This window comes from Populus alba, chromosome 1 (assembly GCF_005239225.2).
Source record: "Populus alba chromosome 1, ASM523922v2, whole genome shotgun sequence".
In the NCBI taxonomy this organism is placed as follows: domain Eukaryota; kingdom Viridiplantae; phylum Streptophyta; class Magnoliopsida; order Malpighiales; family Salicaceae; genus Populus; species Populus alba.
Window position 1 is genome coordinate 31,479,922 of NC_133284.1, and position 142,643 is coordinate 31,622,564.

Consider the following 142,643-nt stretch of genomic DNA (forward strand, 5'->3'; position numbering starts at 1 on the left):
AAACAAGGAAATTAATATGAATTTGTTAGTAGTGAATAAAGCAGGCAAGCATAAATGATTTAATTATGAAATAAAATGCTGTCTTTTTTTCTCACAAACTATGCTGGCCAGTATATTACTTGTGCATCCTTTTCTTGACGAATGGATGAAGATCGATAGATCTTTTGACTTCCAGGAATAATGAACTGAAGAGTTTCTTCAACGAGGGCTATGGAGCTTGTATGTCAGGTCCATCCTTTCCTTTATTATTCTCTCTTTTGGTTATGAAGGAACCAAAGGGTTTCAAGAGTGCTGCCAAGTCTCCAGAATGGCTTACTGCCATGGACGAAGAAATTCGGGCTCTAAAGCTAAATCAAACATGGGAATTAGTTCCACGACCTGCTGCTACGAATGTGGTTGGATCTAAATGGGTTTTCCGCACCAAATATCATTTGGATGGTTCCATCGATAGGCTCAAGGCATGCCTTGTTACCAAAGGCTATACTCAACTTTATGGTCTTAATTTTAATGACACCTTTAGTCCAGTTGTTCGAGCCTCAACTGTTCGCATTGTTCTCTCCATTGCAGTCTCTCGTGGTTGGACCATGCGTCAGCTGGACGTAAAAAATGCTTTCTTGCATGGTCTTTTACAAGAACAGGTTTACATGGAACAACCACCGAGCTATGTTGATCCCTCTCATCCAACTTATGTTTGTTGTCTTAAAAAGGCACTCTATGGCTTGAAGCAATCCCCAAGAGCATGGTTCCATCGGTTTAGCCATTTCTTACTCAATGTTGGCTTCACTAGTAGTCAAGCTAATTCCAGCTTATTTGTCTATTCATCAGCTCCTGAAGTCATTTACTTGCTCTTATACGTTGATGATATTATCATCACAGGCAGCAATATGTCCCTCATTGATTCCTTTATTCGCAAGCTACGTCATGAGTTCTCAATGAAGGATCTTGGCACCTTGAATTATTTCTTGGGTTTGGAATTCACTCACTCTGCCACAGGCATATTTCTAAGTCAGCTAAAGTATACGAGAGGTCTTCTACTTCGAGTTGATCTCCTTGATTCTAAACCAGTTGCCACTCCCATGATTGTTTCCTAACATTTAACTACTGATGGCAGTCCTTTCATTCCCCCACTACTTATCGCTCTCTAGTTGGTGCACTTCAATATCTAACCATTACAAGGCCAGATATTACACATGCAGTGAACTCAGTAAGTCAATTCATGCATGATCCATGGGAACATCACTTTCAGGCTGTCAAACGAATCCTCAGTTATATTAAAGGCACTCTGCACTTTGGTCTTGAGATTACTCCATCCACCACCTTCAACATCTCGGCTTTTTCAAATGCCGACTGGGCTGGCTGCCCGGATACAAGTCGATCAACATCTGGATATGTCATCTTCTTAGGTGACAATCTTGTTTCCTAGACCTCTAAAAAGCAATCGACTGTCTCTTGCTCTTCTGCAAAATCTGAATATAGAGCCTTAGCACTCACTGCCGTTGAGGTCAAATGGTTATTAAATATTCTTCATGACTTACATCTTTAGCCATCAGATAGGCCTACTCTACTGTGTGACAATGCCAGTGCCATTTTCATGGCCCGAAATCTTGTTGCTCAAAAACGATCTCGACATATTAACATTGATATTCACTTTGTTCGTGAATTAGTTTGCAATGGTATCTTAACGATTCAACATGTGCCATCCAACTTGCAAATTGCAAACATCTTTACTAAAAGTCCATCAAGATCTTTGTTTCTGCTCTTTAGGTCCAAGCTTCGCGTGTTACCAACCACGCTTGACTTGAGAGGGAGTATTGGCGCTAACACAATCCCATCTTCTGGAGAGAATCCTTCCAAGCATTAAGGAGAAAATCATTCCATTTGATTGCCTTACAGTTAATTGTGCAACGTGTGTCTAGAAATTGATTAATTCTAATTATAGTATAGTGTATATCTTGTAACAGCTATTTCCTTATTTCTCTCCCTTTCTGTTGTAAAACTTTCCTATATAATAATATTCCAACGCCATGTACAATGGTGTGGTTGATAATTATTGGTTTACAAAACCTTACACACACGAACCATTTGTGTTCCTTTAAGCTGGGCTAGGGATATGGTCAGCAAACAACAGCGTATTCTTTAATGTATAAATATTTGGGTTCTTTCTGCTATCCTTCAGAATTGCGACCGCTTATTGGCGATGGCTTCTTTCATGACCTTCATTTGTTTATTATATGTATTAGCAGGGTCACATGACTGGACCCTTTTCATGAAATTAGCCAAATTGTCTTTTAAAAATATAGAGTTTATTTCTTTTTTACATATGGAGTCGAGTTGATGAAAACAGAGGGCTTTCCAATCGATCCGAGGTGGAAATGGCAGGAAGGCCACTAAATTAACTTCTCTTACCAAATAAAAACAAAAAAAACACGAACAAAGTAAAAATTCACATAGGATACAAATCATCAACACCACAACACCCGGTGTTAATTGGAATACAATTTAAATTAATTAAACTCGCCAACGCCCTATACTGTAAATTATTCGAGAAGTCTAGTCTTTCTAGGTTGGCCTCTTTCTCCCTGTCTTGCTTCTTCCTCGCTGCCTGCAGATGATGATTATTACCCTTCAATCACGTTTTGATGTAATCTTAATGTGGACACCATCTGGAAATAGTAAAATAGGACTTCGGGTGATGCGTCCTCCTTTGACCTTTGACCATCTGTTGCATCAAACATAAACATAAGCATAAGCATTTTAAATTTTCTCCATGGCAGCCTGTTAAATTATCCTTGGCAACTGTAAAAGTCAAATATACCTGTATTTGGTCACCAGTACATGGAGAAAGGCCGCCATGTACACCTTACTGAATTCTGCCCCGGCACACTGTCTTGTTCCTCCACCGAATGGCATGAAAGACTTGGAAAGAGTAACCTGGTCGAGGTCCTACAGGTCCCGTCAAATAAATAAACAAGAGATATTAGCAATTTAGGGTTTATTTCTAAGAACTCTTGAGAATTCACAAGTTTAATTCTTAATATTTATCTCCAAGGTTTCCATGATATAGAAAATGGCACACCTTCCAGCGCCATGGATTGAACTTTAACGGATCCTTGTATGTTTCAGGATTTAAGTGAACAATAGGAGTAACAAGCATTATAGTCCACCCGGCCGGAATTGTGTATCCTGGAAAAGTGAACAGAAAACGATCAATCAATTCCATCAAAGAATAAATATAATTAATTACAAACATAGGATTCATTGCAGTGAGAGCATATGCATACATACCCTTGACATTAATGTCTTTCAGAGCCTTTCGCAATAAACCAGGTGGAATATTCATCAATCTAAGCGTTTCGTTAACGACCTGCGCATACATACAGAAACCACATCCATGCAAAAAATATATGTGAGGAACGTTTCAATATCTCAGAGTTTAGGTAAATCAATTCAACAATAGAGATTATGTTACTGACGCTCTGCGTAAAAGCCATCGTTTTGTATTCTTCCCATGTGAGCTGGGAGTCAGGATTTTCTCTTTTCTTTAGAACTGCCTCATTTTCGGCCTGGAAAGGGAAGAAAAAAAAAGGTCTTAGAGTTCTTCAAAAATAATAAATGGAAAATGATTGTCTAATTTATCAGCTATCACGAGAATCTTGGAGAATTTATTTGTTTCTGTAGTATTGCTACACACGCACCGTCAACTCTTCCAACACGAGAGGGTTTTCCGCAAGAAACTTGATAGCTAACGTCAGTGTTGTGGACACAGATTCAAAGGCAGCAAACAAAATCCCAAACGAGAGTTCAGCAATAAAATCCTCTGTCAAGAACTTCTCTGATGCCATATCATTAAGAGCTTGATCAAGAAAATCTCCTGGACGTTCATCCGGAGAATTAATTAATCTCTCCTTTATTATGTGCCTCACCATGTTTGACATCTTATCTTTGTCCTGAATAAAGAAAGAGATGCGTTCCCAATTATAAAAAAGAAGGAAAAAATCTTCAGTAGAACAGGTAAACTTTAGTAATTTCAAGAAAGAAATCTCAAATCTTAACAATAATTCTCGTTAATCACCTTCATGCACTTGTGGAATGTAGTGCCAGGAATGTTCAAGGGAAAGGACATGAGACTTTTAATGAAATTGGGCAAGTTTTCAATTTTCTCCCCCCTTCGAGTTTTCAAGATCATACCCAAATGCAACCTTCGCGGTGAAGTTGAAAATCATCTGCAAAACACCAAAAATAGTACGGGTTAATTAATAGCAAAAACAACAATACAATCCCTCAGCGAGTGAGGTCTGTATTCGAACCATTCACAAAGTGCTGATATTGGCAAGAATAATAGTTAAAACATAAAAATAAACAGATTCTTAGCATCCCATTAAAAAAATAATAATAATAAAAATAAAAACAGACTGACAATTTTATATATAAATATCCATGGCAGCTCTAAGTGAGAATAGCAATAGTTACCCGTGAAATAGCTGATTTAACTTCAACAGCTCCCTGAGTGGACCACTGGCGCAGGTTATCGTTTACGGAGGCATCAATTTGAGGAAGCATCTTTTCCCTGAGGCTCTCGCCACCAAAATGGTTCAAGGTAATGCCTCGCAAGTATCTGTGGACACGACCAATCGCAGTAACCTTGGACTCGCCCTCGAAAGCAAACAACTTGGCAAATGAATCCAAATACCACATCTCCACTAAATTCCCTTCCTGAGAAAAGATGTACTTGTTGACTTCAGGGTCTGCCGTGACTATGATCGGTCTTCCAACCAGATTTGTTCGAAAAATGGGCCCATACCTTAGACAAGAAAGATTAGTTTAATGTTGTCAGTCTCCTGTACGTACCATTTACTCAGGTGATGACTTCCGTTCGAAGAAAGGACACGCCGATGAGTATTTATTTCGAAGCCCATTCAATATATTTCAGAAAATATTTACGACAAATTAATACCCAGATAGAATCAGACTCATTTTAAAAAAATAAATAAAAATATTATTATTTAAAAAAAGACTTTTTATCGCAAACTCAAACAGTACCTAAACAATAATTAGAACGACATATAATGCTTCCACAATACCTTTGGATTCGTTTTCTGATGAACGGGTGAATATCTATAGAGTTATAGCTTGGAATAAGCAACTGCATGGTCTCTCCAATGACAGGGAGACCCATAGAACCAGGAGGGAGGTGAACTGGAACTCCATTAATTTTTGGGTATTTCCATTTGATAAGCAAATGAGTGTAATATATGACAAACAACGCTACAAGGACCAGCACAATCTCCAACATTGTGTTCGCTCTTGCTGTATCTCTACCTCGTAGGAGAATGAAAGCGAGGAAGAGAAGCAAAAACTAACTCAAAGTATTAGAAGTGATGAGTGAGTTTGGAAGCAGAAAAAGATGATGCTTAAATAGCTCAACGCCATGGCATGCTGAGGACTTAAGAGTCCAAAACCGAATGCCAACACAAAGGAACCCATGTTTGCTCTTTACCCCTTTTTTCCGCCTGTTACTATAAAAAAATCAAATGTTAATAGAAAATAGGCCGGTGCTCGGTGGATGGGCTTGTCCGCTACTTTATTCTACGACGGCTTTCCAGTTCTGCATTATCCCATGTTTGACCACTGTCAAAATAAACTTTCGCGTCTTGAATGATCAGTTCTCTAAATATTATAAGTATCAATGATTAGGGGCATCATACCCTTGTGTGCATTATTATAAGTATCAATGATTAGGGGCATTATAATCTTTTCATATATAAATATATATAAGGTCAAACCAAAACTAAGAAGAAGATACCGATTATGGAGAGAAAACCATAAGTGAGAGGAAGATAAAGAGATGGAGGAAGAAATGAAGAAAAAGTTGAGAGATAGATGATAAAGGAATTAAGTGTTAAAGTAAAAATGAGTTTTGATATGTATGATAAATGTGATGTTGATTTTATTAGGGTTTCTAAAGATTTGAATTTTTTAATGTTAAAATTGATTGATGATTGTTATGGGTAATGATTAAATTGATTGATTTGAGTGGATTATTAAGAATAATTATTTGAGATTGAATTTGATTAATTAATATATTTTCTGTAAGTAATCTTATGAGTTGTGAAGAAACCTTTGCTGGAAAATTCTAGAAAAAAATGTGTTTGAGGTTAAAAATGATCAAATTTTATTTTGGTCATTGATTTGTAAAAATTACAATTTAGTCCTTAAAACTTTGGAAAATTATGATTTGACCCCTGAAACTTATTCTGGAATTCTGGTAAAAACTGATTGTGGGATTAAATATGATGAAATTCAGTTTAGTCATTGATTTAGAATATTTTTAGTTTAGTCCTTCAATTTTGTAAAAAAAAAAAACTTGACCTTTAATTTCAAGAAAATTGCAATTTGGTCCCTGGTTGTAAAAGACAGTTTTTAAGATGTTTTACAGCAATAAATTTAGACTTATTAATGGTGGATTATTAAGACTTAATTAATTTTATTTGCATTTGAAATTGATTCAATATTGGGTTTGTATATTCCTTAATTAGGTAAAGGATGAATTGAGTTAATTACATACCATGTCTTTGATAAATTGTGTGAATATTTATAAATTAAATTGTGATGTGTTAGACCATTTTTAGTGTATTTTGGAAGATTTGAGATGTATAGTTGGTGCTGGAAATTATGTAAATTATATATGATAATGATGAATTAAGTATGTAATTGTGATTAGAATCATTGTAAATTAATTTATGATATATGGAACCATTATGGATGTGTTTTGGAAGGTTATATATGTGAAATTAATTATAGAATTTGTGTGCTAGAATTTATGTAAATCGAATGAAATGATGATAAATTTAATGTATAATTTTCATTGTAAATTGATTTAACAATGTATGAGATTATTGTGGTTATGTTTTGGAAGGTTTGGTATATACATTTCTTATTTAAGGAGTGGTTTAAATTAATTACACATCATGTGTTGGATAAATTATGGGATTGATTATAAGTTGATTTTGATAAGAAGAAAATAATTATGATGTTTTAGGGAGATTCTATATGTATCATCTTTATATAAAAGATGATTTGATTTGATTGTATTTAAAAATTTTGATTATAAGTGCGTAAAGTGAGATGTTTAATGAAGAATTTTTTTAAAAAAGATGGCAAAAGCTTACCTGTTTAAAATTATAAATATATTAAAGGGAAGGATTAGCTTGAACATTGAAAAGTATGTACTATGTTAAACTTGGCTTGAATTGTTGTGTGGAATTCATCAATGAAAATATGAAGTCATTTAAACATTGAAAAGTATCAATGAAAAATTGAGTTAGTGGGACATTAAAAATCATCAATGAAAAATGAAGGCATTCAAACATTTAATGTCAGTGTAAAAAGATGCTAATGTATATGAATTGAAATGATAAACAAAAAATAATATATTTATGGATTTGTTTACGAAGGTATTTGATCACGTGAAGTATTGAATGTGATGAATGGACTAAAAATGTTTAGATATTGATTTGAGATGTAACAGCCTGGCCCAACTTGCTATATATTGTCCGCTTTGGGCCTTACCACCCTCACGGTTTTGTTCCTGGTGACGCGAGCCCCCATCTGAGATTGACGGCCCAAAAAACATATGACAAGTTAGCAACCAGCACTCTTAGTAAGGCCAACTACCAATCCCTCACCCGCCAATGTGGGATATGACAATCCAACTTCCTTAAGGAGCTCGACGACCCCGTCGGCATAATCGGACAGCCAGTGAGGTCGGCTCTGATACCAAATATAACAGCCCGACCCAACTTGTCATATATTATTCACTATGGCTCAGCCCAACCCGTCTTTGCACGCGTCACAGTTTTGTTCCTGGTGAAGCGAGCCTACATCTGAGCCTGATGCCCCAAAACGCGTATGACAAGTTAGCAACTAACACTCTTAATAAGGCTAGTTACCAATCCCTCACCCGTCGATGTGGGATATGACAGTCCACCCCTCTTAAGGAGCCCGACAACCCCGTCGGCACAACCAGACAGCCAATGAGGTCAGCTCTTATACCAAATGTAACAGCCCGACCCAACTTGCTATATACTGTCCGCTTTGGGCCTTACCTCCCTCACGGTTTTATTCCTGGTGACGCGAGCCTACATCTAAGCCTGACGCCCCAAAACGCGTATGACAAGTTAGCAACCAACACTCTTAATAAGACCAACTACCAATCCCTCACCCGCCGATGTGGGATATGACAATGGTGAATAGAGGATGTGGTCAACCATGTTAGGGCTTGAGAGGGAGAAGAATTGAGTGAAATTTATCAAATTTCATCCAAAATAAATTCACAAAAACAATTACCTTCTGTGGACCTATGAGTAGAGGGGTTGTTTTTAGAGGAGAGAGAAATGTCATACCAAATTGTTTTTTTTTTTTTTTTTTTGCTATAACAACACAAAAAATGGTGAATAAAGGATGCGAGGTATATCTCACTATGGTGATGGACTTGAATAGTGGGAATAATGAGTTAGCAAATCTTCTTATAGTGAGAGAGTTCCCGGACGTGTTTCCAAAAGAATTACCGAGTTTGCCCCCAGAGAGAGAGGTAGAGGTTTCAATCGATGTACTGCCAGGCACAACACCTATAGCTCAAGTACCATATAGAATGGCACCGGTAGAACTAGCTGAGCTAAAATTTCAGTTACAAGAACTGTTAGATAAAGGGTTTATACGCCCCTGCAACTCACCCTAGGAGCTCCTGTGTTATTTGTAAAGAAAAAAGATGGAACTCTCTGGCTTTGCATTGATTACAGGTAGTTGAATAAGGTGAGAATAAAGAACAAATATCCGCTTCCACAAATCGATGATTTATTTTATCAACTCAAGGGAGCTAGGGTATTTTTAAAGATAGATATAAGATCCAGGTACCACCAACTGAGGATTAAAGATCTAGATGTATTAAAAACTGCTTTTAGAACTTGGTATGGATATTTTGAGTTCTTGGTAATGCCATTTGGATTAACAAATGCTCTTGTGGTATTTATGGATTTAATGAATAGGGTCTTCCGACCCTATTTAGATATGTCAATTGTGGTGTTCATTGATGATATATGGTGTATTCCAGTTTATATATAGAACATGAAAAACATTTGAGAGAGGTACTACAAACTCTAAGAGAACATCGACTATATGCCAAGTTGAATAAATGTGAAGTCTTGTTAAAAGATGTGACTTTCTTGGGGCATGTTATCTTAACCGAAGGAATATTGGTGGATCCAAGGAAAGTGAAATTTGTGTTAAAATGGGAGAGGCCCATATATGTGACAAAGATAAGTAGTTTTCTTGAGCTAGCAGGATATTATTAGAGGTTTATCTAGGGGTTCTCTACAATAGCGACTCCAATGACCCGTTTGACCCGGAAAGAGACAAAGTGGGAATGGACATCAGAATGTGAAAGTAGTTTTCAAGAGCTAAAAAGAAGACTCACCACTACTCCTGTGTTAACTTTACCCTCTAGAATGGAAGGGTTTGTCATATATAATGATGCGTCCAAGAAAGGTTTGGGAAGTCATTCAATCTCGAAGGACTACTGGAATTTGTACTTAGGGCGAGTTTAGGAAACAATTTGAGACCCAATTTTTCTTTCCTGTCCACTATAAAATAAAAGAACAGGAATTTCTGGCATTGAAACAGGGAAAGATGACAGTACTAGATTATAAGAGAAGATTTCATGATCTTTTTTTATTTGCCCCACAGTTTGTTACCACTGAGCAGCAGATTATTAATATATTAGACTAGGATTAGTTGCTTTGTGGTTTGAGTCCTCTAGAGAACTTACTCAAGTAGCCTATGCATTAAAGGCATGTATGAGTGAGGGTCAGCAGGGTCAGGTTGGGTTTGGCAAGAGGAAGGACACTGATCTTACTCGGAGTAAACCTCCATTTCCTAAGAAAAGGAAATCTCAATTTAGTTGATTTAGAAGGAAGGAGGGAACAACATCGGGAATGGAGTAGAGTTTGAGTATTGGGCCTATTGGAAGCTATTCAAGAGGACGGAGTGGATCATTTGGTTGGACTTTTGATCAGAAATCAATTTCATATCCTCAATGTGTCCGATGTGGCCAAAAACATCCTAGGGACTGTTCGACTACACCTGGACAATGCTATGTTTGTTGGGGTGACTATAGGTGGAGGGAGTGCCCACATTTGGGCAAGGGTTGTTATTAATGTCATGGAAAGGGACATAACAGAAAGGACTGTCCTAGGAGGTCAGAATTCATCTAGACCCAACAATAGTCTCAGAGTCAACAATAATCAGTTACAGTAGATCGACTGGCTAGACAATCACAGTCAGGGGCCAGTGGTAGCCGGGGTCGATTTAGGGGCTAGTGGTAGCCCAGGGTGACTGAACTCAAGGCCAGGTGTTCGCCATTACACAAGAGGAGGCTCGGAGTGCCCCAAATGTTGTTGCAGGTACCTTGTTGTTAAATCACCTGCCTGTGTTTGTACTTTTTAATTTGAGAGCTACACATTCTTTTATTGTTTATAAAACAATAGAAAAACTGGGTATGAGTCCAAATAGAGTTTTTATGGGGTTGGCTATAAGTACTACTCTAGGGGAAAGGGTAGATTTTGATATAGTGTTTAAGGATGTCAAACTTGTCATACATGTTTTGGGGCGTCAGGCTTGTCGCACCCTCACGGCGAAGCGCGGTGGAGCAGCGACCCTTGATTGATTTCGGGGTTTTTGTTTCTCGGGTAAAAGGGAGTCACCACCTAGTATTATGGTTACTAGGAACCCTAACTGGTTTTTCATAGATTCTAAGGTAAGGAACTGGTTTCGTAAAAGGAAGGTATTAGCACCCATAGTACGCCCTACCTAAGGTAAGCTGCTTGGTGTTTGGTTTGCCTTATAATTTCCATGGTGTTGGTGTTTTCTAATCCCATCAGATTTTCTAGGTTTGATTCAAACTAAATTTATTAAGATATAAATCCAAGGAGATTCCATGCGCTTTAAAAGCTCATTTTTCCCTTAGTATTTCAAGAGTTTGCGACTCGTAAATCGCAAGAAGGAGGGACAAAAATTTAGAAATCTAAGGCACTTTAAAAGCCTATTTTTGCCTTAGTGTTTTATACTCTCACGGCTCGTAAACCATGGAGTAAAAAATCAAAATGTCCTCGATTATAATCAAGGCTTCTTTCAAGGACGTGTAATGACTTATTATCCATAGAAAATTATTTTGGATATTTACCACTTAGGGTTTCTTTATCCAACTATTAACAGTGAATAATAACAAGTTATTCCCATTAATATTTGGATATTCATCCCTTTAGGATTTTTTTATCCAAACTTTAACGATGAATAATAGATGAATTCCCCCCAAAATAAGATTTTTTTATTTTTTGGAATATTGGTCATTACCCTTTGGAGTTTTACAAACATATTGTAAAATCCAGAAATGCAAGAAAATAATTTTTGTTGTGTTTAAGAAATCCATGCGAGAACACATTTTCAAAACTTCCAATATTTTTGTATAAAAAAGAGCATTCAAAACATGTTAGGGTATTAGCCGTATGTATGAAAACATTTATACACTCACGCGCGCACACACACACGTTGCGTCGAAAACCGGGTATTCTAAATACGAGATTTATATTTTTACAGCATAAAAATAAACAAAACCACAAAGTAAATACAAAAAAACAAAAACAATGATATTACTCGTTTTTTAGGGACTGGGTCTAGCTCGGACGATGTGGCTGGGCTGAACCCCGTAGGCCTAGCCAGGTCACTAGCCCAAACCAGTGACCTAGTTTCCTCAAACATGCCTTGGTTGGTTAGTGTTCAAGTGAATTAAATTTCACTTGAACAGTAACAATGCAACCAAGATTGCATGCAAAGCTGGTAAGAAAAGAGAGACAGCTTACCTGGTTTGCCGGTGAACCCGTCTTCTTTAGTCCTCCGATGTTCTCTTGTGTCTCTGTTCTTTCCGGTTTGTTTTGCTTCCATATCTCTTCTCTCCCTCTCCTCCGTTTTGTTTTCCTTTCTCACAGTAACAAAACGATGGAGGAAAGAAACTCCCTATGTTCTCCCCTATTATCTGCGTCGTTCAATCCCCTCGCTGTCTCTTCTTTTTTTGTTTCCCTGCCATCTTTCTTTCTCCTTCTTTTGCCTGCCTTTCGATCTCACAGTAACACCAATAATGAAGGGAAGAAAACTCTCTTTGTTCTCTATGTTTTCTTTCTCTCCTACTGCTTGCTTCTCTTGCATTTTTTTGTTATGGTCTTTCTTTACTGTTTTTGTCTGCCTTTTCTTTCTTTTTCTCCCATTTTCCTCCCCTCTGTTAGGTCAACAGAGGCAGCGTATATATAGTCTATACACAACTCTTATTAGGAAAGATTCAATGCATTAATTTAGGATGCAAATCCCAGCTGATTTGCAGCCAAATAATACAAATGAGAAAACTATAATATTCTCATTGATTATGTGCTGATTCTAGTGATTTCTTGCCAACATCAACACATCATCCCATCCATTAGATGATGGTGAGGTTCTTCTCTTTACAGCATTTTGCAGCTGTCAAAAGCTGTTGTTTCTTATGAATTCTAGCTGCATAAAAACGTGATTTTCCTTATTTGGTGTGGTAGAAATCCCGTCATTTATGATGATCCAGCCCTCTCTTTAGCTTCCAATATCCTTCTTCAATTAAATCCCTCATTTTAGCACTTTTCAATTTAGTCCTTAGTCCAAAACAAATCCTTCGAATCAAGCTCGCGAACATGGGCTAAACCCTTCTCGCGGTAGGAATCTCTGCTTTCACATTAGATATTCAAATGGGAATATCTTAAGCTTCTGATATTGAAATCAAGTGATTCAAAAGCCCAAATTCATCTACACATCTAGGAATACAACTTTGATAAAAGATTCAAAGTGAGATAAATTCGTTTTAAAGAACAGAATCTGGCAGTAATCTGGTTAGTGAAAAAGGGTCTCCTGATCTAATTCAGAAACTGACAATGCCGAGCATCCCGATATGACTGAGAGTATGACCTAAGAATAAATCAACAAAATTTGTGAAAGAAATAGAGTCTTTAGTGCAAAACTCGGGTTAGGATCCTTCTCGCGGCACAATTCTCTATTTCCACGTTAAATATTCAAACGGGAATATCATAAGTTTTTGATAATGAAATCAAGCGATTCAAAAGTCCCGAATTCATCTACACTTGTAGAGCTACAAATTTCATAAGGATAAAAAAAAATGAGATAAATTCGTTTTGAATAACAGAATTGCAACCAAACTCGACTGGAAACCTTCTCGTGGCAGGATTTTATGCTTTCAAGCTAGATTTCAAACAAGAATATCTTGAGCTTTTGATATTAAAATCAAGTAATTCAAAAGCCCAAACTCATCTACGTGTCCCAAACTACAACTTTCATTAAGAATTCAAAGTGAGATAAAATCTTTTTAGATAACAGAATCTGGCAGGGACCTGGTTGGTCAAAAAGGTTTTCTTGATCTGACAATGCCGAGCATCCAAATTTGACTGAGAGTATGACCTAAAAACAGCGAATAACAAAATTGTGATGGAAATAGAGTTTTTTTAGTGCAAAACTCGGGTCAGGATCCTTCTCGCAGTAGAATTCTCTACTTTCACACTAGATATTCAAACAAGAATATTATGAGCTTTTGATATCGAAATCAAGCGATTCAAAAATCCCAAATTTATCTATGTGTCCTGGACTACAACTTTGATGAAGGATTCAAAGTTAGATAAAATATTTTTAGATAACATAATTTAGCAGAAATCCAGTTGGTCTAAAAGGGTTCTTGATCTGACAATGCCGAGCATCTAAATCTGACTGAGAGTTTGCCCTAAGAACAGTGATCCCTAGAACCCCATAAAGGTGTAGGTCAATTTTTCAACATGTCATGAGTGACAGAATATAGCTAGGATGGTCAGATATTGTACAAAATCAAGTCAGAATCAAAGTCTAAGTTGGAACAAAAAATTACGACAGTAGTAGAACCATTTTTTTAGTGCAAATTCTGAGGGATTTATCCAACCCTAAAGACCAGATAAAGAAGGAACGAATTTAGCATCATGAAGACTCCTGATCAATCTAAGAAAACCTGACAATTTTGGTAACAAAGGGGAAGGATAAAGAGAGCAAAAAACAGCTCAAACAGGGTTTCGAAAAAAATATTTATTTCTTTGCTTTTGTCAATCTTCTAGCAAACATGAGCTAAACTCCTACACTTAGTTCAAAAGAGGTAAACACCATCTCCAGCGCGTGGGGTTCAAAAATGAGTAACAACAAGGCTCAGATGTGGGCTCGCGTCACCAAAAACAAAACCATGAGGGCGGTAAGGCCTAAAGCGAACAATATATAGCATGTTGAGTCGGGCTGTTTCATTTGGTATCAAAGCCGAGGGCGGCTCATCTTAAGGTGGAGGGAATTGTGATATCCCACATTAGAAGCGAGCGTCCGGAGCCAGAGCCTTATTAGTAGTGCTAGTTGCTAACATGTTGAATGCGTTTTGGGGCGTCAAGCTCAAAAGTGGGCTCACGTTACTAGGTACAAAACCGTGAGGGCAGTAAGGCCCAAAGGGGACAATATACAACATGTTAGGTCGAGCTGTTACATGAGATATTTTATTAAAATACAAGAAAAATGTTTGAAGTTGGACTCAACTTATCAAGAGAATGTATTGCAAGATTTCCAAGGTAAGGATCACATGATTATAGGTTAATAGAGTTTTTTTACCCTTTTTTTTTTTTTGCATTTTTATGGATTGTATTATTGTAGAAAATTTTTATGGAATCTGTCCTCGAAAGAAGGATCACACATATATATATATATATATATATATATATAGATGTTAAAGGTTAAGCCCGTTATTCTATTTTTATTAGTTAAAAAATAACTAGTCCATCATTTATGCATTTAACTAATTAAAATAAATTAATGACATGTTTTGCTCCTATACTCTTATTCCTTTATGTGTTTTGCCTTTATGTAATTTTACTTTTTTTTTATGAATTCTACCATTCTATTATGTATTTCATTAAGATTTCTTTCCTTCTGTTAAGTTCCATTAAATCAAATAATACATGTAAGAAAATATATGCACTAACGGATAAGATTATGACTTGAAAAATAAAACTATATATAAAGAAAAATACAGAATAAAGAATATTTTAATTAAAAAAATCTAAACCAACAAAAATTTATCATCAAATTAACAAATGTGAGAATTTAGTTACAAATATTAAAAATTATATGCATAAAAAATATTTAAAATAGAAATTAAAAGGATATAATGTACAACAAAAAAATAAAAAAGAATAAATAATTAAACTAACAAACACAATTTTTTTAATAAAAAGTACTAACTCATATTTGTTCTTGTTTTTATATCAAATGGAATTATCTTAATGATGGATCACCATGTTTTATTTTTACATAAATCCTTATTTTAAAGGAATCAAAAGGAGGGTGATAATTCAACATCCTTGATCTCAGCCAAGAACAAAGCCCAAATATATATGAGTCTGAAAAGTTGCATTCTTGGACTTAGCCAAGTGCTAAGCCCAAGCATTTATAAGCTGGCGAGTTACCAGACCCAGCATTTTTAGACTCAATCAAGTGCTGAACCCAAACATGTACAAGTATTGCGAGCTATTTGACCCAACATCCTTAAGCCCATCCAAGTGTTGCGTCCAAGCATGTATTGAGAAGAAGGACAACAAATTCCCACTCCAACACGGATTGTAAATCCCCCTGCAGTTCAGACTGTGGAATCTGACCTTACCACAACTTCCAGAGTTTTAGTTTAACTCCAACACAAGTTACAGAGCTTCCCTCCTTGCAATGTTACGTTGCCCTACATACAATTGTTAGGATAATAGTTAATAGAGATAGACTTTGATTTGATCGTAAATATAGCTTCCTCTGCTGTAACAGAAAGTGTATATATACCTCTGCTGCTGTAACAGAAGATTACGAATAAAAATTCTTCTTTCCTTAACACAAAAATCAACAAAAAAAAGCTGTGATCTATTTATTTATTTATTAAAGAAATAAAATAAAATAAAGATTTAAAATATTTCCTTCATCCCACACAAGTGTGTTTATTATATACAAGATTTAAATTATTTCTTGCTTAACTGAATCTTTTTTTTAATATCGTACGACTTTCATAGATTTTTTTTCTTATTGTCGACATTTAATTACTTGAAAATTTTAAAACACTGATGCGGCGACGTATAGATAAGGGACTAGTTACTATAAACTGGTAAACAGAGTAATAGTCCATAAACTTCCGGGGGTTAAAAAAAAAAAAATTCTTCATTCATCTTTGGCTGTGAACTTAATGTGGATTGCGAGTGACTTCTCTTCCCTTCACTTTAGTAAACCTGGCAACAACCAATCCAAGAGTTAACAAAAGAGTTCTTGTCCAAGCCATGCATGGAGATTATTAAAAGAGAAATCAAATATACCTGTATTTTGAGTTTTCAGCATCATAGCCAAATACTATTTCTTTTGCTGTAAAATTGAAAACCATTTACAGCCAGAAAGGAAAGGTTAGAATTAACACAATGAAATTGTTAATTAATCCTACTGTGTCGATCAACTGAAAAGTACTCACAGCAGAAATAACTTGTTTCACATCAACGGGTCCCTGAGTAGCCCACTTTGCTAGGTTGGTGTTAATCATATTTTCAATTTTAGGAAGCAATGATTCCCTGAGGCTCTCAACGCCAAAGTGGTTCAGCGTAATGCTTCTCATGTATCTATGAACTTCACCGATAGTGCTCACTCTGTAGACACAATTTTATGCACCTGAAATTAAATAAATATACATGTACAAATATATTTTTTTATTAAATATATGAAAGGGTACAATCTCTATATAATATATTCTTTCAAAAGAATATGACAATCATCTTATTCTTTCCTTGGATTTGATGTATAGTGACTTGATTTATTTGAGTAATCAAGCCAAGATTTGTGCTTTGCAAGAACGCGAATTTGGGCGTGTATAGCAAAGCAAGATGTTGTGATTTGATGCTTTGAAGAGTACCTTAATTTGTCTTTAAAGTGTTGTTGAAGAACTCTTATGGGGTGTTTTGGCTTGATCCAACAGAACTTCATTCTTTTTAGACTTCAAGCATGGATGAAGGAGGCTTGAAAACTCTTTGAGAGAGAGCTTCCTTGCTTGAAGAGAGAGAGAGAGAGAGAGAGAGAGAGAGCTTCCTTGCTTGAAGAGCTTGTCTTGAAGAAAATTTATATCTCCCGGAATCCAATCCCTTGCCTTTAGGTTGAGGCTCTCTATTTATAGAGATCTATACGGGCTCTCAGGTTCTTTTCCAATGCCACATGACATAATTTTATTGGTTGGTCTTTATTGACGGGATCTTGCATTTATGACAAGATATCTGACGAGATCTTGTATTTATGACAAGATATCTTGAATATCTCATCCCAAGTGTCAACTTTTCATTGGCCAAGAAATATATGAAGGCTCATTTATTTTCCATGTCATTTATTTCAATTTTATTTTATCTTTTCTTTTAAAGAATAAAATAACACATGGCAAAATTTGATTGGTAGAAAATTTGTGTTTCTACACACTCTGTTTTCACCCTCAAGTGCGAAAAACTTGGCAAACAAATCCAAATACCACGGCTCAACCAAAGTTCCTTCATGTTGCAAGATGTACTTGTTCACTTCATTGTCAGTGGATATTACGGTAGGTTTACCAAGCAAACTGGTTTTAAAGATCGGTCCATACCTGAAACAAGGAAATTAATATGAATTTGTTAGTAGTGAAATAAAGCAGGCAATCATATATGATTTAATTATGAAATAAAATGCTCTCTCATTTTTTCTCGCAAACTATGTTGCCAACATATTACTTGTGCATCCTTTTCTTGACGAATGGATGAAGATCAATAGATCTTCCAGGAATAATGAACTGAAGAGTTTCTCCAACAAGGAGCCAGCCCATGGAACCTGGAGGAAGAACTCCGTCAATTTTAGGATTTCTCCATTTGCTAATCAAATGTGTGTAGTATACGACTGCCAATGCTACAACAAGAAACTCAATTGTCCACATCTTGTAATGCTTTTCCCTTGATACTTCTCTTCTTCCTCAAGGAAATTGATAAGGGCAATGTTGAGAAGTTTCGATAATTGTTAGTATTACTGTTAAATAAGGTTGTTAAAGCTGTTAGTTAGTTAGTATCTAGTTGGCAATTAGTTAAGACAAGTAAGTTTGTTAGTGCTTAGCTGGCAGGTAGTTAAGTGATTCCCTGAATCACGTTGCAGCAGTTAGTAGCCATCATGCAGTATTGTAAAGGCTATATGAAGCTAGACAATTGCTTTCTTCAAAACAGGCGATACAATTCATTATTCATCAGAGTTCTTGAATCTCTGTTTCTAATAAATTAGTATCAGAGTCTCCACTGGGCCTAAAAAAGAGAAAGTTGCAGGGAGAGAAAGAGAAAGGTGCAGTTTTTCTTTGAACTTTACAAAACAATGAAGAGCCAGACTAAGAGATGGCGAACGACAGTAATAGCAATTTCATCCAACCATCCATACCGTGTTTTGATGGTCATTTCGATCACTGGAGCATGCTGATGGAGAATTTCTTGAGATCCAAGGAATTTTGGACCTTGTTGAAACACGTTATACAGAGCCAGAGGTAGGAGTAGTTGTGACTGAAGCATAATGAAAGAAATTAGAGGAGTTAAAGCTCAAGGATATGAAAGTGAAAAACTATCTATTTTAGGCCATTGACAGAACCATTCTGGAGACTATTCTAGAGAAGAACACCTCTAAACAAATCTGGGACTCAATGAAGAGGAAATATGAAGGAAATGCAAGAGTGAAGTGTTCAATCCTTCAAACACTAAGGAAGGAGTTTGAAACATTGGAGATGAAAACAGGTGAGAATATCACTGAATATTTTACAAAGGTTATGACTGTAGCCAGCAAAATGAGAATCTATAGGGAGCAAATGCGAGATGTAACGATTGTGGAGAAGATTCTTCGATCCTTGACTGACAGATTTAAATACATAGTCTATTCAATTAAAGAATCTAAGGACATTGATGTTCTCTCAATTGATGAGTTGCAAAGCTCATTGATTGTACATGAACAAAAATTTCAGAAACACAACATGGAAGAACATGCCTTGAAAGTAACATCTGAAGATAGGTTTAATGGCAAAGGTCAAGGCAGACGAGCTCCTAAAGGAGGAGGAGGAGGTAGAGGATGATATGCCTTTAACAAAACCATTGTTGAGTGTTATAAATGTCACAAACTTGGCCATTTTCAGTATGAATGTCCCACAGTGAACAAGGAGGCAAATTATGCAGAACTGAACAATGAAGAAGAAATACTATCGATGTCTCATGTTGAATTGTATGACAACAATCGAGAGGATGCATGGTTTTGGACTCTGGCTGTTCAAATCATATGTGTGGAGACAAGGCTATGTTCTGTGAGTTAAATGAAGAATTTAGACAGCTGGTAAAGCTTGGGAATAATACACAAATGACAGTTCTTGGGAAAGGAAAAGTCAAGCTGTATTTGGATGGAATGCAGCACATGGTTACTGATGTATTCTATGTACCTGAACTGAAGAATAACCTCCTAAGCATAGGCCAGCTACAAGAAAAGGGTTTGGCAATCCTTATCAAATCAAGAACATGCAAAATCTATCATCCTGTGAGAGGCCTGATCATTCAAACCAGGATGACAATCAACAAAATGTTTGTGTTAATAACAAAGGCTCAAGTCAAAGATGCTTCTTGTTTCCATACACCTGCACAAGACCTTCCACATTTATGGCATTGCAGATATGGCCATCTCAATCACAAAGGACTAAGAACCTTGCAATACAAGAAGATGGTTCGAGGACTACCACAACTTCCTACATCAAATACAGAATGCACTGCTTGTATTATTGGCAAGCAGCATAGAGGATCCTTCCCAAAGAAGAGTCAATGGTGTGCATCACAAAGGTTACAGCTCATTCATGTAGACATATATGGTCCAATCACACCAATCTCAAACAGTAAGAAAAGGTATTTCTTATGCCTCATTGATGACTATAGCAAGAAGGCCTGGGTTTATTTTCTAGCAGAAAAATCAGAAGCTCTCCAGCATTTCCAGTATTTTAAGAAGCTTATGGAAAAAAAACTTGACAATTCATCAAGTGTATAAGAACAGATAGAGGTGGTCAATTCAACTATATGGGATTCAATGAATTCTGTAAGCAGAATGGCATCAAAAGGTAGCTAACTACATCCTAGACCCCTCAGCAAAATAGAGTGGTTGAGAGGAAGAATAGGACAGTGATGAACTTGGTAAGATCCATGCTTTTAGAAAAGAAGATTCCCAAAACCTTCTAGCTTGAGGCAGTAACCTGGACCATATATGTCTTGAACAGATGTCCTACTTTTGTTGTAAAAGACATGACTCTAGAAGAAGTGTGGATTAGAGTGAAGCCCTCAGTTGAACACTTTAGAGTGTTTGGATGTGTAGCTCATATGCATATACCAAATGCAAGACGAACCAAACTGGAAAACAAGAGTGTGATGTGTATTGTTGGGAGTGAGTGAAGAATCAAAGTGTTACAAATTGTATGACCCTGCAACAAAGAAAATTGTAACTAGTAGGGATATAATTTTTTAAGAAGAGAAGCACTGGAACTGGGATATCAGTTACAAATAGCAGTTACAAATGAACTTAAATGAGGTGAAGAAGGTGAAACTAATGGAGATGAAGCAAACAGTAGTGGAGATGCAGAGACAAATGGGTATAATATTGCAGACTCAGGTGTAGAGTGATGTTAGGATGGCATTGAAGGATCCATCAATGCTTCTGCCAACACAATACATGAAGAAGATGTCAACTTGCATGCAAGGAGGGAGACAATTACTCCCAGTTGGATGAGAGACTACGTCTCTGGTGAAGGATTGTTAAAAGAAGAAACTGAACTGAATATTGTAATTGTAACTTCTGCTGACCCCTTAAGCTATGAAGAGGCAATGAAAAGTTACAAGTGGAGGGAAGCCATGGATGCTGAAATAGAGTCAATTCAGAGAAATGAGACATGGAGTTTAACTGAATTACCAGCTGGAACTAAGAAGATTGGGGTGAAATGGATATACAAGACCAAGCTAAATGAATCTGGTAAAGTGGATAAGCTCAAAGCCTAGTTGGTCATAAAGGGCTATGCTTAACAACATGGTGTGGACTACACAGAGGTATTTGCTCCTGTGGCAAGAATGGAGACTGTTCGAATGATAATTGCTCTAGCTACTCAAAGAAGTTGGCTCATCTATCAACTAGATGTTAAGTCGGCTTTTCTTCATTGGGAATTAAGTGAGGATTTGTTTGTGGAACAACCAAAAGGCTATGAGCAGAAAGGAAATGAGCACAAGGTCTACAAATTACACAAAGCTTTGTGTGGACTAAAGCAATCCCTTCGAGCTTGGTTCAGTCGCATTGAAGCCTACTTCACCCATAAAGGATTTCAAAAATGCATCAGTGAACAAACATTGTTTGTTAAACAAACCAGTGGAGGCAAAATCCTAATTGTAAGTGTTTATGTGGATGATTTGATCTCTTCACTTGAGAGGATGAGCAAATGATGCTGGAAATCAAGAAATCAATGATGAGGGTATTTGACATAACTGATGTAGGAAAGATGAGGTTCTTCTTAGGCATGGAAGTGCTGCAGCAGACTAATGGAATTTATATTTGTTAACGAATATATACACTGGAGATTCTGAAATGATTTGGAATGGAAGAGAGTAATGCAGTAATGAATCCCATGGTCCCTAGCATTAAGGCTAATAAAATTGGAGAAGGAAACAAAATCGATGAGACTTACTATAAACAAATAGTAGGATGTCTTATGTATAGCATTGTTACAAGGCCAATATCATGTTTGGGGTGAGTTTTATTAGTAGGTTTATGGCCAGTCCAACAGAAGTGCATCTACAGGTTGCTAAGAGAATATTAAGATACTTGAAGGGCATTAACAATTACGGAATATTCTACAAAAAGAATGGGAACAAACACCTGATTGCATTCACTAATAGTGACTATGCAAGAGACATTAAGGACAGAAAGAGTACATTCGTTATGTCTTCATGCTGAGTGGAGGAGTAGTTTCATAGTCATCGAAGAAGCAGCCTATAGTCACCCTGTCAACAATTAAAGCAGAATTTGTGGCAGCAGTAGCCTGTGCTTGCCAAGTAGTATGGATGAGAAGGATTATAGAGAAGTTAAATCATGAACAAGAAGGTTGCACCATATTAATGTGTGATAACAGTTGAACCATCAAGCTCTCAAGAAATCCTATTATGCATGGATGCAGCAAACACATTGATGTGAGCTTCCATTTTTTATGTTATTTACTTCGAGACAGAGTAATTGAACTTGTGCACTGTGGCTCACAAGATCAAGTGGCTGACCTGCTAAAAAACCAGTTAAGCTGCAGACATTTGAAAACCTTCGAGAATAATTGGGAGTCTGGTGATGCTTGGAGTAAACTAATTGTTACAAAGAAATTAGTTTAAAGGAGATAATGTTGAGAAGTTTTGATAACTGTTAGTATTACTATTAAATAAGTTTGTTAAAGCTATTAGTTAGCTAATATCTAGCTGGCAATTAGTTAAGTCAGGTAAGTTTGTTAGTGCTTAGGTAGCAGGTAGTTAAGTGATTCCTTGAATCACGTTGTAGAAGTTAGTAGCCATCATGTCGTATTATAAAGGCTATATAAAGCCAGACAATCGCTTTCTTCAAAACAGGCGATACAATTCATTGTTAATCAGAGTTCTTAAATCTCTGTTTCTAACAAGGAAGACGCTTTTTATCCATAGATGAAGCATGTTAGTTTTTTTGTCGCACGTGTTAGATGCCTATAAGATGATACACAATAATATGAACAAAGGAAATAAAGAAACTGCAAGGTTGCTTGCTACACACTATTGGAGCTAACACAATCCCATCTTCTAGAGAGAATCCTTCCAAGCATTAAGGAGAAAATCATGCCATTTGATTGCCTTATAGTTAATTGTGCAGCGTCTGTCTAGGAATTGATTAATTCTAATTATTGTATAATGTATATCCTGTAACAGCTATTTCCTTATTTCTCTCCCTCTCTGTTGTAAAACTTTCCTATATAATAATATTCCAACGCCATGTGCAATGGTGTGGTTGATAATTATTGGCTTACAAAACCTTACATGGTATCAGAGCCATAAGATTAACCTCCATCCGATCCTATGGCCTCAGAAAATTCTTCTTCTACTCCCTCCTTCAACACCATGGTTCACATGGTTACTATCAAATTATCCTCCACCAATTTTCTTCTTTGACGCAGTCAAGTGGTCCCTTTACTACAGTGTCAAAAACTATATAGATATGTTGATGGCTCAACACCAATGCCCTCTGCTGCCACTGATCCTGCAGCTCATAACATGTGGAAGCAATTAGATCAACTCGTCATTAGCCTTCTGCTTTCTTCTCTCACAGAAGAAGCTCTTTCTATTACTATCGGTTTTACAACATCAAGAGATGTATGGAACTCTCTTGAAACCACCTTCAGCCAAAAATCTAAGGCCCGTGAACTTCAAATTAAAGATGAACTTCATCTCATGAGGCGTGGCTCTCGTAGCATTTTGGAATATTCTCGAATATTTAAGGCTCATTGTAATCAATTATCAACAATGGGATGTCCAATTGAAGATACTGACAAGGTGCACTGGTATCTACGTGGTTTAGGCCATGAATTTTCAACTTTCTCCATCACTCAACTCTCTTTAACTCTTATTCCCAGTTTCAAGGATATTGTTCCCAAAGCAGAGAGCTTTGATCTTTTTTCAAAGTCCATTGATCATAACACAGGGGTCCCTGCATATGTAGCAAATTTCTCTCCTGCATCTTCACACCAATTTGGAAACTCCAATAACTATCAACACAAATATAAAGGAGGGCCACCAAAGGGAGGACACCGAAGCAAGCAGTAGTATAGATGACCTTCTAGATGCCAAATCTTTCGTGAGGAAGGACATTATGCCACAATTGTAATCGCAGATACATCAAACCTTATGCCAACAGATACATCAAACCTGATGCCAACTTTGTTGAAGCTCTTGCTCATCACACCATTAATGATGAACCTGCAGATTGGTACACAGATACGAGTGCATCAGCACACATGACAGCTGATGCATCTCAACTTGATAAGGTGGAACCTTACACTGGTAAGGACAAGGTTATTATTGGTAATGGATCCTCTCTACCAATCACATACACTGGTTCCTGCTCTCCCACTCCCCATCTTCAATTAAATGATGTTCTTGTTGTCCCAAATTTAACTAAAAATTTTCTCTCTGTCAGTAAACTCACCCATAACTATCCTTTATCTGTCTCCTTTACTAACAATGATTTCATCATATAGAATCTTCAAACTCAAAAGGTGGTGGCAAGTGGTAAGCGGCAAGCATGTTGATGGTCTTTATGAACTGAAGCGTGGACACCAAGCCTTCTCTATTGTCATCACTAAATCCAGTCTTTGTAGTTCTTTTGCAATTTGTCATGCATGTTTAGAACATGTCTCCTCTTCAATAATTTCTATTCTTAATAAACAAGGTACGTTTTCCCTCTCTTCTCTATTGCTGAATCCATCTCTCTGCATTAGCTATCAAAAGGCTAAAAGCCATAAATTACCATTCTCAACAAATAACAGTCGCTCCAATAACATACTTGGTCTTATATATTGTGATCTTTGGGGTCCAGCTCCCATAAATTCCATCTCAGGATACCAATATTACGTTATCTTCATAGATGATCACTCACGTTTTACTTGGTTTTATCCATTAAAACACAAAACTGACTTTTACCAAACATTCCTTAACTTCCAATCTTTGGTTGAAAATCAGTTCTCTATGAAAATAACGATTTTCCAAAGTGATGGGGGAGGGGAATTCATCAGTAAAAATCTGCAGACTCACTTTACTAAGTGTGGAATTCGTCATTAATTCTCGTCCCTATACACTATCTCAAAATGGTAGAGTAGAGAGGAAACATAGGCATATCACCAAAACAAGTCTCACACTGTTGTTTCATTCCGTTGCTACTCTTCATTTCTGGGTTGAAGCCTTCAATGCAGCCGTTTTCACCATTAACCGCTTGCCAACACCAGTCTTGAATGGGAAATCTCCTTTTGAAATTCTGTATGGTAAGTCTCCTCTCTATACTACCTTTCGAATCTTTGGATGCTTATGTTTTCCAAACCTGCGTGCTTATACCAAGCATAAGTTTGAACCAAGAAGTCTCCCTTACATCTTTCTTGGTTACCACACTTCCTACAAAGGTTTTCGATGTCTTGATCCTATTTATCATTGTATATTTATCACTAGACATGCTCGTTTTAATGAAAATGTATTCCCATTTTCCTCTTCTAGTATGCAACCCTCCTCTGCCATCTCAGATTATATTGCCTTTCATGATCTTATCTCATCGCCTCCTGTTATGGCTAGCACTAATTCCTCTATAGGGCATTCATCTCCATCGTCAGTGACCTCGTCCATACCGTGTAAAACATATGCTTTGGACTTGCTTTCACCCCAAAGCACCTCATCCTTAGTACCATCTGTTCCTACTCCTCAGGAAGCGCAACCTCCAGCACTTCCAATCGCATCAGTTCTACATTAGAATTCTCATTCCATGATCACTCGGGGCAAAGCAAGCATCTCCAAATCCAAACATTATAGTTATGTATGTCAGGTCCCATCCTTTCCTTTATTGTTCTCTCTTTTGGTTATGAAGGAACCAAAGGGTTTCAAGAGTGCTGCCAAGTCTCCAGAATGGCTTACAGCCATGGACGAAGAAATTCGGGCTCTAAAGCTAAATCAAACATGGGAATTAGTTCCACGACCTGCTGCTATGAATGTGGTTGGATCTAAATGGGTTTTCCGCACCAAATATCATTTGGATGGTTCCATCGATAGGCTCAAGGCATGCCTTGTTACCAAAGGCTATACTCAACTCTATGGTCTTAATTTTAATGACACCTTTAGTCCAGTTGTTCGAGCCTCAACTGTTCGCATTGTTCTCTCCATTGCAGTCTCTCGTGGTTGGACCATGCGTCAACTGGACGTAAAAAATGCTTTCTTGCATGGTCTTTTACAAGAACAGGTTTACATGGAACAACCACCGAGCTATGTTGATCCCTCTCATCCAACTTATGTTTGTCGTCTTAAAAAGGCACTCTATGGCTTGAAGCAAGCCCCAAGAGCATGGTTCCATCGGTTTAGCCATTTCTTACTCAATGTTGGCTTCACTAGTAGTCAAGCTAATTCCAGCTTATTTGTCTATTCATCAGCTCCTGAAGTTATTTACTTGCTCTTATATGTTGATGATATTATCATCACAGACAGCAATATGTCCCTCATTGATTCCTTTATTCACAAGCTACGTCATGAGTTCTCAATGAAGGATCTTGGCACCTTGAATTATTTCTTGGGTTTGGAATTCACTCACTCTGCCACAGGCATATTTCTAAGTCAGCTAAAGTATACGAGAGATCTTCTACTTCGAGTTGATCTCCTTGATTCTAAACCAGTTGCCACTCCCATGATTGTTTCCTAACATTTAACTACTGATGGCAGTCCTTTCATTCCCCCACTACTTATCGCTCTCTAGTTGGTGCACTTCAATATCTAACCATTACAGGGCCAGATATTACACATGCAGTGAACTCAGTAAGTCAATTCATGCATGATCCATGGGAACATCACTTTCAGACTGTCAAACGAATCCTCAGATATGTTAAAGGCACTCTGCACCTTGGTCTCGAGATTACTCCATCCACCACCTTCAACATCTCGGCTTTTTCAAATGCCGACTGGGCTGGCTGCCCAGATACAAGTCGATCAACATCTGGATATGCCATCTTCTTAGGTGACAATCTTGTTTCCTGGACCTCTAAAAAGCAATCGACTGTCTCTCGCTCTTCTGCAGAATCTGAATATAGAGCCTTAGCACTCACTGCCGTTGAGGTCAAATGGTTATTAAATATTCTTCATGACTTACATCTTTAGCCATCAGATAGGCCTACTCTACTGTGTGACAATGCCAGTGCCATTTTCATGGCCCGAAATCTTGTTGCTCAAAAACGATCTCGACATATTAACATTGATATTCACTTTGTTCGTGAATTAGTTTGCAATGGTATCTTAACGATTCAACATGTGCCATCCAACTTGCAAAATGCAAACATCTTTACTAAAAGTCCATCAAGATCTTTGTTTCTGCTCTTTAGGTCCAAGCTTCGCGTGTTACCAACCACGCTTGACTTGAGAGGGAGTATTGGCGCTAACACAATCCCATCTTCTGGAGAGAATCCTTCCAAGCATTAAGGAGAAAATCATTCCATTTGATTGCCTTACAGTTAATTGTGCAACGTGTGTCTAGAAATTGATTAATTCTAATTATAGTATAGTGTATATCTTGTAACAGCTATTTCCTTATTTCTCTCCCTTTCTGTTGTAAAACTTTCCTATATAATAATATTCCAACGCCATGTACAATGGTGTGGTTGATAATTATTGGTTTACAAAACCTTACACACACGAACCATTTGTGTTCCTTTAAGCTGGGCTAGGGATATGGTCAGCAAACAACAGCGTATTCTTTAATGTATAAATATTTGGGTTCTTTCTGCTATCCTTCAGAATTGCGACCGCTTATTGGCGATGGCTTCTTTCATGACCTTCATTTGTTTATTATATGTATTAGCAGGGTCACATGACTGGACCCTTTTCATGAAATTAGCCAAATTGTCTTTTAAAATATAGAGTTTATTTCTTTTTTACATATGGAGTCGAGTTGATGAAAACAGAGGGCTTTCCAATCGATCCGAGGTGGAAATGGCAGGAAGGCCACTAAATTAACTTCTCTTACCAAATAAAAACAAAAAAACACGAACAAAGTAAAAATTCACATAGGATACAAATCATCAACACCACAACACCCGGTGTTAATTGGAATACAATTTAAATTAATTAAACTCGCCAACGCCCTATACTGTAAATTATTCGAGAAGTCTAGTCTTTCTAGGTTGGCCTCTTTCTCCCTGTCTTGCTTCTTCCTCGCTGCCTGCAGATGATGATTATTACCCTTCAATCACGTTTTGATGTAATCTTAATGTGGACACCATCTGGAAATAGTAAAATAGGACTTCGGGTGATGCGTCCTCCTTTGACCTTTGACCATCTGTTGCATCAAACATAAACATAAGCATAAGCATTTTAAATTTTCTCCATGGCAGCCTGTTAAATTATCCTTGGCAACTGTAAAAGTCAAATATACCTGTATTTGGTCACCAGTACATGGAGAAAGGCCGCCATGTACACCTTACTGAATTCTGCCCCGGCACACTGTCTTGTTCCTCCACCGAATGGCATGAAAGACTTGGAAAGAGTAACCTGGTCGAGGTCCTACAGGTCCCGTCAAATAAATAAACAAGAGATATTAGCAATTTAGGGTTTATTTCTAAGAACTCTTGAGAATTCACAAGTTTAATTCTTAATATTTATCTCCAAGGTTTCCATGATATAGAAAATGGCACACCTTCCAGCGCCATGGATTGAACTTTAACGGATCCTTGTATGTTTCAGGATTTAAGTGAACAATAGGAGTAACAAGCATTATAGTCCACCCGGCCGGAATTGTGTATCCTGGAAAAGTGAACAGAAAACGATCAATCAATTCCATCAAAGAATAAATATAATTAATTACAAACATAGGATTCATTGCAGTGAGAGCATATGCATACATACCCTTGACATTAATGTCTTTCAGAGCCTTTCGCAATAAACCAGGTGGAATATTCATCAATCTAAGCGTTTCGTTAACGACCTGCGCATACATACAGAAACCACATCCATGCAAAAAATATATGTGAGGAACGTTTCAATATCTCAGAGTTTAGGTAAATCAATTCAACAATAGAGATTATGTTACTGACGCTCTGCGTAAAAGCCATCGTTTTGTATTCTTCCCATGTGAGCTGGGAGTCAGGATTTTCTCTTTTCTTTAGAACTGCCTCATTTTCGGCTGGAAAGGGAAGAAAAAAAAAGGTCTTAGAGTTCTTCAAAAATAATAAATGGAAAATGATTGTCTAATTTATCAGCTATCACGAGAATCTTGGAGAATTTATTTGTTTCTGTAGTATTGCTACACACGCACCGTCAACTCTTCCAACACGAGAGGGTTTTCCGCAAGAAACTTGATAGCTAACGTCAGTGTTGTGGACACAGATTCAAAGGCAGCAAACAAAATCCCAAACGAGAGTTCAGCAATAAAATCCTCTGTCAAGAACTTCTCTGATGCCATATCATTAAGAGCTTGATCAAGAAAATCTCCTGGACGTTCATCCGGAGAATTAATTAATCTCTCCTTTATTATGTGCCTCACCATGTTTGACATCTTATCTTTGTCCTGAATAAAGAAAGAGATGCGTTCCCAATTATAAAAAAGAAGGAAAAAATCTTCAGTAGAACAGGTAAACTTTAGTAATTTCAAGAAAGAAATCTCAAATCTTAACAATAATTCTCGTTAATCACCTTCATGCACTTGTGGAATGTAGTGCCAGGAATGTTCAAGGGAAAGGACATGAGACTTTTAATGAAATTGGGCAAGTTTTCAATTTTCTCCCCCTTCGAGTTTTCAAGATCATACCCAAATGCAACCTTCGCGGTGAAGTTGAAAATCATCTGCAAAACACCAAAAATAGTACGGGTTAATTAATAGCAAAAACAACAATACAATCCCTCAGCGAGTGAGGTCTGTATTCGAACCATTCACAAAGTGCTGATATTGGCAAGAATAATAGTTAAAACATAAAAATAAACAGATTCTTAGCATCCCATTAAAAAAATAATAATAATAAAAATAAAAACAGACTGACAATTTTATATATAAATATCCATGGCAGCTCTAAGTGAGAATAGCAATAGTTACCCGTGAAATAGCTGATTTAACTTCAACAGCTCCCTGAGTGGACACTGGCGCAGGTTATCGTTTACGGAGGCATCAATTTGAGGAAGCATCTTTTCCCTGAGGCTCTCGCCACCAAAATGGTTCAAGGTAATGCCTCGCAAGTATCTGTGGACACGACCAATCGCAGTAACCTTGGACTCGCCCTCGAAAGCAAAACAACTTGGCAAATGAATCCAAATACCACATCTCCACTAAATTCCCTTCCTGAGAAAAGATGTACTTGTTGACTTCAGGGTCTGCCGTGACTATGATCGGTCTTCCAACCAGATTTGTTCGAAAAATGGGCCCATACCTTAGACAAGAAAGATTAGTTTAATGTTGTCAGTCTCCTGTACGTACCATTTACTCAGGTGATGACTTCCGTTCGAAGAAAGGACACGCCGATGAGTATTTATTTCGAAGCCCATTCAATATATTTCAGAAAATATTTACGACAAATTAATACCCAGATAGAATCAGACTCATTTTAAAAAAAAAAAAAATATATATTATTATTTAAAAAAAGACTTTTTATCGCAAACTCAAACAGTACCTAAACAATAATTAGAACGACATATAATGCTTCCACAATACCTTTGGATTCGTTTTCTGATGAACGGGTGAATATCTATAGAGTTATAGCTTGGAATAAGCAACTGGATGGTCTCTCCAATGACAGGGAGACCCATAGAACCAGGAGGGAGGTGAACTGGAACTCCATTAATTTTTGGGTATTTCCATTTGATAAGCAAATGAGTGTAATATATGACAAACAACGCTACAAGGACCAGCACAATCTCCAACATTGTGTGCGCTCTTGCTGTATCTCTACCTCGTAGGAGAATGAAAGCGAGGAAGAGAAGCAAAAACTAACTCAAAGTATTAGAAGTGATGAGTGAGTTTGGAAGCAGAAAAAGATGATGCTTAAATAGCTCAACGCCATGGCATGCTGAGGACTTAAGAGTCCAAAACCCAATGCCAACACAAAGGAACCCATGTTTGCTCTTTACCCCTTTTTTCCGCCTGTTACTATAAAAAAATCAAATGTTTATAGAAAATAGACCGGTGCTCGGTGGATGGGCTTGTCCGCTACTTTATTCTACGACGGCTTTCCAGTTCTGCATTATCCCATGTTTGACCACTGTTAAAATAAACTTTCGCGTCTTGAATGATCAGTTCTCTAAAGACAAAGGGAAGATCATTGCTTTCAGTGTGCTGACAATAATGCCTTCCCCTATCTATATATTTTCTTCATACAACTGCTGATTTTTTTAGCACCTTACTGTGATTTTTATTTTTTATTTTTTATTTTTCTACCGTATGCATATAGAGGCATTGATTGAGGGAGCGAAGTGGAGAGAAAACTCTTTTTAATGTGTCTGTGCCAACAAAGTGGGTGAGGAACTATCGCAAGCCAGTTTTCCAAACGATCATTTTAATCCCAAGATTTTAAGCATTGATTCATGCTGCCCCTTAGAGATTATTACTAACGGTTGCTTTTCAAATAGCTTTTCCTGAAAAATCAATAATGTTTTTTATTTTAAAAAATCTTTCATCAATAAAAAAAAAAAAAAAAAAAATTTTGGCCGCACAAAATACAAAATACGTGTGATATTTCAAAATTGTACCCCACCGGCCCCGTTAGCAGCCTCCCCGCAAGGAAGTATATCTACATTTATATAAAAAGCACAAGAAAGTACCTATCAGCTTCGACTTCGATGTAAATGCAGAAGGCTTTCTCTAGATATCCATTGGTATGAAAATTAAACACAATTTTTCATGTTAGCCTGTTTAAAAACTCTTTGTTTCCTATAAAAATATTGACATATAGCTAACTTTTCTTTTCTTTTGAGCCATAATAATTTCAATTGAGGTGCTAATTAATGACTTCCGTATCTAGTTAAATTGAATAGCGTTATAATTTTATTTTTTTTGTTAAAAAAATAAATATACAAGTTTTTAAAATATGTTTTTTATAAAAAAAAAAATCTTGATCATAAATTAAAAAGCCTATATATACATTTCATTAAATACATCAAGAATTATATATTTTAATAAATAAATAAATAATGTTAGCATGTTTATTTGATTTGCCTCACTACACGTCAAAGAATTTTTTTCTAATGCAAAAGAATTAATGTTTAAGAGTTATTAATGTGTTTTTTAACATCGAGTAAAAAATATAATGCCTAAATATAATAAAATACAGTTAATATATATGTGTGTCAATAAAAACATGTGAGACTTCAAACTAATTTTTAACCCTAATATAAAAATAAAAAGATGTTGTAATTGCTACAATGAAACACCTTTTTCTTTGTCTTTCTATATTAATTTTCAAAACAAATGCAAAGAAAAAAAAATTATACAAGAATGAAGATAAAAACAAAAATAAATGTACAAAATAGACTAAGTATAGAGTAATAAATATTTCAAGTATAAAAAAATAATAATAATTTTTTTTTCAAAAAACAAAGTGTAAAGAAAAAAAAAAAGGGAAAAAGTAAAAAATATTATAAAAAATAAAGATAAGAAAAAAGATAGTAATAGATAAATCAAGTGTAAAATGATATAAATATATAATATACAAAAATATACAAAAAAGTATTTTTTTCCTAAAAAAACCCGAAAAATTATAGTTAGACCTAAAAAATTTAAAAACAATTTATGATTACCACATTTGTACATTAAAAAAAACTATTTTTTTAGTACATGTATGATAATAATATAATTACCCAGGGAATTTTCAACTCAAGTATTTAAATCGCACCCATAGTTTATTAGCTTCTTTGGTCAAATTCGGACTACTCGACAAGGCCAGTTGCAGTCAAAACATTGTGTTTCAATTCCATTTTGTGGACGCCGTCAGTTCTGATTGTTGAGTGTTCTAGATGCCGTCCTGCTATCCGTTATCCTTTTGAACTTGAGGGTATTCTTGTCATTTTCATAAATTGTTTTTCTCCTATTACCTGATATTATACATGTTGGTTAATGATGAAGCTAGAAAAAACTTCACTGGATATGAGCGTTTTTTCATAGACAATATATAATAGGTTGGAGAGAAGGTGTTATCAGGAAAAAAAAAAAAAAAACATTTCTATGCCAAAGTTACTTTAGAGTTTCTCACGTAGATATTATATAAAAAAACAACACAAAGAAACTTTTACTTTTTCATGTTGAGATGGAAAAATCCCGTTATTCTCCTTTAAACTTAGAAATATATAGCTTATTTTATAATAAACATGTGACTAATTATATGGTAAAGTGATATTTATATTGTATTTTTTTTTATTAGCATGGGTGTCTAGACCAGTTTGCGCATATCTCGACTAATTTCACGGGTTCTAAAATTAACGACCATGTAAGTTTCTAGTGACTATCATATTAGCAACTATAGGGCTCAAACTTGAAACTACAAGAAAAATAAATTTTTTGATCCTTAGTTCGAGACTATCTACTAAATGATTTTATATTGCATATCTTACTTTATCACATGATAGCTTGTTAAATCATCTATCCATGTGACCATTCTAGATGAAATATAAATAAAGTTATAGCATGTATACACGTGTGATAATTCTAGTGGAAGTATAAATAAAGTTATAGCATGTATAGCGGCAGCCCAAAACAAAATAAGACATAAACTATAAAAAAAACAAAACAAAACAAAAAACAAGAGAGAGAGATGATTGTTTGGGTAAAAACTAAGCCATGTGAGGCTTGCTTAGGCCTCGGGTGGCCTTGGCAATAACCGGGCCACAAGTTTTTTTTTTATATTATCAGTTAATATATAGGTTGTAGAGATTAAAATAATAGAATAAATTAATTGGTTTAGAGAAGAGAGACTCACATTTGAAAAAACCACTTTATAATGATATGATTAAAAAGAAAAAACTTGATGCTTTTGAATTAAATTGAATGACTATCAATGCAATTTAATTTTAATAATTGCACCCATTAACTAACTTATGTCAATAAAATAGATTTTATATGTAAACCCCTGTTTTAAAACTACTAAATCAATGCAAGAAATGATAAAAAATTTATTTGAGAAATGATAATTAAAAAGAAAAATTGTTATAGATGGAGATAGTAAAATTTTATAAATTTAACTTAAATTTCATTGAAAATAAAGTAATAAATTAATACGTGAAATGTCAACCCAATGACAAATAGCATAGATTTTCCAATCGGGTGAAATAATTATCTAAGGAAAAACATTTATACATTGGGTATAAAAAAGGTGATATAATAATAATAATAGAGTGGGAATCTAAGAAAAAAAATAATGTCCGATTTTACATGTGAAAATATTGATTGTCAATATAAACCATGCGTACAATCATGTTATTTTGATGGAAAGTAGCGAAAACTCTAAGCAAATTTTTATGATGGTTATGAATGGGAGTTATCAATGAATTAGATTAAAAATCATGATGATCGAAGTTGATGAAATGGTATGTAAATTTTGGATTTTTGATGAAAAATTATCTAGTGACCAGTTTTACAATATCAATTATATTTCTTAATTCTACCATTTAATTAAGCTAAGCTTTTACAAGTGGTTTTTTGACATATTATTCTATCTTGGGTTGAAGTTTTAGGTCAATCAGAGTCCGAGAAAACCTAACGAAAATACAAACAGACCAAAATTTGATAGAAAGAAACATATAGATATTTATGAAGGACATTGTAGTCTTTTCATATATTATGATAAAAATTTATGTGAAGTAAAAAAATGATATGGAAATACAATAGTGCCCCTGTGTGCATTATTATAAGTATCAATGATTAGGGGCATTATAGCCTTTTCATATATATATATATATATATATATATGTATAAGGTCAAACAAAAAATAAGAAGATACCATATTATAAAGAGAAAACCATAAGTGAGAGGAAGAGAAAGAGATGGATGAAGAAATGAAGAAAAAGTTGAGAGATAGATGATAAAGGAATTAAGTGTTAAAGTAAAAATGAGTTTTGATATGTATGATAAATGTGATGTTGATTTTATTGGGGTTCTAAATATTTAAATTTTTTGTTGTTAAAATTGATCGATGATTGTTATGGGTAATGTTTAAATTGATTGATTTGAGTTGATTATTAAGAATAATTATTTGATATTGAATTTGATTAATTAATATATTTTTAGTAAGTAATATTATGAGTTGTGAAGAAATCTTTGCTGGAAAATTCTAGGAAAAAAAATAGCTTTGAGGTTGAAGATGATCAAATTTTATTTTGGTCATTGATTTGTAAAAATTACAATTTAGTCCTTAAAACTTTGAAAAATTATGATTTGACCCCTGAAACTTATTCTGGAATTCTGGACAAAACTGATTGTGGGATTAAATATGATGAAATTCAGTTTAGTCATTGATTTATAATATTTTTAGTTTAGTCCTTCAATTTTGTAAAAAAAACAACTTGACCTTTAATTTCAAGAAAATTGCAATTTGATCTTTGGTTGTAAAAGACAGCTTTTAAGATGTTTTCCAGCAATAACTGTAGACTTATTAATGGTGGATTATTAAGACTTAATTAATTTTATTTGTGTTTGAAATTGATTCAATATTGGGTTTGTATATTCCTTAGGTAAAGGATGAATTGAGTTAATTACACACCATGTATTTAATAAATTGTGTAAATATGTATAAATTAAATTGTGATGTGTTGGACAATTTTTAGTGTATTTTGAAAGATTTGAGACCTCTAATTGGTTCAGGAAATTATGTAAATTATATGTGATAATGATGAATTAATTATGTAATTGTGATTAGAATCATTATAAATTAATTTATGATATGTGAAACCATTATAGATGTGTTTTGGAAGGTTATATATGAGAAATTAATTATAGAGTTTGTGTGCTAGAATTTATGTAAAACGAATAAAATGATGATAAATTTAATGTATAATGTTCATTGTAAATTGATTTAACAATGTGTGAGATTATTGTGGTTATGTTTTGGAAGGTTTGGTATATATATTTTTTATGTAAAGAGTGGTTTAAATTAATTACACATAATGTGTTTAATAAATTATGGGATTGATTATAAATTGATTTTGATGAGAAGAAAATAATTATGATGTTTTAGGGAGATTGTGCATGTATCATCTTTATATAAAAGATGATTTGCTTTGATTGCATTTAAAATTTTTGATGATGAGCACGTAAAGTGAGATTTTTAATGAAGAAATTTTAAAAAAAAAAATAAGATGACTGAAGCTTACTTGGCTAAAATTATAAATATAGTAAAGAGAAGGATTAGCTTGAACATGATAACATTTACGTTGCTAAACTTGGCTTGAATTGTTGTGTGTAATTTATAAATGAAAAATTAAAGTATTTAAACATTGAAAAGCATTAATGAAAAACTAAGTTCAAGAGATAGTAAAAATCATCAATGAAAAATGAAGGCATTCAAATATTTAATGTCAGTGTAAAAAAATGCTAATGTATATAAATTGAAATGATAAATAAAAAATAATATATCTATAGATTTGTTTATGAAAATATTTGATCATGTGAATTATTGAATATGATGAATAGACTAAAAAGGTTTAGATATTGATTTGAGATGTTTTATTAAAATGCAGGAGAAATGGTTGAAGTGAGATTCAACTTCTCATGAGAATGTATTGCAAGATTTTCAAGGTAAGGATCACATGATTCTAGGTTAATAGAGTTTTTTACCCTTTTCCTTTTGCATTTTTATGGATTGTATTATTCTAGAAATTTTTTTATGGAATATGTCCTTAAAGGAAGGATCACATGTGTTAAAGTTTAAGCTCTTTCTTCTATTTTTATTAGTTAAAAAATAACTAGTCCATCATTTATGCATTTAACTATTTAAAATAAATTAATGACATGTTTTGCTCCTATACTCTTATTCCTTTATGTATTTTGCCCTTATGTAATTTCATTCTTTTTATGAATTCTACCATTTTATTATCTATTTCATTAAGATTTCTTTCCTTATGTTAAGTTCCATTAAATCAAATAATACATGTAAGAAAATATATGCACTAACGGACGGATAAGATCATGACTTGAAAAATAAAACTATATATAAAGAAAAATAAAAAAATATTTTAATTAAAAAAAATCTAAACCAACAAAAATTTATCATCAAATTAACAAATGTGAGAATTTAGTTACAAATATTAAAAATTATATGCATAAAAAATATTTAAAATAGAAATTAAAAGGATATAATGTACAACAAAAATAATAAATAATTAAACTAACAAACACAATTTTTTAATAAAAAATACTAACTCATATTTGTTCTTGTTTTTCTATCAAATGAAATTATCTCAATGATGGATCACCATGTTTTATTTTTACCTGAATCCTCTTTTTAAAAGAATCAGAAGGAGGGTGATAATTCAACATTCTTGATCTCAGCCAAGTACTAGCCCAAATAAATATGGGTTTGAAGAGCTACATTCTTGGGCTCAGCCAAGTGCTAAGCCTAAGCATGTATAAATCTGGTTAGTTACCAAACTTAACATTCTTAGACTCAGTCAAGCATTGAGCCTAAACATGTACAAGTATTGCGAGCTATCAGTCCCAACATCCTTGGGCCCATCAAAGTGTTACGTCCAAGTATGTATAGGTCTAGCGAGCTGCTAAACCCAACATCATTGAACCCAATCAAGCACTGAGCCCAAAAAAAAAGGGTATGTCAAGTTGCCAAATCAAACCTCTTCGAGCTAAGCCAAATGTTAAGTTTAAATACATGTTGCTTTAGGAATCTTGTAGACTCCATGTTAAACAACGAGATTCTGATAAGTCAAATATATTTTTTCTATGATAAATCTATGATATTTTTTCCTCTTTAACACAAAAAAAATTAAATGCTATGAGGGAAATATGACTTTTAAGCTCTCATATTCACCAAAGGATAAGAATTATGGGCTATAAAAAACCGATTGAATCTTTAAAAGAAAAGATTCTCAACATCTATTCTTTAGCTAAAAAAAATGAACAAGATTGTCAAAATCAAGAGGTTAACTGGTCATCTAAGATAAATCTTACCTCTAAGCTACTTGAATTTTGTAGGACTTCATCTCTCAAACACTTAACTAACCATCAAAAACCAAATTTCTCATTATGATAGCAAATTTCTCCTTAGATGCTAATATTTTTTATTGGTATTTATAAAAAAATTATTAAATATTTGAAAAAGGAGTATATCTGTAACTAAGTTCTTTCTGTCTTAATTTTATAATAAATTTTCATAGGTTTAGGCTGTTTATTCATTTTTGTCCTTATATATATATATATTTGTTTTAAAGTAATGATTTTTATCAAACAATGCATATATTTGACACATATTACATGATTTAACATAATTGAATGAAAAGAAAAGAAAAAACTCAATAGTATATATCGTAGAAGATAGGAATCTAGATATAAAAAAAGTGTACATGGAAGATTTTAAAAACTGAAAGTATAGGAGTAAAACATGTCATTAATCCATTTTTATTCACTAAACAAGTAAATAATTATCAAATGTCTCTTAACCAACAAAATAGATGAAATGTTAGAGAAGTGATTCTTGAAAGACAGAATCCAAGAAAGAATTTATAGAAATACACAACTCGTAAAAAAATGCAAAAATAAAAGCTCAACACACGCCATTAAAACAATTATTACACTACTAAAAACCCTTTATTATAAACACTTTGACCGTATGTGTGTGTGTGTGTGTATTAAGTGGTACAAGCTTCCTTTCTTGAACTCAACACAAACAATTGAATATTACTTCCTCTCTAATATCTCCATTTAAGTGGATCGGACATATTTATGACATACACAATACAAGGGGTCCTCAAGAGGAGAGCTTCTTTATTATAAAAATAAAAAACAAGGAAAAAAAAGAAGAATAACTAAGGCAGATTTGCCATTTATCAATAAAAACGTTAACCACGTGCACGAGGAGGAGCCTGGTATTTGTTTCCATCCCTTTATAATGCAAGTGAAAGCTGCCTATTTGATGGCTGTTTTGGTTGCAGTTGTAACTTGTTTTTAAATTTTATTTATATATTTTTAATTAGTTTAATGTGTTGATATTAAAAATAATTTTTTAAAAAAATATATATTATTTTAATATATATACACTCACACAAATTGTGATGTCGAATAAAGAAATGTGTTGACCGACCACGCCATAAGAATGGTGGGCTACTAAAATTCAAAACAGGGAATAGATAACGGTGACCTCCTAAAATAAATAGATGAAAACTTGAAGTTGGCTCTCCATCTATTATTACCCCTATCATCTATGATGTCTTAAAACTTTTTATTACTAATTTTTCATCATTTTGTTTTTTTCTTCATTTTGTTTTGTTAGGTGGTTTGCTTTTCATTGCTCTAGCAATTTACGTGGTTTTTCTAATGCTTTCATTTATACTTTTATAATTAGATATGTATCATCTCAGCAAATTTTTTATATGATGGGTAATATCTACACTGAAATGACAGTGGATTTTTAATACTTTTTCTTTTCTTTTCATTCTAAGTATATATGATATCAGTAGTTTATTTGTTTTAATTGATTGTTTTTTAAAATAAAAAATTACAGCTTGTTTGCCATTATTATTTATATTTTAAATAAAATTATTAAATGAATGAAGGGGAGAGTGAGACTGTCTAACATTGGCAAATTATTAAAATTAAAATATTTAAAAATTAATTAATAAAAATTAAAGATAATACGTTGGAGACTAAACTTAATATTAATTAATATTTTTTTAAAATGTTTTTGATCATCTATGGAAATGAGTTGGAAAAAGTTTTCAGTATTTCAGTATTCTATGGACATAAAAAAAAAAATTATATATTATTATATGATTTTTTTAAATCATTTACACCAAATAATGATATTTTTTTGACAACTCACTTAACAAGTAGCAAACTAGATGTAAGTAATGTACTTTCCTTATTTTATCATGGAAAATAAATCTCACATAGCCTGATTGAAATAACAAGACACCACTTTTTGACTCAAAGACGCCTCCACGCCTGGCAAGTGGCAAGGCACCAGGCGCCCACCTTTAAAACATGCCTAGATTATAAAATTACAAATGCCCTCCACTTGTTATTTGTTTCTGGGACTCCGAGCCATTCCCTTTCTCTTTTTTAATTTGTTTGATGTGGAAATTACAGATGCCCTCCTCCACCTGTTATTTGCAAGAACATTCTTTTTTTTTTTTTTTTTTTAACAAGGGTGTGCAGTCCAGCTCGTGCGCACCTCGACTAATCTCACAGGCCCTGAAGTTAACGATCATGTAAGCCTCCAATGACCATCATATGAGCAACGTAGAACTCGAACCTTAGACCACAAAGAGAGCAAACTTCTTGGTCCCAACCTATTTGCATGAACATTCTTGCCATCTTCGGCGGTGGTTGAACCAGTTGAAGGAATCATAATATCTAACATATGCGAGGGAAATATTTTGTAAATGTGCGTGTGATGCTCGTTAATAAATTGTATTCGAGGGGGTAAAGCTTTTTGCTCCGAGTCTGAAGAAACATTCTCATACAGTGGACATGTGTTTGGTCCGTTTGGCAGAACCATAACGTTACATGGAAGAACATACACAAAAATTAACCTCTAATGGGTGGTACAGTGGTAAAGATCATGCATGCTTCTTTTTAGGTTTAGAGTTCGAATCTCATTTATTATATTTCCTTGGGTCATGCCTCCTGACTTACTGTGGATATAGGCATATGAGCTTGGAAATTTAATTGAGATATATACAAACTGATTTGAATATCTTGAGTATTCAAAAAAAAAATTATACAAAATAATAGCAGAGGATGTGGCATCTGCTTCAAACTTGCAGCTCAACTCAAATATATCACCCAACTACATGTAAATTTATTTCGCATGGACAGAGCAATCAGCCAGTATAAACCCCCCTGAAAATAAAAATGAAGAAACTGGGCATGACAGCACTTGACAAACCTACCTCTCAGAAATCAAACGGCATATAAGCAAGCATGGCAAAGAATCATCCTTCTCCAATTGGAATGCAAATGAAATTAACGAAAAATGTTAAAATACAGCATAGAAAATGCCAAGGAAACTCTTAATTACATCTATGGTCATGTGATAAAAGCTGAAGGAGGCAGCACAACCCAAAAAGTCTAAAAACAAAAGGCAAGAACCAAAGCATGGTAGCACTGAAACCAATCCACAAGCCAGCAAACAAACAAAATATAAGCAACCATGAGGTCTTGTTTTATCTCGTGGGCTTGAAGGTTGGGCTTGGGCCTAGTCTAAAATCATTAATCTCCTAGTTGTGGCAATCTAGTTCACCCTTCTATAGTAAAAGTATATGTAGATCATTATCGTTACCCATAAAAGATCCTCTTTTATATATTTGGAGACTATCTAATAATTAAATTAGTGTTGATTCAGAGAAAGATCGATTATATTTTGAGAAAAAAGGCTTTTAAGGTAGATCAATTTTTGTAACCAAAAGAAAAAACTAAAATTGGTTACAAAAATTGGTGCGATCATCTTTGCTTTCTCCTTTTTTAGTCCTTCGGGTGCTTCTCTTCCTTGTAGGGGAAAGGTTGACATGTCCTATCAGGATAAAATACATATGATTTATGGTCCAATCATGATATAATATTTTTTATTTAAGATCCTATCAGGATAAGATATCTCTGATTTATCAAGGAGTGTCTAAGCTCAGCACTCAGCTACGCTCAACAAAGATAGGTCTGGAAACTCACCAAACCCACAAGCGCTTGGCTGTGCTCAAGAACGATTGGTCTGGCAACCCATCAAACCCACAAGTGTCTAGGTTTAGCACTTGGCTGAGCATAAGAAAGATGGGTCTAGCAACTTGTTATTCCCACAAGCATTTGTGCTTAGCACTTGGCTTAGCCCAAGGATGATGAGTCTTAACCTTCTCATGGTTAGTCATTTGGAGAGCAATTTTAAACAAACAAACAAAAAAGCAATAAATGTTGATCCATTAGTAGCCCGCCAAATCTTTGGGTATTATACGTGAACATTTTTAAAAAACATATACCCATAGTAGGTAACACCCTTTTTATCTTTCCTATAAAGTCTTTATACGTCCCTTCTAACATCGTTGGCATCCTCAAGTTCAGGTGGCTTCTTTCAACGGGTATAAGCTTTTTCTTGGGGAACAAAATGATGGCCAACACTCAACGTAGCACTTGAGTATCATTCTCAAGATATGTGATAACATAAAAAGTTTTTAAAGGATCTTTCTTTTTCAATAAGAATCAATAAAGCCTAAAAACATCAGGCCTAGTTCAAGAAAGAGAAGTGTTTCAATTTTTAGGAATCCATCCCATGTCCCCACTAAAGACCCTTCGGAGAGAGGGATGTTGCCTTAGATCCCCAAGGATGACGTTCCCAATAGTATATGCACTACGAACGTGGAAATTATAGCTTGCCAACAACTTGGCAAGCACATTGCCTAGATGCCCCTCCCTAATAAGCATATTAGTAAACTGACCCTGGGAACCTCTCACGGTCTTTTTGAAATCATTGCTCCTCTATGCATGTACAAGATGGGGTATTATTTCCCTCTCTGGGTGATCCACCTTGACATAATCACCGGCAAAACATGTCATTGATGTTCTATTAATGAAACCATCAGTGAGATAGACATATTGCTGATAGAACTATCCGTCAAAATTCTATCAGTAATATTCACCAACAAATTGGACAATAAATATTGGTTGATCCCTTTTTAAGGACCAATGACAATAATTTATCATTATATCCATCAATATAAAAATTATTGATGAGATTACCAATAGATATAATATCAACAACGAGATATTTTCTAACAACATATTTTTTATCAATAAATCCAACGGTGATTTTTACACCGATAGAATTAGTGTGTTTGTACTAATGGAATATCCCGTTAATATTTTAAAATCTTCTGTTAGTGCAATGTGAAATGAATAACTTCAACTTATTTGAAGAAAAAAAAATCATAATATATATATCAAAACAAATGGTATGCCTCATAATGAAATTAATTTTTGTACTATACATTTTAATATCGATGAATGGTATTTCATAATCTAATTAAAAAAAAAAAGATGAGAGAAAACCTCCCACAAATTTAAAGGAAATGTAATTGTAAACAAGAGCAACAAATAAATAGAAATGAAGAAATATTGATAATTAAAAGTGATCGTTAAATTTTTGGATTCTATAAGGTGAAATTACATATGGATAATTTTGGAATTCTAAATATTACATCAAAATCCCTCTAGTGGGGTAGGGTTGTCCAGATTTCTCATATGAATTTTACATCGATATAGTTTTATAATCTCAACATTTGTTCATCATCTAAAATAAATTATTAAATTCACCCAAACCATCAATTTAATTGGTTATGTTTAAATATGATTTTTTTTTCATATTTAGTATAAAAAATGAGATGAAATAATTAATAACATATCAATCACAAATGAATGAAACTGAACTTAGTCTTTAAATTTTAGTTTTTCTTAATAGATTATCAGGAATTACTTTTAGTAAAAGATAGGCCTCTTCGTCCAGGTTTTTTCTTCTTCTGAACACACAAGACCGGCATGTATCGAGTTTTTAAACTATTATATACATACAGTGAAAATTAATCAAATGACCTATTTTTTACATAAAAATAGAAAACAGAATTTAAACAAAATAGTTTTACCAGCACTGAGTAAAATGTCCAATACAATTACTAGCAAATTAGGGAACCAAAACTATTTTGACGACTTAAAGAGATTTTGGCCTTTCATATTGTCGTTCCCAATTCAAATAATGCTTTCCGAGCAGTAAAATTGATAAATACACTTCATTCTTATAAACATACGTAAACACAGATAAACATATATAGTTAACTAAATTGGAAAAGTGGAAAACATGTAAATTTCCTCTGAATTGCTAACAAAAGAAGTTTTGTTTTGTTCTTCCAGTCGATTATATTTTCTCCCGACAGTATTTTGATGATCATCAAGACTACTGTATATAGTTTTTTTTTTTTTTAAATGGAAATAGTCAGATCCTTTATTCTTTGGATTGGGAAATTGTAGTCAATTTTGAACGCGGAATTTGACTTTCAGCTGTTTAAGAGGTGGTATTATTCTCAGTTGTTACCGTAAAACTATAAATATATAGCCACTTGTTATTTGTTTCTGGTCCTCCAACCCATTCCCTTTCTTTTTTTTTAATTTGTTTCATGTGGAAATTGCAGATGCCCTCGATCCTCCACTTGTTATTTGCATGAACATTCTTGCCATCTTCGGCGGTGGTTGAACCAGTTGAAGGAATCATGATATCTAACATATGCGAGGGAAATATTTTGTAATGTGTCTGTGTTATGCTTTTATACTGGTTAATAAATGAGTATTTGAGGGAAAAATTCTTGTTATCATGTTTTTCTATATGCATGGCATAAGAGTCCGGAAATTTAGTGGAGACATAAATATACTCAGATCAGCAACAGTATAAAACCCCTTGAAAATAAAAAATGAAAAACTGGGCATTTCAGACAGCTTGTACCCGTTGAACAAACCTACCTCTCAGAAATCAAACGGCATATAAGCAAGCATGGAAAAGAATCATCCTTCTCCAATTGGAATGCAAATGAAATTACCGAAAAATGTTAAAATACAGTATAGATAATGCCAAGGAAACTCTTAATTACATCTATGTTCATGTGATAAAAGCTGAAGGAGGGCAGCCCAACCCAAAAAGTCTAAAAACAAAAGGCAAGAACCAAAGCATGGTAGCACTGAAACCAATCCACAAGCCAGCAAACAAAAAAAATATAAGCAACCATGATGGAGAATCATCCATGGCCAACTGCAATGCCAGAGAAAATGACTAAAACTAGTTAAAATACAGCATAGAAAGATTCAGGCAAAATGCAAAGGGAACTTAGCAACACATTCTTCTCCATGCCTTGTGAGTTGAAGAAGGCAATGCAACGCATAAAACCCAGTTAAAAGAAAATCAAGAACTTAACCATGGCAGCACTGACCTAACAAACCAGCTAGCAAACAAACAAAATATAAGGACCGTTACTAAGAATCATCCATTTCCAATCATAATGCAAAAACAATTACTGAATATAGCAAGAACACAACAAAAAAAATCTAGAAAAAAAATGCAAAGGAAATTGATGAGAATCCTGTTTTATCTCGTGAGGCCTTGAAGGTCGGGCTTGGGCTTGGCTTGGTCTAAAGTCATTAATCTCTTGTTTCTGGCAATCTGACTCATCCTTCTGTAATGAAAGTATAGGTGGATCATTATCTTTACTTGCAAAAAATCATTTTTTATCTATTTGGAGACTCTCTAATAATTAAATTAGTATTGATTCAAAGAGAGATCGATTATACTTTAAGAAAGAAAAAAAAAAAAAAAGGCTTTTAATATAGATCAGTTCTTGTAACCAAAGAAAAAAACTAAAATTGGTGCGATCATTTTTGCTTTCTCCTTTTATAGTCCCTTATATGCTTCTCTTTCTTGTTAGGGAAAGGTTGACATGTCCTATCAAGATAAAATATGTATGATTTATGATCCTATCATGATAAAATATTTTTTATTTACCTATCATAATAAAAATAATTCATCAAGGGCATCTGGGCTCAGCACTTGGCTGAGCTAAAAAAACATGAGTTTGGCAATTCGTCAAACCCACAGGCATCTAGGTTCAACACCTTGGCTAAGCGTAGGAATGATGGTCTGGCAACTCATCATGCCACAAGCGTCTAGGGCTCAATGCTTGGCTTAACCCAGGGATGATGGGTCTTAACCTTCCTATGGTTAGTCATTTGGAGAGTAGTTTTAAACAAATAAACAAAAAGCAATAAATATTGATACATTAATAGCTCGCTAAATCTTTGGTATTATACGTGAACAATTGAAAAAACCTCTACTCCATAACAGTTATGACCCTTTTTTTATCTTTCCCATAAAATCTTTATGTGTCCCTTCGGCACCATCGTTAGGATCCTCAAGTCCATATGGCTTCTTTCAACGGGTAGAAGGGTTTTTTTTTTAGGGAAAGAAATGATAGCCAACACTTAATGTAGCACTTAAATATCCTTCTCAGGATATGTGATGAAATAAAAAGTTTTTAAAAGATCTTTCTTTTTCAGTAAGAATCAATAGAGCCTAAAAACATCAGGCCTAGTTCAAGAAAGAAAAGTGCTCTAGTTCTTAATTAAGAGTTCAAGTTTCGGCTAGAACATGAAAAGAGCAACAAGGGATATGGGTCCCTCAGATTACACCATAGGGTTCAGAAGGATGTCATACTGGTGTTGTCCTTTAGTGGAAAAGAAATAAGATCCTTGTGTAGAGACCTATCCACTTTTCCTACTAAGGGTGCTCAAGAGAGGGGATCCTATAAGAGTCATCTCTATGTCTCTACCAAAGGCCCTCAAAAAAAAGGGAGGTTGCTTCAAATCCTTATGGATGACATACCCAACAACATATGTACTACAGATGTTAAAATCGTAGCTTGCCAACAACCTGGCGAGTACATTGCCCAGATGTCCCTCCCTAATAAGCATATCAGTAAATTGACCCTGAGAACCTCTCTTTTTGAAATCACCGCCCCTCTATGTATGTATGAGATGAGGTATTATTTCCCTCTCTAGGTGATCCACTATGACAGAATCATTGAAAAAATATGTCATCGATGTTCTATTAACAAAACTATCCATGAGACAGACCGATTGCTGACAGAACTATTCATCGAAATTTTGTCAATAATATTCACCAACAAATTTGACAACAGATATCGGTTGACCCTTTTTTAAGGACCAACAACAAAAATTTTGTAGTTATAACCATTGATATAAAAATCATTGATGAAATTATAAATAGATATAATATCAACAATGAGATATTTTCCTAAGAACATGTTTTTATCAATAAATCCATCGATGATTTTTACACCAATAGAATTATTGTGTTTGTATTGATAGAATATACCGTCAGTATTTTAAAATCTTCTGGTAGTGCAATGTGAAATGAATAACTTCAATTTATTTGGAAAAAAAAAATCATTATATATATTTGAAAACTGAATGGTATTTCTTCATAATCTAATTAAAATAAAAGTTGATAAATGAAAATGAAGAAATGATAATTAAAAGTGATCGTTAAAATTTTTGGATTCTATAGATGAAAATTACATATGAATAATTTTTGGAATTCTAAATATTATGTCAAAAATGCCTATAGTGTGGGTAGGGTTGTCCAAATTTCTCATATGAATTTTAATTTAATATAGTTTTATAATCTCAACATTAGATGAACTTTGTTCACCATCTAAAATAAATTATTAAATTCACCCAAACCATCAATTTTATTGGTTATGTTTAAAAATGATTTTTTTTCATATTTAGTATAAAAAAAATGAGATGGAATAATTAATAACATATCAATCACAAAAATAATGTAGATAAATTTAATAAGGTACGGCAATTTTATTGACTTGATCCGTCATCGTAGATGGTGTGAAATTACCAGATAAAACAATTATAGAAAAAAATGATAGAAATCATCCATCAACGTGCCAAATAGTCATCATCTGGAGCAACGTTCCAATACTATTATTTTCACTGTATAATTGAAGTGTACACGTGCAAGTAGCACATTATTTAACAAATGTATGGACAAAACGATCACATCTCATAAAGCAATGGATAGAGGACAGCTTTTGGTTCCTGTCCTAACTACTTATGAAAAACAAGGGTAAAAAAAAAAACGACAGAAGCATGCATTGCTTGTCACCGAGAAGTGTGATTTGTATGAAAAACAAGGGGAAAAAAAAACACGACAGAAGCATCCATTGCTTGCCACCGAGAAGTGTGATTTGTTTTGAGAGTAGATCGCTAGCTAGAATTAGATAAGCCAACGTATATAGATAGGAAGAACAAATTAATGCATAAATTGAGAGATTCTTCTTTAGGGATTCAGGCAGAAAATAAATTGCGGTGGAGAACAGGAGTGGACATGAATGGTTTCTCCAAGCTCATAGTCACACCTGCTTTAGTGTCCATGTTAACTTTTGATCCATCTGGGCCATCTCCTCCGACCACCTTCCAATCAAAACATTGAACCATAGCTGAAACACTGCTATTGATCAAACTTGAGGACATGTTAGTCCCAGGGCACATTCTCCTTCCCCCGCCAAAAGGGACGTAAATCTGCAGGTTTTGCCCCTTGGTGCTGTCATGTTCTGTCAAGAACCTCTCTGGAATGAAGTCGTCGGGGTTATCCCATATCTTTGGATCCCTCATGATAGAGTATGCATTCATTATCATTGTAATTCCTTTGGGGATGTCATGTCCTGCAAGTTTGCAATCTTCACGGCATACCCTATCAAATAAAGGCACTGGTGGATGTAGTCTCATTGCCTCCTTCACACATGCTTGAAAATAAGGCAGATTTGGGATATCTGCTTCATCTGCAAGTCTCTCTGTCCCGACAACTGAATCTATCTCCTCTCTCAGCTTCTTGAATGATGCAGGATGGTTGACAAGCTCCCCTAAGATCCATAGTATGGCATCTGCTGTAGTACTCGTACCTCCAGTGAAAAGATCCTGAGAAAAGAATTGAAAGGGATATTTATTAAGACAGTTTATTCTTGACAACGCATCCCAACATGTATAATTACAAGAAAGATTTGTAAATTAATGAAGAAGGGAAATGGATGAGAGAATAATTACCAGAAAGAAAGTCTTCATTTGCTTCCTGGTTATCCTCATTTCAGCATTTTTATCATGATAAACTTCCAAGAGAATATCCATCAAGTCTTTATTCTCCATGTGTGGACCTCCTCTCTTTGCTTTTTCCTCATGCTCTACCAGGATGTTCTCAAACAATTCATCATACCTTTTGGGCACAGCAGCAATTTTCTTTCTTAAGAACCAAATACCTATCCTTTTCAAGGGACCAAACAAGTTACATACAGCAAGCTTTGCAGCCAGATCAAAGGATTCACTCACCAGCCCTCTACACTGATCAGCCTGATTATCTTCCCCCGAACACCTAGCACTCATGATCATCCTGCAAGTAGCATTGTTTGCTAGTGTTAATACCTCAGCACTCAAATCTGCAACATCATTTTTTTGACCTATCTCCGACATTTTAGACAAAAATCTCACAACTTCTTCATGTCTAACATTCTTTAACTTCTTCATCTGGCTGCTCCCCAACAATTCTGTCATGCAAATCTTCTTCATGAATTTCCAGTAATCCCCGTATGGGGCATTGAAAAAGCTTGTTGAGCTTCCAAATAGTAAATTATCCTCAAAGGGGGATTTTATTCTAGAGGCAAAATGGACATCCTGTGCCTTGAAGATCTCAGTGGCCACAGGAGCTGATGAGACAAGAACAGCAGGATACGTGGCCAGACGGAGATAGAGGAGAGGGCCATATTTGTTGTTGAGAGCGTGGAAGCCTTTGTATGCTACTGGGGTTAGTAAATGGAGGTGACCGATCAAAGGAAGTGTTGGTGGGCTTGGAGGGGGGCAATAACCGGCAGGTTTCTTGCCGGGTCTCTTGAAAATGTATTGAAGAAAGACGGTGATAAACCAGAGGACAAAGAGGGCAATGACATATTGAATGGCAGTCATGGCAGCCATTTGACTAGAGAAAGCTGGCTAGCAAATGGTGAGTATATCGTTCTGAACTAGAGTTGTTATGCATTTATAACTAACCTCTCACTAGATTTCATTTCAGGGAATCATTTTCTGAGGAATTTTTTTTTTTTTTTTTTTATAAAAAGAGAGAAGTCATCAATATGAATTTGTTGAAATCGAGTTTGAATGAGTAGGGGCTTTGTATTAGTCAATGCATACGTTCGATGAAAAACTTGGCATGCATTCTATCTAAAATAAAAAAAAACATAAAAAAAGTAAGAAAAATAAAGTAAAGTACGTAAAGAAAAAAAATAAAAATAAATAGTAACCAGATGTAATACAAAGATCATGCTACATATTTTTATTATATTTTTATAAAAACAATGTTATCATCTCATAGGAAAATTCGTTGATGGGATAACGGATGACTGTCTCATGGAAAAATTAAATCAAAAAGGTATTGTAAGACACCCTTTATTAACTCACAGGTTCAAATTCACTTTTTTTTTTTTTTAGAAAACTTATTTATTTATTTATTATTGAAGATATGATGAGAAAACACAACAAGAAAACACATAATCATGAACTAATGCGACATTAATCCTGTAATGTTCTAAAACTATGAAACTAATTCGAAGTGCACATTTGAGGGATTTTCCGACTGAAAAAGAAAATGTCCTTTGGAGGCCATAAAAGGTCTCTTCTTATTTGCTTTAGCAACAAGAAGCAATAGTACTTTTCAAACTTCATATATTCGATGTTTGTATTTGGAATATACATGGCCAGAATCTTGAGTGTGGCTTTCAACTTCAAGGAAAGGAACTGAATGCTGAGTGGATAAATTAGCTGATGGGCCACTTTCAAATTAATCAATACTCTAAAAAACGTGGAAAATTACTGTAGTTTTTATCCATCCCTTTAACTTTTTTTATTTTTAATATATTATATTATTATTATTATTATATTATAATTATAATTATATTATAACATATACTAAAAAGGTAAATGAAACGCTAAACTATCCTTTTTTACTTTTTTTTTAATGAATTTTTTTTATTTGATTTAGTTTGTTAATATTAATTTTTTATATATAATTTATTAGACTTTCATAATATGGATCTCGAGTTTGATGAATTAACATGATTTGATGAGTTAACCCGGATTTTTTTTCTTTTTAATTAATTATTTTTTTCATTTAGTTTAGTTTGTTAATGTTAAATTTCTTTATATTTAATTATCAAATTTTTATGACATGTATCCCAGGCTTGACAGGTTAACTTGGTTTGACAGGTTAATTCTTGGTAAACCCATCAATTTTTTTTTCTATTTAGTTATCAAACTTTTATGACGCAAATCTCAGGTTTGACGGGTTAACCCAATTAATTCAATTTTTTTTTCTTCATTAGTTTTTTTCTTATTGTTGGTTTTTTTTTTTTTAATTAATCTATTTAATTATCACACTTTTATGACACGACTTTATAGCCAGGCCCACATCAAATGCTCTTGGGTCCGGTGTTACAGCCAGGCTCGCTTAAATTTAAGTCATGTAAGTTTAACATTATTATTAATATTATAAATAGTATTTTTGGGTCAAGCGTTGCAGCTAGATCCAAGGTTTTTGGGTATATCTTTACAGATAAACCTAACACTCTTAGATCTTTAGCCTTTTTTATATTTTTTATGCAAAAAAAAATAATAATAATAACCTGTGGCGTATGCCTTTTTTTTTTTTTCCTTTTTCTTTTTCTTTTTAAGTCTTTTACTGTGAATAGCACGGTGCAATCCACGTGAAAAAGCTTATTCCTTTAGTTTTTTTTTTTCTATAGTTTCTTAATATTAAATTTTTTCTGTTTAATTATCAGGTTTTCATGACACGAATCTCAGGTTTGATAGTTTAACCCAGTTGATTTAGATTTTTTTTTCTTTTTTTTATTAGTTTTTTCCTTCCTGTAGGTATTTTTCTCTTTGCTTTTTTCTTTTTAATTAATCTTTTTTAAAAAAAAATAGTTCATTAATATTAAATCTTTTTTCTATTTAGTTATCACACTTTCATGACACGAATCCCAAGTTTAACGGGTTAACCTAATTTGACAAGTTAACCCAGTTGATTCAGATTTTTTTTTCTTTTTTCTCATTAGTTTTTTTCTTTCTATTGGTTTTTTTCTTTGTTTTTTTCTTTTTAATTAATCTATTTAATTATCACATTTTATTACATGACTTTGCAGCCAGACCTACATCCAAGGCTATTGGGTCTGGTATTGCAGCCAAACTCACTTAAACCTGGATCATGCAAGTTTAATGTTATTATTAATATTATAAATATTACTATTATGTCAGTCATTGAAGCCAAACCCAAGACTCTTGGGTATAGCTTTGCAAAAAGACCTAATACTTTTAAATCTTAACTTTTTTTTGATATTTTTTATACAAAAAAAAAACTCGCGGTATAGCGCAGGTCATATAAACTAGTTCTTTTTTAAATTTCGTTTGAAACAAAGGTTTAAGTTTCTCATGTATGATTGTTTCCATGAAGAAAGAGTGGTGCTTATTTTCTCCATGGTAACATGTTTTAATTTCGAGGGGACGATAAACATGCTGCAGCCACAAAATAATGAGCAATTACATCAAAAGAAACCAGTAAAAATAGAAAACATTGGTTTTTACAAGTATAATATCAATTACTCTTTAAAATATTTTTTATTTAAAAATACTTTAAAGTCGAAAAAAAAGTAAATCTCCTTTGAATTGCAAACAAAAGAAGTTTTGTTTTGTTCTTCTAGTCGATTATATTTTCTTCCGACAGCATTTTGATGATCATCCAGACTACTGTATATAGTTTTTGTTTTTTAAAATGGAAATAGTCAGATCCTTTTTATTTGGATTGGGACATTATAGTCAATTTTGAACGCGGAATTTGACTTTCAGCGGTTTAAGAGGTGGTATTATTCTCAGTTGGTTACCGTAAAACTATAAATATATATACCTCATCATAGACCAGCCCTGGCTTTAATTATTATAGTAAAGCCAGAGCTGGTCGACGATAGAACACTAATCAAACATGTGCGCATGATAACAGATAGAACACTAATCAAACACGATCTTAAGGATTTGTTGGATGAAAGGTTGTCCAATAGAATAGAAGGCTTCAAGATTTTCATTGGTTAGCTTTAAAAATAATCATGCACATATTCCCCCTTCCTTTCCTTTCTTTTTTTGGGTTGCCGTCTATCTAAGTTTGGCAATTCCCTTTCGTTTTTCTAGGGGATTATCCAAGGTATTAATCTATCCCTCTCAAAATAAAATTTGAATTTACCTCATGAAGTTGTTAGTTTTATCAAAATTTAACGAGTCTAGTTGTTTGCTGAGAAACTCAGGTCATTCAACTGAAAACTCGGGTCAATTTGTGCGTGTCTCAACTAATCCCACAAGCCCTGAAGTTAATGACCACATGAAAGCCTCTAGTGACTTTATGAAGTAAACCCAGAACCTGATCAATTAAGCTACACTCCTAGAATTATAAGATTCATTCAAATATCTTTTTTTCCAAATAAAAAAATTATTTGGCATATGGGGGTGCTGTGTAATCACAAATCTAATTAACATCTAAGATGAATGGAAACTGTATACGTGGTAAACTGTATCAAGGATGTAGCTTTGTTTAGCTGATCCTCTCATGGGTAGAGTAGAAAAGATTCCAATAAATAATTATCGCAATGTAAGCTTAACGTTACAATTATTGTCCTTCATCATCCACGCACATTCTAGGTAACTGAACTGCTCCACTGCTGAAAGTTGAAAGTCCTTAATTAATGCCGCCAGGCCTTCTTTCTTTCTTTTTTTTCGTTTTGACTGTATCATCTAAAGAAAACCTATGTCAGTACCCTTTGGTATACGTTTTTCGTGGACTTTTTGGAATGCCGTGGATGGAAATTTGTTCCAGGTCAACCCCTTGAATTTTATTTTATTTTTTTTATCGCATATTAAATGATAATTTTGAAAAAATTTATGAATAAAATATTTAAAAAGTATTTTTTTTATTATTTGTTATGCATGTTTGATAAATAAGTATCGGGAAATCTTGGTTTTGTATTTGAAGTTTTTCATTAAATGAAGATAATTTTTATGTTGTAAATATAATTGATAAATATATTTTTTTAAAAAAATCTTAACCAATATAATCATCGCTATTATCCAAGTAATTTTTAGATTAAACCTTGCCTGCTCCAAATCAAAAGACTCGCCGCCATTTTTTGTTCACCGCCTTGCATTTTTTTTTTTTTTTTTAGGGCTCGTGGAAAGAAATGAGCTGTTGGGTGATAAAATTTATTATATAATATTCTCTTTGAACACATGCAAGCACATGTTTAATCTGAGAAATGGACACAGAAGCACGATATGGTTATCTTATATTTCTATGAATTATAGCAAGGAAAATCGATCTGTTTTTTTTTTTTTTTTTTTTAGTATAATGGAGGTTGTTTTTTTTAAGTATTGTTTTTTGAAAATATATTAAAATGATATATTTTTATTTTTTAATTTATTTTTATTATTAGCACATCAAAACCATTTAAATAATATAAAAAATTAATTTAAATAAAAAAAATTCTTTAAAAAATATAATTAAAACTCAACACCAAACACGTATTCAATGTCCACGTTCAACATTATTTAGTAAAAGGTAATCATATTTAACGGCAAAATCAGCAATTTGACGGGAATAAAAAATATTTATATTCAGAATTAATTTAAGACCGCGTAAGCTGGGAGCGCAGGGTAAACTCTGTCATAATTCTTTATGTTTTTGTCACGTCAGACTTTCATTGATTCACATTAAATAATGATAATAATAATTAAAAAAAGAAATCCACTAAGAAAGTTACTGCTATATTTATGATTTTTATCATGGAAAAAAAGGAAAATGCAATAAGCTCCGGAGTAAAATTGTCTTTTATTATAATATAATTGTTTTTTTTTAATTATATGGGTTAGTTTGATAATTTTGTTATATTTTGTATGATAAAATTATCAATTTAACCCTAGAATAAAATAATATAATATCTACTACTCATAGATATTTTTGTATTTTTAATTTTTAGAACAGTTTAATTACGTTGATGCTATTAAAGACAAAACCAAATGAACTTTCATCCAAGAGTTTTTTTTGTCATCTTACATTGTTTTTATGGTAATTTTCAAGGATACTCAGGAATATTATTGTAAATTATATTTATTAAATATAATTTAAAAAAAATTGTTAGCATTTGTGCGGCATACGCGAGCATGTGGAGGCCCTTGTATTGTTCGGACGACGCATGCGAGGTTGTCCAATCATAAATCGTTGTTTGCTTGATTGAACTTGGATCCATGATTCAACGAGTTACAAGTTTTTTAAAATTAGACCAGGTTTAGGAGTTTTGTCTGAGTTTTCTTGTTGTTTTTCTCTTTTTTTTAAGTAGACTTTTTTTTTTGATGTTTTTTATCAATTTTTTTGTTGTTTTTTTAAAATATTATTTAAATTTTCATTTGAAGATATAACTCGGGACTTGAATTTTTTTAACTTGGCATTTTTTTTAACAAAGTATAAAAAACATATCAAGTAAATATCTATTTCAGGAATTTTTTTAATTCAATAGCTTAAAATTGTTAAATAAAGCCTCAAAATATAATTTATAGGCAAATTACTAGGCAAAAAACCTAAAAACCTAGTGCTGATTGCATTGATAAGTGCAAAATATACATATGTTTTTATTTCTTTTACATTGTGCTTTTTAATGTATTTTAAGATTATTTGAACTTATTGAAAGTTATTTTTATGAATTTGACATGTTTAAGAAATGTTGTGAATGAGTGGCTAAAAGATAAGAATTACTACAGTTTATATTTCAGACCTTACTTCTTGTGATAGGTTTTTCACCGAGTTATAATTTCATAATATGAATATGGGTTGAATCAAAGTTAAAGTACACATATCAAGCTTTCTAGGAAGGTATTATGGGCCAAAATCCAAGTTCGTTTGAACCTCTAATCAGACCTGCAAAATCGAATCAAAATAGTATTTGTAGCAGCATTCTCTACTTACACATTATAAATTCAAATAGGCATATCTTGATCCTTGGAAATCAAAATCATGTTATTCAAAACTTCAAACTCATCTACACATCCAGGACTACAACTTTTATGAAGGATTCTAGGTCAGATAAAATCATTTTGAAGGTGAAAATTCAGACACAATCTGAAGGACGAGATTGGTGTCCTGATTTGATGAGAAAACTAACGGTGTCGAGCATCCCACTATAGATGAGAGTCTGACATAGAAACGATAGGTCTTGAGACCCAATAAAGATGCAGATCAAGCCTCTAACATGCCATGAATGAAAGAATATAGTTAAGAAAGTCAGATATTGCAAGAAACCAAGTCAAAAACAAAGTCTAAGTTGCAGCAGAGTTGGAATTACAGTAAAGTTGTGACAGTAGTAGAGTCCATTTTAAACATAAATTCTAAAGGATTTAACCAACCTTAAGGACTAGATAAAGAATGAAGGAATTAAATAGCTTAAGGACTTTTAATTAGCCTAAGAATTCTGAAGAAATTCATCATTCAAGGGAGAGAATAAATAGAGCAGAACACAGCTGAAACAAGAACTCTACAACATTCTTTTCTTCTCTATTTTTGTCAATTTTCCAACAATCATGAACTAATTTCTAATTTCAGTTCAAGAGGAATACACACCATCTTCATTAGCAAGTTGTGAGAACGTTAGTTTTATAATTCTTTCATATTCAAGTATTTATTTTTTCTTATTTAGAATTATGATATTGATTGTTATTCAAGCTTATTGAATTGTTTTGAGATAGCATGTATACTTTCTAGTTTCTTTTAAACCATAATTGTTGTTAGGGATTAGAGTAAGAAGCAAAAGAATTCATTTGATTGCTACAACTCTCGTCTTGAGTTATTAGGGAAGAATAAACTAAGTTAAATTATCAAGCTTTTGAACATTTGTTTAAAATAATTTCATAGATTTTACTCCCGAGACTACTGCCGAGTGAATAAGAATTGCTTTCAATATTAAATTTGTTTGATGGTAAGAAATTTATTAGAGAGCTTTGTCTAATTAATTTACTCGTAATCTCATTGATTTCCCTTAGTTTTGAGGGATATCAAATTTATTTGCTTGACTTGAAAGAATATTATTTTACTTTGATGATCAACGGAATGGATGTGTGGATTATTGAATTAAGTTAACGACATATTAATTTATTATTTTTATTTTTAAAATTTTGTTTCTTTAATTTTTTATTTAAATCCCCCGTTCTTTTTTATTTTAGTATATTTGTAGGAAGATTAAATGAAATTTTTCTTGGGTTTGACCTGTTCTTCACAATCATACTACAAATTTATTTTGTTTGTGATAATAAAAACAAAATTATATTTTGAATATTCCAATAACCGACCATGCATCTTATTGGAGTTTTATAACATAGTGGTAGTTGCAATATAAAAGCTAATGAAAGGGATTTATCAAGAGAGAAAAGAAATAATAAAAGATCATAGTGACTATGACTGTTTGAGATAATTTGGTATTATAATAGCTTTTTTTTATCTAATTATTGAGAAAAAATTGTTTGGATAAGTAAATAGTTTTTTTTTCATTTTGCATTGAGCTCCAAATAAACTTTAATTTTTAAAAAATTAAAATAATAATTTTTTTTCATTGATAAAATCCTTTTTTTATTTTATTTTACATGTAAAAATTAATCTCATAACAATTATAACTAAATACATACTTTTAAAATTTTATTTTTTAAAACTATTGTTACAAATATTTTTCTTAATTGTTTTTTTAACCTATAACCCCAAAAAAAAGTATCAAAAGTGCCAAACAAGCACACTCTAGAATGGCAGCAGGTTTCAGTCATTCATTCAAATGCCATCATTGGGCTAAGAGGGAATTCTCCTTCTAGCCCAACTTGGAATAAAACTGAGGCTCCGTTTGTTTGCTGGAAAGTAGTTTTTTTTTTGAAAATGAATTTCAAGAAAGTATTTTCCGATGTTTGGTAGTGTAATGAAAAATGAGTTGGAAAATACTTTCTAGTGTTTGGTTATGTCATGGAAAATGAGCTGGAAAATAACTTATTAATATTTTATTTTTCTCAAGTTTATTAAAATAATGAGGAACAAATCTTACAAATTAAAAAGTTGAATGAGAATGAAATTGAAAAAAATATATAATTTCATAAATTATCTCAAATAAAATAAATAATAATCAAAATAATAGAGATCAAATCTAAAAAATTAAAAAAAAAATTGAAAGATGAAGAAATTAAAATAATAATAATAAACATTTCATAAATTATTTCAAATAAAATAAGTAACAATCAAAAGAATGAGGACCAAATTTGATAGATAAAAAATTTCAATAAAAATATGATAAGGAAAAAGCAAATAGCAATTATAAAAATAAGGACCAAAGTTAATATAAAAATAAAATTTTAAGAGATGAAATTGAAAAATAAATATTCAAAACAAAATATATATAGCAATCAAAAGTTTGAGGATCAAATTTGATATAATCAGTAAATAATGACATTTCTAAATTTTTCACAACTTCCGGAAAGTGTTTTCCCCCCAAATCACTTTCCTGAAAACCAAGCCAAATTTTTCTTTTACTAGAAAATGTTTTCTATTGACCAACTTTGCTACTGGCAAACAAGTACAAGAAAGTTTGGAAAGTGATTTTCTGGAAACCACTTTCCGGAAAACAAACACGGCTAAAGGGAAAATACTTTCCTGAAAACCAAGTTAAATTTTTCTTTGACTGCAATTGACTGGAAAGTGTTTTCCGTTGACCATAAAGTGTTTTTCGTTGACCAACTTTTCTAATGACAAAGAAATACAAGAAAATTTGAAAAATAATTTTCTAAAAACTACTTTTCGGTAAACAAACATGGCCTGAAAATATACTATTTTTCTCTTGGTCATATTCTTTAATGGACCTGAAACCCGTTTACTTATCGAAATTCGTGTTCTCCTAGCTCCAGATGGGATGCTCCTTTTTTTAAGATTATATAACATTGCAAGATCTTTTTTAAGCAACCACTCATGAAAACGTATTCTACTAAATATGATGTATACTATATTTTTAATGTCATTTAAAAAAAAATAATTTTAACTAATATATAAATTGATATATGGATATCTTCTATTATTAAAGCAACACACATTTTGCAAGTGTAATTCGTTCGCCATTGTATAAGATTATACTAAAAGAATATTTAAAAATGTAATAGAAGTGGTTTATTAAAGTGTTTTTTATTTGGAAATATATTAAAATAATATTTTATATTTTTAATATTTATTTTTGACATAAACATATTAAAATAAAAAAAAATATAAAAAATATTTAAATTAAAAAAAATCAAATTTTAATAATAAAAAAAACAGGTTTAATTTAATTCCAAACAGTCACTAATAATATTTAAGCATTGTCTAAATGTAAATTTCTCGGCACTTAACAATATGAGAGAATCCGCTCAAGCCGCACAGCTTGAGAATAAATACGGTGTGATCCTAAAGCAAGAGAACACTCTTTAAACTGAAATAAATGTATGCATGAAATTGAATGCGATTTGAGAGATGGATTTTATTTAACTTTATCTATATTTTTATTTGCTAAAGATGTTATTAAGAGCGCAATGAATAAAAATGCATTTATGGGCATGACATAAAATGAATACAAATGCGATTTTGGGTTCTGTATTGTTGAATGGGCTCAAGATCTTCCTTGGTCGAGACTCGTGATAATTGCTCTTTGTGGAAAGTCCAAACTCGGTTATGTTAATAGCCATATTAAACCTCTTAACCCTTCTTCACCAACCTCTAAAGCTTGGCAATGCAAAGATCAACTTGTTATTTCTAGCTGCTCAATTCTATCAAGGGTTGGGCTAATGATTAAGGGCTTGGATGAGTTCTGTAGAATGTCACCATTCTATTCTATTAGAAGAAAAAAAATAATTAACCTGCAAGGCTGCATGTGACATTGTTTGTAAGCCTGGTTACTCAGCACCCAAATCAACAGCAGCCTCATTATTTTTGCTGGCTTTCTTCAACAATTTATGCATGAACCGCGTGAACTCTTCACGTCTATCTCCACAGGACCTTTCAAGCTGCCATGGTCCTAGCAGTTCAGTCACAAAAAGCTTCTTCGTGAATTTCCAGTAATCACCATAAAGTACGTACAGTGATAAATCCTGAGGTTCCATAAGGTAACTTATCAGCAAATTTAAAGCAAATGTTGGGCGGGATGAAAAGTCAAGATCATTGATCTTGAAGATCTCTTTTGCCATGGATGCTGATGATACGAGAAGACAACGAGAAGGGCCCAGCCGGAGATAGAGGAGAGGACCATATTAATTTGGAGGAGAGATTGTAGAAACATTTGTACAAGGCAGAAGTGAAGAGGTGGAGGTGACCATCACTGGAAGAGCTGGTGGGCGTGGAGGAAGGTGGGGTTTGGTGTTGGTTGTTGCTTTGGTGAGTTTCTTGAAGATGAACTGAGGGAGAATGGTTAAGATTATGCAGAAGAGCAAGAAGATGTAATTATTCATGTCGATTCATGTCAATAATCGAGGCCATCGCTAGAGAAAGTAACTTTGCTAGCGCATATTTTGTGTGTTTGGTATTGTGGTAGCTTTTGTGGTTGCGGTTTGTAAAAAGCAGTTTCATAAAAAGTACTTTTTGTGAGGTTGATTTTAAAAAAAGTTAGTGTTTGGTAAAAACTGTGGTTGAAGTTGTGGTTTTAATAAAAGCAGTTTTAGGTGTTTGGTTACAAAACTGTGGTTCAACAATTGTGGTTGAAAAAAAGCAATTTTGTGTTTGGTAAAAACTGTGGTTCAAAAAAAAAAATTTCTTGTATTTTGTTAATATGGTTTGTGTTTTATATTTGATTGGAATTAATTAAAATGACATATATAGACACATATATATAATTCCAAAACATAGGTGTTTTGTAATTATGATTACATAACAAAATGAAAAATCGTTATACATTAATGTACTCTTTTATTGTTCCATCAAACTATTGGCAATTCCATCGCGTACAAAATCCATACGTGAAGGCCTCTGTGACCCTTGAACGGCCGAAGCCTGCACAGTATCAGGCAAAAAGTCATCTGGAATCAAATTCGGGTTGCGATCATACTCAGAAAAAAACTGCATCATCTTGCGATCTCCTTCTAATATAATTATGTAGTGCCATTGATGCAACTACAATCTCAACTTGTGTTTTGTATGGATAAGCAGGCATGTTTTGCAAAATTTTCCACCTCTGTTTCCATACCCCAAAAAGAACGTTCGATCACGTTACGTAGTGACGAGTGTGCACGATTAAACACTTCTTTCCGACCACTTGGTTGTCCACGACGTCTAAATTCTTGGAAGTGATACCTCTCGCCTTTGTAGGGACCCAAATATCCATACTCGTTTGGATATCCAGCATCAACCAAATAGTATTTTCCTGAAAAAAAAATAACATTGTAATTTTAAACAAAACTAAAAAAAATAATTATATTCCTTCAATTACCCAATCTTCAATTTAGTCAAAATCACAACCTTCTGGAGGTTTTGGAAAGTTGATAGTGCTATTGTCAATAGCCTCCAGAAAAATACGAGTATCGTGTGCACTGCCTTCCCATCCTGCCCACACGAACATGAATTGCATGTCGAAACTACAAGCGGCCATTACATTTTGTGTTGGTACACCTTTTCTTCCAATAAATGGAATTTGATTTTCAGCTGGTACGCATGCACGAACATGTGTTCCATCAATTGCACCGACACAATTCTACATGCCACAAAAAACATTTATTGTACGCATATAAACATTTATAATATATTTCATACTCATCCGAACAACTTAATTAAACTACTTAATTATATATATAAAAAAATTAATCTTACCTTGAAATGTGGCATAAATCTTGGATTCATAGCAATTTCTCTTGGTGTGCTCGTAAATTGTGGATCTACTGGTTTTATGATTTCTACAGCAAACAAACGTAATGATTTAAGCACTTCTTTAAAACATCTACTAACAGTTTCACCTGAATGCTGGAATCTTTCCTGCACTTGTCTATTTGACGCCCCAACTGCTATTGTAAATAGAAACATTGCCACCTTTTCAATAACGCTCATTCTTCTTGACGGTTTTAAACCATGGTGCGTTTCCAAGTCGGTGCACAAACTCAACAAAGTCGTTGCATCCATCCTGAACATGTTAACACTTCGTTTCCAATGACCTCTTAAAACTTCCATCAACCAACGCATCCCTGTGTTATAGGAAACCATACATGGTTCTTTATACATATAATTAATATAATACGCATTTATAGCTCCAGCTGTGCATAAATTTAATTTTTTTCCTATCACAATGCCTCCTTATAATAAATGCATCGTCATCATCACTATCACCGTCAACGTCGGCATCATCGTCGTCGTCGGCATCATCGTCGTCGTCGTCATTACTGTCGTCGGAGTCGTTTCCATTACTATCATCTCCGGCACCATCAACTGAAGCACCACTAACTCCACAACTAGGATAATTAATTTGATCTACAATCCGGTTCATTACATCATCATAATTACCATCGAAATCTTCATTAAATATGTTATTAAATCGTGGATCATCCATAACTTCAATTACATGGAAACAAAAACAAAATTATATGTTGTTAATAAAAATATTTAAATAATTAAATAACATTCAATAAAAATACTATCATAGAGTTGGTGCAATATAAGTTTTTTTCCATACCTGTAAAGCCAGCAAAACAAAAGTATTCAACTTGCTTGTATTTGGTGCAATTGAAAGGTTTTAGAAGCTTGTTATAGAAAGCTATGTCATTGTAAAATATGATGTACACATTCCTCTTTATATAAAAAATTTCAATCCTCTTTACGTATATTTTACAATTTTTCAGCTTTCAAAATCAGTACATTCACATGTATGCATGTGCTGTAAAAGTAGCATATAAATCATCTTTTACAGCTCATTAATCATCTTTTACAGCACATGCATGTACGATCCATCCTGACAAGCAACACAGAAAAAAAACAAAGCTAAAACTCACTGAACCAGTAGGAAGACAAGCAACACAGAAAAGGAAGAAAAAGCAACAACATTAGTCCCATCACAGCTCACGGCAACCATGAAAAAAACACAAACAATTACTGCAAAAGATGTTGTTTCAGACCTCACAAGCTAACAGTAGCTGCCCATTCCTAACAATTACAAGTCACTGAACCAGTAGGAAGACAAGCAACACATAAAAGGAAGAAAAAGCAACAACATTAGTCCCATCACAGCTCACGGCAACCATGAAAAAAACACAAACAATTACTGCAAAAGATGTTGTTTCAGACCTCACAAGCTAACAGTAGTTGCCCATTCCTAACAATTACAAGTCACTGAACCAGTAGGAAGACAAGCAACACATAAAAGGAAGAAAAAGCAACAACATTAGTCCCATCACAGCTCACGGCAACCATGAAAAAAACACAAACAATTACTGCAAAAGATGTTGTTTCAGACCTCACATGCTAACAGTAGCTGCCCATTCCTAACAATTGCAAGTCACTGAACCAGTAGGAAGACCAGCAACACAGAAAAGGAAGAAAAAGCAACAACATTATTCCCATCACAGCTCACGGCAACAATGAAAAAAACACAAACAGTAATTGCAAAAGATGTTTCAGACCTCACAAGCTAACACTAGACAGCCAAGGCAAAAACAGTATGCAACACGTCAATCTCTGTTTCAGACCTCACAAGCTAACACTAGACAGCCAAGGCAAAAATACAACATTACAAATATAAAGTTAACAAATCAGTTAAGGTAAATTACCAACCAATTCCATTAAAATGTCAACCATTGAACATTGTAATTTGTTGATAAAATACAACATTACAACCAACAATTTCTCATACAAGTCTGTTAAATCCTGTAAATCAGTTTAATAAATATAACAGTACATAAATTACCGGAAATACATTGCCTCGAACAAACTTCGGCAAATGGAAACTACTCTTTTAAAAACCGGCATCCCATTACTCTGCAACAATAAAACAAAACATGTATAAATATTGTAAGCACTTGAACATACTTAATTGATTAACAGTTAAGATACTTTAATAATACCTTGTCAGCTAAGCACGTTTACTTCGTTCATACATTCGCTGCAACCATCGAAACTTCTGTTGCATATCGCCCATACTGGACCACATTTCTCTTTTCCTTCTTAGACTGAGATACTCCGTAGCGAAGTCATGAAAATCATCGTCAACTGAAACTCCAGGAATGGAGTGCAGCTCAGCCATGACCTCGGGAATACTACAGCCTTCGCGATCCATGTTAACAGACGTCGAATCACTCTTAGTCGACATACTCTCAAGTAGATGATTGCACCTTGTCAACAACTTAACACCAATTCCAGATGTTTTCTTCTTTCTACCTCGCACATCATAATGATCTCGTTCTTTTCTTTTGTCGCCGCTTTTTGTATTGGTGCTGCTAGACATATGTATCCCTCCAACCATTCGAGCCATATCAGTCTGAAAATCTGGAATCACATCTTCCTCCGAATCACCGCTGCCCTCTTCCAAACCATCATCAGCAATGTCGGCATTGCTTGTACCAGGATCAACACCACTGCCAGCAGGTACACCTGATGAAGGAGCCCATGCAAACGCTCCAGTTGCAACAATGTTGGAATACATTCGGTCAAATTTATTCTTTAAAGACGGCTCAATACCGACATGTCTGAATTTTTTGGCTCCTCTAATTTCCTGCATATAAATTAAATAAAGTAATGAAGGATCAAGACTAGTAAAATTTTAGGGCTGGAATTTGAAAATAATAAAATAAATTGTGCCGATGACAAGGAATGTACCTGGATTTTTTGTTTCCACCACTCATCACTAGCTGCAATTGTGCCTAATTCACTATTCCAGCCAACACCGGTTTCAGAAACCAGCTTATTCCATATCCTCCAATCCTTTTTGCATCCATCCCATTTGTTTTTCAATTGTGTTTTAGTGAATGCATGCCCAGTTTGTTCTTTGAATGATGTTATAAGAAATTTCCACCCCGGTTTATCGAAATGAGTATTAGGTCTCATTCCCATATCAATTGCCTTAATGCATATATCACAAAATATATGCAACATTTCCTTTGTCCAAGCAGCCTTATCAGAAGATTCAAGACCTTCCATGATATCTTTTAAAACATTTAACAAAAGTTTGAAATGAATAAAAATGATATCAATTAAATTGCTGCACATAAATAAACCGTGGACTAATATAATAATAAAGCACTCAATGTTTAGCATTTACAAAAGCTGTGTGTTTGGCAAAAAACATTAACCGTGCATGTATGTCAATGAGAATGAGAATGTTAATTTGTAATGATATGTAATTGCAACCCATAAATTTTCAACTGTTCAGAAACTCAGTTTCAGCCATAATATTTGAATGATCATGCAAAACTTCATTGCCAGCATGCTGTTATTTTTTCAAAAATAGAGGGAAAAAACAAACAGAACAGAATTTATTTATACATTCAAAGAAACCCAGCTTTCTTTCGCAGCATGCAAACACACAAAACTAAACAAAAAATTTTGATTTTGACTGCACAATTATAAATAAAAGTAGTCCTACACGACATGGTAACAGGAACTCATTACGATAATTGTCAATTGACGAACACACGGTAATTGTTCATGCAGGTACACAGACATGCAATTTTTCATCTAAAACAAAAGAAAATGAAGATGGAGATAAGGCAGGAACTTACCTCAGTCTAGCTCGTTTGGTGATCGAAAAATTTCTGTTCAAAATAGCTTTAAAAAGATACTGTAAATATAAAGTTCAGCATAACATGGGAATTTTTGCGAAAAAGAGAGGAGCAAAACAACTAATCTGCTGGCTAACGTAAAGGAATCAAGCAAACACACATAATATTAATTTTTTTTCCCGGTTAAGCAGACCACTGATGGGATTACAACAATTTATATATAAAAAAAAAAGCTTGTAAAGAACTCTACAGTTTTTGTGTCATATTAATCAGCACAGATGAATCAGCAAGGGATAACTGTTAATTTTTATGTTTCTCATCATGCACAAAACAGAGTCCAGAGCAAGTTTTTAGCTTTCAAACAAGAAGATAGAAAACAAAATCTTGAAAACAAAAAAAAAAAACTAAAACCATTCAAGCCTCAGACCGTCCAAGTTCATGAATTAACAACAGTTTAGGCACATCGATAGCCCTGCTTTCAGTGAAAATCAGGGTCTGCATCATTGGCTGGCAGCACAGTAATTAAAAAAAACAATGAAAGCACTTGAAGACATAAAAGCAGAAAGATAGAGAGCATCAGATCGGTTTTTTTTCAAGCATATAAATCATAAGAACCCAAGAGTCTGAGCATACAACAATTAAAAAGATTCGTCATTTGCCTCTCCATATTGAAAAAAAAAACCAATGAACGCTGAGACTTGAAGACATAAAAGCCGAAAGATAGAGAGCATCAGATCTTCCTATTCAAGCATATAAATCATAAGAACCCAAGAGTCTGAGCATTCAACAATTCAAAAGATTCGTCATTTGCCTCTCCAGATTGAAAAAAAAAATTCAAAGAATTGTTTAAATCAATGCAATAATTAGAACACAGAAGATAGAGGGGGTTTTTGGAGAAGGTTCACGGCGGTTTAAGGGCTGGGTTTTTCAGCAAGCCATTTAGAACACAGAAGATAGAGGGGGTTTTTGGAGAAGGTTCACGGCGGTTTAAGGGCTGGGTTTTTCAGCAAGCCATTAGTGTCCCTTTTATAAAGATTTACAAATCATAAATTTGTAATCGAGCATGCAGCAGTAATGAAATTTTTCATCTAAAAAACCGAAAAAGAAGATGGAGATGAGGGAGGAACTTACCTCAGTCTCTGCGTTTCTGCGAACCCCAACGGTGTTGCAGCGGTGTTGCAGCTGTGTTCTGCAAAATGAAAAACCCATTACAGAAATTAGATTTTGAGAAACATAAAAGAAATTGACAAAGGGAACGGACAATACCTGGTATCTCGCTCGTGGACCTTTCTCGGGACCAATCTCTTGTTTTTTTTCTGCAATTGTAACAATGGAGGGACGGATCGGTGACGGGTTGTGTTTGAATGGACAGAGGGGAAGAAAAGCTTGTCTGGCGTTGGTGGTTAGGGCAAGTTTGGTGGTGAGAGAGAGAACCGCATGAAGGAAACTGGTAGATCTACACACCAGTGATATTTTTGGGTTTTTTTTTACCGTTGGGAAGAGTTTATTGCAAATTGATGAGGGTCTGCGAGAGAACATTTGGGAAGCAATTGGAAATCTTCGGTGATGAGAGAGAACAGAAACGCATGAAAAGCAAAAGATAATTGCTTTTCATTTTTTGTATTTGAAACGCAGTTTCTAATGGGACCCACGCCAAATAAACCTGTGGTTTGTAGTTAACCAAACAGGTGTAATGCTGCTTTTTTATAAACCTCAGCCGCAGAAGCATTCCCAAACACCATGTCTTATGCTTGCGTGTGATGGTACCACCTACCAAATGTTAATTCATAATATCCGTTCTTCACACAAGGAAAAACCTAACCTCACGCATGATGATTATCAGGATTTCTGGGGGAATATTTCGGTGTGGCAATTATTATTTTTAAAAGTATTTTTTATTTAAAAATATATTAAAATAATATTTTTTTTTAATTTTAAAAAATTATTTTGATATTAGTATATTAAAATATTTTGAAAAAACAAAAAATTATTAATTTAAAATTAAAAAATAAAATTTATTTAAAAAAAATATTTTTTAAATACAAAAACAAACAAACCTTTTATATTAAACCCATCTATTCAATATTATTATATCTAGTTGGATCATGTTGAACTACTTGGTCATTGATACTATATTATAAAATATAAATATATTTTATTACATATGAAGTATAAATAATTAACTGTAAAGTGGTAGGAACGTAATCACCACATTCAATAATTTTTTTTATCGGATCAGTGCTTAACTCATTTGTCTAATTGGTGAGGTGACATCAAGTTCAAATCTTAATATTCCATATTTTAGTTATTTGATTGGCTATTAAATTTTTTTATTTGTAAGATTGGGTTTAAGATGTAATTTATATTTTTTTTATTATTATTAATATGGGTTTTCAAACTAGCTTGTACACATTTCGACTAATTTTACGAGTTCTAAAGTTAATGATCATATAAATTCTAAGTGAACATTATATTAGCAACCACATGATTTAAACTTTAAATTACAAGAAGAGCAAATCTTTTAGTTTCAAACTATTATTATTGAACCACCTACTCGATGACTTGATTAATATTAAATGATGAATACTAAAAGGGACCAACTTGAGAAATATTCAAAAAGTTGGGGATCCAGTTAAAGAAATATTCTGTTTTTGAAATGAAATTAGGGTTTAATTTCGGATTTTTAGAGAAGGGGAAAATAGTACGTGAGGACCTCCTGTCTAACAAAAGGAAAAATGGCAATAAAGCTCTTGTTTTCTTCTCCCCGACTAAAGTTATCTTTCTTAGCGACCAAAATTTCCTTGTCAATCTCTTAACGTGAAGGACATGCAGTGATTTGTTGCCAAAACATGAGAGGATATTGGACCATGTTAAAGGAAAAGAATGCTTTTGGATAGAAACGAAGCAAGAAAATTGACCTGACAGCAAGAAGTAAGAGTCGATATTCAAAGGCCATGATAAATTAACTAAACAACTTGTTGACGTTGAAGAAGAAAGAAAATTAAACATCAAATGCTAAAATCCACTTGTTTCATTACATAAACTTCAAATTTATTCTCTTATTGCCTAAAGCATTGCTGGTGTCCTAACTAATGCCCCCCCGGGAGCTCTCCACGCGCTTATTCCTAATAATCTCCCATGCTCGATGCTCTACTTCTTCATCATTTCACCTGCACATAAAATGACAAAATAAGTTGCAGGATTGAAAGAAAAGGAAAGCGGGGAGAATAGAGCAGATATCAATTAATAAAATAAAAGGAAAGAACCTTAAAATGATGCAGCATGCTAAAAGATAAAATTTATCGTTAAAAAAAACATCAGAGACCATTTTGATGCCCAGTTTGCTGATAATTTTATGACCTTGAATTGGAAGGGTTGAAAATAAAGAACCTTCAGGCCGGTGGCCTAAAGTGACCAGAAAAAAAAAACCTCAGGGAGGCTGCGTGTGTGCTTGCGCGAGTTTTTTGAGAGAGAGAGTTACATGGTTCAAAGTTGGCTGAGCACTTGTCAGGAAGCTGCAAGGCCATGTTCCGGTCAACACCAGAAATTGGAGGGCCGTTGACAAGAGTACACAAGCAAGGCTGGCCGAGAGCTTTCACAGCACTGCAGCAGAGCTCACTTGGTTGGATAGGACTAAACGGAGCAACCGCTGCCCTGCAAGGTATCAATTGAATGAGTGCAGAGAAGAAAGTGCTACCACAAGGATGTGCTTGGCCGTGCTCCGCCACTACTGTCAACATCAGCACAAGTACCAGGAAGGGCAGAACCTTGACACCGCAAATCTTCACCATCTTTGAACTGGGATATCTCCTTGATTAATGAATGTTTTCTTACTGGAATTAATTGGTCTCGAAGATGTTCTATATATACATACATAGCAAACGAACTCATGCTTGCTTGCAAACCGTTCCTAACCCAAAAGCTACAGTGTTCATGCGATTCTTGTGTCAGCTCCAGAAGTACTGTTGGTGTGCTGATGGAAACAGTTGGGGGATTCAAATTTCATGACTCCTAGCAGTTGTTCAATTTTAATGTCTTAAAACCCATGTCTCTTGCAAGGACAACAAAGTCCTTTAGAAATTTGGATTGCTCATATTAGGAAAGCTACCTAAGATTGATTTTTTCTCTCTTTGTTTGTTGTTTGCTGGAAAGTATTTTTTTTTTTTTTGAAAAGTAAATTTCAAGAAATAGAATTCCAGAAAAATAAATTATTTTCTGATATTTGGTAATGTAATAGAAAAAAAATTAGAAAAAAAAATTTCAGTGTTTGGTTATATTTAAAAAATGAGCTGAAAAATAACTTATTAATATTTTATTTTTTTCAAGTTTATTAAAATAATAAGGAACAAATCTTACAAATTAAAAAGTTAAATGAGAATAAAATTGAAAAAAATATAATTTCATAAATTATCTCAAATAAAATAAATAATAATCAAAATAATAGAGATCAAATCTAAAAAATAAAAAACTTAAAAGATGAAGAAATTAAAATAAAAATAATTAACATTTCATAAATTATTTCAACTAAAATAAGTAGCAATCAAAAGAATATAGATCAAATTTGATGGATAAAAAATTTTCAATTAAAAAATGATAAGGAAAAGGTAAATAACAATTATAAAAATAAGAATCAAAGTAAATATAAAAATTAAATTCTAAGAAATAAAATTAAAAAATAAATATTTCAAAACAAAATATATATAGCAATCAAAAGTTTAAGAACCAAATTTGATATAATCAGTAAATAATATAACTTTTTTGAATTTTTTTACAACTTTTGAAAAGTGTTTTCCGTTCAAAATAAAAGAAAAATAATTTTCTAGAAACCAAACTAAATTTTTTCTTTGACTGGAAAGTATTTTTCACTGACCAGAAAGTATTTTTCGTTGATCAATTTTTCTAATAATAAATAAACATAGAAAAATTTAAAAAATAATTTTCTAAAAATTACTTTTCAATAAATAAACTCAACTCACCCTTAGGTTAACTTGCCTCGCTAAAGGAACTGATCCATTCTTCCTCTTGAGTGAGTGATCTTCAATCTGTTTAATTGCATTTTCACAACAATTATGCTTCAATCATTAATATGCTTTCCCAGTCAGTTATTAACGAGCTCATTGAGTTTCTTAACCCATAATCAGAGGCTTATGTAAATCCAAATTTGGTTCTAAAACAGAAACCAATAGAGTCCCACCAAGATAAAACAGAGGCTGTGAAGCAAATTAAAATTCCCTTTGTGTCCTGATCAGAAAACCATGTCCTGGTCAAATGAAATGACTCCAGAGCCATATCCCAAACAGCCATTCAGAAATGTAAAACATCTATTTCCAATTGAAATTTATCATTTAAACAGATCTTTCAGGTCTGATATCAGTACATTTGCACCATGTAAAATTAACTTTTCAGAACATGGGGATGTATCAGAATTATATGCTAAGAAACGGATAATTAAATGCTCCTATCCCAATAAATATCTGTTCTTTATTGCAAACAAACCATCCCAACCACCATTTGGTGATGTTTGCATCTCTAGAACAACAAAAAATAGGACAAGTTATCAAGATTCCCCTTTGTTTCCTTTAAGGTTGATCACCGCAAGCTCCTGTTCGACAAACTCTCCGGAGCACATTAGTGGATATTTGCTGGCCAATGGAGATTCAACAAAATGGCCTAAAGGCTTCAACACGGCATCTGATGCTATGTGTGCAAAAAGCTGCATATGATCGAGGATAAAACCAGTAAGCACAAGATTCTCTAAGAAATGCAGTTTGCTCTTTAGAAGGTTGCGAGCACCAAAATCCAAGAGGATGATGATAGAGGAAATGGTATGCTTAGCTCCACTTACTGTTGATGAAACTCTCCAAAGGCTGCGATTTTGCTGTGATGCTAATTTGATTGCATCTATTGTCCTGTTTGTGACAACAACTTCATGCATGCCAGCCATGCATTCTCCTGCAGTCAACCACTCTATCTGCAAATAATGCAAGATACTGTTAAGATTAAAAGCCAGATACAACTGAAGCCTAAGTCGTCCTCAAGAAGTTGATTAAACTGTCATTCAGAGCTACAAACCACAAATGCAGCATGGAACTGGAAAAAAAAAAAAAAGTTAACTGAGCTGAACACTAAATGGACCAACAACAATATATTATCTAAATTATCTTCCAAATGTAAATAATTCCATGTGAATCGCAACATTGGATTACTGGCTGTGTGTTCTATAAACCAGATATATGTTTCTTCTGCTTTCTTAATGGAAGCTAGTAGCATATATGACCTGATAATTAGAAGGAAAATGATACGTGAGAGTAAATACTAAATCACAAAGAGGGGAAAACAATGACCACAAAGTCAAGATTAATCATAACACTGCCATCAGTATCTTGTTCATAATTTTTCGTGTCTTAAAAATTGTCATCCCTTTATATGCTTTTACCTGCTTTCCTGTCTGAATGAGAAGACATCCTGAAGGAACCTTCACTTCAATTTTTTGCCCATTCCTTAGCCAAATGTTTAGACCGGGAAATCTACTTCTGCCATGAATTGTTAGAAAGTTAAGGTCATAATGATACCCTGCAAAGACAGTGCCTTCCTGACCATAACGGCTGAGATCACTCCCCGTTGGAGCAAGCAGATGAGGTCCCTAGTGTTTACAGGGAGAATGGGAATTGTTATTCAGTGCATGAAGTTGTTACTACTGGAAACAAAAAGAAAATCATAGATCCTAAGACATAAGTAATATAACAGCATTGAGTTAAAGGGAGAAAGTGGATAAAGAATTAGTAATGAAGAAGTTCCTACAAGAAATTCACACTCCTTGTCTGTTAATAAAATGCTAAAACAAAACAATTAAGGTGAGACACTTGTCAAGCCTTTGGGGTTCAGCTCAAGTAGTGGAGGAATGGGACATGATGTCCCTGTGTTCTAGGTTCAATTGTCATCAAGCCCGACAAAAGGAATAAATAAATTGAATAAAAATATGGAAAGAAAACCAAGAAGACAGAGGAACATGGCATGAAAGTACAGGTAAAGAAGTTAAAGATTGGAACACTTTACTAAAACATATAAGATATTAACAAAGAGAAGCCACTAATAGGGATCCTTACGACACCCAACCAGCATTGAAAAAGCAGAGTCGAACACTTGCACCAAAAGTGGAAAAAAAAAGTTAATCGTCAAATGAAAAGGCATAGAAAAACAACAAATCAATCATTCTTTTGTTCAATTTACATTTCCTGCTTCAGTGCTAAAAATTGATCAAGGAGAATAGAAAACAGGAACATACACAAAATTAAAAAGTTATATTATCAAAATTTTAACCTGTTTCATAAGAGAAGTAAATGCATCCTTGGACAAACCAAAACCAATTGCTGCCATTTCAGCAACAGCCTGACAAAAAACATGGCATAGAGAACACTATAAGAGATATAATAGAAGACAAATACAATCAAGCCAACAAACCACATAAAAAGATTACCTCTATTGCAGTGATCATTTTGCAACCCCATGAGTCCATAGTGTCTTTCCATTCAGGAAAACCTTCAGGTATTACAGGTTCTGAATTAAGTTCCTATCAGAATGGGATTGAAGTTAGCAAACAGTTAACTAGAGGACCAAAATGTTAAAAGGGAAAAGAATGATCCCATACCTTAAAGCGAGTGTTTGATGGCCGAGGACCTACTCTCCACATGTATCGCCATTTAGGATCTGGTCCACTAGGAGTGGATGGTTGGAACTCTTTGGGCATTGCTTTTAACTTCTTTTGCATCTCTTCATCAACCAAGCTTCTTGGAACTTCCACTCCCTCAGGTGTCACTCCAACCTGATATCCCCATTTCACAAAACGATTCTTTTATTTCTTTTTTTACAAAAAAAATAACTAAAATACAATTTAACCACTGAATTTGGGGCAATAACAAATCCTTCCACAATCCCTTCCTTTTCCTTTATGACTCCGAAGTCAGAAAAATAAAACCTATACTTAGTCTTTAAAACTTAAAACTAGAAAGAGAAGGCAACTTCTTGAACAAAACAGTTGTGAGTATCTACCTTTTCATTTCTTTGATCTTCTCAAAAACCAAAAAACAACTAAACTACTGAATACCAATCAGAGTCCCTTTCTGGAACTACAATAGTTCACAGCTTCATCAATCATGATGTGCTATTCTAGAGTGGTGTTTCCATAACAAATCCATATGAACAATTCTAGTCGCCATCAACATCCTAAAATCCCAACTATTTTCAGCTAGCAAACAAAAACAGGAATAATAAATCAATAATTCCTCTGCTTCAAACAACTAGTACTAAAATTCACATAAGCAATTTTTTTTTGTTGTGGCATTCAGTGATAAAAAAAAAATATCCACCCTGTCAAACAATTAGATCAACTTGAACAAGGGGTTATCATCGTCGACAATATTCCCGAGGCGGTAACCAAACTTTTCCACTTTGATAAAATAGAAAGAAAGCGATCTAAGCTTCCAATTCTCTCTCACATTTCACGGAAACCTTAGAAATCACAATTCTCCGACTCCAATTATGCAAAGAAGGTAGGGACCCAAAACCAAACATAGCAAAAGATTTAGAAGTGATAAATGTTCAATACTCTTTCCCCTTCCATTTGTCACGTTTCCTCCACAACCAGACAAACTTGATCGCCAACGTGGTAATGCAAATCCAGTCTAATCACTATAACCAATACAGCCTATCAGGTACTAATCAATGTTCCAAAATTTTCCCCTCTATTATCAAAACCCGATTCGATAAATTCCCTTCACTTTTCCCAACACTCTGAGAAACCAAAAGAATTTATCTCCCTACATTCTCCTAAACATCATCTAAATCAAACTCAAGAAACACTTTGGTTCCTAAAACCCCAAATTCAAAATCAAAACTTTCCCTCATTTCCCCACACTTCCTCAACTAAAACATCCAAAACCCAGAACCAGCCCAATTCCCAAAATTTATCATCCAATACAATCATCCACATTAACACCTTCACATCCTCAAAATTCTCACCTCCCATCCCAAAAAACAAAACTTTCTCTCTTTCCTCTCACTTCATCAAAAACCCATAAACCAAAACCCCAAAACAACACAATTAACAAAAAAAAAAAAAAACTTCAATGTACTACCTGATAATGCAAGTGAGATCTTTCTTGCAGTAACTTGAACTCTCTAGGTCTTTCAAAGTACTTTTCCATCATATCAATAAACTTGTCATTATCTTCCGCGGTACATCTCGGATCCTTAACTACCAAAGCTCCAGTTTCTCTCAGGATCTGACTCACTTCTTTACACAATTCACTGAGCCATGACCCGAATTCTTCGATTTGACCTGATAAAATAACCGGATCAGTGCTCAGTCTATCTGCGATCTCTAAATATCTCGAGAGATCAATCACCGGTATCTCCATTTATTTTTTTTATTCTGATTTTTGGTTTGTTTTCTCTTTTGGATTTTAATAGAAAGTGAGAGAGAATGATGAGACTGTTGGGTGTGGCGGGATAGTGGGTTGCTTTTTTTATTTATCAAGGGATAACTACATCTAAGCCATCCAACTACTAAGTATTTTGTTATTACGTCCTACAAGTTTCAATACGCCCACTTTGACAGATTTTTTACGGCAATATCATCCTCCTTTTGACCAACATTTCTCGGATCTTCCTTAGAAATGCATACGTATGGTTGTAACCATTGCATTTTCTATCCAAAAATAAGAAATCTCTTTATTTGAAGGGCACAAATTTTGTCATAAATAGGTGAAAGAAATAATAAATACCAATACTATCATAATTGATGAAATATTTACCTTCTAAAATTAATTTATGCACGTGTACAGGTGGTTGTGTCCACTGCAGTTCCACCCCAAAGGATACTAATTTCTATTTATTTCAATAATTCTTTCATGTGCAAGTAATTGAAGGTATTAAAAAATAACACACTAAGTTTGATAATCAAAATAATAAAAGCACACAATACCTTCAATCTAATAAACGAAATGGTGTGAGAAACAAGGTTGTTAGTAGGGGTGATTATTTTCAGTTTGATTTGGTTTGGTTTTTATCAAAAAAAAATAATCAAACTAAAAATTTTAAAAAAAAAACTGAAACCGGTTCAAACAGACCGGTTTTGGTTTTTTATGACAAAAACCAATTCTATCTTGTTTTTTTCAGTTTGACTTGTTTTTTTCTAGGTTTTTTTTCGGTTTGGTTTTTTGGTATCGGGCTTATAAAACCAAAAAAGAACTGAACTGATCGATTTTTTTAAAATTTTAATTGGTTTAATTAGTTTTTTTCACTATTCGGTTTTTTCAATTATTTTTTTTTAGTTTTCTTAATTTAATTGAATTTTTTTGTTTTTTCTCACCGACAATTAAAAATATGTTTATAGATCTCAATTTGACTATTATTTATTTCAATTCTCTCATCAAGTTGATATAAAAAATGCATTGGAGGATAAGCTTATAGATTTTTTATATTCATCTCTTATTGCTCTACCAGCTCAAAAAGAGTGAGGTGTTTAGGGCCTCTTTTATTTTTGCATTTCAAAAATGTTTTTGAAAAAAATTAAAATTTTTTTATTAACTTTAAATTAACATGTTTTTAATGTTTTCAAATCATTTTGATGTACTGATGTCAAAATAATTTATTAAAAAATAAAAAAAAATCATTGACATGCAATTTTAGTACGAAAAGTTATTTGAAAAACAACCGTAACCACACAGTCAAATATGCTCTTAGTAAAATTGTCATTTATCTAGAATCATGGGTTAAGATGTATGAGCTAGTAATCAAAATAGTGATTTTTTAGAAAATAATTTATGCATTGGATATTGTTGGATGGAAATCTAGTTTTTTATCAAAAGAAAATGTTGCCTCGAAATTGATGTATCAAGGGTGTAGCCGAAACGTTTGTAGATGAAGGGCTGTTATTGAGTGTGACAAAAAATTCAATTTTTTTTTCTAAAATCTTGTGTACTTTCTGGATGGTCGGAGGACGAAAAGCTGGTGTGCAGTTTACTTTATTATTAAAATGGGGCGCGGTGCATGTTAGCAAAAGAGGATTGTTTTGGTGGCGCTTGAGATTCGTGCGGGAGTTCTCTTGCGTGTGGCTGTATCATACGCAAAGCAGTTATTCCGGTTACATGCTATCTGGACACGTGGCTGAGTGATTTTCCCCCGTAATTCAGAAACCAGATCACATAAAAGAAAAGGATCGCGTGGTGTGGAGTAAAATTCTTGATTTCCTTTTTTACCTCGTGGGTGATAAACTGTAAAACATTTATGGAAGTTGGAGTAGTTTATGTGTGAAAATGACGAAAACCAATTATCTAAACAATTGAGGATGTGTTTGGAATAGAGTTTGGTGTAGCTTTTTAAGTTGTACATTAAAAAAAAAAAAACAAGCACACCTCACTGTAATTTTATCCTAACATTCTCTAAAACCCCGAGAGTAGTTTCACTTTTCATTTTAAACATGTTAATATATTATAATACACTTTTTTATTAAATAGCTTAGGTGGTCAAAGGATGAGGAGTCACTTTTAAAAACACAAGAGATGGGAAGGTGCGCGGGCCTCCTCGGCTACAATACACATGTCTGGCTTGGATTTATTTGGAATTATAGTAATATTACTGGTTGAAAGCATTTTTTATTTAAAAATATATTAAAAAATTTTTTGATATCAGTATATTAAAATTATATAAAAATATAAAAAAAATTAAAATTTTTTTGGAACGTGATGCAAACCGCATTTTCAAACACACTCCTAAATCGAGTCACTTTGTTTTTTTATTTTTTTTTCAAGTCAATCATTTAAGGCGGCATTGTTATTTGGTTAAACTTCTTAGTATTGTTATAGAGCTTGGTATTATTTTTTAATATTAGATTGTTAAAGAATTAATTTTAATGTTTTCTATCATATAATATAATAAAAAATAATAATTTAACCCGATAGAGTTCATAACTCGTGTTACGAAGTTGTCAAGTTGAACTAGATATCAAACAAAAAGTTAAACAAAAATTATTAAAGTTTAAATTGTTATATCAAGCTCTATAATAATACCAAGAAGTTTTTAACAATCCAAACATTTGTTTTTTCAAATATTTGTATCCAACATGGAGTGAAAGTGCTTTCTAAGAAACTAGTATAAAGTAAGATGAAGTGGAGAAATGATGGTGAATATTTTTTAAATTGATGATTTGATGTAAAGTTATATATAGGTTCAAAAAATATGTAAAATTATTTGAAAAGTTATCGAGCTGTGTATGATATCAATTTGGTAAATTGATTAAAAAATTACTTAAATTAAATAATATTTTAATGTAAGTTATTTTTTTTTAACCATTTTATAAAAAATTGTATTAGTTTTAAATTTTATTATTTAATATAATATAAGTATATGGTATGTTATTGTTTTCAATTTAGTTATCATTCTTTGAATTTTATTTTTTTATTTTTGTTAAAGTTGTTTTTTTTTCAATTTAACCCTTTAATCAAAAACTTATGTATCTTTTTTTTTTCGTTTCTTATTTTTATCATTGTCATTTTTTTTTGTAAAAGTTTAATTTTTTTTAAAATCTAGTCCTTTAATTTCAATTCATAACATATTTTTTTTTAGTTTGATCCTTATTTTTTATTTTTATTTAATTCCTTGACTTTTTTGTAAAAGTTTTATCTCTTTTCAACCTAGTTCTTTAATTTCAATCTATATATATTGTATTTTTAAATTTGATTCTTAGTATTTTTATATTTTTATTTTTTTATTTTTAAAAAAATTCTTTTATAAAAGTTTTATTGGTTTTAAATTTCACATTTCAATGTTGTGTTATTGTTTTCAATTTAGTTATTGTTATTTTAATTTTAATTTTAATTTTTGTTAGAGTTATTTCATTTTCAATTTAATCTTCTAATCAAAAAATTATGTAACTTTTCTTATTTTTTTTATTCTATTTAATCAATTTAACGTGTGTGTCTATTTTTATTATCGTTTGATTGAATAAAAAAATTATTTTAATTGAAAAAATTAGCAAGCATAACCATGTAAATGTCACGTCTTGTGAAATTAAATATTTTATTTATACATATCTCTTTAATGTTTCCAGTTTTTATTTTTAGTCATCGTTTATGGTACTTTTCACTTATTAACACCTAGCTCTCAATTTATTTAATTACATGTATGTATATTTTTTTTTTCATTTAGAATATTTTTAAATATAAAAATGTGGTAAAAAAGTCTATATATATATAATTCTTAGGTCAATATGAATTAACTGGTTAAACTCGTGACTTGAGTTATTAAACTGCAATAATTTTATAAAAAACATATAACAAAATTATAAAGCTCTATTTTTAATATATAGTAATGCCAAAGAAGAACATATGCTGCATATATCTTTTGGGTTAATAAAAAAAATTTCTATCAAGTTACAGAAAATATGACAATTTTTTTTGTTAAGAAAAAAAAAAATCTAACCCATAGTGAAATGAGGGTTAAATATCTAATAATATTAAAGGAGTGTTTTATATTATAGTGTAGAGTGCCTTTCAAAAATGATTTGTATTTGAAATTATATTAAAAAAAAATTTAATTTTTTTTTTTATATTTTTAATATCAAAACATTAAAAAAATACACCAATTTGATAACTTTTCATGACAAACATATTTTTAAAATGTATTTAGAGTCTGTTTGTTATCATGATAGCAATTTTTTTTTAAAAAAATTAGGTTTTACTTGAAAATATATTAAAATAATATATTTTTTTAATTTTTAAAATTTATTTTTAATATGCATGTGAAAAAAATACTAAAAAAATATATTTTTTTTAAATTTAAATTTTTTAACGAACCACGGTTAACCAATTTCCAAACATGTTCTTAAACGCAGTAACACGGAGAAAATTCGCCGCCTCTCAGCCACTTCCTGTTTTGTGAGCTCTCCTGCTAAAACCTCAGCCTCTCTCTTTCTCTCTCTAAAACCCCTCTCCCCCCTTTTTATACATCTACTAGCATCCACATACACACAACTAACAATAACAGCAGCAACAACAACAACATATAGAACTGCGATTGGATTGAAGCTTTTTTCGTCACTTAATTGGTAATACTAATCAATAAAGAATGAATGTTTAGTTCATTTCCTTGATAATTTCCTTGTTTTATAGGAACCCATTTTTCATTTCTTTCTTTCTTTTTTGTTGGTTTTAATTTCTTTGATTTTTTTTTTGGGTGTAGAATAGTGTTTAAAGTGCAAAGTTTTGATTTTTGGTTATGGAATTTGATTGATTTAAATTTTTAATAACCCTGTTGTTTAAAATTGCATGTGTTTTTGGGCTTTGAAATAGTTGATTTTTATGTTTATCAATGTGGGATGGGATTTTGGTGTTTGTTGACTGGTCTCATCAGTTTCAAGGTGAAAGTGAAAATAGATTCATCAACGCTGGTTGGTGCTACAGGATTCAAGTTTGTTTAGGAGTGTCCCCTGTGCGCGCGATAACTCAAATGGTTACTTTAGTTCATTTTGCAATGATTGAAACTTGAAAGCTCCTTTTGGCTTTAAAGCTACCAGGTTGGAACTTTCCTAGACAAGCAAGTGCAGGAAGATTTATGTATTCATTTATGCAAGAGTACTTACAGATGCACTCATGAACACACACATCAATGAATGATTGCATTCTCTTTTGTGCATTCGGATTCTTTGGTATATTGATGATATTTTCAGTTTTCACTGAACTGGGTATTCTTTTCATTTTGAAAGCTAGTAAACCTTAGTAAGTTTTCGAATTAGGAGGTGAAAATGGCTGGGAAATCTAATAAAGGGAGGAATCGGAGAGGGTCCAATAACACAACAAATTCTTTGGAGCCAGTGGCGTCATCGAACGCTCCTGTGAAAGATGACATAACTGCTTCAGAAGCTGGTGTAGCTACTCTTAATGAAGTACCAGCTGGGAGTGAATCAACTAATGGCTCCTCAGAGATAAAGGAATCTGAAACAGCAAATTCTGCTAGTGAAGCAAAGCAAGGTTGTTTTTATGATATTTTTTTTTGCTTTCCAAAACCTCATAGTGTTTCGCTAACGGCTTGGTTTGGTAACATTACTATTTCTCTGCCAACCCAACCCAGTGAAACGGTTGCACCAATCATTTGTTGAAATTGAGCTTAATTAAATGCTGCGTTACTGGTTTGTATAATCTTTGTCTTTTGTTTTGTCACCCATCTCATGTGGTGTTTTCCCTATGAGTGCAGGTGATCTTCATCTTTACCCTGTCCCTGTCAAAACACAAAGTAGCGAGAAGCTTGAGCTACAAGTGAGCTAACTTGTTCCATTTAGATAGTAATTGTTTTATAGCACTCTGTGCATTGGGTAGTATCGTTTTTTTCTGTCATCATTCTGCAATGCAGAAGTTTTTTTTCCCTCCCTTGCTCAAACAAGTAACTAATGACCTCAAGTTTTAAACATGCTCTTGCTCTTGGCATGTTATTTGCTTATTTATGTCAATCAATTGATAAATAATACAAAATCGCAGTTGAACCCTGGAGATTCTGTCATGGATGTAAGACAATTCCTTCTTGATGCTCCTGAGACTTGTTTCTATACATGCTATGACTTGTTGCTGCACACGAAGGATGGTTCCACTCATCAACTAGAAGATTATAATGAAATATCTGAAGTAGCTGACATTACTTCTGGTGGTTGCTCCTTGGAGATGGTCACTGGTCTGTTAGCATTGCTCTCTCTTTTGGTAGTAGAGATCCATTTATGGACGCTTCTAACATCGAAACTTTTTTGGCAGCACCATATGATGATAGATCGATCAGGGCACATGTTCACCGCACAAGAGAATTACTTTCACTTTCTACACTTCATGCTTCATTATCAACATCTCTTGCTTTAGAGTATGAAACAGCACAAAACAAAGCTCCGGGTTCAGGTGGCTTGTGATATTCATCCTAAAATCATTATCATTCTCCTTTAATTACTTATAAAGTTTTTCTTAACACTTCATTCAGTGCCAAAGATGTTCATACAATGCCTTTAATGTAGATACTGGAAAAACAGAGGTTCCTGAGCTTGATGGGATGGGATTTATGGAGGATGTTGCTGGCTCGGTTGGTAAATTGTTATCATTCCCAACAAAGGAAATCAAGTGTGTGGACAGTATTGTGTTTTCATCCTTCAATCCCCCTCCAAGCCATAGAAGGTCCAGCCCTCTCACTCTCTCCTCTGACTATTTGCACAAAAAATCCAACATTTCCCTTGGAGTGTGATTTAGCAAAATAATTTGTTTTCTTGGTTGCCTCTCCAGGCTTGTTGGGGATTTGATTTATCTGGATGCAGTAACATTGGAGGGTAACAAATATTGTGTTACTGGAACCACAAAGATGTTCTATGTCAATTCAAGCACAGGGAATGTCCTTGACCCAAGGCCCAGCAAAGCTACTTCTGAAGCAACAACCCTTGTTGGACTCCTGCAGAAAATCAGTCCTACATTCAAAAGAGGTAAAGAAAGGCAATTGAGAATTTATATTTTATTGAGGCTTGAAGTTCATTTCTCAGTTCTGACTTTTGAATAATATGTTTCCTTGTGTGTTCCTATTTTGAAGCTTTTCGTGAAATTTTGGAGCGTAAGGGCTCTGCACACCCTTTTGAAAATGTACAATCTCTCCTGCCACCGAATTCATGGCTAGGATTATATCCAGTTCCTGGTAAGTCGAACTTTTGTATTCTATTTTGTATATTTATGCCATTTAGTTCCTAAAGTTGCAGAACACTGCTTTAACTTGAATGGACATTCTTCCTTGCAATTTTTAGTGTAAAACAACTAGCCAGGTATTTTGGCTTCTTTTAGATGGGGTGCGAGCTGTACTTCTAATCTTGATTAGTTTTGTTTTTTTGTTGCTCACTCTCAAACTTGTCTAATTCCATCCAAACTTCGAACTCTTCCTTCATTTATGTCATTGCTTTGTTCATTTAGAAACATGGTCCGCCTGTCATAGATTTGAGGAAGTTTCTGTTGATATTTTTCTCTAAGTTGTGAATTATAATCTATGCCTCACATCATTCCTGGTGACAAATCTTGAATTAAAGCTTTGATAAGTTTTAATGAAGTATCCTTTATGGAAGTTGGGGAGGGGGGTTCTATGGTGTTGCAGCTACATACTGGTACAAAGCATTGTGACACAGGAAGTCAGAGGAATAATTAAAGACCAGAGAGATGAAAAGAGGCAATTGGAAGAGAAAAGACTGGATGGAGGAGAAGGGATCTCCTCTTCCGAGTCTGATCAGTTTTTACCCTCATGGCGGCCATCCAGTTTCACATCAATAAGGCTTTTCAAGCTTAACAGCAATAACAACCAAAAGAAATAAGATAAAATCAACCTGGCCATGTATCTTCCCTGAATTCCTGTATCTGTCCTTTTTTTTATTCATACCTTGATTTTTTAGATAGTGGTTTTTTCTTCAGGATTAAATTTGGCTGAAATTACTTATTTAGGTACCATGTGATCATGTATATTTTCAGGCATGCAATGTAAGAACCGGCTGCGTCAACTAATTAATTGTTCTGAAAAGATAATTAGAATTTTATTTGGTGGTGAAATTTTATAATAAAATACATTGGATATATATGCTACTAAAATGAAGATAAAAAAAAAAAAAAAAGCAGGGTTTTGAAGTACAATTACAATTCAAGGCACTGTAGCCACAGAGCATGTGATAACATGGCACCAAATATGCACTTTTGGATGAATTGGCTGCTATCCATAAAAATGACAGATCTGTGGAACTCAGTGGTTCATTTGACATCTCACCTGCATAAGCTTCATGGATTTTTTTTGGGTCAGATCACAGACCTGATGCAGCCAGAGCGGAGGATGCACTAACTCTTTCGTATGGTAGTGAGCTGATTGGCATGCAAAGAGATTGGAATGAGGAGTTGCAATCCTGTCGAGAGTTTCCCCATTCAACTCCTCAGGAAAGGTATACTTGTCATATATGCTACTACCTTTATAAAGTTATGCATGTTCTGTGCTGTTTTGTTTCTACAATGTACAATTTCTTTATATAGTTTCATCCTCTATCCCTTATCAGGGTGGTTTTGTTGCAGGATCTTGCGTGATAGAGCTCTCTACAAAGTGACTTCTGACTTTGTTGATGCAGCAATTAAAGGAGCTATTGGAGTCATCGGCAGATGTATTCCTCCCATAAATCCAACAGATCCAGAGTGCTTTCATATGTTAGTGGGACCCTTATAACTTCTGAATTTCTATTCCGTCCTTGAAGTCAATGCTATTTGCTGGTTTGAGCATTGCGTGATGTATGCTGCATCTTTATGTTCTTATGAATGATTACGGGCTATGCAAGCTAAAATGCTATTTCTTTGAGAGGTTTGTGATCATTAGTAAACTTTTCCATAATATCTCGTTCTTGTTCATTCTTATTCTAGGTATGTTCACAACAATATATTCTTCAGTTTTGCTGTGGATTCGGACCTTGAACAGCTCTCCAAGAAATGTACTTCTGATGCTAGTTCAAAGACTGAGAACACTAGTTCAATTAAATCATCTGAAAAGGCCACTGCCAATGGGGTGAAATGTGACGGATCAACCGTAGAAGTGATGGAATTGCCTCCCGAATCTTCTGAGCCACAGTTGGCTGAGAGTGAACAAGCTACATATGCTTCGGCAAATAATGATCTGAAAGGCACCAAATCCTACCAGGAAGCTGATGTCCCTGGTTTATATAATCTTGCCATGGCCATAATTGATTACAGGGGTCACAGAGTGGTAGCCCAGGTGTGCATCATAGTTGCAATTCTTCTTTCTTTCTCGCATTCGCCATCACACTCAAGTTCACATACACGAAAACACACTCACATGCATGCACCACTATAGTCTAACATGCATGCATGCAGTTATCATTGAAGTTATATAAAAAAGGAATGCAATTTTAGGCAAATTGCTCTCTTTTGCTGCTTGACAAAATTGGTGTCTGCTTTTTCTGTCATCATAGGTTATATTATTACTTATTTGCTAAAGATTGCTCTTTCTCTCATCTTAGGGAAAAAAAAATATCGCAAATCCTAATCCATGTTGCGTTTCCCATTGCATTGAACTTCCTGTCTTACTTGACGGCCAGTGGTCATTTTTGTTGTTCCTGTCTTTTCTTTTTTAGACTTATTTTTAATGTTTTTGGCCCTATTATCATCCCACTCTTCTTTTGAATTTTGTTTTAGAGTGTCTTACCTGGCATTCTTCAAGGGGATAAATCAGACTCTCTGCTGTATGGTTCTGTTGATAATGGCAAGAAAATATGCTGGAATGAAGGTTTTCATTCCAAGGTGAGCAGAAATTTAAGTTATCATTATGGGTTGATGGTAATGCATCATTAATTGAGAACATCTTGTATTCAGGGTAGATAATTTTGTTACTAGTCCTAGGAAGTATGTTCGTAACTGGCATCAGCTATATATCCTGGGCACCATGCTACATCCAAACATTAGTATGTTCTCAGATTTGTATATCACACTTTCTCATTAAGTTCTGATCTCTGTGTGACTCAGGTGGTTGAAGCTGCCGAACGCCTGCATCTAAAGGAACATACTGTCCTAGATGGATCCGGGGATGCTTTCAAATTAGCTGCACCAGTGGAATGCAAGGGCATTGTGGGTAGTGATGACAGGTGAGGTGATTGATCTCCTGGGTTTTTATCTTCATAGTTTCTCTTCACTTCTATCACTTGGTGGCCTTTTCTCTGTCTTCTTTATTGCCTTTTTTGTATTATGGTAATGATTAATGATGACACCATCAGTATGGGAACTGCCTTACATGGCTGCTGATCCTTTTGTAGTTGTATTCTTTTTTCACTAAAATATGAAATGAAATTAGCATTTGCATTACCGTGCTTCTATCTGTTTAATAAACTTTCAGCATCAAAGTGCTGTTGAGTGGAGTTCGGTGGTACCTAATTGTTAACATCCATAGAATATTCATTCTTTTATAAGCGCTTGTTATGATTGGTAATTTTATTTCTTTCATCAGGCATTATCTACTGGACTTGATGAGAGTAACTCCTCGTGATGCAAACTATACCAGACCTGGCTCGCGGTTTTGCATATTGAGACCAGAATTAATCACTGCCTTCTGTCAGGTATGTTCATGTGGACAAAATTTGGTAATCATGGGCTTATTTCTGCATGTTCATTCTTTTTTTTCTTTTAACGGCAAAGGCCGAAGCTGTGGCAAGGTTGAAGAGTAGACCTAAATCTGAGGGAGGGGTTCAAGTGGCTGCTGATTCTACAGAAGTAGCTGGTGCTGATAAGCAAGTTAAATCTGAGGAAGCTGCAGTGCCCGTCAACAATCAAGTAAGATTGTTTGGCAACCTTTTCTTCACTTCTGGCACCATGCTAGAATAAAGTGCACTTTATTGTAATATGTATATGAACACTATTACCCACAAGTGTGTGAGCACTTATTTGAATCATGTGGCTTTTTGCATTCGTCTTCAGGCGATAACTAAAGAAGGGAAAGCTGACACTGTAGAAGAAAGTGCTCCTCCTCTTGCTGGAAGCTCTGAATCCCACGAAGAAATACTTTTTAACCCTAATGTTTTTACTGAGTTCAAGTTGTCTGGGAATCCAGAGGTGAACATCTAACTTTCAGTTTTCTTATTGTAAATTCCATTATCCATTTGAATTTGCTGGTTTTCTTAGTGACCAAATACCTTTGTTACCAATCGTGGCCCAAAAGCTGTTCCGGTAGCCACACAGTAACACTAAACAACTAGGAGTTCATATTATTTTTTTCAATTGCCATTTATCAGGAGATAGCAGCGGATGAAGAAAATGTGAAGAAAGTTAGTTCATATCTTGCAAATACTGTGCTTCCAAAGTTCATCCAAGATCTTTGCACACTTGAAGTCTCACCCATGGATGGACAGACTCTTACTGAAGCACTACATGCTCATGGAATTAATGTTCGCTACATGGGAAAGGTAAGCTTATACATTTATTTAATGCTCTCTAACATTTGTGCGAAGATTCTGACAAATTATTTCGTCAAATAACAAGTTTTGTAGCTCAACTTAAATTTGATTTATTAATATAGTGATAGCAGAAGTCACTATTATTTAATCTGTTTTCTGTTATTGGGCTATTACATTTGACACAAATCAATGATTTCTCTAGGTTGCTGAAGGGACAAAACACTTACCTCATCTATGGGATCTTTGTTCTAATGAGATCATTGTCAGGTCTGCAAAGCACGTCCTCAAGGTGATCAGCTTTATCTGACCCCCTCAAATGCTACGTATTGCTGTTCTTTCTATTTTTCAAAAAAAAAAAAGTGCTGACTAACTTTTGAAGGTCTTCAAATTAATGCAAGGCCTATTGCCTGCATGTTGACAGCATAGTGTCTGTAGTGTTTTGGCAACTGGACCACCCAGTTTTGTAAGAGAGGCATTTTGTAGTTCTCTAAAGTCTTTTCTTAGTATAATTTTGCTCCAGTTAATCACTAGTTAGTTGGTATTTGGTCAGTCCAGGCCAGGCATCTGTCTTCAAGTGATTTTGTTGCATGTGCAAACCTGTTTGGGACAGAAGCTGCTTTCATTCTATCCTTTCTAATGCATTATATGCGCATCTTGTCATTAATTGGCAAGAGATCTTTGATGCAAACTGTGGAAAAATGCTAATGTTCTGCAGAATACAGCTATTAGATCAGTGACTCCGTGTGGGGCCCACTGATCTAATGGACAGATTTTTTTGGGGATGAGTCTCTGGTAGGCTGGACTTGTTATTAATTGATCTTCATTTGCTGTTCAAATTTAAATTCTCCTATCTAGTTATGGGGATTGGTGGCTGTTTTGATTCATCAATTTAATTTTACATGGGCAAGAACAGCAAGCTGTTATTGTGCAATCAGAATAAGAAATTCTAAGTTTTCTTATTGGCATTTGCGGAGGACACTAAATATGAAAAAGTGCACACGCAAGCACATATATGTCTTTTAAACCCGTGCCCCTGGTACTAAGCGATTGGCTTTCTCCTGCCTTCCTTTTGTTCTGTTGATACAGGATCTCCTCAGGGACACAGATGATAATGATTTAGGGCCAGCAGTCTCTCATTTTTACAATTGTTTCTTCGGAAGTTGTCAAGCTGTTGGTGTGAAAGGTTCAACTAATAATTCGCCTTCAAGAGCAACAAAGAAAGTATGTCTACAAAAGATTACTAGTCATAATTGTTTTTCAGTTACTTCCATCACACATTGTATTTGCTCCTAAACTGTTATGAGCTATACTTCTTAAGGCCCCCATTTGCTATGTTTTCCCTTCTGACCATTCCATTTCCCAGATTTGATAGGTCGAATCTCACAGGAAGAGGACTTGTGTTTGAACTTGAAATATTTTTACGATTATATCTAATCTCTTTCATCAATGTTTAATCGACTGGTTTCTTATGTTGGAACACTTACAGGAACAAGCTAGCAATCATTCTTCAAGAAAATCCTCTAGGGGCCAAACAAGGTGGAAAGGAGCATCTGCAAGAAAGAACCAATCCTCATATATGAATGTTAGCTCAGAAACTCTATGGTCTGACCTTCAGGAACTTGCAAAGCTCAAATACGAGGTATCTTTTACCATCATGTGGGTTATATAATTTGAGATTAACTTGAAATTGAATTAGTCGATTTTCTTACATGGCTTTTTATTTGACTTAAGAGAAACGTTGCTATTATCATTTGTAATGGGGCATTATTCTATTACCTTAGCTCTAAAATATAAGATGCGAGTATAATATGCTGGATCTAATGTTCTCCTATGTGTAGTTTGAGTTGCCAAAGGATGCAAGGTTACAAGTGAAGAAAGTCTCAGTTATACGCAACCTTTGCCAAAAGGTCCGTTTCAGTTCCTATGTCATCCATCATATTGACATACTTATATTTTTCGTTGGTGGGGTTTTCACAATGATTGATTTTTGGTAAATGACATTTCCATCCTGTGCTGCCTGGAACAGTTTTTCTTTTTTTCCATATAAGTATATGTTCATTAGTGGCCATAAATGCCCATGCTTCTTTTTTCTTCTACCACTGTGATCATTGTTTCCTATTATTGTTTTCTTGCCAAAGAAAAACATTTTATGTTTGCCTTTGGGGTGCTAATTGTAATTATATTCTGGTACTTCAGAATAGACTAGTGAATTTCATGCTGGCTTGTGGTTGACATTCTAAATGGCAAATGATTTGTGTTTTATGTGGTTCCCTTAAAAGGTGGGCATCACCATTGCAGCTCGCAAATATGATCTCCATACTGCAATGCCTTTCCAAATGTCAGATATCTTGAATCTCCAACCTGTGGTGAAGCATTCAGTTCCTCTATGCTCAGAAGCCAAGGATCTTGTGGAAACAGGAAAAGTTCAACTGGCTGAGGTATGTCCTGGACAAGGTTGCCTTCATTAGTGGTCTTGGATGATTGTACTGTGTTGATCCTTCAAGAATTAAATTCTTTGATTGGGATAGTGCTTTTTCCAGAACAGTTACAGGTTTTTAGCTTCAAATTTAGTTGTGTTAAAATCCTATTTGAGCATGGGTTAAAATGGATTTCATCACACCATAATTTTGGTAAAGACAGTATCTGAAAAAAAAAAAACAGAATATTATTATTTGGTAACCTATTTTCAAGTAGCATAGCCTTGCATGATGGCAAGTTACAAGCCTAGCATATGATCTTGGACTTTGTGGAATGTAAAAACATTTCAGAGAATATGCTACATGTTTCTTGAAAGTTGTTTGCGGTTATTTAATACTGTCGTTTTCTTTTGCTTCAGGGGATGCTTAGTGAAGCCTACACATTATTTTCTGAGGCATTTTCCATTCTTCAACAGGTATGTTGTTCTTTTTTCTTCATCCAGTTGGGAAGTCTCTGAGATAAATATCTTGACCATTTTATTTTGTTTTCCATTTTTCAACAGGTATTTTGTTCTTTTTTCTTCATCCAGTTAGGAAGTCTCTGAGATAAATATCTTGACCATTATATTTTGTGTTTTAGGTGACTGGTCCAATGCATCGTGAGGTTGCTAACTGTTGTCGGTAGGTATTGTAATTCAATAACCAAACAATTCTTAATTTCTGATTCTGTTTCCTTGACTTTTTGTCAATGACATGTGAAATCATGCTTATTTTAACTATCTGAGTATACTTTGAAAATGCAAGGTCATCTACAATAATCAGACCCAACTTCAACTAGCTTTTTCTAGTCAGCAGTGATTCTCTGTTTATTCATTTGCACTTGAACTTGAATATTCAGGTACCTGGCCATGGTTCTGTACCATGCTGGTGATATGGCTGGAGCAATCATCCAACAGCATAAGGAGTTGATCATAAATGAACGTTGCCTGGGATTAGACCACCCTGATACTGCCCACAGGTATCATTTCCTTGCCATTTTGTCCTTTGTATTAAGTTAATTTGCAGTGGTGTGTTGTTATTTTGCTGTGCACTGACAATTGTCTGACAAATTTGCATTCTTAAATTCTTTGAAAATTGAGATATCTTCATTTCAGTTTCTGCATTCAACAGTTGGCAACCTGTTTAAAATTCGTTTGGTTGAATTGGCTCACTGTGTTTTTGCAATTATGCAGTTACGGAAACATGGCTCTCTTTTACCATGGACTGAACCAAACAGAACTTGCACTGCGACACATGTCTCGTGCACTGCTCTTATTGAGCTTGTCATCTGGCCCAGATCACCCTGATGTGGCTGCAACCTTCATAAATGTTGCAATGATGTATCAGGACATTGGAAAGATGAACACGGCTCTTCGCTATCTGCAAGAGGCCTTGAAAAAGAACGAGAGGCTTTTAGGAGAGGAGCATATTCAAACTGCTGTATGCTACCATGCTCTTGCAATCGCATTTAACTGTATGGGCGCGTTCAAGCTATCACACCAGGCATGTTTTTGCTTGACATTTCTTTAGTATTGATTTTCTCTGATATAGAGAAAGCACAGATGACTGAATTAGCTTTTGCTTGTGCACAGCATGAGAAGAAAACCTACGACATACTTGTCAAACAACTTGGTGAGGAGGACTCAAGGACACGAGATTCCCAAAACTGGATGAGCACATTTAAGGCACGAGAACTGCAGGTTGATGCAGTGTTACAAAAATGTTATTTTATTTTTCTGTTACTCAGTTTCTGAACTTTTAATATATTTTTAATTACAGATGAATGCGCAGAAGCAGAAAGGTCAGACATTGAATGCAACTTCTGCTCAAAAGGCGATAGATATATTGAAGGCAAGTGTTATTTAATTTTTCTTTGATTTAATCTGATGAGATGGTTTGTTGGTATTTAGATGATGGATATGGCCATTTTATCATTTTTGTGCTTGTGGAAATGGTTCCCTGTAAAACATAAAGCATGCCGAAGCAGTTGTGCTCAAAAACGTTGTGCATTCATCAGAAATTCTTTGTTTTGCCTGATACAATTTTCTTCCAGTTTTGTGTGGTCCTTGCATCTCTAATTAGTAATTACACGAATTAAGTTAAGTGACAAGATGTATAGTCTCTTTGTAAGTGTCTGCTGGTGTCTATTGGAGACCAGAATTTCTGATGTTGATTTGAGTGTCAGGCTAATCCTGACCTGCTGCATGCATTCCAAGCTGCCGCCGCTGCTGGAGGATCTGGATCTGGGGGCTCTAGCAGTTCCATTAACAAATCCCTTAATGCAGCAATAGTTGGTGAAGCCCTTCCACGAGGGAGGGGAGTCGATGAACGAGCTGCTCGTGCAGCAGCAGAAGCTAGGAAGAAAGCAGCTGCTAGGGGGCTCTTGATTCGCTCGCATGGTGTTCCTGTACAAGCTTTGCCACCATTCACTCAGCTCCTCAACATCGTTAACTCCGGGGCGACTCCAGATTCCATCAACAACGAGGAAGCAAGTGGAGTGAGCAATGAAGCTAATGGACAGTCTTCTAATGACCCAGTGGATAAACAAAAAGATCAAACATCAGGGAAAGATCAGGCTCCTATTGGGTTGGGCAAAGGCTTGAAATCATTAGATGCCAAGAAAGAGAAAGCAAAGGCCAAAGTTGCAGCTTGAAGTTTCGAGGCGGAGATTGGATTGATCAGTGGCAAGACTTAAACAATTGGAAGTGTTCGTATTTCTTGCCATTTGTGGGGGGGCATCATTTCATAATCAATTACAGTGGTGACCAGCTGTCAACTACTCATAGAAACTGAAGAGTACCGAGGTGTGCCAAAGAAACCATCTGTGTTCGTTTTGTCCAAACATCACCCTCGTAGATATAATTGATTGAGCATGCATGGGGATCATGAGGTGCAAGATAGATGATAAATGACATGTTGTTATGTAGGTACACTATATAAATTGATGATTAATTTTCCAGCAAGTTAGTTTTGTAACTTCAACTCAAAAATTAGTTTTGTAATTTGTTTGCAAGGGCTGGTCGCTCTTGGCACCCTTGACCAAGGGAATAAAGGATTACTACTTTTTTTTTATATTTTTTTTATTAATGAAAATAATATTTTTTTGTTTTATAGTAGCCTTGTGATGGAAAAATAACACTGCTAGTTGCCGTTGCAGCATGGCATATTGAAAGAATGGCGCCTGTTTGATGTTGTATTCGTTGTAATCGTCTTTTCCACGACGAGGGGTGGGTGTAACTAGTTATTAGCCTCGTGTTTATTTGATACAGGCTTTTTTAACATGTTTTTAAATATAAAGAACTTTTCAACCATAAATTGAAATATTTATATACTTATTTAATTAAATAAATTGATATTTGATAAAAAATAATAATTAAGATTAAGATATTTGAATCATGTATTCAATTATGTTTTGTTTATAAGAATAAATTTTTTGAATAGTGAAATAAAAAAAAAAATATATTTTTTTTTAAAAAAGCAATGAAAAAAGAATCTGGGTTAACCCAGGTTAATTTGTTAACCCTGTGACTATAGACATAGGATTGAGATAACCTGAAAAACAAATAAAAAAAAAAGAACAATCTAAAAAAAATAAATATTGAATGATAAATTGAAAAAAAAATCAATTTTAAAAAATGACAAAAAAAAAATCAAAGTCAACTCTTATAAAAAAAATAATTAAAAAAATAGTAATGAAAAAAAAGATTTGAGTTAATCCATGTTAAACTACTAACCTATGACCATAGAAATAAAATTGAGATAGCACCACATAAAGGAAAGTGAATAAAAAATCAAGAAAATCAATAAAAAAATTAAATATTGAAGGATAAAATTCAAAATAAATCAAATTTATAAAAGGACCTAAAAAAGATCAAATTCAACTTATGTTAACCTTCAAAATTCATGATCCTAGTTATGAGATGACTAACCCTATACAGGAAAAAACAAATCTCAAAAAAAATTTTTTTTGAGAGATGAAATTAGACAAAAAAAAAAACACAATAAAAAAGGATAAAAATAAAACAACAATAAAAGAGGGGTCTAAATTCAATATAAAAATAAATTAAAATTAAATGTTAAGAGATAAAATTAAAAACAAAATTTAATTAATAAAAAGGTTAAAAGAAAATCAAAAGAACGAGGATAAAAATCTAATTAAACCAAATGATGAGGGATAAAATTGAAGAGAAATATAATGTTGAGGCTTGAAATTGAAAACAAAATTTAATTAGTGAAAGGCTTAAGAAAATTAAAGAATGAGGACCAAATTTGATATAAAAATCAAATTAAACCAAATAATAAGGGACAAATTAAATAAAAAATTAATTTAAAGAAGTTAAAAATAAAACAAATAGCAATAAAAAAAAATAAGGATCAAATTGAATATAAAAAATAAATAAAAAGTCATCTACACACTTTGGTAAGAAAAAAAAAAAGAGGGAAGGAGAAGAAAAAAACTCATCAAAGCCAAGCCAACATTTCGTTGCGTACATGCATCGTACCATGAAAAAAAGAATATTAATGTGCTTCCAAACACCGTTGTAAAATATAGCGTTTCACCCTTATAAAAAATACATGTGTCACCTTAAGGGTGTGGGTGATGCCTTATATCTTGTGCATGCATGGTATAACAAAAATAACAATAGTGAAAGTAGAAATGTCTATAAAGACCCAATCTGCCCATTGATTTATTTGTTTTCTCCCAAAACTATTCTAGTCATTGCATGGTCACAAAATAATATAAAAAGGCCCACCATGATTTAAGAGTTTCTGTTAATATACAAATAGATGATCATTTTAGCATTTTACTTGAGTTATAATCAGTCTCTCGTTTTTTTTTTTCTGCCAACCTCCTCTCCCTCTTAAGTAACAATTCCCTGTAGCTGCTGTGGCTAATTTTACATAGGCCGCAGGAGCCCCTCCTTCCTCCTCTCCTGATTTTCGAGACGGAAATCAAGGTTTTCAAAAATATATTTTTAACACAACATAAAAAATATAAAATAAAATTAGATTGTAAAATCATAGAAGTATAAAGATTTTTTTTTTCATATATATATTTCTAGCACCTTAAAATACATGCTTCAAATAAAAATTCATATACAGTTCAAATATTTTAAAATATTATAGTTCAAATAAAAATTCATTAATAATTTAGGTAAAGGAGCAATTTGCATCGGCTAGAAAATTTATTTGCATAATTCTATTCTCTTCCTCTTCAAAATGTTTGTTTTAGTCATCATGAAGATGCTTTAATATGTCTATAGGCATCCCAAATCAGCACATTGATCCAATAGATTTAACAAGTAAGAAACCCCAATAGTGCTACCAATAATCACTGCAAGAACAAATGTCATTCTTGAAGTGGTGAAAGCGGCCACAATCTCTAACAACAATCTTGCATCCTACAATCTTTGACATAAGCTTAATAACATAGTGACAATCCTCATATATTGTTATTGTGTTACCCTTCATGATGCTGACTAGCTCAAACGCAATAGCAAGCCTCTCACTGTGAAAAGACAACATCTCTTCCTTTTGCTCATCCTTAGACATTATGTAGAGCAAATTTTTGATCAAGGAACATAACCAAATTCCTTCAACTTTTTTCCCAATCAGTTCAGCTTTTCATATATTCTTTACATATAGTGCTACCAATAATGATACCAATAATCACTGCAAGAACCAATGCCATTCTTGAAGTGGTGAAAGCAGCCACAATATCTGACAACAATCTTGCATCTTATAATCTTTGACATAAGCTTAATAACAGAGTGACAATCCCCATATACACGAAGATTCTTCATGACTGTTATTGTGTTATCCTCCACAGTGCTAACTAGCCCAAACGCAATAGCAAGCCTCTCACTGTGAAAAAGACAACATCTCTTCTTCTACTTATCCTCGACATCATGTAGAACAAATTTTTGATCAGGAACAAAACCAAATTCCTTTAACTTTTTTCCTAACCAGTCCAGGTTTTCATATATTCTCTCACTTAGAGGATGTGATCTGTCTGCAGAAAGAAACTCATGTTTCTTTCCCCTCAAAACTACCCAACTAGATCCTGGTTGTTTCGCAAGTCCTCCCTGTTTCATCTTCACTCTCATTCTAGAGACATCAGCCACAAATTAGGCTTTTAATTATTATTATTTTTTGGTGCAACTTGGGCGGATGATCATCCACCCCAATTTTTTTTATAAGACGATGTGTCGTCTGATATGATGGTTGGAAAATTAGAACTTAAGTTTTTTTACCAAAAAACTGTTTTTAATCTATTTTGATCTCAAAACACCTAAGAAACCGTGATAAACCTATTTAAGGCCTAAAAAAATAAAAATAAAAACATCCAAAAAAACCCAAAATAAAAAATCAAACCGAGTTCAGATTTTTTTTATTCATGAAATTTTAAGGTAAAAAACACCTAATATGAATTCCTCTCATAAAATAAAAGCATTTGGCACAAATTTCAACTATTTTGGTGGCCTAAATTAGTATTAACAATATTGTTTTTTCTCTACCGCCACAATCTAGTGACTTTTATTTCTTCTCTTAATCGAGGACTAAAAGATAAAAAAAAAATAAACTTTTATACCAAAATTGAATTTGAAAAAAATAAAGGCACTAAAATCATATTATTTGTGTTATTTTTAAAGTTAGAGGATCAAACTATTTTTTTAAGCAATGCTGGTAAGTGATTTTGAGTTCCAATAAAAGGAGGGAAAATTGACCTCTTACCATGCAAACTGAGGATCCATTGAATATCCTCATGAAGTCGTGTAAGAAAAAAAAAACCATAACATTGGCAGAGGGATGAGCAAGATGCTTCTTTACACCAGACAAGTAGCCAAATAGATTCACCAATAGTAAAGACAATAGCCAAACCACACTTGAATAAGCTTCGAACTTCGAAGCTTAGACTGATATTGTTGGGAGGACATGATATTTACCATGTCCTATTGACTAAGAATAATGAGCAAGAAATTTAAATATTTGTAAACTTAGTTTATCAAGTCCTATTCATTACTTATTGATTAAAAATAATGAGTAAATCATTTAAATATTTATAAACTTAGTTTATCAAGTTTTGAGTTTCTGTTATCTAATTATTATTTATTATTCAATAAAAAATAAAATAATTTATATATAACTTATATTGTATTTAAAAAATTCTAGATGTTTTATGAATATATCTATATCAAATAAATATATATTTTAAATTATATTTGAACATATATACATGCTATGTAATTATAACCATCTATTCAAATAAATTTGGTTCAGAATAGAATAAAAGTTCGTTTGAAGAACACAGTCCAAACAATATTTCCTCATATTTTGATTGTTTTTTTTTATTAAAAAATTATTTTTATATATATTTTTCTAATCTTAAAAATAATTTTTAAAAATAAAAAAAAATATTATTTAATATATTTTTAAACAAAAAATACTTTATAAACTACAACCACTATCACAAAAATAAACTAAATTACTAACTAAATTACCATCCTTGGAAATTGGAAATCCAAGGGTAACGCAGACACGTGCCCTGTTTTATCTACCACCAAACCCGCAAAATGAGCTGCGCTCTTATTATTGTTAAATTGCAAGAGATTGAAATTAACATGTGGGAAATAATTCAATCATTGTGGTACAAACTACAAAATATAATATATGTACAAAGTCAAGCTATTCAAATGGAAGGCTACCATTTTGTATCAAATGGGGATGGTGATTTGTTGGGGGGAAACACACCATCCAAAATAAATAGAAATTCAGATACATCTCAACTTTTCTCCTACAAAACTTCTGAAACAGGATGGTATCCATTGACCTTTTTCCTGTCCTTTATCATTCTCTTGTGTTGCATAATCTTCTAAGCAATAAAATGGGATGATGAGCAGAAGAAAATATTACCCTGGTCTCACCCAGATGCTCCAACAGCACGTTTTTCGTATTCACCATGTTCTTCTTTGGCAAACTCCTCAATCAATTCACGCTGTCTTGGGGTCAAATTTCTGTAGCAAAATATGTTTTCTGTAAAGGTATTGTCTACCACTTGAAAAACTAAGGAGCCAAAAGGATGGCTATAAGTATCATTTATTATGCATTGCCCTTACACGCCATCCAAAGGTTATGGACAAAACAGAACTTAAAATCTCTATATAATTCTTCATTCATCCATTTCTAGTAGTGGGCAGAGCACCAAATACATCCAAAAGTTGAGCAGAGTTAAATAAATTGACAAAGAAAAGACCAACTCACAATGGAATGCTGACATTGAAGTGCACAAACTCATCACCAAATGAATATGATCCCCGTGCTTTTATCCCTGTCAGGAAATACAAAGAAATTCTTACTTCATCAGACAAAAGCAGAGTAGCAGACCGCACACATGAAGGAATAAGGAACATCCCTGAGAACCATAACAAACAACTGAGGCTTTTCCAAATTTATCACCATTAATTCAGTATTTAACAAAAAATTTCAGCAGATTCTTGGATAAGATCTAGGATAAGGAAACAAAAGCCACTTAAAAAATTGAAAACCATAAGCTTGGAGGTATGCTAACAAGATAACCTCCAGCAGGAATATAGCACCGAAAGCTATCTAAGACAGGTGTGAAGACAGCAAGAACTGGCATTCATCTCACCTTTATTCTTCAGAACCACCTTTTGACCAGGTTGGGTGCCAGGGCGTACCTGAAAATATATAACAGGTTAAGGTAAGATGAGTTAGTTTATTTTTTAGAATAATCAAATCATGCAAAATGATTTCCAGCAAACCTTAAGTACAACATCTCCTGTGAGAGTTGGAACCTTGATGGTTCCCCCCAACATTGCCTGCAAATAGCAATTGAATGAATTTTTACATTAGGCATAAATACTAAATAGTTATGATTTATAATAGGTATATATCAAAACAAGCTGCAAATTCTAAATGTTTCTGCAAGAAGACCATCTGAACCGGGTGCCACACTTTATTTAAAAAATAAACATACAAGTATAACCCATATCTCAAGCTAACAAAGGAATTTCTAAATGAGAACCTTGGAATGTACTGAACCACATAGCAAGCAGGAAAGGATTCCCGTTCATTAGAATCTTGGTATTTTTCTAGGACAATGAAACACAAAAGGTTTTACCTGAGTAATGCCCAAAACAGCATCAACATGAATGTTAGAGCCTTCTCTACGGAAAACAGGGTCTTCCCGGACCTGTGGGGGGAGGAAAATAACGACCTCAATAACATGGAAAATGAAATAGCTGCAATAAGATCAGAGGAAGTTGACAAGCATCACAGGAGACTAGACAGTCTAAGCACACTAGAAGTACACAAGCAAAGAGAGCAAAACAAATGAAAGAAAGAGACAGAAAACCACCAAAAAACTAAAATTTCAGCGAGCCAGGAGATCATTCACAGTGTTAAAGGACACTAAAAAATATCTATTTTCCTTAAAACGCTCACTTTTTATTCATCTTTCAAACGTTGTCATAACCCTGCATAAAATTCAGCAGACAAGGTGAATCTACCATCCATGTCACACTGTTCTCTTTCCTGATTCCCCCGTCCAGCTTGCCAAGCAATCAATGACCATTGAATAACCATTTAAAACGAAAGAAAGAAACAAAACTCATCCAAGAGTTTGCCAGCTAGAAGGCAATGTGAAAACTAAAGCTACATAGTCTGCTCGTTATGCCATGAAAATGCAGTAAGAGGAACAACCATCCATACAAAAAAAAAAGGCACAAAAGAAACAAAATCATATAAAACAACATCATGCTAAATAATGCTGTCAGGAAATGTTATTGTCCTTCATTTCCACACTACATCCTAAAAGATCACACTAGCAAGCAAAGAAATAGGGAACACACAAAAATAGCAGCACAAAAATATTAAACAAGTTGAATTACCTTGATTGTCACATAGAGATCACCAGGTTGATTTTTTTTCTGGGTCTGCTCCACCACTTTTATGGATCTTCATAGTCTCATTGTCATCCACTCCTGCAGATGTCAAGAAACTCAAATTTAATCACCTAATCCAGCAAAAAGTTCCACATGGGAAAATGGGCAACCGAATATATAGACCATATTCATGAGTGTTTCCAGAAATCAGAAGTTGAGCTCACTGGATAATGTCCCTATCTATATATTATCCCTAATAAGTGTCTGGGTGTAAAAATAATGACTGGAAAGAAATTCTGTTTTAAGACAGAAAGCAGTCAACTTTATCCCCCATTTATCCACTCAAGGACCTTTTACTCTATTTTCACACCAGCAGCATGTTCAACACCAGGAAACTACGTTTGGTACATGAGAAACCATGTCCGCATCCCTCTTTCTTTACATATTTTAAATCAATTAAAGAGAACTTCTTTAGTCCAAATTCCAAATTCAATTCTAAGCAATAAGAATCATTTTGAAAGCCAGAGAAAACAAATAAGCAGATCTAAAATGGTTCCGTTCAATTCACATGGAAAGTCTGTGCAAGTCTGTTTTTTTTTTTTTAAAGCAAGATTGATTTGTTCTAAAAACAATTCCCTCGAAAACAACTCAACCAGAGCTACACCTGTCTTCCAGAATACCAATAAGAAAGACAATGTGCAAGATCAAAGAAAGTTTGTTATGAGCAATTGCATTATCACACCAGTCTGCAGGAAAGCAAGTGTACTGTAGTAAATCTTGAAGGGTATTGAAGCTCCTAATTTAACCTTACCTAATCTAGTTTTTTTTTAAAAGGAAAATCTGTCAATCTGTCAATTTTATATTTTATGTCATAAATGGTGTTAGGATGATAGAGGAGTTTATTTGTCAGATTAAAAAAAAGCCCTGACTCATTGCTATCATTGTTTAGGGTTCTTATGTTCCACCAATAGTAGATACCTAAATATAATTGTTGAAACTAATCTAGCCTTCATTTTTTATTTCTTTAACTAAATGGTTCATTCGAGCACCCAAGAACTCGAGCTTGAATGGAAACTTGAAGTTCACATCTCTGGTTTATTTAGCTTCTAATTGCTTTAGGTACCATAACTAACAAATCTAGAAAAGCACTCAAGGAAACAACCACACTATCCTTTGTTCCATATGAGATGCCTAATGTGAGAAACAACAAAAATAACTATGATGTACCGTTACAAGACCACATTGTGTGGAGCATGTAAGAGCGCTACCCTTGGGCAGAAAATAAGACCACAATATTGTACAAGGATGGAAATTTAACAAGATGATTCAAGATCAACAAACAAACCTGTTGGAATGTTCAATGAAATTGTCTTTGATCCTCTCACTACTGTGTGTCCATGGCAAGACCTGCAAAAGCTCTGACACCACCAGTAGTAAAGCATATGCATTAATATTAAAAAAGAAAACCAAGGGACTTAGACCCATCATATCATCAAATTTTGGAAAAATTGTTTAAAAATGTGTTGCCAAAGTTAATCAAAGCTGCCAAATTGCAAGAATCCAGAAGCCAACATTAATGCAATCATGAACAACAGTTTAAAATAAAAATTCTTCACTAGTGCCCATGTATAAAGTAATACCTTATCAGGTTGTTTCATGAACAAAGAAAAGGTGTTAATGCTTCCCAGAATTTTGCTCATAAAAAATCAACATTTTCTAAAATTATTTAAAGAAGACTTGCAGACCCCAGATAAAAACAGATATTGATTCCAGTACCGAAAAAGTTTGCCCAGTTCCACCACACTGATCACATGTCTGCTGAAAACTGAAAAACCCTTTTTGCATAGATATCTGTAAATGTAGGAAATGTTACATGTTAGTTGGGGAAAACACCCAGTATTTCCTGAATAAGTAGCATCATCACACATGGTCTTCAGCAAGTAAGACTAACCATCCCTCTGCCTTTACAGCGTTTACACATTTGAGGTTTCACTCCAGGAGGAACACCTTCTCCACCTTGGAAAATGCAAAAAAAAAAAAAAAAAAAAAACATGGCCACGCATTCTTAAGAAATTACAAGAGAGCTGCAGTTATGAAAACATAAATCTCACAAAAAAAGGAAAAACTGAAGTCATGATGTTTGTAAATGCTATCAAGTGAAGATAAACAAACCACAAGTTTCACAAGGCACATCGGTCTGAAATGTGATAGTTTTGGTGCATCCCTGAACAGCTTCCATGAAGGAAAGCTCAACAGAAACCTATCCATGATGGTTTTAAAAAGAAACTGAAAGTCAACATTAATTCTAAGCCAAAAAAGAGAGCACCAATCACGTGATGGAAATTCTAAGAACCTTGACATCTTGGCCAGCGACATTCTGTCTGAATACATTGCTGAATATCTGATCTCCATCAAAGCAAGTGTGGTGTCATGCACAAAAAAACATGTAAAGTTCATCAACTGTGAAAATCCATTGTTTAGAGAGGGGAAAAAATACAGAGAAGACCCAAACCACCCCCACTAAAAAATAGGAAGAAAAAAGGCAGTGGCAAATATATTTCTCCTCATATTGCATTAAAACATCCATTGTGTGGCAATTTTATAAGAAAGCATCATACATAAGGTCATATACTGCAATGCAGTGAAACGATTTTAATTGCACTGCTGGCTTAATAGTTCTGGAGGCATAACAAGGACCCAACAAACTCCAAGAGTATCTAACTACACAGAATGTAAATTCTCACCCTAAGAAAAGGCTGCTCTTATTTAATTTAAGATTTGGATATGAGCAGAATAAAACCACAAGATAATTGACAATCAAAGAGACAATTAAATATGACAGAATCAAAACAAAGGAAAAGAAGCTGGAGAGTAATTACATCTTCCATTCTGAAGTCCCCAAATGGACTCTCAAATCCTGGTCCACCAGGCTGATAGTTATCTTGGTTTTCAAATGCGTCATGGCCTAGCTATAAGTTTGCAAATATAACAAACATCAATATAGATACTAACAGAAGAGGGTCATTACATTACATATGATTAAAGAAGAAAGAAAGAAGTTGCAAGGAAGAGAATTTCAGCATATTCTATGGATAGAGTACCTTCAAAGAGGAAAAAAAGGGGGAGATATAACAAGAGAATATGGCAGATGCATGCATGCAAAGGTTGATATTCTTTTTTTCTTAAACTTTGCAAAGTATGTGAACTTCATCCAGGCCAAAATGAATGATAAAATTTAAAGACACGCATGTTGTATAGAATAAAAGACCACCAGGGGAGGGTATAGTTTCAGGCTAACAAGGCGAAATGAATGACCTTTTCACATATTTGCGATCGAGTGCATGGAAGCTTCAATTCTAAAACAGATGCAATTATACCTGCAATTATACCTAAAATTCCCTAATCTTCCAGATAATGCCCAATTGTTAAGCTAGAACAGATGCAATTATACCTGCAAGAATGAGATCCTTGATTGTTTTTTGGTAAGAAGTTAGCAACTCCTATTTGAAAATACAACTTTTTTGTTGGCTGGGTCAGGCACACAAGGCTTGACAAGTTCTTGAGATTACAGACAGAAATTGCTTTGCAGGTTGACAGTTGACTACTCAAGTAAAATTATAACGGTGAGGTGCACTAAGAAACAAAATCCAAGATCATTCTAACAACAATGACTTATCCATTATAAACCATAACCTTTCCATTTTTCACTGTGGTAGACCTTCTGGATGGTGCTAATTAGTTGTCACCCTGCCAAGTTTTTTGGATTTATTTCACCAGTTGACCTTATCCTATATACCAGCCCTTTCACCTACTAGAAGCCCCCCCCCCCAACACACAAAAAAAAAAGAAGCCAAGTGCACACTTTAGATCGTTGTTGTTGTTCTTCTTTTTCCTTTCATTCTCATCTACATACTCCAACCCAGAAAACATAGCTCAAGTAAAAAGTAACCAACTGATGACAGTATGTATCACTACATTCATCATCAGACTGAAGATAATGGGATTGTTAATTGCATCCCTAGACTAGGCAAGTAAACAACTACATAAGACATCTTACTCTATTGGCTAGTTATAATTATGAATAGGGGGGTTTCCATATTTATGCATGTAAAAATTCCCAATTAAGAGCAACCATGTGATGAGCTATAAACCTCTCACTTATAATGTATGTAAATCCTCTCCTCTTACAAGCACTCATACTGGCCATGTTTTCAATCATTCATTAATACTGTATGTTACTTGGTTATGTGTTATGCAGACATTCATTTTCCACTTATTTAATAATATAAACACAGCTAAAATTAAATATGAAACCTGATCATATTGTCCCCGCTTTTGGTCATCTTTCAAAACCTGCAACCAGAACAAACAAAAGTTTCTCCATTCAGTATTCTATGTAACTCGGTTAGAGGAAGGGACAAAAATTCTGGTCTGCAAAATTTACCTCATAGGCCTTTGAAACTTCTTGAAACTTCTTTTCGGCTTCAGGATCGTCTTTGTTTGTATCAGGATGTAGCTTCTTTGCCAGCTGCAGAAGGGTGCTAAAGTGAAATCAGAAGACAAATTATACAAAGCTTAAAAAAAAAAAAAAAAGTTGCAAAGTAAAAGCTGCAATCCTATCACAGTATAAAGAAAAACTATTAACGTGCAGACCTAACACCCAAATTAAAAGAAATAAAGTATGAGAGTTGCATTATTTGGACTGAAATATGCACGATTAGAAAAAATAATGAAAAGAAAATCTACCCCATAAGCAGTCCTAAAACCCAAATTAAAAGAAATAAAGCTTGAGAGTTGCATTATTTGGACTGAAAAATGCAAGATTAGGATAAATAATGAAAAGAAAACCTACCCCATAATAAGCTTTCTTTATATCAGATGCACTAGCATTCTTGCTAACACCAAGTACATCATAATAATCTCTCGACATATGAACTGACCGGAAAAAAAAAGATATAAAACATACATTGTTAGCCACACAAAATGCCGAGGAAATATTTTAGAATAAAGCGATAGTAAGCAGCAACAGCATAAATGTTACAGCAATTGCACCTCAACAAAAGAAAACTTGTACTAAATATAGTACAGGGTAAATTTAAAAGGCAAAATATTAAAAGCAGGACATGTGAAATACCAGAGCCATGAATCAACCTCGTAGCACCAAATTTCGCATTTAAAGCTCCCAATTGCAACCAATTTGTTTGGTTAACTGCGAATTTTTTTAAAAAAATCAGTACCAAAAATAAAAAATGCCCCCCCCCCCCCCCTCCCAAGAATAGCAAAGAAAATGAAAAAATAGAAAAATATATAGATTCACCAAAATGTAAAATTAATTCCCTTTCCAAGTCCAATACACAGAGACAACCAAAAAGTTTTAAAAATAAGCTGTCTAAGAAACCAAATAAAGAATCTGAAAATAACCCATAAATCAAAACACTGGAAGAGCAAGAGAAAGAAACAAAACAAGTGCAAGTTACCGTTTTTAAGAGAGTAATTTCCAATAAACCTAACAGGATTACAAACCCCAGTGGTCGTACTTAATCTTCTATAACTCTCATTCAATACACTCTTGTGTACCTGCAATTAATACAAAAAACACAGTACTTATAAATGTAATATAAAGCAATTCAATAAAAAACTGCAAATAAATAAGCAAAATCATACGGAATTAGCAGATTCTTGGAGGAGGTTAAGTGAGAGAGAAGGGCGAGCGAGCCAACCAACAAGCCTGGCGCTATGAGACCGAACCATTTGGTGGGATCTTTAGTAGGGTTTGAAAAGTCTTGATCTTTCTAGCAATTTGGTTCTTTTTCGGTTTAGGGATTTTAGGGGTGGGGGCTTAAACCCTACAAAAGCCCTATTTTTTTAGATTGGAAGGTTCTAGGAGTTAAGAGAGGGGAGGAAGTTTTTTTGGAATTAGGAGGAAAGTGAATGAATTCCGGAAAAGTTGTTTTCCAGTGTTTTTGTTGGAAAATGAGCTTTTAAAAACTCAAGAATAATGAGGAACTACAAATTAAAAAGAAAGTAGAAAGAAAGAAAAATGAGAACCGTACGGGCCAATGGCAAATACGAGGGCAGGGCCAATTTTGTTGGAGGCAGACCCTTTCTTGGGCTTCTGTTTTGAAATGCATTTTCCTTGGTTCAGAATTTTTCCGCCCTTCCAATTTTCTCCTCTTCTTTTTTCTAAATTATAATTTCTTTTTTGACACTTTCTTTTCCTTCTATTATATTTGGAAAATTAGTTTCAGAGCCATTATTATTAACTTATTAGTACTTCTCCTTTTTTCTGGAAAAAAAAAAAAATTGACTAAGCTCAAGTGATTCGGTGTGATTAGTATTGTAACACAAAATATTTTTAAAAGCATTTTTTTTAATCATATATTAAAATAATTTTTATTTTATTTTCAACATCAACATGTTAAAATTATTAAAAAAAATATCACAAAAACATTAATTTAATGTTTTTTTTAAATAGAATGTACTTTTAAAAAGCATATAAAATTAAAAGTTATTGTAATTTCAAATGGAATGAGTAATAACTTTTTATCTAAAGGTCAATAATAAATGATATATTATTAAGAACTAAATTATTTAAACTAAAAAAAATTAATTGAAATTAAGTCTTGATTAGCAAGCAAAATTAAATTGGCTAGAAGAGCAGAGAGCAGTGATTACAATAACAAAGACTTCTAGAGAGTATCATCATTAATATTGGGTAAATTAATCTCATAGCCTCTCAAGTTTTGAAAATTAGTTCAATAGGCTCTTGTACTTAAAATTTGGACATGTCAACCTTATATTTTACAATTTATGGTCACAAGTTGGTTTTTTTTTTGTTGGGTTTCACGAGATACACACACAATAGAAACAATAAATTTAAATTTTCAAGAGTAAGGATCCTGTTAAATAAATCTAGAGATTTTTAGGGTTTATGTGAAGATTTCATGAAAATTAGATGTTTTTTTTTTTTGCTTTGAATATTTGCTTCGAGGTTGGGTTAAAGCAAACTACAAGTCATCCAAGTGTCCAGCCTTTAAACGATAATTCACACGAACCATTAATGAGAAATATTATAAATCTTTTTATATGAGAGAGATTGTTATACCTTAGAGTGTTAGTTCTTTTCTTTTATGTTTTAAATCTTTATATATTGTACTTTTCTCACATTTTTTTTATCATAAAAAAATAAAAGGCATAACATTCTATTTATAAAAAAACCTAAAAAACCCTATAAATAACAAAATATCAATTTGCCCCTTAAAATAATATCATATACATTATTTTAGGAATGTTCTTAGAAATTTATTCAATTAAGTCCCTACTTAATTTTTCTAGGTCTAAAATTGTAATTCCCCTGTATTAATTATATTATAGTCTTTAATTTCTAAAATTTATTTACAATTAAGTCACACTTAATTTATTATGTCATTTTAAATTCTAACAAATGATTCTTATATGCGTGACCTAGTGGGTTATCTAATAAGTAACCCAAATATAAATCATAATTCCTAAATAAAATAAGATCAAATAAATTAATAATTTAATTTATTATCAATTCAACAATTAATTAATTTATATTTAAAGATTCAAGTACAATGTCTAGTAACTTGTCATAATCTTCATAAATACTAGAAAAGTTATAAGTTGGTTGACTTAAATATCTTCATATAGTTTATGATATACCTAATATATGCATGTTTGTTATATTTGATTAGGACAATGTATGGTTAGAATTAAAGCATAACATTTTTTATATAACATAACTTAGTGATTTCAAGTCTAAAATTATTTGCACAACTATCACGGGAGCTTTTTCATAGACATAAGTGATCTTTCCATTTATGAAATTTTTTTGCGAGTTGGTTCAGTATACATATAATATAACAAGTACCTGCAAATTAGTTTCAAGTATATCTTATATCCTAGTTTATAAGAGGAGCTGCTTCCTTTAATAAAAGAATGAATATAATATGCATCAATTTTAACAACTCTAATTAATATCCAATCTTAATAAAAATTAACAAAAAATATTTAGAAACAATATTTTAATATAATAGAAATCTCATAATTATAACAATTTTATATTTTTTTTACAATACAATTTTGTTTCATGAATTTTATCTTTATTTTATATTCATTAATTAAACATGAGATTTATTAATCAAATATAAATAAATATTTAAAATAAAAAATATTTTTATTAATAATAAATATATTTTACATGAATAAAATCAATATTAAATAAACAATTGATTGACAAATATATGTCGTGATAACCATGCAATGAACATGAGTCTTATAGATGGACACCGTGGCCACCAATTGAAATTCTGAGGGTTGCCATGCTCTAAATCAAAGTAGAGGGGTTGGTTTAACCAATTTTTAAAACTTGAATGACCACACAATGAATTTACCCCAACATATTACCCCTAGATTGCTGTACTCTATCAAGATCATACCAATGTGTCTATTAGTTAGGAATAATTTAGAAGTCAATATAGCAAGCAAGTAAACAGTTCATTGAAGAACTGAAATTACTTCCTTCTCTCCCCTTCCTCAACGAAGAGGTGTGAACTTCAAAAAGCACTACGATTACACTAACAAAGGTGTAATTTAGAAGAAGAGCTTGTTTTTATGGTCCAGGAAAATGGAGCACAAAATCACCTCATTTCAGGCTGAGGACCCCTCCATATGCATGATGAAAACAAGCAATTCTTAAAAGAGATCATATGTCCACGCTTTTTCTTTATCTGCTCTTAACACAAAGCGCAATTATCCAGTAATTCAGGGTAGCAATCATGGTGATCCTTGATCGAAGAGAACTTACGTGCAATTGTTCGTTTCAGGTCAAGATTGCAGCACTAGGCCCTGCAATCTCTGTTATATCTTAATGTCGAAAGCCAGAATTTTGAAGAGTGTTGCTAATTAAAACAATCAATGTCCTGTAACTTGACAATCCATCAGAGAAAGCATGGATTCTCCCAACACAACCATTCTTTTTGAGGTTCTCTTTTCTTTTCTCCAGGCAAAACAGATAGGATGTTGTCATGTACTTGGGACTAAGCAAAACAGTAGGAAACTCGAATCAAATCCAGCAAAAGGGTATTGCAGACTTCCTACTCCTAGACACATACCCTCTTCTTTTTTCTCTTTTTATACCCTCCGTTTTTTATTTTCTGTTTCTTAGAGGGGGTAGCATGTTTTGCAGGAGGTACCATGCCTTTCTTTTATACCACGGCAGAGATTGTGTGTCGGATAACTTCCATGAAAGAAAGTGGTTCCACTCCTCGTATTAAAAAATGCTGTGTTAGAAAATAATATAAATTATATTTTAAAATCTCATTTAACAGTTTAAACTATTAGGTTGAGATGATTCTTTAACATGGTATCAGAGCCTTGATGAACTAACGGTCACGAGTTCAATCTATCACCCTATTTATTTAATAAAAAAAATTAAGCACAAGGTAATGTGAGCCTATAAAGTTTCAAGCCTAAAGAGCTTTTACTTGAAAGAATGCGTTAGAGAATAATATAAATTATATTTTGAAACCTCACCTAACAACTTAAGTTATTGGGTTGAAATGGTTTTTTGACAAGCATAATAACATATAGAGTTGCAGCAATTTCAACATAGGACTAACTAAACAAAGGGATAACAACAATAATAAATAAGTTTTAAAGCAAGAAAAAGAATACAGCATAGGAAAGGCATCTTTCACCAAGGTCACGCTCACCTGAGCTTTAGGTTTTACTTTTGCCTTCTTTAAGCTCTAACAATGACCTTTAACTCATTTTATTTTTCTCTTTAGTTTTCTTCACATAGGTGTTGCTGACCACTGAAGAAAGGCATGTTCATAATTACACAGGGTTAAGCAAACCACTCTTTAATCAATGACCAACATATGATGAACCTTTTACATTACAATTTTGAGCATCGACAATCAGCACGCAGGGCCTTATGCAATGTCTTAAGCTGGAAGAGGTGCAGGACTGATCCCTTTTTTGTCAAAGATGTCGAACTTTTAAGTGCAGAAAGAAAAAGAAAACAAGAGAAGATTAGACTGTTAAAATGCAACAGATGATCCTATTAAGATCCAATGTTATTCTTTGTTAGCTTACTAAAAGCATCAATAAATTTTTGAAGGGAAGGAAATATGCGCAAGAAGGATCTGGAAACCAGTAATAAAATAATCAATTTCCATTTAACTTTATCTTCAAGTTCTTCATAGCAATCTGGGCGACAGTATATAATATTTGTGGAGAAATAGGCATATGATTATTACATCCACGGACTAAATAGAGCTTATTCTTTCCCTCCATTTTGCTCTTCTTGGCCAACCTAGTCTATCTACAAAACTCAAAGGCAGCTTCTCCATCAAAGCGCTCCTTTGTTCACAATTCAAAGCTACTACTGTGAGTGAGAAATAACCAATCAATTATTCCTTCCATTTATATTGTAAGTTGGTGACTAGAACTTCTTTGTTTCCACTTTGAGTTTCAGATTTCTTGTTTAGAGTCACTTCCCTGTAGCTTCCGACACCAGCAAAGTAACCCAGAAAAAGAGCATGAAGCTAGTGGTGGAAGTAGTAGATGCTCATGACCTTATGCCCAAAGACGGAAAAGGTTCAGCTAGCCCATTTGTAGAAGTTGATTTCCAAAACAAACTAAGCAAAACCAAAACCATCCCGAAGAACCTCAACCCTGTTTGGAACCAAAAACTTCTCTTTGATCTAGATGAAACCAAAAACCGCCATCACCAATCCATTGAGGTTTCCGTTTACAACGAGAGGAGACCAATTCCTGGCCGAAACTTCCTTGGTAGAACTAGAATTCCATGTTCAAATGTTGTCAAGAAAGGTGACGAAGTTTATCAAACTTTCCAATTAGAAAAGAAGTGGTTTTTCTCACCTGTCAAAGGTGAAATTGGCCTTAAAATCTATACCTCACCAGAATCGAAAGCTCCTCCCCTTCCCTCTCCACCACAACCTCCACCATCTAAAACACCACCACCACCAGAAACCTCTCCTTCTAGTTCTTCTCTCCCCACTATTAATCATATTGCAGAAAATACCGGCCGTGATTGCAGCACACTTGCTGCTCTTCCTAGAGCAGAGATTCTTCATACTTCTGAAGCTATTACAGAACAGCCTGGGAAAAAGATTTCTGCAATTTCTGAAACTAGTGGCGGTTTTCCCGCAAAAGAGCCAAAGAACAGTAATAAAGAACCTTCCAAAATAAGAGCTGATACCACTCAACACGTACACAAACACCAAGTCCTGCAGAAAACCAGCCAATCGGTGGAGAAACTACCAAACGGTGCCCCTTACACAATGCATGCTGCCAATCCATCAGCTCATTCAAGTGATCTAGATGACTTCAACATGAAGGACACCGGCCCCCAGTTAGGGGAACGGTGGCCAAGTGGTGGAGCATACGGGGGAAGAGGATGGGTGAATGGCGAGAGATATGCAAGCACATATGACCTTGTTGAGCAGGTATCCTACCTATATGTTCGAATTGTTAAAGCCAAAGATCTTCCTTCGAGCTCCATCACTGCAAGCTGCGATCCTTATGTGGAGGTAAAGCTTGGGAACTACAAGGGTAGGACAAGGCATTTCGAGAAGAAAATGAACCCAGAGTGGAACCAGGTATTTGCTTTCTCAAAAGACCGAATACAGTCATCGGTGCTGGAAGTTTTTGTCAAAGACAAAGAAATGGTGGGGAGAGACGATTATCTTGGAAGGGTAGTTTTCGATTTGAATGAAGTTCCAACTAGAGTTCCACCAGACAGTCCACTGGCTCCTCAATGGTATAGACTGGAGGACCGACGAGGAGAAGGAAAGGTGAGAGGAGAGATTATGCTTGCGGTTTGGATGGGAACGCAGGCAGATGAAGCCTTTCCAGATGCATGGCACTCTGATGCTGCCTCAGTATATGGAGAGGGTGTACTCAACATGCGCTCAAAAGTCTATGTATCACCAAAATTGTGGTACCTAAGAGTGAATGTGATTGAAGCTCAAGACGTGGTGCCAAGTGACAGAAGCCGCCTCCCAGAAGTATTTGTAAAAGTTCAAGTTGGAAATCAAGTTCTCAGGACAAAGATTCACCCCACTAGAACAGCTAACCCACTCTGGAATGAAGATTTGGTGTTTGTAGTGGCTGAGCCTTTTGAGGAGCAGCTCTTTCTTACTGTTGAGGATCGATTGACTCCTCTGAAAGATGATGTCTTGGGGAAAATAAGCGTGCCCCTCAACATTTTTGAGAAGCGACTAGATCACCGGCCTGTTCATTCTCGCTGGTTCAATTTAGAAAAATATGGTTTTGGTGTTTTGGAAGCTGACAGGAGGAAAGAGCTTAAATTCGCAAGCCGGATTCATCTAAGAGTTTGTCTTGAAGGAGGATACCATGTAATGGATGAATCGACAATGTACATCAGCGATCAAAGACCAACAGCAAGGCAGCTCTGGAAGCAGCCAGTTGGGATATTAGAAGTGGGAATCTTGGGTGCACAAGGTCTTCTTCCAATGAAGATGAAAGATGGCCGGGGGAGTACAGATGCCTATTGTGTGGCTAAATACGGCCAGAAATGGGTTCGCACAAGAACAATCGTTGACACTTTCAATCCAAAATGGAATGAGCAATACACTTGGGAAGTTTACGATCCCTGCACAGTGATAACGTTGGGAGTTTTCGACAACTGCCATTTAGGAGGAGGCGAGAAACCAACTGCTGCAAATGTAGCTCGAGATTCAAGAATTGGAAAGGTAAGAATTAGACTGTCAACGCTAGAAGCTTATCGGACATACACACATTCTTATCCACTTCTTGTTCTGCACCCACACGGTGTGAAGAAAATGGGGGAGCTCCAACTGGCAGTTCGACTCACCACCCTCTCTCTAGCTAACATGATATATGTCTATGGGCAACCTTTGCTGCCTAAAATGCACTACTTGCATCCATTCACAGTTAATCAGGTAGACAATCTGAGATACCAAGCCATGAATATCGTAGCTGTGAGGCTCGGCCGAGCTGAACCACCTCTGAGAAAAGAGGTGGTGGAGTACATGTTAGATGTGGATTCTCACACGTGGAGTATGAGAAGAAGCAAAGCCAACTTCTTCAGAATCATGTCACTTGTTTCTGGTTTGTTTTCTATGAGCCATTGGTTTGGGGACATTTGCCAATGGAGGAACCCAATAACATCAGTGTTGGTTCATATCCTCTTTCTTATATTGATTTGGTATCCAGAATTGATCCTCCCAACTCTCTTTCTCTACATGTTCCTCATTGGAATATGGAACTACAGGTTCCGACCAAGGCATCCACCTCACATGGACACTAAACTTTCATGGGCAGAAGCAGTGAACCCAGATGAACTTGGTGAAGAATTTGACACATTCCCAACTTCTAAGTCCCATGATATAGTTCGAATGAGGTATGACAGGCTTAGAGGAGTTGCAGGAAGGATCCAAACTGTAGTGGGTGACATAGCAACACAGGGGGAGAGATTTCAGTCTCTACTCAGTTGGAGAGATCCAAGAGCAACCAGTCTTTTCATTGTGTTCTGTCTTTGTGCAGCTGTGGTGCTCTATGCGACTCCTTTCAGGGTGGTGGCTCTAGTTGCTGGTTTGTATTATTTGCGGCATCCTAGGTTTAGAAGCAAGCTACCGTCTGTGCCCAGCAATTTCTTCAAGAGATTGCCAGCTCGAACGGACAGCTTGCTGTAATACTGCAAGCAGACAAATTCCTTATTTTCCGTTACCCTAATCGCTTCTTGTTCGAGTTATAATTAGTGTTTTGTTTACAGTTATACAATTCAAATTTTTGAGATTTTATTGAAATTTTATGTTTGTAATTATTTTAAGTATTAAAAATTAAATTTTAAACGGAATTTAATCTTAAAAGTCTTAAAATTACGATTCTAAATATAATAAATTTAATATTAAAACTGATTTTTTTGAAATATCCCTGAAAGATTTTCGACGAAGAAATAAAATATTATTTCTTCGAGTTATAGGATGCCAAGTACCAACTGCATCTTTATGATTGATTTATATACCCTCAAAGAGAAATTATGCTCTCCTGTTCCTACTTCCACTCGCCATGCTATCATTGCGAGAAAGCTAGTGGAATTGATTGGCTTCCCTTTTCAATCTGCGTTTGTGATTTTGAGCGAGAAGCTATAAAAAACCAAGAAAGAGTTCACCTAGCAAGGTACAAGGGACTGCGAAGAGACAGAGAGAACTAGCCACCAGCGTAAGGGCAAAAGCTAAAATAACAGCAAAAGCTACACAACTAACAATTCTAATGAACAAATAACGTGAAAAATCTTGCACCAAGAAATGAAAAATGGGAAACAAAAATCAATTGCTGCCTCATAAGAGGTTCATGTAGCTGTCTATTGCCAAAAACACTAGAAGAGTGCATCTGCTAAGATAACGTTCAAACAAAATACAATTAAAAAGAAGCTCAAGAGAAACGATCCTAAATTTTTCTTTTAAAACACAAGCTCATGAGGCTTCATTCCATCCTTGAGAGAAAACCTTGCGCCCAAGTATGCTTTCAATTCTGGAACACTCTCAATTGATTTAATGACTTGCGCATCCACTGACTTCTGGTCATCCTTCTTTTCTTGTGGGAGTGCATTCTCGCCCTGTAACATGGGATGAGATGATAATAAATTTCTGAATGGACAACATGAGAAAATACAATAGAACATGACCAAATCTAACTAATAACCACTTGCAAAACCCACCTCTTTCTCTGCCTCAAAGAAGTTGCCCTCTCCTTTCTTCTTCTTCTTCTCAGCCTTCTTGCCAAAATATTTATCATCGAACTTCTCCACGCCAACCCCAGAGATGTCAACCTTGGTGGAAGTTGCAATCACATAAGATTGGTTGACTCTCCTAAGAGGAACACCGTTGATCTTAAATGGTCCTGCAGCAATTAGGAAACAAATACCATAATTTTAAGCAGGAAAACCACAGAAAACGTCGTCCACGTTATAACAGCAATACTAAGTCCAAGACCCTACAATACAAATTATTTCGCAAAATTTTACAAATCCAAAACCATCCAAGCTAAGTCATATCACTAAATTTCCATTTCAAAACAGCATAGAACATCAACCAAGTAAATAACCAAGCACTGATGCGAGCATAATCACATATCCAGATTTCAGGTCACTAGCTTTAAGATGATTAATAAAATAATTTCTTTCGCCCAACAAAAACAGTAATGCACAAGCCCACTACAGCACAGGCACGACAGTCAGTATAAAGTAAGCGGGTAGATGTCATTGTCATACAGGAAAAAACATAAAAATGATAAAAGGGAATAAAAAATCAAGCTAACCAGTGACAAGTAGCAACCCAGAAGTCAGTTGCTTGAGAAACACAACTCTCTTGCCCTTGAACCTTCCAGCAAGAATGATCAACACAGTCCCAGGAGTAACACTATCCCTACAACACCATATAAAAAGCAAAGAAATAACAGATTACAACATTACTTAAATCACATTGCAAAGAATTTAGCAGCCAAAACTATCAGTAAATCAACAGCCTTTCTTACACGATAAATCTCTTGTAATTCAAAAAGAAATATTCAATAGAAAACACAACCAAAACCCCATTCTAATACAGAAGCATACTCAAAAAGAAAATTACAAAATCGATTAAGAGATTTAAGAGCTCAAAAGAATGAATTCATAAAGAAAGCGACATGGATAAAAGTGGACACCTGAGCTTGGTGGGCTTCGGCTTGCGCCTGTTAGGCAATGGCTTCTTGACATCATCAGCTGGGTAAAACTTAGGTGGTTTCTCGGCAGAGGTAGGGGCTTTAGCTTTAGGGGCATGTTTAGGGAAAACACCGCCGTTTTTGGCCTTGATAGCCCACAAACCTCTCTTGTGGTATATCTGCGACCTCGAGTACTTGCCGATTCCTCGGACTAGATCTGGGTTTCTGGTTACCTGTGGTGTCTTCCTGGGAGCCATTGATACCGAATGAGGTCTCTCTCTGTGAAAAATGGCCACAAACCCTGGTGGAGAGGATTTAGAGCAAATATATATGCGGCGTTTTATATAGAAAGAGAAATGGGAGTGTCAGTGAGAGGAAAAAAAACCCTAGAAACCCTAATTCCGATAATTGGGTTTCGGGCTTGGGTTCGGGTTGTGTGTGATTTATTTCTACCCTTGGGTGGGCCTGTGTTGTTACTGATGTTTGGTCTTGGAATTATTTGGATAAAAGATTTTTTTTAATTATAGAAAAACTTATTTGGTTCATCAAATAGGTTATAATTTTTGTGTTTGATCTTTTATACACACACACAAAAAAAGCTATAATACTATATTTTTTATTTATAAAAACTTGTTTTTTTTAATTTATTTTGCATGGAAAAATCCATCTTATGAAAACTTTAATCAAATATATATTTAAAAATGCAATTAAAATTATTTTATTAATATAATTTTTAACAAATTTAATATTTTAAAATTTTATAATTCTTCTGTCCTGTGAAATTTTTTTATTATAAAATTTCCTTTAAAAAAGTTTAATCATGAATCTAGGATTGTGTTAGTATTTTTTTTATTGATAGTAAAGTTTATTTTTAGATTAGTTTTGTGAATCAATTAATATTAAAATTTTATTTTTAAATAATTTTAAAGACATATTTTAAACATAAATTTGATAGATACTAATTTCATTATTAAATTTTAAAAGTTAGAAAAAACAAATATATTTTTCTAATATTAAATAGTGTTTATATATTTATCAATTGATAATTTTAGTTATTATTTTGTGATATAAAAAAACATAGATAGTGATGTGATAGATGAACATGTCTTCCTGTATTTTTAGTTTTAAAAATACAAAAATCATTCAATAAATTATGCATATGAAAATATCTCATTTTATATCTCTAATTGTATCTTTATCTAAATAAACATAAATCTCCATTGTTTTCATCTTTCATGTCTTAAAACAATAAAAAAAAATGCTATATTATTGTAGTTCAATTGAGGCTAACCAGGCTCATTTTACCTTATTCATCAATGAATTTATTTATTCCGTATATAAAATAAAAATAAAATATTATTTCATAATCATATTCACTAAATAACATCAGTTGCAATATCATTTATATCATATCATAGTCTTCATTTGATTTAAAAAGCCAAGTATTAAAGTGATGTGAATATTTCAAATTAAAGAGAAAGTCTTAGGAGAAAAAATAACTTTAAAGTTAACAAATTAAAAACACTTATAACATGTAACAAATTAAAATCCAATCCTTTAGGGCCAAAATTGGTAAAACTTAAAACCCAACTAACAGATATGTTATTTCTTACTCTCTAGTACAAAACCTCTCATTCCTCTTTATTCTACAAAGAAAAATATCTAATAAAAAATGGCAACAATCTCTTATTTTTACCTATTACTATTACCCACACCTAAAAAAACAACTCTGTTTCAACAAACAGTCAAAAACCCACCTTTTCAAATCCTTAAACTCACACATTTACCTAATATTATAAACCCTAGCCCTCAGACATTCCTTCCAATAGCAAAAGAAACAAACACCAGTTTCTTGTATATTCGTTCTCGGAGGCGGACATAAGAGCGTATGTCAGAAATATCAAGGACTCTAACTGATAAAGAGCTTATAAAAATTGTTGAAAGAGTATGGTGCTACTGAAAAAAAAAAAAAAACAAATTAGGTAATTTATTGAACTAATGAGTTGTTTTTGATAAATTATTTGTGCTTTAAGAAAGCTTTAAACCTAATATAGGGTTTTAACCTATTCTAACACAGAGTTTAGCCGATTAGTACTTAGATCTGGGCCAAGGTTGTCAGGCCTAGTACTATTTAGCTCACCCTTAAGCTGAAACCCAAGGCGATCGCTGGGTTAGGCAAGCTGTCGGAAATAATACAGTTGGATTCAGCCCTTAGCTAAAGCCTAAGTATGTGAGTACTGACATTGCTTGTCAAACTTTAATATATGTGGATTTCTCAACAGGGTGAACCAAGTACTATGAATTAGATGTGTTGCTAGATCAATAAACTTGAGTACACTCTTCGAAGTGAGCTCAGGTGCGTTAACATGGGTTTGACAAATTGTTAGACATAATATATTTAGGTTCATCCTTTGAAGGGTGACCTAAAGGCACCTAATGATCTAGTTGTTGACGAATCCAATATACTTGGGTTTCATCCTTAGGTAAACTTAGGCATCATAGGTTTGAAAAGTATCAAACCCAATGCATTTAGATTCAGTCGTGAGCTGAGCCCAAGATACTGTGGGTCTGAGGAACTATCAGACCCATCTCATCTAAGTTTGGCTATATGTTAGGTCCAATAGATCGTCAGAATCCGATGGACCATGGGCGCTTTCTTTGTTTAGGATATGACTTTATTTGTATCATAAATACTCATCATCCTATATTAAGATGTATAAAAGGTCTCCTAGTGCCAGCTATACTTCCATCTTATTAATGCCTTATTAAATGATATATAAGAGATATTTGTTTTTATTAATTATGTGTAAGATATATTGTATCATTCATTAATGTTGTCAAGCAAAAAATAATCTTTTCAGTCCCTCTTACCTTTATCAAAATGGATAAGGTTCAAGAAGTATAAAATAATCTTTAACCATCTAGGTTAAAGGCTAATAATTGTTCCTATTGAAAAACTATATATATATCTTAAGTTATTAATAACACTAAAACAAGAATAAACACTCTGGTTAGAATTTAAAGCTCTTTCTTTCATTATTGTCTTTTTCATTTTTATATTAATTATTAGACTTTCATTATCATATAGGCTTTAAGTTCCCCTCGATATGGACTGTTTTTGCATGGTGTGGTACTAGACTTCCACTATAATTTTATACTTCAAAATAAGGAAGAATGAAATTAATGTTTATTATTATTAACTATTACCAAACACCAAATATCATTGTCTTGGAACCATTGGATTATGAGATATTAACATGAACCAACAATATTTGAGTGTGTTATTATGCTTTAAAGCATGATATTAGATGGATAGGAGCTATATGAGCTACATTAGCATGGAACACATGTTGATTTTTATTCCTTTATGGAAATTCTATAGTGATTATCACCATAAATCAAAGACAATTTTTTTTTTTTTTTAGGATGAAACTTGATGTGTTTTTCGTTTTTCTCTTGGGAAAACTTTGAAAGTGATTTTAGCTGAGTATACAAAAGAGGGGATGTTTTGATATTTTTTTTTTCGTTAGAATTTAATGGTAATTAACTTGGTTTATATTATTGTTCATAGTCAATTGTTTAATTATTTGCCTTATTTTTTTTTTTAAGGTTGTTGATTCAATCAAACTATGATTTCTTTATATTAGCCATTAGGTTGTTTGAACTTTGATTTATATTCAAGAAATAATAAAAAAAAAAAAATGATTGTGATTATTTTCCAGGCAAACATCCTTTTATAAATGGCCCTTTTTCCCAAGCCAAAAATATATGTTTAGATAATCCCAACTCAACATGGAACCCCCAATATCAAATAATTGGATCATTAATTTGTGTACAAAATCATAAAATGGGCATTGATGAACCCTATTTAAAGACTTCACAGCAAAAGCAAACTTCCAGATAACCAGTTACTTTTCTTTTATTCCCCCCTAACAAGTATCAAGCCTTATCTCAAAATACATTCCCAACAAGGATGGAATCTATCCATCTACCAAATCTTTGACATTAACCCATTGTATGAATTACTCTATAAACCAAATTTTGGATAAGTTTTGACCTTGATTTTTATATTTACCAATCAGTTCACATCCTTTAATTATTTTTTTCGGTGATGTTTCTACATTCAAAGCAACCATTATTCCCGCTACCTTTTCTTTGACTAGCAACTTTGTTATTCTATCATGTAATCCATTTATATTCCTCTACTTCTAATATTATTGTCAAAAGGTAATATAACATGTTATTACCTTGTGAAAGAACGTGTTCTCACTTTTTTCCTTTATCAGAGTTTTTAAACCTGGCCCGGTCCAAAGCCCGAGTTCTTGGCGGTTTGACCAAGTCAATTCGATTTTTTTTAAAATCAAACGAGTCCTGGTTAGTTCCCAGCATATACTAACAGAAGAAAAAGTCAACAAAGCTGCAACCAGGTTTTATGATCGGGTCCCTACATCCTCTTACCAAGGTCCAATTTGAGTCATCAGGTCAGTTCTGTCCACACGTCACCCCTACTAGCGTCTTTTATGCGAACCTTCTTCAGCCTTTTTCCCTCTGTGTCTATGCCTTTCTTCTTAACACCATCACATATACACCTCGCGATGTCACTTGGCCTTCTTAACGTCTCCTAACAGGCCACTCGCGCCTACCCAGACCGACCCCCGCTTGGAAGCTCCATCCATCCCTCCTATCTGCCCTGGTATCAATTATAAATATCCACCACTTGCTGCTAGCTTAACGAACGTCGTTGGTGCAGTACTCCACTATTCTCACTCTGGACCTGAGTTGTCTCTGATAATCCCAACTCTAGTATCCACTTACGGTGATCTTAAACATTAGCTAAATGTAACACTAGAAACTTTAATGGTTAAAAAGTTTAAAATTAAGCCAAAATTCTAAAAATATTATAAACTCTTTGTTGGAATGAAAAAGTGGGAAAGAGAGAATGCAATCTACTATGTGCATTCCAGATAGGGGGGTGTGCAAAAAAACCGAAAAACCGAGTAAACCCCAATAAAAAACGACCCAAAAAATTAACCGAAAAACCGAACCGAATAAATAAAACCGAGCTATAAAGCACGATTCAGATTATATAGAAAAATTCCCGGTTCCGGTTCGCGTTTTTTGGTTTTTAAGACAGTTGCCCAAAAACCGGAACCCGGACCGGACCGGACGGTTTTTAAAAAAAAAAGTCTCGACTCCGCCCCAATATAAATAGAAAAAATTTTGTTTCCACGCTGCCTGAGCCCGCTCTCTGGCTCTCTTCTCTGAGTTCTCTCCACTAAATGTCTAAATCTAACCCTAAACAGTGAACATTAAACTTTCTCAATCTTTTGATTCTCTTTCTCACTCTCACGGCTAAAAGAAAGCCCCGTTCCCCTCACCTTCCGTGCTCACCCCCTGTCCCCAGGCCCAGCCGTCGCCTCGCCTCTCCTCTCCACTCTCCTTAGACCCATGACCACCGGCGACCGACGTTCTTCAAATATAACCTAACGGCTCCTGGCAACCTCTCAAAAGTCAAAAACCAGTGAGTTTTAGTTTTAGTCCTTCTGATTCCAACCCAAATCGTAGTTTCTCTCTGTTCTATCATGGTGTCTGTGCTTATCTGTCGAATCTACCATCTTTCTGAGCAATGGGGGTTGCTAGGCGTTTGACTGTTTTTTATGGGGGGGTTTAAACGTATGGATTGATTAGTATAAATGTTAAAGTTTAAAGTGTGAACCTTGTTATTGTCTGGTTTTTTTGGATGGTTTTCAATTATTGGTATGAATGTTAAAGTTCTGAGCTTTTATTACTTCTGTAATAATTGAGTGATTTAACGATTAAATCATTGGTTGGCCTATTTTATCTGTTTTTATACTCTTTTTTTTTCTGGTTTATGTTCTGTTTATTCTTTGTTTCTTGATGTATTGATTGATATGTGGAATGGATCACTAATAGTTCTATAAATGAGCTTAGTTGCGGAAACAGGAAATGAAAATGCATTCTGGGTATAGCTGAGAGCATGAGGTTCTTTCTTTCTTTCTTTTTTTGTGGGTGTGGGGCGGGGGAGGGTGCAAACTGATAGATTTTATTTTTTTAAATTATATGGAAATTTAATAGTTCGACTGATAGGAAGCTTGATTATTAACTTTATGTTTTAAGTTAGTTAAGCATTCATTTCAGATATTCGGGAAAGAGAGTAAAGTAAATCTAGACGAAATTCATGGACAGCATGGGTTTTTTTTCTTCCTTTCATAATTTTGTGATTTTTCGATTGCTTGTCCTGTCAAGTAGGAAATTCATAATTATAATAGAGAATTTCTTTTGGGAATTTTATGATTTGTGGTGTTGATAGCTGATAAAGTCCCCCCACCCCTACCAAGCCGAGCTGCTTAGTTTTGGTGAGAGTATTTCAAACATTTGACAATTGTGTGCTATTATCTCTCTTCAGCGATGAATTTATTGAACCTGTATGGACTATGGAAGGATTTACATATTTATTTACTTCTTTTAACCTGAACCCCACTTAGCAACAGTAGGGATAATCAAAAGGCTGTTTGTTTTACAGATGCATATATTTATCCATGTGGATGAATCAAACTCTTATGCATAATGTCCTATGCATTAGGGATTTTCCTTTGCAGATTGTTGTTTGCCTTTAGCACAGGTGATCGTATACTCGACCAATTTCGAAGTTCTCTATCTCCAGCAACAGTTCAAGCACTTATTTGTTCTCTATTCTCCAGGAAACCTACAAAAACCTTGAAATCAGGTAACGTTTTCTTAAAAACTTACACATTTTATTTTATTTATTAATTAACACATTTTTTATTCTAACATGTTTAATATTTTATTTTGTAGAATTTGGTGGAAAGTTGCATTTAGCAAACGGATGATAATTACTTCACAAATTGTGAATTTGTGATGCATGTATTGAAACGTATGGTATAAAATATATTATATATTTTTTTAATTTTTATATCTTCTGATTTAATTTATCATGTTATAAATTTCTAGATTATGAATTTCAGGAATCAAAGTGCAATGCTTTTTGAAGTGCTTTTTTATTGAGATGATGTGCACATGAAGATTTATTTTTTGTGGCTTGGAGTGTTTATATAGATAATGTTATTTGTTCTTTTTTTGTTAAAGCCCTTTGAAGGCAATGGTTTGTATTTTGTAATTTGGATTTTAAACTTATTGGTGTGTGATTGTGAGTGTGTTATTTACTTTTCGGAAGTAGAAAATATTAGTAAAGTTTAAAAATATATTGAACAGTCAAGATTGACACTAACAATAATTTCATATAAATGAATATTTAATGGCCAAAAAAATTAATAAACATAGATTGATAATAATAATTTAAATATAATTGAATATTTAAGGGTAAAAAATTAAATATATTTGGAATCTTCAAAGAAAATGAGATATTAGCAAAATTAATTGTAAGCCACACCAGGAAATTTAATTAGAAGCCCATTCTGTTAAAAAGCCCATTAAAAGCCTATTAAAGGTTCAAAAAAGCCCAAAAACTGCCAAAAATACCGGACCGGAACCCGAACCGGGCCTGCCGGTTTTGGGCCGGGTCCCCGGTGATCACGGTTTCAGGGTGTTCTTTTTTTTTTTTTTTTTCTTTCGGTTTGGTTGCTTTTTTTGAGGGAAAAACCCGACCGAACCGGTTTTGCGTCACACCCCTAGTGGCATAGCACAGCACGATGTCCCGACGTCGGTATATGACGAATGTACAACTTCATTTACAGGTTTATGCATCCGCCATTATTTAATATTTCATTATACCGCTCAGTTGAAAAGCTATGGGCATCTCTACTTATCATTTTGCATCATCCTTTTTTTAAGCTTCAAAAACATAATTCTGGTACTCCCAATTAGAGTCAAATGTGTTGGGATGCCTATTCTCTAAATAACTTATCTTATTGTTTTCTTAATATGTTATGTATGATAAGTACTCAAGTATGAGTCGTCGACTCGTATTTGTCATGATGAAAACTATTAAGGATGCAAATGTTGTGATTAAGAAATTAAATGACATTGTAAGCATTACTTCTTTTTTTGTACTGTTATAAGTGCAATGAGACATTTTGCCATTACCAATGTCATTTATTTCTATTAACATGACTTCGTAATTATTGAATGACTTTTTATGTTTGTGTTTTCATTACAGGAAATTAGAGGCCTTGATATCAAAATAAACATACATAAAAAAAGCCTTTTATAAACATTTGGGTTTTGTTCTTCTCTCTAAGTAGATGAATCTCAATTTGTTGACGACCCCGTACAAGGTTTATGTGGGAAATTTTGCTAATATAGTAGCAACAGATACACTTAAAAAACTTTTCTCTAAAAAGGGAAACTGTTCTTAATGCAAAGGTTTCATGAATTCTTACAAAAGGTACCTCAAAATCTCAGTGGGTTTGGGTTTGGTAACATTTTCTTTTAGAGGATGATATCGACATTGCCTTCTTATCTTTTAACTTTGTAAGTTTATTGCAGTCTTGCTTTATTTAACTAAGTGATTCAAGTTTCTAAAAGACATAAATTTCTTGTGTTTGCACTTTGTTCATCCTATGCATACACTCTCGTCATGCATTCTTGTTTATATGTATTTATTTATTGCAAAGACATCATCACGTACGCTTCTTACTTTTAGATCACCAGCCAATCATCCAAGATCTTTTAGCTCAATTAGACCAATTGTTAAAATTGATTTAATGAATCTAATATGATAATGTTACCAATCTGATATGATTTTATTTTATATATTCTTACTTTTATGAGTTGTTAGTTTCACATTCTTAGGCTTTATCTTAGAAGAAATATCATTGACAATTATAATTACTTTTGTGATACATGTAATTCGAGTGAATGTGTGTGTGTGTGTGATAGACTATAACATAAAAAAATGAATAAAATGAAAAATCTTTTATGTTATTTCTTTTCTTCTTCATGGTATCAGAGCAGGTTCATATTTATCTGTCTCAAATATTCTTTGTTTGGGTGGCTTTTTTCAGTTTGGATGATATGGAAAGTTCTATTGTATCTTCATCATTAAATCTTCCCGACTTCAATTCAAATCAATGTCTATGTTTTGTTCAATTGAATGATTTTGATTATCTTTTTTGGTTAAGGGCTGTGTCATTAGCGCTTGGCGAAAGGTCAATAATTGAATTTATTAACAGAAATAATATTGCTCTTGATGTCAAATGTCCTCAATGCAAATTATGGCTGTTAATTATTAGATAGTTCAATTATAGTTGTTCAACACTATGGAACCAAATATTGTTGAAATCTTTAACTTGATTTTTTGTTTTTCATTTTCATCATTCGATATTAAGTTGTTCGATAATTAAGCTTCATGATATTATTCAATTTGTCTTCGAACATGGTCACCTTAATATCAAGATTGGATTAAAGATTTTGCATCTTGACCCGGGTGGGATTGGATTGAGTTTTTTTTTATATCTTTTTTTTTTTTAATTTTCATCCTTCAACATTTCATTTGCTATAAATTTAAACATCACCTGTTTTTTTCTTTTTATTTTTTTATAAAATTATCATATTCTCATTTGATTTATTAGAAATTGATCTTTGAATTTTTTTCATGCGTTTATTTCTATGAGATTTTCTCAATTTTATATTCATAATCATTGTGTAAAGTTTACAAAGTAACTCGACTTAACTGAGGTTTTTTTGTTATTGTATTTTTTAATATTTTTTTATTTTGTCTTAATTATAAAATTGTTTCAGTCTCATATCAAGTTTTTTTTTTCTCGTTGTGATTCTTTTGTCTCTTTATTTTTTTTTTATTTTGTTTGTATAATTATATTATTTAAATTATCAAATTAAACAGTAAACTTGAATTTCAAATTTTTTTTACATTAAGTTTTTTTTTTTACCCTACTCATAGTAGATAGCGAGGCACAAATCTAAGTGAAAACTATAGCCCTAACCAATCAAATTTCCAATGATAAAAGAGGGCGAGACTAATGGACGAAAAGAAGAAGTAGAAAAATTAGCACCTTACGTGGCTATGTACGATACGGATCATGATGGTCCTACCATCCTAAAACTTCCAATTTCTTTTTGTGAGAGATGACCGTTGAAAAGCTGAACAAACAACTGTACCATTGATCAGAGGCGGCTGTAATCCAAGCCGTACATTATTCCCTTGCTAAACGCGTCCATCTCCACGTTTTGTTTTACCTTGGCGCGCGTTTTCCCTTCTCCTTCCAAGCGAGGCTTGCATTATGATAAATTAACATATAGAAAATCATAGAAAGTCGAATCGAAGTATCTCCCCTTCTCTCTTATATATTAAATCTCCTCCTCTACCCTCTAATTCTTCACAGCTTAAATTATACATCGATCAAAAAAAGAATTCAGATATTTTGGTTTTGGATATTCTCAGAGAGAGACGAAACAGACGATCGGAGATGGCAAATTACGCACCGGGAAATGGTGACCTCCCGGCGATTCCGACTCACGGGGGCCAGTTCATTCATTACAACATTTTCGGTAATCTTTTTGAAATCACGTCGAAATATCGACCTCCGATCACTCCGATTGGCCGTGGCGCCTACGGCATCGTCTGGTATTAATTATTAACTTTTGGAGTGGTTTTAATTACTTCGATTGATTGAATTAGATTAAATTAATGAGTTTAATTTAGCTCGGTGTTGAACTCGGAGACGAACGAGAAGGTGGCGATAAAGAAGATAGCCAACGCTTTTGATAATTACATGGACGCCAAGCGCACCCTTCGTGAGATCAAACTGCTTCGCCATCTGGATCACGAAAACGTAAGTGCCTTGCCTGCCTCTTCACTCTTCCACTGCGTTTCAGTCAATACCCTTTTTCTCTACTAGTAACGCAAAATGAACACTAGAAAAGAAGGAAGCTCTACCATTACTACCTAGTGGGTGTTTGGTTTTGTGGTTGCAGGTGAGGTTCACCCGCAGCCACATATTTTAGTGTTTGATAATAGAAAAAAAAATGATTTTTATTAGTGGGACCCATCAATTTTAACGACTGCACCACAGGTTCGAAGAAGCTTGCTGCTTCTCGTGATGAGATAATAATCTTAATAGTGGAGCCATGCTTAACTGCGCACTGTTCAAATGAACAGTTTTTTTTAAAAAAAAACTAATACAGTTAATTAATTGCACTCATATTGTTCACGTGAACGTGAATAATTTTTTTTTGTTTTTTAAAAATTAGTTTAAGGTAAATTAAATTTGTTTGTACTGCAATCTCAATTTTATTCATGATAATATTTTACTTAATTTTATTACACGCGGGATAAATCATGATAATTGTAGTTATTGTCGAATGAATTTTATACGTAATGAAATTGTTGATTTTTTTAAAAAAAATTGTGTTTTACTCGAAAAACTAGTACTTAATATTATTTAATAACACTACATAAATTAGAAGGATATCGCATGATGACGTAGCATTTGTGAAATTTGATCGCAATTCCAATTATGTTATTGCTAGGCCCGACCCAGTTAAAAAAAAATTCAGTTTTTATTTTTATTTTAATATATATATATATATATATTTAATTATTTTATAACCTCAATTTGAAAAGTATTTTTTTAAGAAAACACATTAAACTACTTTTTCTTTAACCTTAATTTCAACCACAGTTTTAATCAAACACTTATTTTTTCAAACCAACCTCAACTAAAAGTACTTTTTATAAAAATATTTTTTTTCAAACCACAACCACAATAGCTACCGCAGTACCAAACACACAGCCTAATAGTCCACGTGTTGCCTAGAGCCTAGCTATGCCGGTAGCGTGGCCAGCCTATCCTCTCTCTACACACTGATGTTTGCTTTTATCGTAATTCATTGTTAAATTATAATTAGGCAAATACAAAGAAGAAGTAATAAATGAATTATAGAATGGCGAAATACGTAATAATTGTAAGCTTGCCGACTTGGAACATTGTGAAATAGAATAATACTACACTATATGCGTGTCGTGCTACATCGTCAACCGGATTAAGTTTTTTATAACATAAAAAAAAATCAGATAATGATAATTTAAGCAAATATTGGTTAATTTTACTATGTGAGATATAAAAGTAAAATAACTCACAATAAAGAAAAGTGAAAAGAAATTGCAAACTTCAAGATATAATAAACTAAAATCAAATGAGGAAAAAAAAACAATTTTAAAAAAATATAATGTTGAAGAAGTAAAACCGAATAAACTCGAACTAGCTTAACTAACTTATGATCCACAATATAAAATCGAGATAACAAAAAATTAGAATCTAAAAAAAAAAAACCTAGTAAAAAAGACCAAAGTTTAGTAAAAAAAAATTCAAGTTAATCCGGGTTAACTTTACTAACCTATTCTCGTTATAACCTAACAGAAAAAAAAGTGAAAAAATAAAAAAACTCAAAGGTCAATAATTTAATGTCAAATGATAAAATTAAAAAAAAAAATCAATATCATTTAAAAAAAAAGTAAAGGGGAAGAAACATCGTCATTTATGACATGAGATCAAGACAAAAAAAAAATTAGACTTCCGAAAGAACCTAGCAAAAAAAAAATCAAAGTTAAATAAAAAAACATTGAAAAAAAAAAACTTGAACTTACTCGTGTTAAATTGATGAGTCCACACTCAGGATAACCCAACAGAAAAAAAAAAAAAAATCACAACTCAAGGGCTAATAATTTAATGACAAAGGATAAAATTAAAAAAAAATCAATTTCTTACAAAAAAACCATTGAGGAAAGATATCTGAATCAACTCGACTAACCTGTTACTTAGGATATGAGATAAAGATAACTCGACAAAAAAAAAAAAAAAAAACAATGAGATTAAAATAATTCTTCCGCAGCCAAATCGGACCTCTATTGTGAGCACGCATACACAGTTGAAAAGAGGATAACTTGCCACTTCCAACGCTGCTATGGATGGAGGATTTTTGGTAATCATATGGCCCTGTATGCACCACTCGAAAGGCTTGAGGGCTGTCACGTTCTGACACATGCGCCAACAAATTTTTTTAATAATATTTAATTATTTAAAATTATCAAATAACTCCAAACTAAATCCAAAAATCACAAAAAAGCCCTAGAATAAAAAGACTGAAACACTTGTGAAACTAACCTTAGTTTTTTTTTAATTTAAAGGAAAAGGTAATTAATCTCAACAGAAGAAAATAAATTGCATAATGGACTCTCTCTCTCTCTTCATATCTGTAGCAAAAATTGAAGGTCCTCCAATTTTATTCATAACATCTGGATTTGGAATGTAAAATGTCTTGTACTTGAATCACTTTTTGTAAATTCTAACACTTTGAATGCAAAACAGGTCATTGGTATCAGAGATGTCATTCCTCCACCTCTACGCAGAGAATTTACTGATGTCTACATTGCCACGGAACTCATGGACACTGATCTTCACCATATTCTTCGTTCCAACCAAGGTTTGTCAGAGGAGCATTGCCAGGTAATACATTTCAGTTTTTAGTTCTTGTTGAACTTCGCAATGTAATTCAGTAGTTAATTACATGACACTGATCTCTTTCTGTTCATTGATGATGGGCAGTACTTCTTGTACCAGACTCTTCGAGGATTGAAATACATACACTCTGCTAATGTTATTCATAGAGATCTGAAACCCAGCAATTTATTGGTAAATGCAAATTGTGACTTGAAGATCTGCGATTTTGGTTTAGCTCGGCCAAATTCAGAGAATGAGTTTATGACAGAGTATGTTGTTACCAGATGGTATCGTGCACCTGAGTTATTGCTCAACTCCTCAGACTATACTGCTGCTATAGATGTGTGGTCTGTAGGTTGCGTCTTTATGGAGATTATGAATAGAAAACCTCTATTTCCAGGCAAAGATACTGTGCATCAGATGCGCTTATTGACAGAGGTACGATAGATAGAACTGAAGCAAACATTGCTTGCATGGTTTTAACAAATTTTGTTTGGAATATCTCTTGTTGTGTTTAGGATCTATATTCAGAAGAATGTTGAGGCGTTAGATTACACGTTATAACTGATTTTCTATTTTTCTTTTTTCTTTTCCATTCAGAAAAGAGCCAACTTCGGCTGCATTCAAAGTGTAGGAAACTAATAACAGAAGGATTTGGCAGAAATATGTAACACTGTTCCACCTAAAAAACTTATTCCAGAATAAATGGGTAATTATTGCTGATATGCACTAATTGACAATCATCATGTATGTTCGTTATTGACATTTTTGGAAAGGATACAAGACCTGGGATGTTCATCTTGGCTTGCTTTGCATCTGTTTCTAACAGTTCAGGTTCTATAGGGTTTCACTTGTGATGTTAATGTTTCTTCCAATGAACTACGCATAAGAAGTGAATGTTTATCTTAATTTTATTAACCGCAGCTTCTTGGCACACCAACTGAATCTGATCTTGGGTTTGTCCGGAATGAGGATGCAAGAAGATACATCCGGCAACTCGATTCGCGTCCTCGTCGGTCGTTAGCTGAACTTTTCCCACTTTTTCAACCGCTGGCCATTGATCTTGTAGATAAAATGCTGACATTTGATCCCACCAGAAGAATTACTGGTGAGTTTGACATCCTTATTTTGATGCTTTTCTGATACATAACTGAATTGCAATAATTTTTCGTTGAGATGAATATTCTCCATATATGTTGATCTGCCAGTGAAAGCTCAGTCTATGTTGATTTTGTTGGCTGCGAGGAAAATCCATTTACAAACAACCCTAGACCTGCAAAACATGTTAAACTTTTTTCCTAATTATTGGGAGTTGCTTCAGCATTTGAGCTCACTTTGCGTGTTTAAGTAGCCTGGTCTTTCTTTGATCTAATTATTTCAGTTTCTAAATACTTTCTAAGAAAAACTTGTGCTCCACAACTTTGACATTCCATTAGAGACGACTTCCATCTGTTTCTTTCTAAAAGCAAGATTTGTCTGTATCAGTTGAAGAAGCATTGGCTCATCCATACCTTGCAAGGTTACATGACATAGCAGATGAACCAGTCTGCCCAGAGCCTTTCTCCTTTGAGTTTGAGCAACAACCCTTGACAGAAGAGCAAATGAAGGATATGGTCTATGAGGAGGCTATAGCACTCAATCCAGAATATGCATGATATTAGGGAAAATATATGTGATATCCAGATTTTTATTTTAATGTTCCTTTAGCACTACCAATCCCTATGCCATTTACGGCAATGGGTCACTCTCACAGATTAAACAAGAAATATCAGCTTTTGATGGTCTTTTGTATATGCAAATTTTGATCCTGGACTTGCTAATTGTTCATCCCTTCATTTCCATGGTTGCTATTACATTTTCTAATATCTACACTCTTCCATCCTCTTGACCTACTTTTTCTTTCTCAACTGTCATTACAAAGGTCATAACTTTGTCATTAATGTTAAATAATACATTTATTTTATTTTATTTTATTAATAGTAAAATAGTATTTTTAACTTAATCTATATATAAATTCTTTATATTTAGATTAAATGATGTACTGTTCACAAATAAACAAAAAAAAAAGATTTCTGACCTCTTTTTCTTTAATGTTTGTATTTTTTCTTTGTGTTTATTGAATTGTTTTAACAATTAACAAGGTAATGGAGTTAAGGGTCTGTCAGATAAAGGCCTGAAAACCCTTCCTGAGCAACACGTAAGATTTGATATCCGTAATTTGTATGTCAAAATGGGATGATCAAAAGGTTGCAGAGTCAGTTTGTGAGGCAGCAATTATATAAGGTTTCTTTCAGATCATCAATTACGGGGTGCCATTGGAGGTTCTTCGAGTTGCCAGCAGAGGTAAAAAGGAGGTACTTGAAAGAGAATTCGTCATCTAACACTGTCCTCTTGGGAACAAGCTAGCTTTAGTCCTCATGGAGAGAGTTTTTGAGTGGAAAGATCACCTCGACCTTGTTTTAGTTGTTTATATCTCAGAACATCACGTACGCCTTCCTTTATTGGCCTTCTGTGATCTAAACCTCTTTAATTTGTAAAAATAACTTGCACCTTTTTTTTGAAAGGGAACAAGTTCTTGAATACATGAGGAGTTCCAGTAAAGAGGTAATGTTCAATCGGACTCGGGCTATGACTCACTCGGCTCTTTTATTATGGTGGTGGGTAGAAGAGTAATAGAGGTGCTGTTGAAGGGGCTCAACATTCTCAACATTAAGGATAATATAAAGAATGGGTGGAATGGGGATCAACATCAACTATTACCCCAAGTGCCCAGAACCTGAACTGGCAACTGGAGTGGGCTGTGACTCTGATATCTCAACAATCACACTCCTCTGGTATAATATCTACAGGAAAACTGAAAAAACATTAGTTTTTAAAAAATAAAATAATAAACAAACCTCGACGAATCTATCTCAAATATGGATGATTCAAACGCTGTTACAGAAAATGATGTTTGATCATCAAATTACCCAGCACGTGTTGCCACCCACTTTCTAGCACCAATATATATTTTTGGAATACTGCAACAAACTACTACGCTCTCGCAATCAGAGCAATATAACTTCATTAATAACATGATCTGTATGCTCTTGCAAATGGCTTCTGTTTAACGGGTGCCTTCCATTGAGAGAAACAGCTCTAATTTTTAAGAAAAAAAAAAATGATTGGAGCAGAATAGTACACTAAATAATATAAAAAAAGAAAACTGTAAGAACAAACTAAGAAATGATTGGAGCAGAATAGTACACTAAATAAGATTGGCATCTCTACTTGCCAAAAATTCTCTTTGCTTGCCAGAGGTAACACCTGCTGTGCGATGGCAGCAGTTAGCAAAAATTTTCCTCTGACCTATGATTGGCACACCACACGATTCAGATGACTCCTTCACTTTGGCACTCTTTCAAGCAAGGGTTTTCCTTATTTAATTCTATTTTCTAGCCAAAGACTCTCCCTTGTGCTCGCTGCCTGCTGTAACCACAAAACCTGCTCCTACCTGGAAAGAAGACATAGCAAAATGACAACATAGAATACACATGAAACCATGCACTGTGTGTACCTGAGCGAGTGAGAAAAGGGAGAGAGGGACAGGTGAGGGTGAGAGGACCTGGCAGTCTTTCAACACAGCTCGCTCTTGGAGCTGGGCATTGCTACAAATCACGGATCCTTGGATTGAACAACCATCTCCAATAGTAACATGGTTCATGACAACTGAATTAACCACCTGCAGTTACAAAAAATTTAGATTCAATGACTTGACAACTACATTGTCAAAGTTACAATATGTCCTATTTATGAATATATAAAACTACAGTAAATTATATATGACAGCAAAAGCAAACAACCCGTAGCTTCATTATAGCTTGTGTTATGATATATGCCTTTTCATTTGAACTTTGTGATTAAAAATCATCATACCTTCACATTGGAACCTATCCGGCAGTGACGGCCAATAACAGATCGCTTGACACTACACTTGTCACCCATTTGGGAACCTTCCCATAGCATACAATGAGGCCCCACCTACACCCATCAAATTAACTTTTAAGTACACAACCAGATTTATCAGACCAGGTGCCCAAGATAAATTGTTACTGAAATTAAACTAGTGATTTTAGAAGTGTAGTATTTTATTTTTTTTAAAGTACACTCACAGTAGTTCTTGATCCAAGCTGTGCAGAAGGATGGATGATGTTGTTATGAGCAGAGAAGGAATATCCCGACAGACGACTGGCATCGCCTATGACCTGACATTTCACAGGTTGAAAATGAGCAATAAAAACTGCAAAAGTAGAAGTGACAACATAATAATATCCAATAAGAACATCAGCAGCATAAACTTACATCTCGATTGATATCACTGAATGCTTGAATAGAATTTAAGCGCTGACAGTAGCTGCTCTTGCTGGCAATGTAAGCACAGCATTTATGGATTCTTCGAACATGAGTAGAACCACTGCTACCTGAAGAGAGTTCATGGAAGCTTGGAGTAGATGCATTGGCCATGATTTGAGATACCACTGCTTGGTTGTTTTGAGAACCAACCTTCTCATTTCCACTTTCTTCTGCTTGTGGCACACCATTAAATAATAACTCTGATTTCTATCATCAAATGTAGATAGTTGAACCCGTTTTAAGTTTTATTTTACCAAAATGCAAGGCAAACAGAAACCAGGTATACAAGGAATTTATTTGACTAACCAACTGACTCCGAACAAGATAAGGCAACACATCCTCTTTTAAGCTTTGAAATTCATCCTTCTCATCCAAAACTTCTTGCAAAACAGATCTGAAAGAGATAGACAGGGATGGTGAAGATAGAGAACACCTGACATGGAAAAACAACAACAACAACAACAAAAAATGACAAGTTGTAAAAAGACCAACCTCTTGAATGCATACATATGAGCATCCATGAGATCAGCTCGTATTTCCATCTAATGAAATGATAGAAAATAACACTAGATTAAGAACCACAATTCCATAAAAATTATTAAATACAACCAAGTACTAGAAATATGAAAATCTTTCAAGTACACATGTTGGGATTTCAATATGTTCAGAAAGCACAAGAACTAAACAATAACTAGAAGATTTTATTAAGAAGATAGGGATAGATGAGTCTCCATTACCTGACCTACTGCACGAAGAATGCTCTTCTGGATTCGAATATCTTTCTCAACTTCAGCTCCTGGAAAGAGTTCCAGAATGAGCATTATGAGCAGATAAGTGGGAACTAGAACCAAAATAAAATCCAAACATAAAACCTGTTGCTATGTGTAATAAAAACTGCTTTGAAGGGTCCAATCCAATGATGTTGTAGCGTCTTGGTTTCTTGATTTTATCCTTTCCACCTGAAGATCCTGACTCTGTAGGTCCACTGACAGGAGCAGGGCAAAGCATTGTGGTCACCACTGCATTATGCTTTCTATGAGCAGCTGCAAGTGCACCAGGAGGAACATCAAAAACAAGATCGCCACTCACAACCTGCAGGAAGATGAAGTGTGAATGGCTGTAATGAATTGAAGACTTAGGACTAAAAAATACTTCAAAGGATTTGAATGCTGACCAAAATGTCATTTGCAGTCAAGTGGTGAGCAATTGCCCGAAGAGCACCGGCAGTTCCAACATCCTCATGAACTGCAGCAACCTGCAGCGTTATATAGCACCTATAAGTTCAAATTTTATCGATAAGAAATGAATGACACAGAATAGAGTACAATGCAGTTAATAAAAATCCTGAAATATAACAATGCTAGCATCGGCAACACCAGAATACAAAATGCAATAGGTTGCAGCAGAGCACGTGATGCCAGCTCCCATTTGTAGAATTGCAGAAAAATGAAATGACTTATTTTTGGAGATTAATATAAACTGCATACAATTAATGGTATCTTTGAGACAAAGGAATGATAGCAGTACTATATGACCTCAAGCAAGAAGCTCAAATACCAACAGAACAGAAAGTTCCAGACTAATCTAGCCCGGTCCATGACCAGTGTGTTTGCTTCATTTTAACAAAGATGCAAACTAGCTATGCCTTTCTTTCCATCTCAATTGACATGTTCTTGTAGGTTTAAGAGAAAGTGGTGAGCATTTCAGGAAAAAAATCAACTACCTATGTCTACTACTATATGGTTTCAAACCCTAGGAATAAAAAAACATGTCCCAAATAATTTAGTGCAGCAGCACCAGTCATTTTACCAGAAGAAAGTCATGCAATAAAACAAGTATAGATAGGTCTTCTGCTCTTGTTATTAGTTATTATAAGCTTGAGTACCCTAAATAATCACACTTCCCATCACTGATGGTGATTAGGGATCCATAATCACCAGGGCATAGTAATTAAACCTAGGTTTCAAAACATACTTTGGAATTTTGCATGGCATGTGTTTCTCAAAACCTAAGTTACAAGATTTAACTGAGCAGATATGAACTCTATGTTTTTTCCCATTTTGTTGCTATTCAGACCATTCACAAATGACAGAAAAAGGGTTAGTAAGCGAGACATATCAGATGACAAAAGAAGGCTTCTAGAAATTTAATGGCATGTCACTGTGCCGTGAGCTTTAATTACTGAGGATAAAAGTTACGTGAGATAAAAACCTGGGAAGTTTATGAAGAGATTTTCATCTCAACGCTCAGAAAAACCAAGCAATGCAACAACCCATTTTTTATCTCCTAAAACTCTTCAGTGTTGAGTTCAAAACACTGCAAGGATTTTTTGAAGCAAAACACTTTGGGACAAATAACAGCCAGATGCTGAATATTCTGCAATGAGAAACACTTCTAAACATCGGCAAGTCCAACACTTGAATTCATACCCAGGCGGCAACTGGTCCATAAGTCCATGTCACATGGATCACTTGAATTGTAACTATAGTTGATATAGAAAAACAAATAGAACGGTCATTTTTCAAGGTCACATTATAGTTTTAATTGTTTGGTTAAACAGTTTTCACAAAATGAAGTCTCCTGTGTCATTACTCTTAACCTAATCATTTCCGTGCAACATTCGCCGTCAATTTCTGATTAGTTATTTCAGTGACTTAAAAACAGCATACATCATGCAATCAAACATCGAACACCATCAATTACAAATTATATTAGATCAACAAAAAAACGTTATCTTTATTGCAATTTAGAAGGAAAAAAGGAAGTACCTCAACATGTAAACGATCAACATAAGCATTTGATATCCAACCACCGACTTGAATAGCAGCATCTTCCCCTTCAACAACCTATAACATAACAATACGTATTAAATTAAGAGCCGGCATTAGAAAGAAACCCGAAGCCCCAAAGGCAACTGAGAAAACCCATCACTATTACACATTTGCTATCGATTTACTTTAGAATCTTAACAATGGAATTAAACTTTATTTATTTATTTATTGGGTTCAAGATTATGAATGAATATTCCAAAATAGAAGCAGCCTTTTCAAATTCAGTTTTTCTTCTCCTTTTGCCTTTTTCTTCCACTAGTAGAGAAAGCAAAACAGAACAAGCAAAAAGATAATAAGGAATCTCAAAAAAAAAAAAATAATAATAATAATAATAAGGAGAAGCATACCACAATAAGATCCTTAAGGTTACTGAGTTCCAATTGCTCCAACACGTAAGAAAGAACAGGGCGGTTAGCCACCGGAAGCAGCGCTTTTGGCACTTCCTGCATTCGCAAAACAAAAATAAGCAAGAAAATAAAATCAAAGAGAAGACCAAATTAAAGTAAATCGTCGTCGGTAAAGAAATTAGAGCGTTTATTTAATAGTTGTTTTCTCGAGAAACAAACAGAAAGAGAAGAAGAGGCAAGTGAAGGGATTAGGAAGCAAACCTTGGAGACGAGAGGAAGTAATTTTTTAGAAGTGCCACCGGCAAGGACTACAACCTGAAAATCCATCTCTCAATATTTTTTTATTCTTTATTTCTGAGAGAGGGAGAGGGAGAGGGAGAGGTGGAAGCGAAATCAAGCTAGGAGGAGATGTCTTAGGTTTTTTTTTTTTTTTTTTTTTTGGTCTTTTGTATTTTAGTGGAAAGCAGGGTGTCTTCTTTTCCTCTTGATGGTCTAGTTTATATATATGGCTGGAGGAATCGCGATAAAATGAAAATGGTACTTGCCGCAGTTTAGCAATTTCAGATTTTCAGGACTGTCGTTTCTTACCTAGGCTCCGTTTGTTTGCACCGGGGAAAATGAATAAAGTGAATTCAAAGTATTTTCCGATGTTTGGTAGTGTTATGGAAAATGAACTGGAAAACACTTAATGTTCAAGTCTACAATTGAATATCTTTTTAATTAAGGGCTATTGGACTTTTGATATTTAAACCCCAAAAAGGGTGCTAGCTTGCAAATTCGCTGCTAGAGCGCTCTGCTTTAATTGCATGCGAGAGAAGCACGGGGTTTAAGTTGACTGGAATTGGACCTTTGACCCGATAGTCATGGGAAACTCCATAATCTTACTTCAATCTACTTAAGGTCTTTTCTGGTTTTTTTTTCTCTCTAGAAAAAAGTTCGCAGAGGATCCATGTAAATTGGAGATTTACACAAGTGAAAAAACATTATCCTTGTATATGTGTTTCAGATTAGTTTATGCAAAGCTTGTAGACCGCCGTAAGAAAATCCTGTTTTTTTATATAAATTTCTTATTCCTTATTCACATGACATTTCTTTTAACCATTATTAGTGAATTTAGCTTGCTAAATAGCTTTTCGTACCGAAAAGTATGCCAATAATGTTTTTTTCATTTTTTAAATCATCTCTAGAAAGTACAAACCGCACTCAATTTTAGCAAAAAAAAAAGATTTGAATTTTTTCAAAAAGCAGGTTGCACCGCAGTGCCAAACGGGCACATAGAAACTCTAGCTAGGCAGGTCAACCTGAGACTAAAACTAGATTGGATTAAAGAAAAAAAGAGGAAGAAAAAACCCGGCATGACCCAGCGACCTGGTCAAGACCCAGGCTACAAACCTATTAACTTTTTTTTTTTTTTTACTAAAACGACGTCGTTTTGATTTTTTAAAAAAAAAAAAATTGACCTGACCAAAACCCCAAACCCCAGCCGTGTCTTAAAACTATGAACTTAGTGTGTTTAGAAGTGGGGTTGCGGTTGTTTTTTAAAGTGTTTTTTGTGCCAAAATGCATCAAAATAATGTTTTTTTTATTTTTTAAAAAAATTATTTTTGAAGATCAATGCATTAAAATGATTCAAAATATAAAAAAAAAATAATTTTAACAAAAATAAATAAATTTTGTAGAACACGGTTTGCAAGTTCCAAACATTCTCCATGTATTCTTGGAAAAAAAAAAAACTATCCTTGTGCTTGTTTTTTTATGTTCGTTGAAAAAAATTCATTATTTGTGATTTTTTCTAATGTTATTGAATTTATTTTACGGAGATTTTTTATGGTATATTGTAATTGAATTTTTTTTTTTCTCTCTTTTTATAGTATATTGTAATTGAATTTGTTTTTTTCTCTCTTTCCTCATTGTAATGGCATGATGGGAGATAAATAATGTTTATATCTTATTTTTTTTTATTATCATGTTCAGATGGTTGTTTATTGTCATAATTTCATGGAAGTTCAAACATTGCCTGTATATTATAGTCATTAACCCGAATCCAATTTTTGCCTAATTTGGACGGTTGATCTCGTACATGACTACATGCTCAGATCGACTTGGTTCACTTGCAGCCCCCGAAGCACCCTGCAAGTTGATTTATCCACTGCACAGTGCACACCCACGTTTTATTTGTCCATGACAAGGATCATCAATTAACTTGAAGAGTTCTTCAAAAATGGCCAGCAAATTATGGGCTCAAGTTTTCTTTGGCAGTGTGATAGTGACTTTTTATTTTAAAATATATTAAAATAATTATTTATTTTTAAAAATTATTTTTAATATAACGACATTAAAATAATTTAAAGACATTAAAAAAAATTTACAAGCACACCCTGAAAGACAGCCATCCTTTGACAAATGACATATCTAAGAATACAGACGAAAATTTGTCCGTTGCTCGATTTCTTTTTCTCAAGCCATGAAAAGGCCAATCAAATCAATTAAAAATTTATTTCACACTCCCTTCGCACAAGCAACCCATCCTCAGGAGACGCCACTTTTTTACTTGTCGTAAACGGTAGTAAAGGTATAATTAAAACACGTCACGTACACCCATGATTTTGTCTGCTATCTAAACGACATGCGCAAGGTAGCCCCAGTAACACAACTTTGCCTAACATGCACCACAATAATGAATGGCTAAAAAACTTTTAGTTAGGATTTTCCACCTCTAGCATTCCACAGTCACACAGGCGGCGCGTCGAATCACCTCCGGCAAATGAGGCCCTCTGCTCCACACTCCGCTAATACAATCATAAACCAATACCAATCCCTCTTTCAATCCCCGAACATTCCTTCCACTTCTCCTTAACAAATCATCAATGCACCCACTGACTTGAATTAACACCACCTTGTTTTCGACTCCTACGCAACTAAACCTCACTGTACTGTCCAGCCTAACTTGTGCTGGCAATGGTGGGCTCTTTATCCTACACCACTCTCCAAATCCCTTACCGTTGCTGCCGCCGCCGCCCCGCCTCCGGGCATCAAAGCGACAGAATGATAACTCCACCGCGTGACTAGTTAAAATATAAACATACCCTGCCACCGCACATGCAGCCACGACACACCCGCCACCAGGAACGGCCCTACTCCTTAACCACAAACGCGACTCCACATCAAACAAATCCATCGAACTGGCATACACATAAGCCTCTGCCCCCGCTGCAGCGGGGCGTGTGACTTCATTCTCCAAGGCGGCACCTATTTTAAGTCCTCCAATCACATAAAACACGCCATCAACGGCAGCCCCAATGCAACCATATCGCCTCCTTGTCGCCTGTGCCACCACACGCCAAGTATCAGTGTCTGGGTCATACTCCTCCAATGCTGCCCCCGCTCGTGACCCGCCTCCGGCGACATAAATTTTACCCGAAAGCACTGCAGTAGCAAATTTCTTTCTAGGGTAAATCATTGAAGATCTTGAAGTAATTATGCCACTCCAGACATCATAACAAAACATTTCGTTTCGTCCAATGATATAGATCCTTGATCCAATTGCAGACAGACGAGCGTGAGAAAGGCTATCCAATGAGGCTACAGGAAAAGGAAGACACGAAGCAACTTTCCACAAAGGGTCATTGGTATCGGCATCATTGTCATCTGGTAGTCGGAGGGAGGCGGCAAAAGGGGCGGATAGAGTGAAGATGGTGGGGTGGATGAGGTGGTGGAGACGGCGTAGGTAGAGAAAAGAAGGAGATTGAAGGAGGAGGGACCAGCGGCGGCAAACGAGGGAAATGGAAGGGAGGGAAGAGGAAGGGACTCTAGAGAGGCATTCTAAGAGAAGGTCATCTGAAAGAGAAGAGAGGGTGGTGGTGGGGATGGAGATGGTGATTATAGGGTTTGGAGAGAGGGGTTTGGAGGTGGGGTCTTGTGGGTTTGGGAAGCAAGATTTCATTAGCCATGAGAAGTGGCGAGAATTGCAACTTTCTGGCATGAATAGGGGGGGAAGGGACTTTGAGGGAGGGTGTTAATGGAGGAGAGGGGATTTATGAGGAGTTGGAGCAGTTACTTATGTTCGATTTCAGGTGCCTGAACTGCTTGCTGGACATCCATTTTCTCTTAACTTGTCTTTAAGGTGATTGGTCTTGCTGGATTCTGAATAAACACGTGTTATTTTCTAATACCATTATTATTGCTGTTGCGTGTGATATGTCTGCAGAATGATGATCATAAGTGATTTCGGGATGACCGGGAGGGTGGTGATGGGAAGTGTGGTTTTGGTTGTTCTTGTATTTTTTATTTTAAAATAATATTTTTTAAAAAAATTATATATAATGTTTTTATTTTTTATTTTTAAATATAAAGGCATTTGCAGAATAGTTAGATGGTGGAAAATTTCAAAACTAATTTTTATGTAATTCTATGTGAATTAAAATAAATTGTTACAAGACATAGAAGGGTCAGTTAGGATAGACTTGTGGTTTTTTTTTATATAAAAAATATATATTTTTTGTATTAAATTAAATTTAATAGACAATTAATTTTGTAATTTATTTTGAATTTTTTTATGAAGTTATTATAATTTAGTGATCTCAATTGTTTGGTAGATAATTCGGGTTAACTCAAATTTTTTAATTGAATTATTTAAAATTAAATTAAAATTAAGTTTTATAACTTATTTTATTTTGTTTTTTATAAGTTTATTATATTTTATAAACAGGATTATGATTTTGTAAGTTCATTTTGGTTAACTCAAATCAATTCAATATATTATCGTTTCAATTTATTTTTTTAAAAATATTACATTGAATATTTTTTTCTTCAGACAAACTATTTTTTTATTGATAAACCAGATTATTTTTAGACTTGTTAAATTAATCAAATCAAATTAGATTACCCTTCACTTGATTTAATTTTTTTTTTCCAATAAAAACCATGCTAGCGACCCTCACATATTTTCTTACATTCAAAAATAAAATTTGCCGCAGTGTAATAATACAGGCAATTATCTAATATAGCACTAAATACTCTTATAACTACAATTACCACACTCACAATCAATATTATCAAATTCGTCTCATATGATAGACCAACTTTATGACTCAATAACCCAGGACTCAGCCAGCTTATCAAAACCAAACTAGTCAAATTAAAACCTGGTTCCATTTTTTATTCAAAGCTTTGTTTCAACATATATTTTTTTTTAAAAAAAAGATTATAAAAAGAATGTTAATTTATACTGATTTAGAATGAATTGGATTAACCACCTGAACTCATGACGTAAACTTTGCTTTAAAACTACAGCAGCCACGTCTAACGAAGGAGTTAAAAAACCAGGCAAGTGCACCTAACGAAGCTTGAGTCTAAAGGTAAACGTACCAAGCCATAAAGCAACGAAAAGAAGGGAAGAGGGGCTGGCATTGTCATGTCAATGTGGTTAGATTCTATATATTCGGCTAGGCACCTAGAGATTCTTGCTTCTTCTTTCTTTTTCTTTTCTATAAATACTTTTATCTCGAACCACATTCTTGGTTCAATGGACCTACACATGTCTGGACCCTCGGGGCCTGTCCTAAAAATCTAAATGCTATTGCCGGTCCTGAGCAGTGAGAAAGAAACAATAAAACGGTGCTTGTCTACGATCATAGTCAAGTTAGACATCGTTTGGCATTGCGTTCCAAACGATGTTTTGTTTAAATTCAAATTTTTTTTTTTTAAAATTGAGTTTGGTTTGTATTTTTTGAATCGTTTTGATGTGTTAATATCAAAAATAATTTTTTAAAAATAAAAAAACATCATTAGCATGTATTTCGGCATGAAAAACTATTTGAAAAACAACCGCTACCACACTGTCAAATACACTCCTAGTGTCCCTATATTTTTCGATTGAGATTTTCATACAGATGATATGATCTGAGGATTACCTTTTCCATCGTGATGGTGTGCACAGTCTTCACAAAAAAAAAAATTTATAATCGTTTAGTAAATTATTTTGATCACAGATTTTGGAGATGATTCCTATTAAAAATTGAGTTTCTCCCACCGGTTTTGGTGAAGCAAAAGATTATTATTTTTCACTTTTATCCACCTATTGCAAGAGAAAGAAAAAAATCAAGGGCTCACCTGATTATTGTTTGCTTCCTTCCTTCGGCTCAGGTAGGAGTTTTTAATATTTCTTTAGAAATCATCATTGCCAAGTGGAATGATTCATTTGGCACTGTCACGTGAATAGTGACAGGTGAATTAATTTATGGGACATTGTTGAACACTGATTCTACTGTTCATTGAAGGAAAAAAAATTTAATTTTTTTTAATTGTATTTTACTCTGGTATTTAATATTATTTAATAACACTATATAAAATAAAAAAAGATCGCATGATGACATAACATTTGTAGAATTTAATCGCAATTTCAATTTTATTTCTGATAATATTTTACCTGATTTTATTGCACGCTCAAAAAACCATGAAAGCTCTAGTTCTTATCAGATAAATTTCATACATGATGAAATTATAGATAAGTTAATGAAACAATTAAAAAATTTTATACTCTCAGAATCAACAAGTCACAGTGCAAATGAAAAAGATTGTTAATTTCTAAAACTCAACATTTCACTTTTTAATAATTCATTTTTGTATTTTATTTTTTATATATATATTTAGCATCTTAAAGATCAACAGGTCTCTTTTTCTATGAAAATTTTATTTTTTCATGAATAATTAAACTTGAATACAAAACATAATTCAAACTCATGTATCTTTACCTAGGGTTACAAGCCTATGAAAAACCAAATTTATATAAAGTTTCTCAAGAGTTCATCATGTTGAGAATCAGGCTCTTTTTTAGCACACCATCGTGCACCCATGATACTTCAAATTAACATTTATTAAAAGTTCTTGGTATTTTATTGCAGTAACGAACAGTAAAATGTTGGCATTTCAAACTTCAGTCCTCAAAATCAAACTTTTTGA

At 33.9% G+C, this 142,643-nt stretch overlaps 13 protein-coding genes, 2 non-coding genes and 3 pseudogenes across 18 annotated transcripts; 4 read left to right on the forward strand and 14 right to left on the reverse strand.

Moving 5' to 3' along the window:
- Positions 1-2,423: 2,423 nt before the first annotated feature.
- LOC118047081 (cucurbitadienol 11-hydroxylase-like) lies at positions 2,424-5,318 on the reverse strand. Its single transcript, XM_073407152.1, has 10 exons — positions 5,082-5,318; positions 4,471-4,801; positions 4,276-4,295; positions 4,073-4,199; positions 3,696-3,947; positions 3,474-3,563; positions 3,286-3,364; positions 3,077-3,183; positions 2,816-2,943; positions 2,424-2,719 (listed from the first exon to the last, which is right to left on the reverse strand). The coding sequence occupies exons 1-10, from the start codon at positions 5,291-5,293 to the stop codon at positions 2,626-2,628; spliced, it is 1,440 nt and encodes a 479-aa protein (XP_073263253.1). The 5' UTR covers positions 5,294-5,318; the 3' UTR covers positions 2,424-2,625.
- Positions 5,319-18,548: 13,230 nt separating this feature from the next.
- On the forward strand, positions 18,549-21,653 carry LOC140955203 (uncharacterized). Its single transcript, XM_073407157.1, has 8 exons — positions 18,549-18,694; positions 18,793-19,259; positions 19,347-19,495; positions 19,600-19,766; positions 19,854-20,081; positions 20,447-20,610; positions 20,866-21,192; positions 21,265-21,653. Exons 1-8 carry the CDS (start codon positions 18,549-18,551, stop codon positions 21,651-21,653), a joined length of 2,037 nt encoding a protein of 678 aa, XP_073263258.1.
- A 6,329-nt stretch (positions 21,654-27,982) lies between these two features.
- LOC118047082 (beta-amyrin 16-alpha-hydroxylase CYP87D16-like) lies at positions 27,983-31,000 on the reverse strand (annotated as a pseudogene).
- A 16,667-nt stretch (positions 31,001-47,667) lies between these two features.
- On the reverse strand, positions 47,668-49,768 carry LOC118047125 (cytochrome P450 705A5). Its single transcript, XM_035056322.2, has 2 exons — positions 48,808-49,768; positions 47,668-48,681 (listed from the first exon to the last, which is right to left on the reverse strand). The coding sequence occupies exons 1-2, from the start codon at positions 49,723-49,725 to the stop codon at positions 48,052-48,054; spliced, it is 1,548 nt and encodes a 515-aa protein (XP_034912213.1). The 5' UTR covers positions 49,726-49,768; the 3' UTR covers positions 47,668-48,051.
- Positions 49,769-63,926: 14,158 nt separating this feature from the next.
- LOC118047094 (uncharacterized) lies at positions 63,927-64,990 on the reverse strand. The gene is made up of 2 exons (XM_035056282.2): positions 64,670-64,990; positions 63,927-64,565 (listed from the first exon to the last, which is right to left on the reverse strand). The coding sequence occupies exons 1-2, from the start codon at positions 64,988-64,990 to the stop codon at positions 63,927-63,929; spliced, it is 960 nt and encodes a 319-aa protein (XP_034912173.1).
- Positions 64,991-65,824: 834 nt separating this feature from the next.
- On the reverse strand, positions 65,825-65,902 carry LOC118047138 (small nucleolar RNA R38; annotated as a pseudogene).
- An 83-nt stretch (positions 65,903-65,985) lies between these two features.
- LOC118047109 (uncharacterized) lies at positions 65,986-69,362 on the reverse strand. Its single transcript, XM_073407160.1, has 3 exons — positions 69,001-69,362; positions 66,703-66,760; positions 65,986-66,066 (listed from the first exon to the last, which is right to left on the reverse strand). Exons 1-3 carry the CDS (start codon positions 69,360-69,362, stop codon positions 65,986-65,988), a joined length of 501 nt encoding a protein of 166 aa, XP_073263261.1.
- On the reverse strand, positions 65,990-66,079 carry LOC118047136 (small nucleolar RNA snoR20a). Its single transcript, XR_004687285.1, has one exon. It is a non-coding gene; the product is annotated as a small nucleolar RNA snoR20a (small nucleolar RNA).
- LOC118047134 (small nucleolar RNA snoR64a) lies at positions 66,145-66,219 on the reverse strand. The gene has a single exon (XR_004687283.1). It is a non-coding gene; the product is annotated as a small nucleolar RNA snoR64a (small nucleolar RNA).
- Positions 66,299-66,371, reverse strand: LOC118047139 (small nucleolar RNA snoR64a; annotated as a pseudogene).
- A 1,512-nt stretch (positions 69,363-70,874) lies between the features above and the next one.
- On the reverse strand, positions 70,875-75,063 carry LOC118047098 (uncharacterized). The gene is made up of 7 exons (XM_035056293.2): positions 74,706-75,063; positions 73,220-73,393; positions 73,049-73,141; positions 72,892-72,960; positions 72,008-72,214; positions 71,417-71,542; positions 70,875-71,284 (listed from the first exon to the last, which is right to left on the reverse strand). Exons 1-7 carry the CDS (start codon positions 74,985-74,987, stop codon positions 71,129-71,131), a joined length of 1,107 nt encoding a protein of 368 aa, XP_034912184.1. The 5' UTR covers positions 74,988-75,063; the 3' UTR covers positions 70,875-71,128.
- Positions 75,064-79,466: 4,403 nt separating this feature from the next.
- Positions 79,467-92,058, forward strand: LOC118047088 (clustered mitochondria protein). 3 transcript variants are annotated; one of them, XM_035056268.2, is made up of 29 exons: positions 79,467-79,675; positions 80,333-80,597; positions 80,821-80,882; positions 81,102-81,291; positions 81,369-81,506; positions 81,620-81,776; positions 81,882-82,075; positions 82,180-82,281; positions 83,419-83,554; positions 83,682-83,810; positions 84,021-84,369; positions 84,810-84,914; positions 85,137-85,255; positions 85,615-85,723; positions 85,803-85,937; positions 86,082-86,216; positions 86,396-86,566; positions 86,760-86,846; positions 87,644-87,778; positions 88,044-88,196; positions 88,396-88,464; positions 88,837-88,995; positions 89,394-89,450; positions 89,615-89,655; positions 89,873-89,992; positions 90,207-90,516; positions 90,606-90,713; positions 90,793-90,864; positions 91,199-92,058. In XM_035056268.2, the coding sequence occupies exons 2-29, from the start codon at positions 80,372-80,374 to the stop codon at positions 91,664-91,666; spliced, it is 4,236 nt and encodes a 1,411-aa protein (XP_034912159.1). In that variant the 5' UTR covers positions 79,467-79,675; positions 80,333-80,371; the 3' UTR covers positions 91,667-92,058. The 3 variants fall into 3 exon arrangements, with proteins under 3 accessions (XP_034912159.1, XP_073268785.1, XP_034912160.1); XM_073412684.1 differs by having other exon boundaries at positions 81,635-81,776; XM_035056269.2 differs by having other exon boundaries at positions 80,363-80,597.
- A 4,587-nt stretch (positions 92,059-96,645) lies between these two features.
- Positions 96,646-104,817, reverse strand: LOC118047119 (chaperone protein dnaJ GFA2, mitochondrial). The gene is given in 19 exon segments (XM_035056314.2): positions 96,646-97,028; positions 97,276-97,342; positions 97,664-97,712; positions 97,797-97,853; positions 98,156-98,227; positions 98,925-98,960; positions 98,962-99,017; positions 100,264-100,336; positions 100,695-100,769; positions 100,870-100,934; positions 101,091-101,178; positions 101,272-101,319; positions 101,798-101,887; positions 103,233-103,271; positions 103,363-103,446; positions 103,771-103,853; positions 104,053-104,127; positions 104,396-104,495; positions 104,583-104,817. Coding segments are annotated over 19 exon segments (1,338 nt in total). The 5' UTR covers positions 104,670-104,817; the 3' UTR covers positions 96,646-96,934.
- Positions 104,818-109,216: 4,399 nt separating this feature from the next.
- On the forward strand, positions 109,217-113,072 carry LOC118047127 (FT-interacting protein 1). The gene has a single exon (XM_073407147.1). It carries the CDS (start codon positions 109,484-109,486, stop codon positions 112,643-112,645), a length of 3,162 nt encoding a protein of 1,053 aa, XP_073263248.1. The 5' UTR covers positions 109,217-109,483; the 3' UTR covers positions 112,646-113,072.
- Positions 113,073-113,261: 189 nt separating this feature from the next.
- Positions 113,262-115,009, reverse strand: LOC118047097 (large ribosomal subunit protein eL6). Its single transcript, XM_035056292.2, has 4 exons — positions 114,657-115,009; positions 114,273-114,379; positions 113,674-113,855; positions 113,262-113,571 (listed from the first exon to the last, which is right to left on the reverse strand). Exons 1-4 carry the CDS (start codon positions 114,908-114,910, stop codon positions 113,416-113,418), a joined length of 699 nt encoding a protein of 232 aa, XP_034912183.1. The 5' UTR covers positions 114,911-115,009; the 3' UTR covers positions 113,262-113,415.
- Positions 115,010-124,848: 9,839 nt separating this feature from the next.
- On the forward strand, positions 124,849-129,904 carry LOC118047091 (mitogen-activated protein kinase 3). 2 transcript variants are annotated; one of them, XR_004687281.2, is made up of 6 exons: positions 124,849-125,238; positions 125,317-125,446; positions 127,982-128,119; positions 128,219-128,551; positions 128,714-128,822; positions 129,038-129,221. XR_004687281.2 is itself a non-coding variant. In XM_035056278.2 (6 exons), exons 1-6 carry the CDS (start codon positions 125,081-125,083, stop codon positions 129,766-129,768), a joined length of 1,113 nt encoding a protein of 370 aa, XP_034912169.1. In that variant the 5' UTR covers positions 124,859-125,080; the 3' UTR covers positions 129,769-129,904. The 2 variants fall into 2 exon arrangements, 1 of the variants encoding a protein (XP_034912169.1); XM_035056278.2 differs by lacking the exon at positions 128,714-128,822 and adding an exon at positions 129,599-129,904 and having other exon boundaries at positions 124,859-125,238.
- A 1,364-nt stretch (positions 129,905-131,268) lies between these two features.
- On the reverse strand, positions 131,269-136,168 carry LOC118047093 (uncharacterized). Its single transcript, XM_035056280.2, has 13 exons — positions 135,945-136,168; positions 135,684-135,779; positions 135,274-135,351; positions 133,680-133,760; positions 133,378-133,597; positions 133,243-133,301; positions 132,998-133,047; positions 132,812-132,899; positions 132,455-132,712; positions 132,265-132,357; positions 132,029-132,133; positions 131,718-131,834; positions 131,269-131,606 (listed from the first exon to the last, which is right to left on the reverse strand). The coding sequence occupies exons 1-13, from the start codon at positions 136,008-136,010 to the stop codon at positions 131,541-131,543; spliced, it is 1,377 nt and encodes a 458-aa protein (XP_034912171.1). The 5' UTR covers positions 136,011-136,168; the 3' UTR covers positions 131,269-131,540.
- A 1,924-nt stretch (positions 136,169-138,092) lies between these two features.
- LOC118047085 (F-box/kelch-repeat protein At5g26960) lies at positions 138,093-139,901 on the reverse strand. Its single transcript, XM_035056261.2, has one exon. It carries the CDS (start codon positions 139,663-139,665, stop codon positions 138,400-138,402), a length of 1,266 nt encoding a protein of 421 aa, XP_034912152.1. The 5' UTR covers positions 139,666-139,901; the 3' UTR covers positions 138,093-138,399.
- Positions 139,902-142,643: the final 2,742 nt, after the last annotated feature.

Bases quoted from the DNA above. Each gene is read 5' to 3' on its own strand.
- LOC118047081 (XM_073407152.1), bottom strand. From the start codon at position 5,293: ATGTTGGAGATTGTGCTGGTCCTTGTAGCGTTGTTTGTCATATATTAC. The intron at 4,296-4,470 runs GTAACTATTGCT...GTTCGAATACAG, and splicing joins TTAAATCAGCTATTTCACGG to ACCTCACTCGCTGAGGGATT. The intron at 2,944-3,076 runs GTGTGCCATTTT...CGGGACCTGTAG, and splicing joins TCAATCCATGGCGCTGGAAG to GACCTCGACCAGGTTACTCT.
- LOC140955203 (XM_073407157.1), top strand. From the start codon at position 18,549: ATGGCGAACGACAGTAATAGCAATTTCATCCAACCATCCATACCGTGT. The intron at 19,767-19,853 runs GTTTGTGTTAAT...ATGGCATTGCAG, and splicing joins AGGATGACAATCAACAAAAT to ATATGGCCATCTCAATCACA. The intron at 20,082-20,446 runs GTATTTCTTATG...TGTCTTGAACAG, and splicing joins ATCTCAAACAGTAAGAAAAG to ATGTCCTACTTTTGTTGTAA.
- LOC118047125 (XM_035056322.2), bottom strand. From the start codon at position 49,725: ATGGCTGCCATGACTGCCATTCAATATGTCATTGCCCTCTTTGTCCTC. The intron at 48,682-48,807 runs GTAATTATTCTC...TTCTTTTCTCAG, and splicing joins AAATGAAGACTTTCTTTCTG to GATCTTTTCACTGGAGGTAC.
- LOC118047094 (XM_035056282.2), bottom strand. From the start codon at position 64,990: ATGGAAGGTCTTGAATCTTCTGATAAGGCTGCTTGGACAAAGGAAATG. The intron at 64,566-64,669 runs GTACATTCCTTG...ATTTATATGCAG, and splicing joins GGTGGAAACAAAAAATCCAG to GAAATTAGAGGAGCCAAAAA.
- LOC118047109 (XM_073407160.1), bottom strand. From the start codon at position 69,362: ATGGTGAAGATTTGCGGTGTCAAGGTTCTGCCCTTCCTGGTACTTGTG. The intron at 66,761-69,000 runs GTTTTTTTTTTC...TTCATTTTGCAG, and splicing joins ACACACGCAGCCTCCCTGAG to AACACAGCTGCAACACCGCT. The intron at 66,067-66,702 runs GTAAGTTCCTCC...CCAATGATGCAG, and splicing joins GCAGAAACGCAGAGACTGAG to ACCCTGATTTTCACTGAAAG.
- LOC118047098 (XM_035056293.2), bottom strand. From the start codon at position 74,987: ATGGAGATACCGGTGATTGATCTCTCGAGATATTTAGAGATCGCAGAT. The intron at 72,215-72,891 runs GTTAAAATTTTG...TGTAAACACTAG, and splicing joins TTACTTCTCTTATGAAACAG to GGACCTCATCTGCTTGCTCC. The intron at 71,543-72,007 runs GTAAAAGCATAT...CATTATTTGCAG, and splicing joins TCATTCAGACAGGAAAGCAG to ATAGAGTGGTTGACTGCAGG.
- LOC118047088 (XM_035056268.2), top strand. From the start codon at position 80,372: ATGGCTGGGAAATCTAATAAAGGGAGGAATCGGAGAGGGTCCAATAAC. The intron at 83,555-83,681 runs GTATACTTGTCA...GTTTTGTTGCAG, and splicing joins CATTCAACTCCTCAGGAAAG to GATCTTGCGTGATAGAGCTC. The intron at 89,451-89,614 runs GTATGTTGTTCT...TTTGTGTTTTAG, and splicing joins CATTTTCCATTCTTCAACAG to GTGACTGGTCCAATGCATCG.
- LOC118047127 (XM_073407147.1), top strand. From the start codon at position 109,484: ATGAAGCTAGTGGTGGAAGTAGTAGATGCTCATGACCTTATGCCCAAA.
- LOC118047097 (XM_035056292.2), bottom strand. From the start codon at position 114,910: ATGGCTCCCAGGAAGACACCACAGGTAACCAGAAACCCAGATCTAGTC. The intron at 114,380-114,656 runs GTGTCCACTTTT...ATGGTGTTGTAG, and splicing joins CCGAAGCCCACCAAGCTCAG to GGATAGTGTTACTCCTGGGA. The intron at 113,856-114,272 runs GTTAGCTTGATT...TAATTGCTGCAG, and splicing joins TGGGTTGCTACTTGTCACTG to GACCATTTAAGATCAACGGT.
- LOC118047091 (XM_035056278.2), top strand. From the start codon at position 125,081: ATGGCAAATTACGCACCGGGAAATGGTGACCTCCCGGCGATTCCGACT. The intron at 125,447-127,981 runs GTAAGTGCCTTG...AATGCAAAACAG, and splicing joins GCCATCTGGATCACGAAAAC to GTCATTGGTATCAGAGATGT. The intron at 128,552-129,037 runs GTACGATAGATA...TATTAACCGCAG, and splicing joins AGATGCGCTTATTGACAGAG to CTTCTTGGCACACCAACTGA.
- LOC118047093 (XM_035056280.2), bottom strand. From the start codon at position 136,010: ATGGATTTTCAGGTTGTAGTCCTTGCCGGTGGCACTTCTAAAAAATTA. The intron at 135,352-135,683 runs GTATGCTTCTCC...GTTATGTTATAG, and splicing joins ACCTTAAGGATCTTATTGTG to GTTGTTGAAGGGGAAGATGC. The intron at 132,134-132,264 runs GTGAGTGTACTT...TGATGGGTGTAG, and splicing joins AGCTTGGATCAAGAACTACT to GTGGGGCCTCATTGTATGCT.
- LOC118047085 (XM_035056261.2), bottom strand. From the start codon at position 139,665: ATGCCAGAAAGTTGCAATTCTCGCCACTTCTCATGGCTAATGAAATCT.